The 138,008-nt window shown below is 45.1% G+C and overlaps 5 protein-coding genes across 12 annotated transcripts in view; 1 reads left to right on the top strand and 4 right to left on the bottom strand.

Annotated features, from left to right (window-relative positions):
• The window catches only part of LOC107382360 (palmitoyltransferase ZDHHC5-A), a 28,247-nt gene extending 21,532 nt beyond the window's left edge, over positions 1–6,715 (bottom strand). Inside the window, 5 exon segments of the mRNA XM_070553629.1 lie at positions 136–173; positions 176–292; positions 474–595; positions 3,633–4,903; positions 6,129–6,715. Of these exon segments, the coding sequence (XP_070409730.1) occupies positions 136–173; positions 176–292; positions 474–595; positions 3,633–3,796 (441 nt within the window). The 5' untranslated portion in view covers positions 3,797–4,903; positions 6,129–6,715.
• Positions 6,716–16,453: 9,738 nt separating this feature from the next.
• slc43a1b (solute carrier family 43 member 1b) lies at positions 16,454–64,306 on the bottom strand. 5 transcript variants are annotated; one of them, XM_070553626.1, is made up of 15 exons: positions 64,166–64,306; positions 46,720–46,878; positions 45,945–46,128; positions 42,275–42,330; positions 40,333–40,409; positions 35,453–35,545; positions 32,951–33,084; positions 26,279–26,406; positions 23,697–23,843; positions 23,490–23,525; positions 23,255–23,387; positions 22,370–22,499; positions 20,881–20,954; positions 17,278–17,401; positions 16,454–16,874 (listed from the first exon to the last, which is right to left on the bottom strand). In XM_070553626.1, exons 2-15 carry the CDS (start codon positions 46,871–46,873, stop codon positions 16,683–16,685), a joined length of 1,662 nt encoding a protein of 553 aa, XP_070409727.1. In that variant the 5' UTR covers positions 46,874–46,878; positions 64,166–64,306; the 3' UTR covers positions 16,454–16,682. The 5 variants fall into 5 exon arrangements, 4 of the variants coding, with proteins under 4 accessions (XP_070409727.1, XP_054607814.2, XP_070409729.1 ...); XM_054751839.2 differs by lacking the exon at positions 64,166–64,306 and adding an exon at positions 60,286–60,421; XR_011521231.1 differs by lacking the exons at positions 16,454–16,874; positions 64,166–64,306 and adding exons at positions 21,860–21,978; positions 60,286–60,421 and having other exon boundaries at positions 17,298–17,401.
• Positions 64,307–66,409: 2,103 nt separating this feature from the next.
• On the bottom strand, positions 66,410–102,959 carry si:dkey-28b4.8 (sarcoplasmic/endoplasmic reticulum calcium ATPase 2). 2 transcript variants are annotated; one of them, XM_015954483.3, is made up of 24 exons: positions 102,757–102,959; positions 97,913–98,032; positions 97,664–97,681; positions 97,504–97,586; positions 97,243–97,347; positions 97,031–97,169; positions 93,591–93,757; positions 87,507–87,662; positions 87,260–87,401; positions 86,136–86,302; positions 85,828–85,916; positions 85,603–85,705; positions 81,523–81,654; positions 80,287–80,412; positions 79,982–80,203; positions 79,779–79,890; positions 72,066–72,304; positions 71,720–71,940; positions 71,448–71,650; positions 70,665–70,750; positions 70,263–70,396; positions 67,033–67,150; positions 66,812–66,946; positions 66,410–66,736 (listed from the first exon to the last, which is right to left on the bottom strand). In XM_015954483.3, the coding sequence occupies exons 2-24, from the start codon at positions 98,028–98,030 to the stop codon at positions 66,557–66,559; spliced, it is 3,195 nt and encodes a 1,064-aa protein (XP_015809969.3). In that variant the 5' UTR covers positions 98,031–98,032; positions 102,757–102,959; the 3' UTR covers positions 66,410–66,556. The 2 variants fall into 2 exon arrangements, with proteins under 2 accessions (XP_015809969.3, XP_070409726.1); XM_070553625.1 differs by lacking the exon at positions 102,757–102,959 and having other exon boundaries at positions 97,913–98,195.
• A 2,263-nt stretch (positions 102,960–105,222) lies between these two features.
• Positions 105,223–111,511, bottom strand: LOC129167250 (DNA polymerase delta subunit 4-like). Of its 2 annotated transcripts, none has more exons than XM_070553623.1 (5): positions 111,282–111,511; positions 107,692–107,831; positions 107,410–107,496; positions 105,499–105,610; positions 105,223–105,375 (listed from the first exon to the last, which is right to left on the bottom strand). In XM_070553623.1, exons 2-5 carry the CDS (start codon positions 107,819–107,821, stop codon positions 105,351–105,353), a joined length of 354 nt encoding a protein of 117 aa, XP_070409724.1. In that variant the 5' UTR covers positions 107,822–107,831; positions 111,282–111,511; the 3' UTR covers positions 105,223–105,350. The 2 variants fall into 2 exon arrangements, with proteins under 2 accessions (XP_070409724.1, XP_070409725.1); XM_070553624.1 differs by having other exon boundaries at positions 111,294–111,511.
• Positions 111,512–115,438: 3,927 nt separating this feature from the next.
• The window catches only part of p2rx3b (purinergic receptor P2X, ligand-gated ion channel, 3b), a 50,015-nt gene continuing 27,445 nt past the window's right edge, over positions 115,439–138,008 (top strand). The window contains exons 1-2 of one of the 2 annotated variants that reach the window (XM_054751852.2): positions 115,439–115,704; positions 137,205–137,503. In XM_054751852.2, the coding sequence (XP_054607827.1) occupies positions 115,678–115,704; positions 137,205–137,503 (326 nt within the window). In that variant the 5' untranslated portion in view covers positions 115,439–115,677. The remainder of the gene's footprint in view (positions 115,705–137,204; positions 137,504–138,008) is intronic. The other variant, XM_070553622.1, reaches the window with a different exon arrangement.

Here is a 138,008-nt window from a genome sequence, read left to right as displayed (position 1 = left end):
TGTTAAAAAACTATTGGAAATATTTTCTTCTCACTGTTCCAGCCATGAGAGCGACAGGGACGGCTGCCTAAGGGGGGTGGGCATGGAGCAGATAGAAACGCTGATGTCTGGTGGCGTGTGTGAGCGTGGTCCCACCTCCACACAGTTGTCACAGACGGAGCAGTGGGAGCAGCGGGGGGCCTGTAGAAACGGCAGGTGGAGCACCACTTCATCCGAACCTGGATCCCTCTGATGTCCACCGTCTTGTAGAGGGGAGCACGAAAGTCATCCTCCTTGTCCTCGTCCTCCGCCGCTGGATAAGTAACACACACACACACACACACAGGTTATAAAACTGAGTGGTCCAATGAGAGCAGACAGAAAAGAGCAACCTACAGGACAACTACTCCTGCCGCTACAACACGAAGCCATATCAGAAAATCCTCCAAACCAGTTTGTGATGGACCCTGGACCTGAACAGTCCAGTCACTGACCTCTGGGGAAGATGCCTGGGTCCATGAAGGTGGCCATGCAGAAGTTAGCCAACACAAACAGGAAGATGACTCCATTGTAAATGGGCACTGCTACTGAGAAACGCTCCGAGAGCCACGGGCACCTGCAACAAGAACAGCACCGAGGTCAGCAGTGAGCTGGATACAAAAGTGCAGGATTATGGAGGTATCTAGATCCGAATCAAGTCCCTGCAGCATTAGTAGACACATATATATATTATATATTATATATATATTTATATATATATATACACATATATACATATAAATATATATGTGTATATATATAATTATAATATATATATATAATTATAATATATACATAATTATATACACACATATACATATTACATATACATATATACATATGCATACATATACATACACTCAACAAAAATTTTAACGCAACACCTTTGTTTCTGCTCCGATTTTTCATGAGATGGACTTAAAGATCTAAAATTAATTACAGATACACAATATCACCATTTCTCTCAAACATTGGTCACAAATCCGTCTAAATGTGTGATAGTGAGCACTTCTGCTTTGTGGAGATAATCCATCCCACCTCACAGGTGCGCCACATCAAGATGCTGATGTGACGTCATGAGTAGTGCACAGGTGTACCTTATACAGCCCACAATAAAAGGCCACCCTGGAATGTGCATTTTTTTGTAGGGCTGGGCAATTAATCAAAACGTATCGTTATCGAAATTTCTGACCCTTATCGAGATAATTTTTCCCATGTCAATAAATTTGATAATAAAAAAATGAATAGCTGTGTGTAGGTTGGCAACGTTGGGTGTCCCTTTAAGAAGCTTTACCACCTTGACATATCACATGTGACAGCCCCATCTAGTGGACAACTTTTGTTTCCGTGCATACCTGTAGTTATCGTCCATTTATCGTTATCGAGGTGAAATCTTCAATATATCGTGATATTGATTTAAGGCCGTATTGCCCAGCCCTAGTTTTTATTTTTTGCTTTATTGTGGGTCTGGGGACTCAGAACCGGTCAGTATCTCGTGTGACCACCATTTGCCTAATGCAGTGCAACAAATCTTCTTCGCATACAGTTTATCAGATTGTCAATTGTGGCCTGTGGAATGTTGGTCCACTCCTCTTCAATGGCTGTGCGAAGTTGTTGGATATTAGTGGGAACTGGTACACACTGTCGTATACGTCGGTCAAGCACATCCCAAACATGCTCAACGGGTGACGTGTCCGGTGAGTATGCTGGCCATGCAAGAACTGGGACATTTTCAGCTTCCAAGAATTGTGTACAGATCCTTGCAACATGGGGCCGTGCATTATCTTGCTGAAACACGAGGTGATGTTCATGGATGTACGGCACAACAATGGGCCTCAGGATCTCATCACGGTATCTCTGTGCATTCAAAATGCTATCAAAAAATGCACCTGTGTTCTGTGTTCATAACAGATGCCTGCCCATACCATAACCCCACCACCACCATGGGCCACTCGATCCACAACATTGACATCAGCAAAGCGCTCACCCACATGACGCCACACACACTGTCTGCCATCTGCCCTGAACATTGTAAACTGAGATTCATCTGTGAAGAGAACACCTCTCCAACGTGCCAGACGCCATTGAATGTGAGCATTTGCCCACTCAAGTCTGTTACGGTGACGAGCTGGAGTCAGGTCAAGACCCCGATGAGGACGACGAGCATGCAGTTGAGCTTCCCTGAGACGGTTTCTGACAGTTTGTGCAGAAATTGTTTGGTAATGCAAACCAATTGTTTCAGCAGCTGTCTGAGTGGCTGGTCTCAGACGATCCTGGAGGTGAAACTGCTGGATGTGGAGGTGCTGGGCTGGTGTGGTTACACGTCGTCTGTGGTTGTGAGGCCGGTTGGATGTACTGCCATATTCTCCGAAACGCCTTTGGAGACGACTTATGGTGGAGAAATGAACATTCAAAGCATGAGCAACAGATCTGGTTGACATTCCCGCTGTCAGAATGCCAATTGCACGCTCCCTCAATGCTTGTGGCATCTTGCTGTGTGTGTGTTGTTACTATTGTTGTTGTTAGCCTCAAGGGCAAAATGCAGATTATCACTTGTAAGTCGCTTTGGACAAAAGTGTCTGCTAAATACATAAACATAAACATAACAAACAAAACTGCACATTCCAGGGTGGCCTTTTATTGTGGGCAGTATAAGGTCCACCTGTACACTACTCATGATGTCGGATCAGCATCTTGATGTGGCACACCTGTGAGGTGGGATGGATTATCTCAGCAAAGCAGAAGTACTCACTATCACACATTTAGACGGATTTGTGAACAAGGTTTGAGAGAGATGGTAATATTGTGTATCTGGAATGAATTTTTGATCTTCAAGTCCATCTCATGAAAAAATGGAACAGAAACAAAGGTGTTGCGTTTATATTTTTGTTGAGTGTATATACATTTATATACATATAAAGTGATCATTTGTTATCATCAGCCCAGTTTTACTACCGATATTTAACATAATACCGATATTGATGCCGATACATTGTGCGTCCCTGCCACTATAGCTAGAAATATGCCAGGATGATGCCGGGGTGACAGATGTTGGCCTAATTCCTCCTCGCTAATCTGAGGCACAAAGCCGACTGCCTCCCCCACACGGTCCACACAAACAGATTAGAGATTCTCACACATGCATGCAAAACAACACGCCAGGGGGCGGGGTCTGATGGACACTCGCACCTGTCGTCAAATGATGTCACAATTCCACAGCACTCATGTTTGTCAACAAACTGCTGCTCTTTTATACACACACACACACATCTGCCTGTGTGTTACACCACAACACAGCTGATCAGCTGACATGATGCGTCCTCTCACACGTCTTTCCTGTTCCTGCAGCACTTTGATGATGCGTAAAGCCATCATTGAGTTCATGCTCCACCCCCACCCTTGTCTAAATATAAGATGGAAAATAAGAAGCTAGTTGTTACCATAGCAACGTACCGCACTGCAACCGTTCATCAGAAGGTGAACCCTAACCCACATCTAGTCAGACCTTGGATGTAATGATGTTAATCTGTTCATAACTAAAGCCCTCAGCTGTTCACCAGGAGGACGTCACACCTTCCTGTTTTCACGAGAGGAAACCAGCTGTTGCCACTTACGTGAAGCAGAAGAAGAGCGTGGTGGAGCCAACCAGGAAGAAGGTCGCTGCCGACACTGGAACATAGCGGGAGGGTCTCAGGGGTCTGCTGGGTAGGACCACCGCGTGGGGGAGAGGTGAAGAGGATGGACCCCGCCCTCCACTTTTACTGCTGCTACCTGGCATCACTTCCTGTGAGCTGTGGTTTGCGCCTTTGCTCACCTCGTCATTCAGAGGTCAGCGGTCCACGGCTTCATCCTCAGACAGACAGAAACGTCCTCGGCACGCTCAAAAACGGAGTGGGAATGCTCGTTTTTCTACAGCAAAGCTGATCTAGTGCATTTGAGGGAGGAGTCTGAAAACTTTGTTTCCAGAAGAGACGACTGGTGTGAAACCACCAGTTATCCAGAGGAGGTGAGCAGAGAGGAACAGCTGTTTAGGCTTTCACCTGAACCGTGCATCATGGTTTCACTGGTTTCTTCTCTCAAGAGAGCCTGGTCTGTTCCAATGGCAGGAGATCACATGGAGCCTACATCCCAACAGTGCAAATACATTATTTGTATAAATTCTTCTAGAAGGAAAGTCCTGCTGCACCAGGACAGGGACCGGGAAAGGAGCAGGCGGACCCGTTCTTGTAGAAAACTCAAAAACAGCTGAAATAAAGAGAAGAATGGGCTCAGCTTTCTCTCCTCCAGAGCTGGAATGGGTCACGTGAAGGTGTGCCAGCCGTCCGGACAGTGTCCCTCAGCTAACCCCAAAGAGGCTTTAGACCAGGACGTGTTTCAGGAGCAGCAGCCTGTAGGAGGACCACAGCAGCAGTCTGGGTTTCCTGTGTCGGAGCATCCCTGAGCCCAGCCGGGGCGCAATCTAAACCACCTCATCTGCCAGCTCCATCACCGGCATGACCCGAGCAAAGGTGTGCTTTTCTCAGTCCGTGAACACTGAAGTCAGCCACGCCCACACAGCTGCTTCTGAACATGACTCCTGGCTACGGCAGGATCTCCTCTCCAGGAACGTCCCTCGGCTCACCTCCTCACACGGAACGCCTAGACTTGGACAACACCCTCCAACTCCTGTCCCTCGGAGGACATGGCTGCTTCACAGCAACAACAGAAAACCTGAAAACCTTTCTAAAGCAGGAAGGACGATGGGGGTGCAGCTGTGTCTGGAGCCGTTTTTGTTTGGGACATCCCAGGCCCGTCCTCGCATCCCACAGATGGAAACTGAGGCGATTCCTCTCAGGTGTGCTGCACCTCACAGGTAACCCGGAGCGATGGCTGGTCAGGACTCCACCTGCAGCGGTAGACGTAAACAGAAGGTAACGCTCATGATGAAGCGATTAGTTCTAGGCCAGTTATTCGTTAGAATTGTCTTGGAAGTCTGGATCAAACACACCAGTGGAGTGGCTGTGGCAGTCGCCAGCTAATCGGAAGGGCGGTGGTTTGATCCCAGCTTCCCCAACACATGTTGAAGTGCTCTTGAGCACAACACTCTGACCCATAGAACTGTGGTTTCCCGGATATGAACAGATTTCCTTCATCTACTTCTTATTCTCAGAGGCATTACTCCTCAGATACAGAAATGTTTTTAATGAAACAATAATTACAACAGTAAAGGAGAGAGCGCGTGCGTGCGTGTGTGTGTGTGTGTGTGTGTGTGTGCGTTCCTCCTGGATACCTAAATTACCATGTAGTGCTCCTCAGATAAAAGAACCACTCCAGAGCAGATCCTGGTAGGCCTACCCAGTCTCTCAGCCTCTCCAGTAGCAGGTGATGGTCAGCAGTGTCAAAGGCTGCAGTCAGGTCCAGCAGGACCAGAACAGAACAGTCCCCTGCATCACTGTGAGTCAGAAGGTCATTAGAGACTCTAAGAAGAGCTGTTTCAGTAGAATGAGCTCTACGGAAACCTGACTGGAAGCTATCATAGATGTTATGTTCATCAAGAGCAGCTGTGAGTTGTTTAGCCACAACCTTTTCCAAGATCTTGGAGATGAACGGAAGTTTGTCTACCCATAAACTGCTCCTTGAGCTCCTCATACGTCCTCTGACTTCCTGGTTCTGCAGCACCACCAGAACGAGACTTTAGTTCTGGAGCACCGTGCTGCTTCTCTTCATGTGTGAAGAAGCCCACAGCACCCTGGGTGTGTGCTGCAGAGTGCGCAAACCGCGGCTTCACCCACAGACTCCTCCAACCATCACGTTCCGATGGCTGCTGCGGGCCAGCGGTGCGAGCTGCGTGCGTGCCGCAGGTGACAGACCCGCGGATCAGTGCGCACCTTGCGCTAAATGCTGGCGCTACAGCCTGCCATCTCTGCGTCCGAACCAACAATAAAGATGGAAATCGGAGCTACTTTAGAAGGGGGTTCAGCCCGCGGGGGCGGAACGCACCTACACTAACAATAACCGGTCATCTGCGCGGGATAAAACCCACCTTGACACATTAAAGCGGAAAGAGGCGCAGCGGATGACAGGAGTCCAAATGAAACAGGCTACAGGCATTAACACAGACAAGCCCTTACCGCTGTTAGCTTGAAGCTAGGTGTTAGCCGCGGCTAGCGGCCGGCTAGCACCCAGCTCACCTGGAAGCCAGGGGGGGGGGGGGGGGGGGGGCGGTGTTCCAGCGGCTGTGGGTCCGAACCGATGAATGTGATGTCGGTCCTGGTCGCACAGTGTCCTCTTGGGATTTAAATCAATCGACCAATCCGTCAGTGGCGATGGGAAGCACGGCTCGTCCTGACGGAGAGCTACCGCGGTGCTAAGCTAATTCAGATGCTCCAAGCCACCGATAAGACTCCCGTTATTCTCCTGGAGTCAGCCAGTCTGAACGGCTCAAACCACACCGACTCTGACTGCTCTTACAGCCGCGGGTCCCTTTATCCACCGCAGAGGTGAATACCCTGGCCACCCTGTTAATGAATGCCCTAAATACCCCGATACCCCCTCTCACACCTCTTCACTGTTGGTGGCCAGTTTACTCCCAGAGGCCGACATATCAGGACCACAAAACTCAAACACCACGGTCCACCAGCGGAGCTGCAGCAGTGAAAGCGGCTTCGATAGGGCGAAGCTAGCGTCAATCCCGCCAGACACGTAATCTATTGCGTCTTTCAACAAGTCCCGCCCTCTACCCAGGTAACGCCATGATGGCTCTACGTCATGATTACGTATGTGCAATTGAACAGGCTCATTAACGGCAAATCCTTATTCTTTGACAATTGTTTTAGGAATGGCATTATAAAGATCAATCAGCTCTTTAATAAGGAAGGAAATTTATTTACTTATCAAGAATTTCTTTCTCATTATAAAACTCCTGTAACCCCTAAAGAATTTGCTATTGTTTTCGACGCTATTCCATCTGGTGTTATCATGCTTTTCAAAAGTTGTACCACCCCACCATCTAACATGACCCCTTTGCCTGATCCAAGTGACACATTTATAGGGAAACTTTGTTTTCTATCGAGATTACGGCCAAATAAGCAGATTCGCTCCCTTTTTCTAGCTGATTGTGTTTCTTTACCACATGTTCTCCCTAAATGGAATTCACTTGTTCAATATGTGTCGTGGGAAAAAGTATGGACTCTTCCTAACAGATACTTGCTTACAAACAAAGTCAAAGAAGTCACATTCAAACTCCTTCATCGCTATTATCCTGTTAAAACATTCCTGAGGAGATTCATTAAAGACTTTGATGTATCCTGTACTTTCTGCAAGGAGCACCCAGAAACTATCGACCACTTGTTCTGGACTTGTGAACACACTCGGAAACTATGGCAAGGCGTCTGTAGATTTATATTGGACCATATCCATGAGACCTTTGTATTACATTTTCATAATGTTCTGTTTGGATTTCTAGACTATCAGAGGGATTTGGAAAATGAACTGTTCATATCTAATCTTATCATATTGCTGACCAAGTTTTACATCCATAAATGTAAAGTGTTAAAGATAAGACCTTCCTTTTGTGTCTTGAAAAAAGAGCTTAAGCTTTATTTGAAAACAATCTCCACCTCGAACAATAACAAAGCCATTAAGACACTAAGTCTCTGCTCGAAATTTCAAATCTTTCCATAATTCGTACTCTGTTGCATGTCTCGTATTGTTTCCTGTTTCGATCATCATTCTCATGTTTCATAATTTGTATGCAGTAACCCCTGGCGTTGAATCTGTTGGTATGTTTTTGTTATGTTTATACTGTTTCCATGTACTTCATAGTGGATATTGAGTCATTTATGTATATCGACTGTATTGTTAACGAACCAATATCCTAAATAAAGAATAAAAAAAAAGGCTCATTAACGGCGCTGACAGCGGAAACGTAACATCTCACACACACAATGGCTCTTGTTTGTGTGTGTGTGTGTGTGTGTGTGTGTGTGTGTGTGTGTGTGTGTGTGTGTGTGTGTGCGCCAAGCCCCCACAATGTGGCTCAAAATTTGAAAGAATTGAGGCCAACCCGGAAGTACCAAAAATTGCAGTTCCACCCTCATCCACTAGGGGCTGGTGTCAGAAGCGAGCAAATCCTCATTGACTCCCATGTTAAAAACACCAATTTCACAGCAGAAATAAACATGTTTACAGCCTGGTACCAGAACATGTTTTTGGTTTAAATGATCTAGTTTACACTCATGACAACTGAAACCTAGCTCTAGTGTATTCCTGATTCTAGTTGACAACCATGATATTAATCTTGTCCTGCTGGCTCCTCGGGCTAACCGGCTGCCTGTGGTGATTCCTGGAACCTTCTAAGTCCACAGTCCAGCTTCACACCTGGATTCCTCTGTCAGAACCATCCACTCTAGACCCACCATCCTAATCTTCATTACTGGCCTTCCCCATCTCCTGAAAGCCTCCTGAGCTCCTGTTTACCTCCATCATCATCCTCAGCTGCTGTGCGTCTCCTGTCCACCCTCCAGCATGGTGCCGTAAGCTACATCTCATTCTTCTACCCAGATCCCGTTCAAAAGTTCCCTACGGTTCACCATCTATTCTACAGTTGCCCATCTCTGGACCTCACCTACTGTACCACCACTCCAGCTCCACCTCCCTCCCTGAAGTCCAGCTACTCCTCACCTTCTGTAAGCATCTACTCCTACCTGCTATTAGATGATCTCCTGCCCAACTCATCTTCTCTCTTGTTTTATAGTTTCCGGGTTCCTGTACCCGACATCCGTCTTCGCTGATTAGCTCCAGTTCCCTGCCTTCCATAACACCCAATTCTTAATAAATGTTCATATACTTATTCTGGTTTCCTGTGTGTATTCTCTCCATGTGGGTCAAACATTTGCCACGGATCATGACAAATTCAGCCAGAAATTTTAAAAACCCAGACACCCCATCTTCTCTGAGTCACTTAAACAGGCTCTTAAAAACATATATAAAATCATCATTTATAATCATTTGTCCTGTTTCATTAGTAGTAGAAATATAGTAATAAATTGATGTTTATAAACTATATTTTTGCTTCAGTGTTGGTTCCCTGGCAAACCCTAGGTATTTATTTACAACATCAAGCAAATATTAAAGGTTCAATATTATTGCTAATCCATCATTTTATAGAGTATTATATTTGAATGACAATTTATTAAAAGTAACCACTAACAAAATGTTATCTGGTATTCTAGCCAGACTGTTGCTGTGTGGCTGTGCTCTGGTTGTGTTGGTTGACATGAAGGAATATTTAGGAGTAAAACATTTAGTAAACATGCTACTTGAGTACTGAATAAAATCAGATCTAATCATTTTCAAATGAAGTCATGTTTCAGACAAACATAAAGTTGCGGACTACTTTTGATCATTTAAAGGGGCATTATGGAAGTGTGACAGCCAAAACATGTATAGAAATAATAAATATATTCTTCATACATTCTCCTGCAATGCCCTGGTCCTGTAGAATGAGCCCTGGCATTTTTACTGTGATTGCCTGTTTTTCTGTAAAATCACAGAAAAAGAGATGCTCGGGTCGAGCAGGCTGCTTCATGCACGTTCACGCTCAGGCATCGCCCGTAGCGTTTGCTATCCGTAGCTTTAGCAGCAGAGAGAGAGGCAGTGCCACTTTGTCGCTGTTCCTAACGCCTAGTGACAAAGCTAGCTACATTTCTGAGGACCCTTAGCTACTTTCTGTAGAACTTTCTTCTAGATATTTCCTGCAAATTAGCAACAAAATAGCCATTTTCACTCCGAACCGTTCTTTGAACGTTGTTTCAGCTGTCATCAAGGACATAAATGTTACAGATACCGTGAATGTTACTAGAGTGTAGCTTATCTTGTAAGACGTCTGAGTCCCATGTAGAAGACCTGGGTTTGATTCTGGATGTGAACATAGTTTATTTAGAGTTTCTTTTTTACATTAATGATAATTTTTTTTACAATAAGATGTCCAAATTTTTATTTGAGACTCGCCGAACGGCATTGAATTCACAGATAAAAAAGATGTGGGTTCAACTTTCATTTTGGAACAATTTTTCAAGCAAGGGAAGGGAATGATCTGAGCATGCAGGAGGACTGACCCATCATAAACCTTTGTCGGCTGTGCTGAAGAGAAAGGTACAGAACCACATTATTTAATTAATTAGCTGTGTGTTCTCCTGTCCTCTGTCCTCCGGGCCCCACACACACACACACACACACACACACACACACACACACACACACACACACACACACACACACACACACACACACACACACACGGGGGACTGTCTCAGCTGTTATTTTCGTTAAGGAGTGTGCACATACAGCATGCGCGCCTCGTGCAAGAGCCTACTATTGAAGCTGCCGTTACACTTTTGGCCTGAGGGGGCAGTCGCGAGCATAAAAATTCAAAAGTCCATAAAGTCCCTTTAAAGACTAAAAAGAAAGAAGTTATCCAAACAATAACGTAATACATTGTAAGCAGAAGAAATAATTACTACCCGGCTCTGTATTCAACTGCCCTCCATGTTTGGCAGAGGTTTGGGACATGGCAACTTTGTGTGGCTTAGAAATGGACATTCAGTAAGATCGCTTACTTGCTTTAATGAAATCTGTGAGCAAACACGGTTTGGAAAGTTACGCCCTTCTGTCTGACAGCTGCGATCCAGGACATTCGACATCAACCAAAGCGACCAATGCTTCCGTTGTTTATACACTCAGCTATACCGTCACGCAACGCGCTACCGCACCCGATACAACTTCTGACAAGGACCGACTCTACGGCACACTTACTCCTTGTTCAAACACACTTGGTCCTGCACACTACACTATTTCATACATACACTTTGTTCAAAAATGAGATCTCAGGGTGCCAAATGGAAAACACATCGGGTCATTTTTACCACTCAAGTACACACCTGAAGCCACTTACTTGCTAAACTGAACACCAACCAGCCAGCTACAAAAAGCCCTTAGTTTAGCCATTTCAAGAACATCGCAGGCATGGATGGATGGAGAACATGAGGGAGAGTAAACACGTACCATGTCAGTAGCACGTGGATCCATTAGCAGAGCTACACAGGTACCTGAGTGATGGGGTGGGGGCTCAGTATGTGTATCACTGAAGTAAATGTGTTTGTTTGTTGTTGTTTTTTGATTGAGAATTTTGGCCCTGGATGGAGCTGCACAGCCTCATGAATTCATTTCATTGATGATTCTGGATTTGACCTGAGCAGAACAAGATGACAGGGTTGTAATGTAACGGGCCAAAGGGCAATTGTGCACGTCCCAGGGCAGCGCAGGGGAAATATCACATTGTGTGCCGTCACAAGCCTTCGAAGGCTTCTGCATCATCATGCAAAACTAGGTCCATACTATAGCCAACATGGTCACATTTCTAGATGCTTTCCATAATCTAGTTGTACAGGACAGACCAGGTCGGCCCAGGTCTGTGGTGGCATGGGATAATGTCAGTTTCCATCAGGCTGCTCTGGTCAGGTCTGGTTCACCAACCACAATCAACCTGAAGTGGTGTACTTGCCCCATTTTTAAACCCTAGAGAAGAACGTTTTTCATCTCGGACGCGGTGTGTGTGCCGCCCACCTGGAACAGGCCTGCAGCGACATTCAGGTGACCATAATCTTTGCCTGCAATGCCGATGAGTTCCTGTGGCCAGACCCCAGATCCATGAGCTCACGTGTGCACAACGGCCATGATGCTCTGCGTTAATAGTGTAGTATTTTATTTGTTTTTGCTTCATCTGGATTCAAGTTACCACAACGTACAACAATGAGTAGGACAGTTTGGGCGCCGGTGGCACAGGAGCCAAGCGCTTTTCCTGTGATCGGAAGGTTGCAGGTTCGAGCCCCGCTCAGTCTGTCGCTGTGTCCTTGGGCAAGACACTTAACCCCCCTTGCCTGCTGGTGGTGGTCGGAGGGACCGGTGACGCTTGTGTACGCCAGACTCACCTGTCAGTGCGCCCCAGGGCAGCTGTTGCTACAATGTAGCTCATCACCACCAGAGTGTGAATGGGTGAATGACTGATTGTGTTGTAAAGTGCCTTGGGGGGCTCCAGTACTCTAGAGGGCGCTATATCAAACACAGATCACTTACCATTTATGTGGTTGCTTGTTAGAAAATGTGCCTTCTGATGAAACAGTGGAAGACTTCAGTGTTTTATATAAACCAGACTAGAGTCTCCTCCCTGATCTGAATGTTTTGTTTATTGATTGATTGATTGATTTTTATGGAAGCTTATTGTCATTTACAACAGTGATCAGGGCCAAGAGGCAGCAGCAACAGACACATACTGTAATTTGCTCTAAAGAACAACGACGGTTCTCATTTACGATATGTGCAAGAAATCAAAACAGACTTAAAACAACTTTTAGGCAACCAGAAGCAGGCACACCGATCAGGAACTATTGATCAGAATTAATTATGATGCAAGTATTTGTCATCAGAGTGACATTTTGACAAATGATCCCAGTTGCTGTGTCGTGTTTACCTTGTGTGTTGAGTTTTGTACAGTGTGTTTAAGTAACGGCTAAACTGATCTTTGAGCCTCTATGAAGCATAAAACATTTGTTGGAGCTTAAAATGTCCCAGGAGCCCCGAAAAATGGGAAATAAAACATGCATATAAGGGTGTGTGTGTGTGTATGAAGGGATGACCTTGGCTTTAACAACAGATGTTTTGCTGTTGACCTATTTCTCCCAGACTGTTGCTCAGAGGCAACAGGGCTTCCTTATGGGTGTTTGTGGTGCGTCATCGGAGTGAGTGTTCAACAATGAGTGAAGAAAACATGGACAAAACCTCCGCCTCATCGCTCGGGAGTTTTTGAAGAGCTGAACGGAAGCCTAGGGGGCGGTTCATACCACCGCCATCTTAGCCGAGTTGCACGTCTCATGACTCCCGGAAAATACAAAAACTGAGCTGAGAGAGGGGCTGTGAGGGTGGGGCCAGATGATCGACACCCAACTGAGACTATGTAGCTAATGCTAATGCTAATGGAAGTTTGTGGGTGCTTTTAGCCAGAAAACTGGTCGAGTAACTGCTACCCTCAGCCTTCTCTATTTTCTACGATCTTTTATTTTGATCTTTTTTAAATCATCCATCCATCCATTGTCCAGAGCCGGGTCGCGGGGGCAACAGCCTAAGTTGAGAGGTCCAGACTTCCCTCTACCCAGCCATTTGGGCCAGCACTTCCAGGGGAATCCCAACGCATTGTCTGGCCAGCCGAGAGAAACAATCCGTCCAACGTGTCCTGCGTCTCCTCCCAGTTGGATGTGCCTGGAAAACCTCACCAGAGAGGCGTCCCGGAGGCATCCTAATCAGATGCTCGAGCCACCTCACCTGGCTCCTCTCGATGTGGACTAGCAGCAGATCTACTCGGAGCTTCTCACCCTATCTCTAAGGGAGAGCTCAGCCACCCTGCTGAGAAAACTCATTTTGGCCGCTTGTATCTGTGATCTCGTTCTTTCGGTCACTACCCAAAGCTCAAGACCACAGGTGAGGGTAGGAACGTAGATCGGCCGGTAAATCGAAGCTTTGCCTTCTGGCTCATCTCTGTCTTCACCACGACAGACCGGTACAACGCCCGCATCCCTGCAGATGCAGCATAAGGGCCTAACAGCCTGTATCAGAGGGCCTGGTCAGTGTTGTGAACTGTCGTTATGGCGTGCGCAAACTAATAAACTATGTGTTTATTTATTTGCTTTGTTGTTTACTACATTATTTGGGGCTGCGTGTTGCTCTTTATGACCCAAGCTCAGTAACCTTTTCTTTGGGCAAAAAATTTAGAAAATTCACTGAATTTGAGAAGTTCCTCAATTTAAAGATAATTAAATGTTTTGCACTCTGAATATTTCAATTTGAGGTACATCCTTGCTTCCTGTGTCAGCCTAAGTAATCCCTCTGGTTGACTGATAACTCACCTTTTTATGAAACCCAATCAAACTGTTTTTCCTCTTGAACTTTGAACTAGTTTGTCTTTGAAACAAACTTTCCCAACACTAGGTCTGGTACCCTTACACCTGAAGTACCCCCACTAGGCCCCACAGGGCCCCCGAGGGACGTGGTCGAAGGCCTTCTCCAAATCCACAAAACACATTTGGATGGGCGAACTCCCACATACCCTCCAGGACCCCTTTATTAGAATCATTTCATTAATATTTGTATTGTTCCCCTGAAGTGCCTTGTATTGCTGCCAGGGCAGCAGTAGCTCAGGAGGTAGTGCAGGTTGTCCAGTAATCAGAGGGTTGCACAACTGATCCCGGCTCCCTGCAGGCAATTCTGCCACTGTGTCCTCGGGCAAGACCCTGAACCCTCCTTGCCTGTTGGTGGGGGTCGGAGGGACCAGTGGCGCCTGACTCGGCAGAATCGCCTCTGTCAGTGCGCCCCCAGGGCAGCTGTGGCTACGACGTAGCTCATCACCCCCAGTGTGTGAATGGATGAATGATTCTCTGTAGTGTAAAGTACTTTGGAGTCCTCTGACTCGGAAAGAAGATCCTTTCTTATTCCGCCCCTAAGCACCACGTCAGTGTTATGGCCGGTTGTAACTGCAGGATTGTGAGTGACATGGTGTTGTGATAAATAACCATCTCTGATTATTGTTTATTCAACTAGCAAAGGCTGCACTAATGTAACAGAAGTCCTGTTCATTTAGGATACCCACAGTCTTATCATACTTTCAAACTTTTCCCATAAAGAAAAACTTCAATATCATCTTAGCATCAGGGCACAACGGGGGTGTGGGGCCCTCCCCCTACAGGTTAAAATTATTATTATTATATCGTTGTTTTTCAGTTAACAACTACAACAAGTAGCTGTAAAAACTAAAGAAATATCAATGCAATAACATCAGCAACACAAAATGAAACGTTTGGCCTAGTTCGGTGTTATTTCAACTCGAGTCTCCTTTGCTACATCTCAGAAATGTGTTGGACTACGAACCGAGTTCTGCAGAAATAACAAAAACACAATTACCAGTTTTTTTCTTTTCTCTAATACAAAGCACCTCCTGTAAACTCCTCTGTTCCCACCAGGCCCCCACAATGCGGGTCTGAAATTGAAGCCAACACGGAAGTGACAAAAATTGCAGTTCCACCCTCATCCACTAGGGGCTGGTGTCAGAAGTGAGCAAATCCTCATTGACTCCCATGTTAAAAATACCAATTTCACAGCAGAAATAAACATGTTTACAGCCTGGTACCAGAACATGTTTTTGGTTTAAATGATCTAGTTTACACTCATGACAACTCTGAGGGGGGTGAATGTTTTTCTCACTCTTCTGTTTAAGTGTATTAAAAGCCTAAAATTCTGTATAATTAATGAGCATCAGACCCACGTGACCACAGAGCTAGCTCCGTGGAAAGGCCTCAGCCTGAGCCTCGGTCTGGCCTGGAAACTGTTCCGTCATTTACAGTCTCTCATCTTAGACCATTAGTTGTAGCGTTTGTGTTTTCTTTTTGGGATATTTTTGTGCAATTGTTGGACAAAATGACTTGCTGTGGCATTAATTGCACTAATAGAGCGACCAAGGAGTCTCCACTTCATTTTTTTCGGTAAGTAAAATTATATTTATGTATTTTAGGTCACTGCCGAGCTGAGCTTAGATTTTAACATGTACTGTTTAACCATGAAATTTAAATGTAATAGGGTAAAACCCAGTGCATTTAACATAATGCTGCACTTTAGAAAATGGGTTGAAATATAACATGTTGGTGGAGCTGGGTTCCCACTATCAGTGTGGTCTCCCTCCCCTCAGCTCGGCGCATCTTTGATCTCCGCAGCGCTTGTCTGCTGTGCGGCTGCCGGCTTGTGGAGCTCTCGGGAGACCTCTGTGTTCCACCCGGTTTTACCCAGCGGTCAGCCCGGCGTATCTCTGACTCAGAAGCTCTGCTGTTGTGCACAGTTAACTCCGGTTGTAGCTAAGTAGCTACCTCCGTTAGCTTAGCTCCCACCTCCGCTTTAGCTTTGGGTTAGCTTCAAGTTAGCTTGTAGCTCTATTAGCTTCAGTTCGACGGGTGTCGTCTAGTGATGGGATTTATGGCTCTTTCATGGGAGCCGTTCAAAAGACTGGCTCCTTTGAACTAAGTGGAGCCAAGAGAGCGGGGGGGGGGGGGGGGGGGGGGGGGGTATCAAGAACGACATCTTCCTGCGGTGTCCGTGAGGGCGCACAGGGTTGGTTAGCGTTCCTACCATAGATATGTATATGAACACGTGTTTATAAACATATCTATGGTTCCTCCTACGTCTGTCACAGCGGTGGGCGGGGTTTGAGCGGGTGAGTTTGACGACTTCCGGGGAGGTTTGTTAAGATGAACGGCTCCCTGCAGGGACTCGGCTCTCATCATTCACTTTGAAAACCCGTTCAAAAGATTCGATTCGTTCGTGAACGTCACATCACTAGTGTCATCAGTTGATCCCAGCCTTACAGCCCCACCCTCAGCTCCACCTCTCTTCCCTTTTATGGAATTGTCTGGGCTTGACGGAACCTGTGACACGGTCAAAATGGCGGTGGTGGCCACCTCCCATTTTAACTCAAAAACGTATTATTGGAGCCTATGGAAAGCCATTGTCCATATATATGTATGTCGATGGTCCAACCCCCCACCCCCCCACACACACACCATAAAGGCCTCGCTGCTGGGTGTGTGTCCTTATGCTGAAAGCCCGTTGGCTTGGGTCTGAGACAGTCCGCTTTCTGATTGGGTTAAAACATTGTCCGTCCCTGGCTGAGCAGTGGCCGTGTCTCGATGAGCCTTTTCTCGGATCAGGTTCTTACGGTGGTAGAAGAGATAGCCAGGTAACAGGAAGCAGGCCAGGGAGAGGATGAGGAGGCCCACGTTGATCTGTTGGAAGAAGGCACGGATAAGAACAAACTGTGTAGCCTGCTGTGTGAACCGGTGATGCACAGAAACACGATACACCGATACCTTCGACCAGCACCTGAAACTGAGACATTGTTTTTTATGATGACTCAAAGTTGGACTCACTTGGGAAATATTACATAACCAACTTATACATTAACTTCAGACAGTATTTTGGCAGGAGGTTCGAATGCAGACATGCTAGAGGGATTATTCACCATGTTGGTCAGAGAACCCCTTAGGGTTGAGTTGGTGGAGGTTGCTAGGTTACGAGCCTGAACTGGCCCACAGCCTGGTCATATGGATCTTACCTGACATACCGACAACATCCCCAACGTATCCCTTACTGCCCTGAGGCCGGTGTGTTTGTGTAGAAGCTTCCTACCCAGTAAGCATCTCCGCTGAGGTGTCCCACCATCAATATGAAGAGTGGCTGTTGGAGCAAGGCAAAGGCAGCGCTGATCATTGACTGCAAACCCGTCAGGGTCCCAAAGTGGTTGGCTGGATACCTACAGGAGGACGGAAGCAAGGAAAGGTCTTCTCACTTCAGCCTAAAGTCCTAAAAATACCAACTTAAACCAAACGGTAAAAGTGTTAACAGCTCTGCAAAAGCTGTAACCAAAGTTCATGCGAATACTTCTTTAGGATGAAAACACTTTTCTTTCACTAACACATCATTAAACATCTGTCTGTTGTTAGGTTAGGTGAGATAACACAGTCAACTGTGAGTTAAAAGGAGTCAGTCCGTCCATCCATCCATCCATCCATTTTGTTCCACTAATCCGGAGTCGGGTCGCGGGGCAACAGCCTAAGTCGAGAGACCCATGCTTCCCTCTCCTCAGCCACTTGGGGCAGCTCTTCTGGGGGAATCCCAAGGGGTTCCCTGGCCAGATGAGAGACTAATGGGCCGTTCCCATCTGTACCGGGTCGGCCTGGGCCGGGTAGCGTAGGTTGTTTACATATCTGGGTGGCCTGGTATTTTTCCGGGCCAACCAAGGCTCATTCTCAGCCCTCTTCTCGAGGGGGTCTGCTTCAGGCCGACCAGGGCCGACACACCCACTGCTGACAGCAAATTCACACCTTCCATTAGAGCAAGCCTCTGATTGGTGGGTAGAATCAGCCCACATGGGCTTAAGACAAGGATGTGTGGAATCAACCGGGCCAGGCTGGGGCCGACTGGGGCTACCCGGCCCGGGCCGACCCGGTACAGATGGGAATGGCCCACTAGTCTCTCCAGCGTGTCCTGGGTCTCCCTTTAGATCTCCTCCCGGTTGGACGTGCCCGGAAAACCTCACCAGGGAGGCATCCAGGAGGCATCCTAACTAGATGCCCGAGCCACCTCAACTGGCTCCTCTCGATGTGGAGGAGCAGCCGGTCTACTCTGAGCTTCTCACCCTGTCTCTGAGAGAGAGAGCCCGGCCACCCTGTGGAGAAAACTCATTTCGGCCGCTTGCATCCACGATCTCGTTCTTTCGGTCTCTACCCAAAGCTCGTGACCACAGGTGAGGGTAGGAACGTAGATCGACCGGTAAATCGAGAGCTTTGCCTTCTGGCTCATCTCTCTCTTCACCACGACAGACCGGTACAACGCCCGCATCACTGCAGATGCAGCACCTATCCACCCGTCGATCTCACGCTCCAGCGTTCCCTCACTCGTGCAAGAGGACCTGGCTGCAGCAAAATGGTGACTTGAGCTCCACCTCCAGTCACCACTGCCTTACTGGAAGCGATTGTTTGACGTTTCACGTGAACTAAAGTCGCGTGGCCCTTTTTCCACAAATTTTTAAACAAAAGTCACAAAAAAAAAACATATTTTAAAAACGGAAAGAACTTCGAAATCAAGTTAATGTTTTTTCTGCATTCAACCGGGATCAAATGTTTAATTATCTTTACAGCTGATGATTTTGTCTTTTACTTTCAAATTACTGGAGCAAAACCACTCAGAAACACTGATGTAATCAACATATATACGAGGTAAAGACCCTCAAAAATAACAACAAACAGATGATTGAGGAGTTTACAGCAAGTTTAGAACTGTGATGGAAAAAATGGCCAATGTTTCAGTCAAGAGTAGATGTGGTCGATTGTTGTACGAACATGAAAGACGAAAAAACTAAAACTAACTTCGTATTTGTTTGTTTTAAAACAGCTAAGATGTAAAGCTGTACTAACCTAGTTCACCTGCTGGTACCAGTCTGTTAATTACAGCGATGTAGCAACATACTATTATACGTTGTACATATGTCTAAAATAATATTGTTAGAACAATAAAAAAACAATCATGTTGTCATATCACTTTAATATATTGCATGGGTGACTGACAGCCATAGTTCGGCCACTGGTTAACACCAACCAGTGCCATATTAATAGGTATAGCGGTCTCTTTCTTCCTAAATTTTAATCTATTTTTATTGCAGGTCAGATTATAACCTGTTTATGTCTTTAATTTATCTTTCTGTGTGTGTGCTGCCTTAACATGAGGATTACCCCACTGTGGGATTATTAAATGTCCCTTATATAAAACTTTAAAGCCTAATTAATAACGCACCATAAGTGGATTTTTTCAATGAGAATCAAACAGTGATTAATGACATTTAACCCTCCCACTGTCCTAATGGGTGTGACCCCGCGAGGAAAGTCAGGGTTGGTGGTTTATCCCTTGGGCCCATGTGGCAGGGGTGAGGAGTGAACACAGCAACTCATGTCGCCTCTAAGATATGCTTCAATTATATAAGGCCTGTTTGAAAATATATGACTCATAAATTAGAGAATAATAAAAAAAAAAAAAGTCACTTACTTTCATTTCAGCCACCACAGCTCGCACTGACTCATGACTAACGGTGCTTCCGGTTAATGCCATGCACAGAACTTTTGGCCATGGGACTTTCGGGGTCAAACAATTATTTCTGATAGGGTAATGGCGACTGGAGGTGGAGCTCCAATCACCATTTTGCTGCAGCCAGGTGCCTCTCCACTCGTGAACAAGACCCTGGATGCTTAAAGTCCTCCACTTGGGGCAGGACCTCATCCCTGACCCGGAGAAGGCGTTCTACCCTTTTCCGACTCAAGACCACGGTCTCGGATTTGGTGGAGCTGATTCTCATCCCAGCTGCTTCACACTCAACTGAAAACCGCTCCAGAAAAAGCCGGAGATCACTTTCTGATGAAGCCAACAGAACCCTCAACACCTTGGGTGCTCGTAGAAATCCTGTCCATAAATGTTAGGAACAGAATCGGTGACAAAGGGCAGCCTTGGCGGAGTCCATCTCCCAGTGGGAGGACCTGATGCCCCATTCTCCTGGAGTACCCCCCACAGGGCCCCCCAGGTGAACGACTTCTCCAAACCCGCTAAACAATGTAGACTGGTTGGGCGAACTCCCACACACCCTCCAGGACCCCCCTAAGGGTACTGAGCTGGTCCAGTGTTTCTCGGCCGGGACAACAACCACATTGCTCCTCCGGAGTTGAGTGTTGAGAAGCAACATGTTTTCTTTAAACTAAAGAGTGTTCATGCAGGAATGTAATCTGTGTTAAACATGAATTTGTTTGTTACCCTCAGGAGGTGTCCTCTGTGGCAGCCATTTTGAAGCAGCTAAAGAGGAAGCCCACCTCTAATGCTACCTTTACATAGTGAAATGCCTGAGTGGACTGAGGTGAATGGCCGACCTGAATTGGAGGGGGGGTCGGAGAGTATATAGGTGGACTGCTGGGTGTGGCAAGGGATCTTTCTCTCTGAAAGTGACAGATACTGGAAGAGAGTTGGATGGGTGACCATTTTGAATAGTGCTGGGATTTTCTGATTTTGTTTTTTTGGACCAGAGGAAATTAAATTGGTTTTCCTTGTTTATCAAAAAAAAAAAAAAAAAAAACCTGATGATGTCTGCCAGGCTTAGGGCTAGGGTTATGGGTTAGGGTTAGGGATCATTTAAATAATCCCTACTGCCTAGCTTCATCTCACCATCCGACTGTCTGGAGGCTTAAAACTCACACAGCAGCGTAGAGACCCCCACAGCAGGAGTGGACAAACCCTCTCACGATGGTGTGAAGGACAAATGACACCACCTGTTGGAGAACAACAAAGACAGCAATAGATGGATTTATATTACGACCCCGTCTGTCTGCCTATTTGTCTGTCTGTCTGCCTGTCGGCCCACCTGTCTGTCTGCCTGTCTCTCTGTCTATCGTAGCTGTACAGTCATCTAAACTACTGGGGTGGTTTCAGACGAGGACATAACAGAGTGGATCTTTTAAAGTGAATGACTCGAATGTTTGTCAAACGGTTCATCTTGAGAGCAGCAAGGCCCACAAATCAGCAACATTTGCGTTTCTAATCTGCACGGTGGTGCGCTGTTGCTTTCCAGTGAGAAGGTCAAAGGTTCAAATCGCAGCTGTGACCTTTCTGCGTGGAGTTAGCATGTTGTCTCCGAGACCGTGTCTTCATGTCTCCTGGTACTCCGGTTTCTCCCACAGACCAAAAACACTCCAAACTGTCCCTAGATGTGAGTAGTTGTACGTCTCATGTGCCGCTTGTGTCCCCATGATGGACTGAAGACCTGTCTAACGAATGTCTCGTCTCTTGCCCACTGACTGCTGCTGGAACACACACCGTACACGCCAGCTCCCTGAGACCCAAGTGAAACGCAACGAAGGTGAGTTAGTAAATCCACGTTTAGTTCCTTGGCTCTGTCTCAGTAGGACCGCCGCTTCTGCTGACAGCCTGAGACAGAACAGAACCAGAAAAGCTGTTCTCCCTGACAAACCCTTTCTGCACACTCAGATGGTTTTTGATATTGTATCGACCCAAGCCCTCTGTGAGGGCCCAGACGGTTTACCACGATTGTGACGATCAAACATGGATCCATGCTTGAGGAATTCTAGTCTCACCAAAATGTCTTTGAATCAAACCAAAACTTCCGCACTTCAAAAATCATCCTTTCTAACGGCGGTTGTGATATTAGCACACATACCTCTACCTTCAGCTCTGTTTCCATTATTTCATGCTGGGTGTCTTCTGTCATTCACAAGCTGGTGATGCGACACCCTCAGCAACCCTGCTTCCCGCTAAGTGGACTACAGCAGAACAAACCTGGAGGAAGTTTATGTGCATCCCATGAATAGGTCACCAAACATGATGGGCAGCAACATTTACTTGTTCAAGGTCCCTGCTGACGTTGCAGAGCAGCAAGTAGTTAGCACCGATAATGAGTTCATCAGAACCTCCAGTCAGCAGCTCCCGGCTGGTGCTTTTGGCAGCAGTGGACTTGGTCTTTATCACACGTCGGTGTTTTCGAGTCACGGCACATTTTGGTTTTATGTTATTCACCTGAGGTTGTATTCACCAAGTGTTGGTCATGATAGAGAGCGTATTGTTTCTGAAGCAAACACTTACAGCAGCGCGTCTCTCATAAATGACATTTTCCTCCAGTTCCAGCATGCATGAAACCCATAATTCCATTATTGTTCAGAATTTTTCTAACCTGTAAAGGCAAGTTGTCAATCAAGGAAATAATTCCAAAGACGACCAAAAGGAGGTTGGTGAAGATGAATGCTTTGATGGCATTGGTCAGTTTCTGGATCTTTCTGTCTCTCTTTGGGTGATCTGATTGGCTGAGGGAACAATTGTCAAATGTGAAATGATGTTTTCAATTAAAAATGAATTCAGGATGTTACAGGGTCAACATGAGGGGTTAGAAGGTCACCACGAACCCCAGGAAGAGCTCCTTTAAAAAAAGGTGATGCACTAATGTGAAACTGACACGAATCTATTCTGGACATCAAACATCTCCGGTTCTCTCTGAAACTCTATCTCCATTTCTTTGGTTTGTTTGAAATCAGCTAGCTAAATTCAGATCAAGATGTCTCATTTAAATACAAAATGCTGATTTAAATACTGATTTCATTGGTTAAAGAGCAAGTCACCCCTACCAGAGTCTAACTCCACTCCCACTTCATGTTTGAAAAATGCAACACATGCTGTTGCCTGGCAGACCGAGAGGGCGGAGCCGCTAACAAATACACACACACTCAGGCTCACGACAGCATTGTGACATCATAATGTACCAGTTTACATCATAGCATACTTCTTAGCCAATAGCGGTGGCAGATTTAAATTCAAATACAGTGCAGAGTTTTTACCTGACAACGGCACAACACTGCCAGTTTTAGGCAGAATATTTAAATTTTAACTAAGATGCACTGAAGTGCCAAATTATTGACGACACGTGTCTGCAGCACGATTAGACACTCGTTTATTTAGTTTATCAGCAAAAAAAAGTTTATTTGGGGGTGACTTGCTCTTTAAGGGTAAAAAAACCTGCCTCTGTGGGAAAAAGCACATTATTTATTTAGAGCACCCGTTATACCTTAGGTTCATGGGTGTGTTTGGATCTTCTGCCTCACACTCTTCCATCCTCCAGTCCATGATGTAACCAATCAAGGGACATGTCAGTAGACACAGAAGCTGGATTGCACCAAAGATGGAGGAGTAGAAACCCACTGGAAAGGACATCTAGAGTTAAATGAACACAGAACCAGGACTGGGCCCTGAGCCGAGTCTCGCAGGCTTTTAGTCTCGTATCTGAGCATCCTGGCACGTACCTTGCTCCTTCACTATCTTCCTAAGCTCTTCAGAGGCTGAAAGAGATGGCAGCAGGTCAAAAGTCACCATTTTTCATTTTCATCATAAAACGAATGTTTGTTTTAATGTTGGAACCTTGCGTGTTTTTCCAGAAGAAGACAAGACAATGTCAGAGTCTAATCTGGTCATTGTTGGTTTGAGGTAAACAAGAGAGCTTTTGTGCTTACGGTGGGGGTCACCATGCATGACCAAGAACTCGATCATCTTATTCATGGCACCCATGAAAAAGATGAGCCTCAGCTGGGTGACAGCCATGGTGAGGATGCTCCACAGGAAGATGGGGGAGCACACAGACTGGCAAAAGGGCACCGAAGCTGGGGGGAAACAAAGAGTGAGCCGTTCCATTTACAGAAGAAGTTTCAGCATTTCTGCAACGTCATAACACTTCACTATCATACTTTATAACTCATGATCTGTCTCACAAATCAAACCTGTGCGTCGGACTGATTCAAGAGCGCACCTTTACCAGGGGTTCATCCTCGATCACCAACAACAGAAACCTTTTACGAATGTTTTGTAATGAAATTGTTCAACAAATATTTGAAATGAGGTGAGGATCTGTGATCTGATTCTTCTGTGAGTCCCATGATTTCTCATCAAGCAGCAGCATTTCCTCTTCCATAGCCGAAACCCTTATATGCTCTTTGTTTGCGCAGACAGGTGTGTATTTGTGAATAGTTTAGGCAATGCTAATGAGATTTAGCTAATTTTTTGTAGTATGTGTAAGATTTAGGAATTACCAAAAATAGTACAAAAAATTCCCTTACTCCATTGAATATAACGCTGAACTGATTTAACAGCGTTAATGCTCCTTCAGACCCTGTTGTGCCATTGACTCCCGTGTAAATCATTTTTGAAATTATCAGCATAATTTATTTTTTTCTTATTCTGTCTGGGCTCCCAGACCAGCCAGACTCAATTTTAAGTTTATTTGTTTTCCACTAGATGGTGTATTTTCCGGAGGTATCGCGTATTTTCCGGAGGTATCGCGTATTTTCCGGAGGTATCGCGAGGCAATAACTGACGCTGCTTTCAAAGAAAAAAAAAGTGAATACAAATACTTTATGACACTCCAATGTGTTGAAAATTCATCCACAAAACAAATCATCTGGACATAATCAATCAATCAATCAAATTTTATTTGTATAGCACCTTCTACAACATTATCCGAAGCCCAAGGTGCTGAACAACATCATTAAAAGAAAAACATTCCCAGTACATGGGCATAAAAGCAGGATAAAAACATAAAATTATAAAATATCTAGCAAACAGCATTACAGATAAGAGATATCGGAATAAGACTAATCGATAAAAAAACAAATGTCGGACAAAATAAAATCAAGCATCTGGGTTAAAAAGAAGAATAGTTAAAACCAGAATGTTAGGGCAGTTCAAGTGACCCTAGCGCTGAAACGCAATCAGATAAAAATGAGTCTTTAAACGAGACTTAAAGACTCGAAGGGATGGTGCCTGCCTAATGCTCAGTGGCAATTCGTTCCACAGAGTTGGAGCCAAAATAGAAAACGCACGACAACCCCTCGATCGAAATTTCGACCGGGGGACCACCAGAAGTTCTTGCTCGGCTTAGCGAAGAGACCGAGATGGAGCATACCTGTTCAAAAGCGCAGTAATGTACGAGGGGGCACTGCCCTGGAGGGCCTTATAAACAAGAGTTAAGATTTTAAACTGAGCTCGATATTTTACCGGGAGCCAGTGCAGAGCATCCAGCACTGGGGTAATGTGCTCTCGACATCTAGTACCTGTCAGGAACCTAGCCACTGAGTTCTGTACAAATTGGAGCCGTGCAGCCGTGCACTGGGCCAGACCAGCATACAGAGCGTTGCAGTAGTCCAGCCGGGACAGGACGAAGGCATGCAACACAGACTCCAGATGAGCTCTGGACAGCAGAGGCCTGATCCTGGATAGTCTTTTCAGGTTAAAGAAACAGGACCTCACCACTGTATTTACATGAGTGTCAAGATTAAGTGATGAGTCGATTTTAATCCCCAAATTACTGACCATTTTCTTTTCATAGGGGGTCAATGGGCCAAGGTCAATATCAGCACCAGAGCCATTTCTTCTGCTAGGACTAAGTATTATAACTTCCGTTTTGCTCTCATTTAGGTGCAAAAAATTAGAAGCCATCCAACATTTTATGTCCTTCAAGCAATCCAGTAAAGGAGAAACAGATCTATCCTCCCCACGTCGAAGAGGGAGATAGATCTGGCAGTCATCAGCAAAGAAATGAAATTTCATATTATGCTGGCGAAGGAGGACTCCAAGAGGAAGCAAATACACTGCAAATAGGAGAGGACCAAGGACAGAGCCCTGTGGCACACCCCAACGAAGTTTCAAAAAATAACACACAAAAAATGATTAAATGTTTTCATTATTTACATTTCTAGCTTTGATCATAAACCTGGAAATAAAGGGGTTAAATCTCAGAAACACACATGTTTATATCGTCTAATATTTCTACAGGAGGTTGTGTGTCAGCACTGTTGTGCGCTAGCAGCAGAAATGCTAGAAATGAAAGCGTTACTTGCCATACTTGTGGAAGGCATTCTGGTTTTTTTCAGGTATTTTCAGAGCCCATTTTTCACCACTTATAGCTTTAACCCAACCCTCCAGAAGTTTCCACCTGTAACTTCTCTTTATTTAACTTATTGACGTTTTTGTTGTAGGAATCATGACAGTCACTTACACTAGAGCTAAACTAACCAAACACCAATGGTGATCAGAACCGTACCTTTGGTCCGAGAGCCCCTCGGGTTGTGTTCTAGCTGCGACGTCCCACTCTCATCTTCTGTGACCGTCTCATGGTTGTCCCCCGTTGTCCTGTACTCTGTGACAACTCTGTTCATCCTCATCTCCTCTCTGCTGACGCAAGATAAAAAGCCTGATGGTATACAGACTTGTGATGAGAGCAAGACTAAAGCGTTCTTCACACCGAATGCAGAACGGATGCGGTCCGGTTTCCGCCTGGCTTCGGCAAAGATAAAAGAACCTCGAGTCCAATCAGAGCATTAACGGCTGCGGTGCAGACCTGGATGAATATTTTTTCTCTCTGCATATGGATTGTCAGGAAGGTAAAGATATTATGAAAGCCAGACAGGAAGTGAGATGTGTTTCAGCGAGGTGCACCTGGCATATTTGTGTTATGTTGTTGGACCATTGTCCTGATTATTCTCCTTACCCTGATTTTTACACTGTAATAAATTATTGCTTTAACACTCAGAAACCACAACTCTTAACTTCTTGGGCAAAATGAACGGAAGTGCTTTATGGTCATTTTAAACTAATTTGGTTGAAATTCCCAAGGTGGCATTGCTGGTTTTTCATCTCATAATCTGTCTGTTGCTATTAGGCCACACAGTTCAGTTCAATTCAATTTATTTATAAAGCGCCAAATCACGACAAGAGTCGTCTCACGGCACTTCACACAGTAAACATTCCTGTCAGGTCAGTTCATTAAGCCAATCAGTAAAAATTTCCTATGGAGAGCCTAAGTCTCCTCCCTTTCCGGTCGGCTCATGGGTCCCCGGAAGAACAAAATGACAAAATGAATGCAAGTCAACGGGCCTCAAAGAGCTATTTTCTAATCCTCTTTGCCTTATGTTGTACTTCTATTTAAATAAAAAGTAATGATGCATGCAGGGGATGATTAAGGTCTACAGGGGCCCATAGGCTACACTTGGGAACCAAAAATGCTTGATCGATGCGAAATATTCTTTTCCTATATTCTTATCTGCAGATTTTTATTTTAATTAGGGCTGTCAAACAACTAAAAATGTTAATCAAATAAATCTTGGGGCATTTGTGAATTAACCAAGATATACCAATATTTTCTGGCATTTTCATCCATTTCACCCCAGCAGCCAGGATCCGGTGTCGGTGCAGGATCGGCTCGGGGTCCTTCGACTGCCGATGACGTCACATGACTGCAACTCTACTCGGCTTCCACACACACGTTTTGGAAAGACATCAGCAGTTTTGTTAATAAATTCTTGTTTGTTAACACCTAAATGTTTTCTTTATAGTTGTAATTTGTTAATAAAACACCATATTATCTTTGTTTTGTAAAGAATGTGAAACTGCATAAAACCAGCATCGGACTGACAAAAATAGAACGGTTCTTATATGTGAAGCCTTATCTGTTTGTATTAATGTGGAGTTCGTCTGTATATTTCCTTAGTTGTTATCTAAATACATTGTTTGACTCTAAATGTTGCTTGGTGTGTTTCAATAAAGTTCTTATATTTTATTTTGCCCCATTTCATCAACATCAAGAGCTTCTGAGGGTCTCCGTTTATCATTTGCTTATATTTTACATTTTCTTTAGACATTCAAACACATTTTCTCCAAAAAGTGTTGATTTTTGGACTACAGGACTACAACCGCTAAGACTACCACTGCAAATTTGTTCTGACCAATCAAAATCATAACGTAACTTCTGGAAGCTTCATGTTCAGCCAATCAACTACTTTCACGTCATTGGCAGTCGAAGCACCCCGAGCCGATCCTGCACCCGAGCAGATCCTGTACCAACACCGGGGTTAAGTTAGCATCCACCATCAGCGACACCTGGCTAGGACCTTCTGCCGGGCTCCCATCAGAAACTACTTGAAGCAGGTCTGCCTCTGCCCCCAACTGGACAACATCAGCTTCTCTGTGACTGCTCGTTCCCTCCTTTGAGCTAGCATCATGAACCTCTGCCGCTCCAGCTAGCATAGCTCCGTTGCTTTCATCGTGAACGTCTTGCTTTTCTATAACCTGCTGTTGGGTTCAGCAGCAGATTTAAAATATTTGGACAATTTAGGGATTTTCTGCATTAGATTTTTGTGCGTTTGTTCTTTGATTCTCTCCGTTTTTCTTGTCTGAGCGCCACTCTCGCATTTTCTTTCTGACATATTTTTCATTTTCCCTCGGTAAGTGCAGCCAGTGTTGGAACTGTTTTAAACTGAAAGTAGCTGAAGTTCCCCCAAAAGTCACTAGATGTCGCCAGATGACGTCACGTGCTATGTTGCATATTGATGAGGTCATCACGCCACATTGGCATTCATTTTCCACATAGCATCTAAAAGATATATATCTCATATAAATACCGTAAATCCTCTAATACTAGCCTGCATTTAATTAACTGCCGGGTATCATATTTTGGCCGGTGTCGGCGGAGGTCAATAATGGCCGTTTTTTTATTGTGGCCGGGTGGAATGTGGTAACAAGCAAGTACGGGGGGCGGTTGTGTCATCCGTCTCACTTTTGATTTGCCAGTGATAGACCGCGAGGGTAACTTTAACCGTGCGGAGATGAAGAGGAGGCGAAAATTTGATATCAAGTTCAAAGAGAACGTGCCGATTATGCTGCAGAACACTCTGGGGAGCAGTAGCAGGGGTTGTATGAACTAGTCACTAGTCGACTTCACCGCTCTATAGTGACTTGTTATGCCTGTCATCGACTAGTCGCTGTCACGTGATAATGTCCGGCAAGATGCAGTCTTCGGAAAAGACAGCAGCCTGCTGTCAGCAGGTGACAAGCTCCTGCACGTCGGGAGGCAACGCGCTGTGCCAGAGCATCGGTACTGACACCCGCCGTAAAACGGACATTTAACCAAATTGTGACCTTTACCCTCTTGCAATTTAACCTTCCCCTCACCCCCATCCTAACCTTAACCAGCTTCTGCATGCAAAGCTCTGATTGTTGACGCGCTCCAGACATCTGCGTCCTGAGCACGGCCACAGTAACATTATCAAATCAGGTGTCGCCACCTCAAAAACTAATTTAACACGCGATCGTTCATGTCGGCTCATTTCCTTTGATGTTTTCTGTCTTTTATTCTTTTATTTGTGCCTGATGCGTTTCGCTGCTGTGGATCGGGGCGCATCACCTGTTTTGTCCTCGGTGACACACCTCACTGATGATGCGGCCGCCAAGCAGCGCGCACTCCGCTGTTTTTGCGGTCGGTAGGTCTTTTAGAACTGCAGTTCAAAGGTAACTCATGAGGTGAATATATATGAACCCAGGTAGCAGTTTCTCTTTAGGACTGAGAGGAGATGCAGGAAGATAATAAACAGGCAGGACAGAAAAATAGTCAAATAAAAACAAGTTAGTTTTTGTACCTGCTGGTTGCAACAAACAGACACCATTGAAGGTAATCAGAAGTGAGGAACAGAAAATGAAATAATTATTTTAATGTTTAGAGCAGCAGGAACTCTGAGAGGCTGCAGGCGCATCAGTGAGTTTGCGGCCGCTGCGCAGGGGAAAGAAATCTTCCGAGATATCATCCACGTATCCAACACACACATTTCATTTTAGTTTTCCATTCAGACAGGTTTGTTTTGAATAAGTTTTAATATCAAAGCTGTTACAAATTGTCATTTCTTTGAATTGTCATTTCAATTGTCATCTTTAAAATTGTTAGCAATAAATTCTTAACTTTTTAAACCTGACTCCTCTTTGAAATGAAACACAGAATGGTGTATATTTGGTTATTGAATAAGCAAAGAATCCATTAAGTCTTCTGTTTAATAAATAAACTTTTGCTATTAATTTAATTATCTTAAACTAAAAATTAATCTTTGGATTAAATATAGACCAAGCCCATTGGCATATGAACTTCTATTGAATATATAATAACCTACATATTTATATATGATAAAAGCTTCATTTGCTAACTTGTTTGATCTTTCTCAGAATCTAACAAAGCTGACAGCAAACGGCGTTAATTCTAGTATGTAGTTTAACCACGCTATAAATCCAGCAGGGTGAACTTTGTAAAGTTGACAACTTGTTTACATCAATGAGCAGCCGCACAAGAGATTGTAAACCAACATTCGTAAGATAGCTAACACTTACATTTTGTGAATAGCTACCGCTCTACATGAGCGCCAGCTAAGTGTGCTAAACCTTCCCACAAGACAACTGGGCTTGAACTAGTAGAAACCAGACTAAACTGGCAAAAAAACTACCTCGTTACCGATTCTACCCTCCATTCAACACTCCCGTAATTCATTGACACAAACTCACGTGATCAGGTGACGCAGGTGCAAAGGGTCAATTTACTTATACAGTCTATTTAATAGAAAGTACCACTATGAATTCTTCAGTTTATTATTATTAGTTTTATATTTGTGTGTGTGTGTGTGTGTGTGTGTGTGTGTGTGTGTGTTCTGTCTTCTCTATCCCCAGTGAGTCGTGGAGGATGGCTGCTTATACTGAGCCAGGATCCTCTGGAGGTTTCTTCCTGTTAAAAGGGAGTTTTCCTCTCCACTGTCGATACATGCTTGCTTAGTATGAGGATTGCTGTAAAGACTCTGAGACTAGTCAGTAACTCGGTCATGGACGTAATTTTGGGGGGGGGGGGGGGGGGACATGTCCCCCCCACTTTTTCCAAAGTCAAGTTTTGACCCCTGCACTTTTTACCATCCAAAAACAATATTACACTATATTAAATTGACACTGGTTGAGCTCTAGGACCAAGCAGAAAACAACCGTTTCCCGTTAGAGCATACTGTAAAGATACCCCCCTTCCCAATTTCTAAAGTGAAAATTACGTCCATGGACTCGGTGCAATCTGTTGGGTTTTCTTAAACAGGAAACTTTTAACTAACTGGAATAATGATTTGAACCCAGTGCACTAAGTGTCCTGTATGCTGATGACCCGTTGGGAAACACTTTCTCTAGTGTTTTCACCCCGGGGGTGGGTGGGGGGGTGGGGGTGGGGGGGGGTGAACGCGCTGGTGGAAGCACACTTGACTCAGAACTTCTGAATTTGTTTTGAAGTGATCTGCTGCTTTACTGCATTTGCATAAGTCTGCAGAGCTAAACCCCATCGTCGTGTAGTAATTCTAGCTTTGATGCTAAAACAAAAAGCTACAGAAGCCAATAGGGAGCCCAAGTCACACCCATCTGCTTCCAGAACATGGGCCCCTACTGCCAAAATAATGAATGGGAGTTTATGAGAGGATGAGTTATTTTCGGTTAGCTACGTTCCATGGATTTAACATTTGATGTCCGTGAATTTTAACCCTTTGATGCATAATGGTCACTACAGTGGACAGGTACTCGAAATTATTTGTTTTTGCTATTAAGCACAGCTGTTGAAGACTTTATTGCATTTGAGCCCCTCCATTTGGACTTCAGTAAGCCAAGCCAACATATTTCATGCTCAGAATGCACGCTGTCCACTGAGGTGGACATGTAATAAATTATTTGTAAATTATAAAATTTTACAAAAATATTTGTTGAAATTTGTTTCATTCACACCTAAAGACAAATGAAAAAAATTGTTAAAAAAATCATGGTTGAAGATTTCATAATTCATGTATCAGAGGGTTAAAGACACATTTTGATTCCAAGAATGAGCTTATTTTAGACAGATGGCAAATTAAATTTAGGTTTTGTGTGAAAACGCAAAACAGACTACAACTGCTCGTCTCACCAAACTGACATCATCAAACCAGACAAGGAAAAGAAAAATGTCTGTGAGTTTAGTGAGCTTCACATCCTTCTTACAGTACAGAACGAGCAATAAACGTGGACAAAACCACCATAAATCTGGCCATGTGTGAATTAGCATCTACGCTGGGGGGAGGTGATTCTGCTGTGACGTCATGTCTGATTTGCAGTCTTTTTTATTACGAATTTTTACGAATTCATAAATCTCAAATTATGTGACAGAGTTGAAACACACATAAATATGTATCCTTTTAAAGCTGTTATAGCAAAGCTGCAAAAAAGCTAGATTAAGAACGCAAACACAGAAACGCATTACCAGAGGACACGAGATAGTGCTAAACACCAGTCACTGTTTTCTAGGTCTTGACGTCTTTTGTTGTCCTAATGGTGTTTTTCTTTTAGGGACTCTGGTAGTTTGTCTTAAAGTTGAAGTGGTAGCAGCCGGCTGTTTCTCCTTCTCTGATATTATTGAGAGTGTAATGAGTGGAGAACCCATGGAAGTGCAGTGGTTGGGTGAGACCAACAACCGGATGGTCCAAACGTTGCTTTTGGTCTGAAATGTGTTATTGGTGGAAATTTTGGGACAAATGCAGGGGAACCACTTTATTATTTCATTTGGTTTCTTTACAATCTCCACAATTAATTTAGAGCTATGCTGTGTCAGAATGTTAAAAGGCACGAAAAAAAAAGAAGAAGCTATTTTCCACATTTGCTATAACAGCTTTTACTGGAAGTACAACATAAGTGTGATTCGAGCCGTAAGGAAAAGCAGATTAGAAAGTTGCTGTTTCTACTTCACTTACATTCATTTTCCCTTAGTTCCGATGACCCATGAGCAGACTGGAAGGGGGAGGAGATTAGGTTCATAACAAACAGCTGCACACCGCCATTTTGGAAAAATTAGCACATGTGAATTAAACAGGATTGGATGAGTGTCAAGTTTTCATGTAATGGTTGCACTGACGTGTATCTGTTGTCTTCAGGCGCTGGAAAGGATTCACCAGGCCAGTTCAGGTAACAGTTGAGGAAGACCATGCAGGCCATGCCAGTCCACACCCACATGATGAGCCGAAACGACACACCAACGTCATAAATCAGCTAATGATGCAGAGACAGACAGGAAGAGCAAAAGAATCACGAGAATGAAGAAATGGGAGGAGCTAAATGTTTAACAAAAGTGTTCATGAGGTGAATCTGACCCAAAAATGTCTGAGTAACACTCTAACTTCAATTTTCTCTCAGCTATATCCCTCCTTTAAATGGATGTCAGGCTGGCTCGTGTAATGCTAATAAACCAGAATGAGTGTGTCTGTCTAAGTGACTGTTCTGTGAGTTGTTGAGCAAGGGTTTGCATTCAGTGTGGTTATTCCATCGACATATAAAAATGTGAACATGGCCAGGTTGAAGCCAAAAGTGGGAGGTTCCCACCACTGATTTTTTGACCGTGTCACATGTCTCATCACACCCATCCCGCCCAGACAATCCAAAAATGGGAAAAGAGGTGGCGCTGAGGGTGTGGCTGTTACGTCTTGGAACACGGTTGGAACAAATGAACCAGTGCGGCTACTAGCTAACTTAGCTAACCCAACAAGCTAAGAAGGGCTCTGGGGACTGGGGTAGCCCACCCGCATGACCAACTGGCTCCAGTGCAAGGCTGTAGTAATGCTGGTCTCCTGTGGAGATCTAATATAGACTGGGACTGTGAAATTACAAGCATAACCTCAGACCACTGCGATTGTAGCTGGGCGTCATCAGCTCTTGCTCCACGGTTGGAGATCAGCGGGACATTAGCTACATGCTAACCTGAAGCTAACAGAGTTTTTCCGTTTGTTTTTATCAAGAAAAACACGGTAGAGCACATCCAAAGTGAAGGCACCTCCGACCTGTAATGAACTCATAACTAGGTCAGCTGACTGAGTATGTCGGGCTTCGTTCCACCACGGTCAAAGATCCGCGAGTGCACCGTTGCTGATGGTCCCGGCTCCACTTCAACATGGTAAGCAAGTACACAAAAATAAGTATAAAACTGCAGCCTAGTGGCTCTTTTATGCAATGTCAGCAATGCAGAACTGTCAGGTACACAGGTGGCAGGAACGACCAATCACACTTTAGCAAGTATCAGCAGAGCCAATAGATGAGCTTATGGAGGTTCTAATGGAGGTTCTAATGGGAAACCAGCTTCAGCACAAGCAGGTTTTTTTCTGCTTGGCCCTAGTGCTTAGTTAGTGTCTATTTTAATAAAGTGTAATATTGTTTTTGGACAGTAAAACATGCAGGGGACAACAAAACCACATCCATGCCAAGCGGTGTTGTGGTAAGTGCATAGAATTTCCCCCCATTCAACCAGCAAATTGTTAGCGAGAAAAATGCAGTTGAGTGACTCAGAAATGCAGCAGCGTCAACTATAACAGCTGCAGTGTTTCTGTGGTCTCCCTCAGAGATCCACAAGTGACCAGCATGACTACAGCCTCGCATCGGAGCTGTCCACGAGTCTGGCTACCCCGGGGAACTGTAACAGCCAGCCGCCTGCTCTAGCAACTGTTCCTGGGCAGGAGACAGGAGAAGACGGGCACCCATTCCACTAACATGTTTGACTAAGCAGTTAAATAACGCAGCATTTCCCCATTCAACCAGGGAAATAAAGTACAGAAATATAATTTTATTTACTGAAAAAAGAAGCAACAACAGATGGATGGATGGATGATCTGTTAGTGCAGTCAATAACCACAGCTTGTCCTCTTTGTCCATATAATTCCATGATTAACATCCAAACACTAACACAGAGACAAAACTAAAGTTCGGAGAGTCGAAATGGCCGAACATCTACTAATGTGAGGCCCAGGTTGAGGCCTTTCTCCGGAGTTTGCTCTGAAGTCACGTGGATGCTCATTAATTGTTCAGAATTTTAAACATTCAATTACACTTAAACAGAAGAGCTACAAACGTTTACCTAAAATGGTTTTGGAACCAGGCTGTAAACGTGTTTATTTCTGCTGTGAAATTGGTATTTTAACATGGGAGTCAATGAGCATTTGCTCACTTCTGTTGCCAGCCCCTAGTGGATGAGGAGAGAACTGCAATTTTTGTCACTTCCGTGTTGGCTTCATTTCACACCAGGATTATGAGGGCTTGGGTTATTCCCAGTAAATGCTGGAAGATGAGTGATGCTCCAACATTCTTCTTTTTTATTTCCCCACATCAAACAAGCACAATACCAATAGCTCATGTTAGCATTAGCCATGTAGTTTAAGGTAGCAACATTTATTTGTTATGCTGATTTATGTGTGTGTGTGTGTGTGTGTGTGTGTGTGTGTGTGTGTGTGTGTGTGTGTGTGTGTGTATCCGAGTGTGTGTGTGTGTGTGTGTATCCGAGTGTGTGTGTGTGTGTGTGTGTGTGTGTGTGTGTGTGTGTGTGTGTGTGTGTGTGTGTGTGTGTGTGTGTGTGTGTGTGTGTGTGTGTAAGTACCTTGACACCTGGGAAGGTCACAGCTGAAGAAGCGTAGGAGCCAAACATCAAGGACAGGATGGTTAGTCGTATATTCCCAAACATGTTGGACAGCTGAACAAGAGAAAACTATCCATGAGTTGATTCATAAACATGTGTTAAAGGTTCCATATCATGCTATTCTAAATCCTTAAGAAAAAAAGGTAGGTATGATTAAATATTACCGTTGGCTCCTCCTTGAACCGTCACCTTATCGTGGTGGAGGAGTTTGAGTGCCCTAATGATCCTAGGAGCTATGTTGTCTGGGGCACTTTGTGCCCCTGGTAGGGTCTCCCATGACAAATTGGTCTTAGGTGAAGGGTGAGACAAAGAACAGTTCACAGGATATTTCATGGATGTAAATTCAAAAAGTCGGAGCACCCGGCCCGGACGGTTAACGGGGTCCCAACCTGGAGCCAGGCCTGGGGTTGGGGCCCGTGAGCGAGCGCCTGGTGGCCAGGCTTTCGCCCATGGGGCCCGGCCGGGCCCAGCCCGAACCGGATACATGAACTCATCCAACTGTGGACCCACCACCCGCAGGAGGAACATGAAGGGTCTGGTGCAATGTGGATCGGGTGGCAGACCAAGGCGGGAGCCTTGGCGGTCCGATCCCCGGACAATAAAACTGGTTTTTGGGACATGGAACGTCACCTCGCTGGCGGGGAAGGAGCAGGAGCTTGTGACAGAGGCTAGATATGGTCGGACTCACCTCGACACATAGCATTGGCTCTGGAACCCAAGTCCTTGAGAGGGGTTGGACACTCTCCTTTGCTGGAGTTGCTCCGGGTGAGAGGCGGAGGGCTGGGGTTGGCTTTTTGTTAGCCCCAAGACTCTCTGCCTATGTGTTGGGGTTTACCACGAGGGACGAGAGGGTAACTTCCCTGCGCCTTCGGGTCAGGGAACGGGTCCTGACTGTTGTTTGTTCTTATGGTCCAAATATCAGTTCAGAGTACCCACCCTTTTTGGAGTCCCTGGGACGAGTGCTAGATAGTGCTCCATCAGGGGACTCCATTGTCCTGCTGGGGGAATTCAATGCTCACGTGGGCAATGACAGCTTGACCTGGAGGGGTGTGATTGGGAGGAATGACCCACCTGATCTGAACTCGAGTGGTGTTTCATTATTGGACTTCTGTGCAAGCCGCAGTTTGGCCATAACGAACACCATGTTCGAACATAAGGATGCCCATCGGTACACTTGGTACCAGGGCAGCCTAGGTCACAGGTCGATGATAGATTTTGTAGTCGTATCACCTGACCTGCGGCTGTATGTTTTGGACACCCGAGTGATGAGAGGAGCGGAGCTGTCAACTGATCACCACCTGGTGGTGAGTTGGATCAGATGGCAGGGGAAGATGCCGCGTAGACCTGGCAGACCCAAAAGCATAGTGAGGGTCTGCTGGGAACGCCTGGCAGAAGAAGCTGTTAAGACGGTCTTCAACTCCCACCTCCGGCAGAGCTTTGACCGCGTCCCGAGAGCAGTGGGGGACATTGACTACGAGTGGGCCTTGTTCCACTCTGCGATTGTTGAGGCAGCTGTTGCTAGCTGTGGTCGCAAGGTGGCCGGTGCCAGTCGTGGTGGAAACCCCCGTACCTGCTGGTGGACACCAGAGACTTGGGGAGCAATCAGGCTGAAGAAGGAGGCCTATGGGGCGTGGCTGGTCTGTGGGTCTCCAGAGGCAGCAGACAGGTACCGGATAGCCAAGCGGGGTGCAGTAGTGGCAGTTGCTGAGGCAAAATCTCGGGCGTGGGAGGAGTTTGGTGAGGCCGTGGAAAAAGACTATCGATCAGCTCCAAAGAGGTTCAGGCAAACTGTCCGGTGCCTCAGGAGAGGAAGGCAGCAACTCGCTCACACTGTTTACAGTGGGGATGGGGAGCTGCTGACGTCAACTGGGGCTATAGTCGGACGGTGGAAGGAATACGTTCAGGAGCTCCTCAATCCCACCTACACACATTCCGAGGAGGAACCAGAGCCGGGAGACCTGGGGATGGACTGTCCAATCTCGGGGGCAGAAGTTGCTGAGGTAGTCAAACAACTACACAGCGGCGGAGCCCCGGGGGCGGATGAGGTTCATCCTGGGTATCTCAAGGCTATGGATGTTGTAGGGCTGTCATGGTTGACACGTCTCTGCAACATTGTGTGGTCATCGGGGGCAGTTCCTAGGGAGTGGCAGACCGGGGTGGTGGTCCCCATCTTTAAGAAGGGTGACCTGAGGGTGTGTTACAACTATAGGGGGATCACACTCCTCAGCCTCCCTGGAAAGGTCTACTCCAAGGTACTGGAGAGGAGGGTCCGATCGATAGTTGAATCTCAGATTGAGGAGGAGCAATGTGGTTTTCGTCCTGGCCGTGGAACCGTGGACCAGCTCTAAACCCTTGCAGGGGTGATGGAAGGGGCATGGGAGTTTGCCCAACCAATCCACATGTGTTTTGTGGATTTGGAGAAGGCTTATGACCGTGTCCCCAAGGACACCCTGTGGGGGACGCTCAAGGAGTATGGGGTGGGTGGCTTTCTGTTAAGGGCCATTCAGTCCCTTTCCCAGAGGAGCGTGAGTTTGGTCCGCATAGCCGGTAGTAAGTCGGACCTGTTCCCGGTGAGGGTTGGACTCCGCCAGGGCTGCCCTTTGTCACCGGTTCTGTTCATTACCTTTATGGACAGAATTTCTAGATGCAGCCGTGGTGTGGAGTGTGTCGAGTTTGGTGGCAGGAGAATCTCGTCTCTGCTTTTGCGGATGATGTGGTCCTCCTAGCTTCATCCAGCTCTGACCTTCAGCTCTTGCTTGGTAGGTTCGCGGCCGAGTGTGAAGCGGCTGGGATGAGGATCAGCACCTCCAAATCTGAGACCATGGTTCTCGACCGGAAAAGGGTGGCTTCCCAACTCCGGGTTGGGGGAGAGGTCCTTCCTCAAGTGGAGGAGTTTAAGTATCTCGGGGTCTTGTTCACGAGTGAGGGTAGGAGGGATTGGGAGATCGACAGGCGGATTGGTTCAGCATCTGCAGTGATGCGGACGCTGAGCCGATCTGTCGTGGTAAAGAGGGAGCTGAGCTAGAAAGCCAGGCTCTCGATTTACCAGTCGATCTACGTCCCAATCCTCACCTATGGTCATGAGCTTTGGGTTATGACCGAAAGAACGAGATCGTGGATACAAGCGGCCAAAATGAGTTTCCTCCGTAGGGTGGCCGGGCTCAGCCTTAGAGATAGGGTGAGGAGCTCGGACATTTGGGAGGGACTTGGAGTAGAACCGCTGCTTCTCCGGATCGAAAGTAGCCAGTTGAGGTGGTTTGGGCATCTGGTCAGGAAGCCTCCTGGACGCCTCCTCGGGGAGGTGTTTTGGGCATGTCCTGCCGGCAGGGGGCCCCCGGGTCGACCCAGGACACGTTGGAGAGGTTACATCTCCAATCTGGTCCGGGAACGCCTCGGGGTCCTGCCGGAGGAGCTGGTGGAGAAGGCTGGGGAGAGGACAGTCTGGAGCTCCCAAGTTGGGATGCTGCCCCCGCGACCCGGACCCGAATAAGCGGAGGAAGACGACGAAGACGACTGAGATGTCATTTATCTCAAATACAAGTTATCTTTGTCTGCGGGAATTTAAAACCTGGAAAAGAAATGAATTGTTTCAATGAAACCACGCCCACCCCAGCTCCGACAAAACGTGCCTACAACAGCTCCTTGGGCAAGTCAGTCAAAAACTTGAAACTGAGTTTCTGTAGCTGAGAGCTGGGAGGGAGGGGTGAATGAGTCATTTCTGTCTGAGGTGTTTTTTTTTTGCAGAGCAAAGCTGCCCTCCTGGTGGAGGGTAACTTTGAAGTGCCTTTTTTTCCCTCCATGTGAACCAATCCTCATGTAACCTCTCTTATCTCTATTAAGGTAGCGTGACTCATGGTTGCGAATGACCACAGTCACCAATTCTTGTCATGTGTCTTGCCCATGTATGTCTGATCTCTGAATTGTGTGTACTGAAACTCTAATTTCCCTCTGGGATTAATAAAGTATCTTTGATTTGATTTTGATTTGATTTGGTCAAACAAGTGAGCATGGGGGCCCACCTAGATTGGTTGTACCTAGGGCGCAGAGTTTGGAGCTACGCCCCTGCTCCTGATCAAAAGGATCTTATTACAAACTAGATTTGGGTCCAAACCTTCATCCAACATGACAAATAAACAATCGTTCTATGGGGGAGCCTGGCCAACACTATCTTTCCCAGTGGGCCCTGCATCAATATCTGCATCTAGCTTAGGCAGAGAACAGGGCAGTTGGGAGAACTTCATCACCATGTGGAGCAATGATGACTAGAACGCATTACTCTTGAATTACATTCTTTTTTCCAGTAAGATGAAATCAAAGGCATTGTGTCGTCTAGTCAAGTAAACAAATTAAAGTTACTTTCCCTGTTCACTTTCCATTATCATTTTCCTTTGACACAAGGATTTTAAATACTACCACATAATCCCAGGCCAGCTTCTGTTATGGTGCCAGATATTCTGGTTAAAAGACGATGGGATCTTGTTTATGCCAACATGTCTGACAGACACGTCCAAAGCAACTCATAAAAGATAAATAACCCATACTTGTACAGCGCCTTTCTGAGTCAGAGGACTCCAACGCACTTTACACTACAGTGACTCATTCATTCATTCATTCATTCATTCATTCATTCATTCATTCATTCATTCATTCACACACTAGTGGTGCCCTGCCCTGCCTCTGACCACCACCAGCACGCAAGGAAGGTGAAGTTCCTTGCTCAAAGACACAAAAATACAACTTCATGAGCCTGGGACTGAACCTGCAACCCTCTGATTACAGGGCAAACTCCTAACTCCTGAGCCACCATCACCCCTAATTTAATGTTCATGTGTGAGACTTACCGTAAGTGAAGTAAAGGTCAGACAGATTCCTCCAAAACCATTAAAGGAGACAGCAAAGAAGATCAGGACGGACAGCACTGATGGAATAAAGTGAAGCATTTTTTAACAGCAAGGAAAACATTAGTTCTCTCCACACAGTTTATGCAAGATTAAACTTCTTCCCCTCCTTGGGCTGCCACCTCACCGTGGTGGTGGGGTTTGAGTGTCCCAATGATCCTAGGAGCTTAAGTTGCCTGAGGCTTTATGACTCTGGTAGGGTCAACCATGGCAACCAGGCCCTAGATGAGGGATCAGACAAAGTGCAGCCCTTATGATGAACAATACAAATGGAAACAGTGGATGAGATCCACCCGGATTATTTTAAGGCTGTGGATGTTTTGGGGCCGTGTTGGTTGACCTGGCTCTGCAGTATCACGTGGACATTGGCGGCAGTTTCACTGGACTGGCAGACTGGGGTGGTGGTCCCCCCATTTAAAAAGGGGGGATGCAGAGTGTGTTCCAACTACAGAGGGATGACACTCCTGAGCCTCCCTGGTAAAGTCTATTCAGGGGTTCTGGAGAGGAGGGTGTGTCGGATTGTTGAACCTCAGATTCAGGAGGAGCAATGTGGTTTTCGTCCTGGCCGTGGAACACTGGACCAGCTCTATACCCTTAGGGGGATCCTGGCAGGTGCGTGGGAGTTCGCCTAGCCAATCTACATGTGTTTTGTGGATTTGGAGAAGGCGTTCAACTATGTCCCCCAAGGGGCCCTGTGGGGGCACTCCGGAAATATGGGGTACCAGGCCCTCTGATACGGGCTGTTAGGTCCCTGTATTGCCGGCAGTAAGTCGGGCTCGTTCCCAGTGAGAGTTGGACTTTGCCAAGGCGGCCCTTTGTCACCGATTCTGTTCATAACCTTTATGGACATGATTTCTGGGCACATCCAAGGTGTTGAGATGATCCGTTTTGGTGGCCTAAGGATCAGGTCTCTGCTTTTTGCGGATGACTCGGTTCTGTTGGCTTCACCAGACAGTGATCTCCGGCTTTTGCTGGAGCGATTTGCAGATGAATCTGAAGCGGCTGGGATGGGAATCAGCTCCTCTAAATCTGAGACCATGGTCCTGTATCAGAAAAGGGTAGCATGCCTTCTCTGGGTCAGGGATGGAGTCCTGCCTCAAGTGGAGGAGTTTAAGTATCTCGGGGTCTTGTTCGCGAGTGAGGGAATGATGGAGCGTGAGATCGACAGGCGGATTGGTGCTGCATCTGCAGTGATGCGGGCGCTGTACTAATCTGTTGTGGTGATGAGAGAGCTGAGCCAGGAGGCAAAGCTCTCGATTTACTGATAGATCTACGTTCCTACCCTCACCTATGGTCACGAGCTTTGGGTAGGGACCAAAAATGATTGTGGATACAAGCGGCTGAAATGAGTTTTCTCCGCTGGGTGGCTGGGCTCTCAGGGACAGGGTAAGAGGCTCGGTCATCCGGGGGGTTCAGAGTAGACCCGCTGCTCCTCCACATCGAAAGGAGCTAATTGAGGTGGCTCAGGCATCTGGTTAGGATGCCTCCCTGGTGAGGTTTTCCAGGCATGTCCAACTGGGAGGACATCTAAGGGAAGACCCAGGACACGCCGGAGGGACTATGTGACTCGGCTGGCCAGGAAACACCTTGGGATTCCCCAGGAGCAGCTGGCTCAAGTAGCTGGTGAGAGGGAAGTCTGGGCCTCTCGGCTTAAGCTGCTGCCCTTGTGACCTGACTCTGGATAAGCGGCTGTAAATGGATGGATGGTAAACAACAGCTCAAACTTCTTGAAAGGGTGCGACTATGGCTTCTTGTTCTCTAAGAGAGTTGTAGTTCTTCTCTCAGGTCAATGTTGGTCAACAGATTTTGATCACAAGTTAGTACGAGTGTGAAATGTTTCGCTATGATGGGACCACAAGGTGTACCTGTCTAAGAGCTGTCTCACCTGCAGGATCGTAGGCAGCAACAGCCATCATCGCACAGGAGGCTGCGAAGCACGAGCTGGAACACACGCACAGAGTTAACAAAGGTTGAATATTCTAATATTCATACTCGAATTGAAGTTGGAGTCTCTCAAAACATTTTAAGTACTTTCTGTATTAGTTGAACAATATTTTAACAAAGATTTTTGTGTTTAAAATGGACGTTCTCCTTAGTTTTAGTACTTTCTACCAACTTGCTCTGTTTTTTCAATTGAGAATAAAAGTTTTTACTGGCAGCGGAATTAAGTGTGTCCTGTAAGCAGAGGGTTGCCGGTTCAATCTCCATCTGTTGCAGTCATTGTGTTATTGAGCAAGACGCATCGCTCTCCTTGCCTGCATGTGGTGTTGAGGGGGACCGGCGGCACCTGCCCTCGGCAGCCTCACCTCTGTCAGTTAGCCCCAGGGCAGCTGGGGCTATAAAGTAGCTCATCACCAGCAACAAAGCAGCCCGTCTCAATTGAGGACGCCTCTCTGGTGCCACACACCAGCCTGTTACTGCTGCTGGAACGCGATGATGTGCATCTTTCACACGCACTCACTTGTGCACATTGTTCTGCTACAGTGCCAAAGTTTGACTTTCAAAAAGGTTTCCCAAAGTGCCTTTCCAAGCACTTCCCCCCCATGAGTCGCTCTTGGTGTTTCTCCAGATAGAACAACAGTGGTAGAGGCCCGAGCCTGGCTCTCGGCTGTGAAGCGTTCACTACCGGTGCCACGCATGCAATCGCTCTCGGAATGTGCTCAGGAATGGTGTCGCGTCTGCCACACGAGCAGGCGGATATACACGACATTGTTCACAACGGTCATATGCTTCAGTTTCTTTGACATCCCCCTGTTCCGTTGAATTATGCAAAACGAGACTAACATCTCCAAAACAACGTTTCACCCTTGGGTCAGACTTGCAGGAACTTTTTGTTGAAGGAGGTCACTACCCGAGTTCCTCATGGGGAGGAGAAGTCAGGGTTTCTTCCTCTTATTTCCTGGTTCTGAAAAAGAACGGGAGGGATGAGGCCCATCCTTGACCTGTCTCTGACGTCTTCTCCCCACCACAGAACGTGTGTGGCCTGTTAAGCTTGGTTTATGCTTGACGCGTCCGCGAGGTCCGCACGGCTCCACGCGGCAAAATTGCGTCATTTTAACAACCACGCCCCTCCACCGCGCCTCCGCACGGCCCAAACTTTCCGCACCGCGCACCTAGGAAGTTTTCTAAACACGCGGACGGACATGGTGGACTGGCAAGAACTAGTATGGCAGAGGTTCGTAAATACAGACATTTGTATGATTCAGCCTCTGTCACTTGAAATGAAGAAGAAGAAGAAAATATAATTTCTATAGCGCCTCTCAAGATAAAAATCACGAGGCGCTTCACAAAAACAAAAAATGTAAAAATATAAAAAAGCATTTAGAAAATGTTTAAAAATATATTTAAAATGAGCACAAATAGATAATTGGGATTTAAAAGAAAAAATGTTAGAGAGAGAGAGTGAACAGCAAAGAGGGAAATCAGTGGATCCTGAGGAAGGTGGAATAGGTGGGGAGAGCAGAATAAAGAGAGAGAGGTGATGAAGGTCATACAAAAGCCAGCTTGAACAGGTGAGTCTTCAGCTGCTTTTTAAAGGAGACCACTGAGTCCACTGATCTCAGGCTCAGGGAGAGAGAGGTCCAGAGTCTGGGGGCCACAGCAGCAGATGATCTGTCACCTTTGACCTTTAGCCTGGTGCTGCACAACCAGTAGGCTTTGATCACTGGACCTCAGGGACCTGCTGGGGGTGTAGGGACTAAGAAGATCACCAATGTAAGATGGTGCTTGTCCATGTAAGGCCCTATAGACCAGAACCAGGATCTTGAAATGAACCCTGAAGTTGACTGGCAGCCAGTGAAGCTGGAGGAGAAGCGGGGTGATGTGGGTGTGTTTGGAGGACTTGGTCAGAAGCCGAGCACAGGCGTTCTGAACCACCTGTAGACGGTTCAGGGAGGTTCTGCTCAGACACGTGAAAAGAGAGTTGCAGTAGTATCTAATCAAATCAAACTTTATTTATATAGCACTTAATCATATAATGTAACTCAACGTGCTTAACAAATTAAAAAGACCCCGCATACCCACACTCCCTCCCATCCCCAGAATTTAAAAACAGTCTGACAATAAAAACCCCTTCACAACACACATCCTCTGGCACACACACATGCCCCTGAAAGATAAGTAGGCCCAAGACCATTAAAGGGGCATTATGGAAGTGTGACAGCCAAAAAATGTATAGAAATAATAAATGTCTTCTTCATACATTCTCCTGCAATGCCCTGGTCCTGTAGAAAGAGCCCTGGCATTTTTACTGTGATTGCCTGTTTTTCTGTAAAATCACAGAAAAAGAGAGATGCTCGGGTCGAGCAGTTCCTAACGCCTGGGACCGCTGGACTGAAAAGCACTTTTAAACAAAGATGAGGGTAAGATGTGGAGGGGGCACGCAGAGGTCTTCATAGAGTTAACTAGTTTGGTTAACTCAGGCAAAGAAACAGGAGCAAAGCTATCTAGGATGACGGGCCTGGTTGGAGTCGGGAGAGGCGGCGATAAGGCTGAAGGAGAGATGCTAGATCTAACCTTATTGACTTTGTCCACAAAGAAAGACAGAAAGTTCTCACAGTCTGCAACAGAGTGGATGGAGGCTGTAGGAGAGGCAGGAGAGACGATGCTGCTGCTGGTGTTAAACAGCACCTTGGGGTTCCCTTTGCTCTGGGACACCAGGTTGGAAAAATACGAAACTCTCGCATCTCTGACTGCAGAGTTAAAGGATGTCAGAAGATCCTTTAGGTGCAGCAGATGGACGTGGAGATGGGTTTTCTTCCACAAACGCTCAATTTTTCTGCATTGGCGCTTCAGGCTGCGAAGGCTGTCATTAAACCAGGGAGTAGGGTTCACTGCAGGAACTGATCTGGTTCTGACAGGACAGATGTTGTCCAGGATGGAGAGGCAGTGCTCGTTAAAGTGAGAAGTTAAGGAATCTGGGTCGTTATCAGAAGAACAGGGTGGATCAGAAGCAGCAGAAACATTGCTAGCTGTGCTCTCATTAAGAAAACGAGAACTAACCAGACGGCGAGCAGGAGGTGGGGACGCAGAAACTGACAAGTTCAAGAAAATGCAATGGTGATCTGAAATATAAACGTCCTCAGGACATGCCTTGACTCGCACCTTAAGCGATTGGCTTCCAAGGTTGGACATGACCCAACAGCAACCTTAAAGAGCTGCACCTATACTCAGAATCTAGTGTTATAACTGTTGTTACTGTCTTTGTGCGGTCCAAAACGTGTGTGCCGTAACCATCAGGATCCCGTATTTTCAGTAGTTTTAAACCTATATCTGACATTAGCACAACAAAAAACTTCAATATGAATCCTAATTTTGGCATGCCAGCTGCAAATGATCAGGGGCTTCTAAAAGAAAATTAACCCAAACAACCGGATGGGCGAGTCTCACTGGGAGGGACAATAACAGGAGGATGTATGAGGAGAAGGGGTGTACCTACAAACCCACAGGGACACTAATGTGATGATATGAATAAAGCAGAGGATGCGGCAATAGATGGGAGAAGCAAAGAAAAACGTGTATGAACCAATGACAATAGATGAAAAAATGACAGACACCTCCCAACAAGCCTGAGCGGGCGCGGCCCATATCTGTCCATCAGGATCCCCAGGGGCAGCGTGGCCGCACTAAGGAGGAAGGAGCCGATGGTGAAGCCAAGATTCAGTATCTCATCTTGCTCCACACAGCTCCTCCAACCACTTTCTTCAACTGCGGTCTCGTTGGTGAGAACCGTCTCATTTTCTGAAAAAGACAAAAATTCATCATCACAACGTAATAACTGAATACAACACGCAAGCAGCACACAAACAACTAACTCCAGTGAAACTCAGACTCTAACGGGGCTAAAATCTGGATCCACCACGCTCTTTAAACATTGTTGACATGAGACAGGCGGCAGGACTCTGTTGTAGATTAAATAGATCTAAGTGATTCAGATTTACTGTCACAGCTGGCAAAAATCCTTTTCTTCGTTCTGACACCTTATCACGGACATGCTGGAGGACCAGAGAGATGCTACACTGATAGAGTTGTGGGTTGTTTCTGAAGCATCCTCTCTCCTGAACACTTTGTCAGCTTCAAGGAGGACTTCCTGCCCCTGCTGCTGGTAAACTCAGAGTGTCCCTGCGCGTGGAAATGTAACTCTGTATTTAGCAAACCTTATTTCTGGAAAATTCCCTGAAGAATAGAGGAGGATTTTGAAGCAATAGTTCCATGAAGCTCCTATCAACAGAACAGCGTACATCTCTCTTATCCATGACTGTGGGGTTGTGTGTTACAAGATTCTGGTGCTAAAAGTCTGCTGTGAAGCTACTGAACCATAAGTGGACCAACCAATGCACAAGTGAGAGTAGAAGCCCTCGTTCTTCAGCATGATGAGCAGCGAGGCCCAACCCAGCAGAACTGCAGAGAAGAGCAGGTTCTCCATGATGGCCGTGACGGCCATCCACCACCTCCGCCTGTAAGCCTGAGCCAAGCTGGGAGCCATGGTAGCTGGGGACACGGGGGTGGGGAGGGGGAGTTAGTCAAGTCCAGACTAACTCACCAATATGGAAAGCAACACTCACAAAATCAATGATAGGCTGACGCTAATAAACAAGAAGTAAAACCAAACATGGAGCACAAACAAACACGGTGCCTCGCAAAAGTATCCTTGAACTTTTAGCACATAACTGTGAAGCAGAATGAAGCTGATATGATTCTAAGCAAATAAAAATCAGAAAAGTGGGCCGTGCTTTTGTGTTGAAGTTTGTGGTTGAAAGGTGTTAAAATAGTTCAGCGAAGGGATGCTCCGGTCCAGTCGTGTGATCGGAAATCAGGTTTGATCGTGTGATTTTCAGGAAATTGGGATAAGGCGGGAAAAGTCTGATTTAACCATATAAAGCAACAAACATTACATCTAAAGAGCAAGTCAACCCCTACAAGAGTCTAACTCCACTCCCACTTCATGTTTGAAAAATGCAACACATGCTGTTGCCTGCATGGACGTAATTTGGGGGGTGGGGGGGGGGGGGGGGACATGTCTCCCCACTTTTTCCAAAGTCAAGTTTTGACCCCTGCACTTTTTACCATCCAAAAGCAATATTACGCTGTTAAATTGACACTGGATGAGCCAAGCAGAAAACAACCGTTTGAGTTGAAGCCTGTTTCCCATTAGAGCATACTGTAAAGATCCCCCCCCCACCCCGTGTCCCCCCCCACTTCTAAAGTGAAAATTACATCCATGGTTGCCTGGCAGACCGAGAGGGCGGAGCCGCTAACAAATACACACACACTCAGGCTCACGACAGCATTGTGACATCATAATGTACCAGTTTACATCATAGCATACTTCTTAGCCAATAGCGGTGGCAGATTTAAATTAAAATACAGTGCAGAGTTTTTACCTGACAACGGCACAACACTGCCAGTTTTAGGCAGAATATTTAAATTTTAACTAAGATGCACTGAAGTGCCAAATTATTGACGACACGTGTCTGCAGCACCATTAGACACTCGTTTATTTAGTTTATCAGCAAAAAAAAAGTTTATTTGGGGGTGACTTGCTCTTTAAATTCATCCTGAGAAAGATGACTGAATGGCTTAGTTTCAAATTTAACGAGTTCCTCTACATCAGTATTCTTTGTTCCACAGACAACTACGATGTAAAGCCCACAAGTTGAGGTAGTCCAGGAATTCACACACCATAACGAGGGAGACCCGATGTCCCCCATCTTTGTGCAGGACAGTCCCGCGTTTTCATGACTTTTCACACGTCCAGCAAATTGAGACTCATGTGCCGCATTGACAGTCTCCTGTTTTGAGTTGCATAAACTGTGTAGAGACAGCTGCCTGTTGCTGTCAGTCCAACTAGGAGGTGGGACTTTACTGCACATCTGGAGCCCGTGAAGCACATACACAAAAGCACCAAATCAGAAAAGTCAGTAAGCACAGTGGAGAAAATGCTGTCGGAAAGAAGACTCGTGGATTAAACGTTTTCAGGGAGACTCTGACAGAATCTCTGTGATGTTTTTGTGTCACGGCGCAGAGTCCAGTATTAAACAGAGTAGAAAGTCCAAGGCCCAGTCGCAATACTCGCACTTCCACCCTTGCACCCTTAAATTGCGCGATCCCGGCCAGGGGTGTGGGTGCGTAGGGTGTCCCGATTCTCAAGTGCAGAAGTTGATCGCTCCCTTTTTGCACCCTTGGTCCACACTTCAGTTTGCATCAATATGAACTTGGGTGAAGGATATTACCCACAATGCATTGCTGCGGGAGAAAAGGCTCAAGTGCCTCTTCTAAAAATATGTAATTTCTAATGAAGGTAGTTCATTTTAGGATGATTAGTTGATACTCTGAATATTTTAGACAAAGCAGCAGTGAATGTAAATTTATTTCAAATAATTGTTTGTTTGTTTGTTTGTAAGTTGTTCATAAAGCTTTAGAAAAAAGTAGAACAGCCACCAGCATCCCAGTAGGATCAGTAGCTTGTAGAAATAAGAATTTTTTGTTTTAACGTAATTTAAATCTTATTTTAACGATACATTTTCTCGTTCCTAGTGTTTGTTTGTGGAACCGAAACCAAAATGTATCTCCTTACCTTAGTGTATCAGCGTGTCTAGTAACTAGAATAAGTCTTAATACTTATTAAAAACATATTAATCATAAGATTGTGATTTCACAGATTGGTCACATTGTATTAATGACTGTCACAGCCTCCAGCTCCCTAAAGTCCCGTGCTAGAAGAACAACCTCATGGGAGGAAGTCTGACCTTTGACCTTAAACAGGCTGTTCTTGCTGGAGACCCTCCAGTGGGTCTGAATTCAGATGATTCTGCAGAGAAGAGTGGGACAAACCTCGTCCACAGTGATGAGAGACTCATCAGGTATCACAGACACTGGTCTTCAAGGGTGCTGCAACCTTTTTGTGGGTTTTAGGGGTCACTCAAAGTGAAAAGTTCATCTGAATTTGTTTTCTGGTCTGAAACTTTTAGGGGCCAAAAGGCAGAAATAGCAGGAAGCTGTGAGGTGGTGAAGACTTTTGCACAGCTCTGTAAGAGAAGGTCCTGCCGTAGCTGCACATATCAGGTGTCATACACAGATCTCAGCTGCATGCTTGTCATGTTTCTCTCTGCCCACACCACCTTCTATTGGCCACTTCATCTCCCAACTGAAGCTTCCTCTTCAGCATTAAATTTCTGCTTTGCTTTATTTCTCAGACGGAACAGATCCATGAAGGCGGAATGACACCAGGACTCTAGGACATTGCAGCTGTCAGAGAGTAAACTAATATGAAAAGAAGCAGCTGCACCTCGGTGTCTGTAACCAGCCAAGTCTCTGCATGCTAACGCTCATCAGCCATCTGATTTAATTCTTCTGTTACTCGTCTGGCAGGCGGGAGAATCCCTTAGCCTGCAGGTAAATTTCACAAATGATCATCAGAACTCAGAACTGACCTGTCCCACAGCAGAAGACACTGTTTTTTTAATGAATTCACTAGATTTAATAAGCCAAACAAAATACATAACTTCGACATAAGAGACAGCAAGTCAAGAACCTGTGAGAAGGTGTCAGGTCTTATTAACGTCCGTTAGAAGCCACTAATCCAGTGGTACTCACTCCTGGTCCTGGAGAGCTGCTGTCCTGCATGTTTTACTGGTTTTGGTACTCTAACACAGGGGTGAGGCTTCAGGGGCAGCTGGAGGGGGGGGGGGGGGCAGTGGGCCCCCAGGGTCCCCAGTCCAAGCTTGGAAGGAGCCCGCCCCTGCAATGAGGCGGATGAGACGGCACAACGCCTTTGACACAAACGATGGATGCTGGATAAGACGAGCACATCCATATCGTGTGTTTAAAGGAGAATGAGCTCCACTCTCAATAATTCCTCTCATGCAGATTTATTTAGAGTTTCTGTAGGTGGTCCCGGTCAGGACTGAGTCCTAGTCCACACGTAGCCGGGTTTTTATTTTAAAACGAATATCCGCCCCTCCAAAAACTTGCATCCACACCACCTCGTTTTTAAAAAAACTGTCCACACGTACCCGGATGAACGTTGTTAAGGACATGCCAGACCTGTAGGGGGCAGTACTTCCCCCGTTCTTAACCTCGTCCTTCGTCTGTGGTCTTCCGCAAGGAGCAGTAATTCCTCTTGCAAAAACAAACAAGCAGAAAGCGCTTGGACAATTGATAAAGCGAGCGCAGCTCTGAGGGCATCCATGCTGTCGGCTAGTGTAAACACAGGTCGCACACGTGATGTCAGCATTTTTTTGTCGCGGAAAGTGACGTTGCGGACCTTAAAACTCCGGTTTTGTCTGTCCACACGCAGACACCCAAAACGGAGAAAACGCAGATCTTCACTTTGGCCGGAGTTTTTAAAAAGATCCGTTTTCGTGTGGATGACAGGCCAAAACGTAGAAAAATATCTACGTTTTGGCAGATCCCCGGCTACGTGTGGACAGGACTGAGTCATGGTTGCTATAAACTTCACAAGACCGACGGACGTTAGTGATGTAGTAGGTGTCAAATACTGAATAAAGTGTTGGTTTTATTTTTACTTTCACATGTAGCTTTATGACCTGCACGTTTACAAGTGGGTCTCCAAAACCATCTCCAAGTGCATTATGGGAAAAACTCACAATCAGTCATTCATCATCATCATTACTTGCCAACAGATAGCAAACTAGGTGGTTAACGGAGAGGCAGAAATTGATTTGGTCTCAGGGATTATTTCAGTTCCCTTATTCAGAGAAGCTGATCGATACGAGAGTCCGCCCAACCGGTCGCTGGTTCGTCTCAGCGAGAGGCCACTCAGCCTTGGCCTCCATGGCCGTAGAGAAGGACCTACTGATGGAACTAAACAGCTCAATGACTAAGTTGTTGAATCTTCTTCCCTCAGCCTGGGGGGTCTTCGATAGGTGGGGTGGGGTAAAGAAGGCCAGCACCGGCTGTTCTTCTTCAGAATTCACAGCTCGCCAGTCCACCACTGCTGTAACATCATATTAGGTCAGTAAACTGGAACTGAAGGCCCAGTTCCCAAAAACATAGGCGGCCACTGCTCACATTGTGTTATCACGACTTTTATTATTTGGATTTTAAAGTGCCCGGTTATTTGCTCCACCCCCGGCACGGCTCTGAATTGTTCCACTAGTGGGTCACACCTAATTTCATCACCGGTGCAGCAGCTCATCAAGCACTTCAGAAGCCTGTTAATCACCTGCTGACTGAAATCAGGTGTGTTGAAACCGAGTTAAAACTAAAAGGTGCTGGATCCCCCAGGACCAGGAGTGAGCAGCACTACATGAATCCATCTGATGAAGTGAACTCAGTAGAGTCACCATGCTGGACCGTGATCAATGACATCTGCTGGAGAACACCTACTGGAGTAGATGGATTACACGCATGAGTAGATACTGGTGCAGATGGTACTGGTGGAGATGGTACTGGTGTAAATGGTACTGGTGGAGATGGAACTGGTGTAAATGGTAATGGTGGAGATGGAACTGGTGTAAATGGTAATGGTGCAGATGGTACTGGTGTAAATGGTAATGGTGCAGATGGTACTGGTGTAAATGGTAATGGTGCAGATGGTAACGGTGTAAATGGTAATGGTGGAGATGGTACTGGTGTAAATGGTAATGGTGGAGATGGTAATGGTGTAAATGGTAATGGTGGAGATGGTACTGGTGTAAATGGTAATGGTGGAGATAGTACTGGTGTAAATGGTAATGGTGGAGATGGTACTGGTGTAAATGGTAATGTGCAGATGGTACTGGTGGAGATGGTAATAGTGCAGGTGGTAATGGTGGAGATGGTACTGGTGTAAATGGTAATGGTGGAGATGGTACTGGTGTAAATGGTAATGGTGGAGATGGTACTGGTGTAAATGGTAATGGTGGAGATGGTACTGGTGTAAATGGTAATGGTGGAGATGGTACTGGTGTAAATGGTACTGGTGGAGATGGTACTGGTGTAAATGGTAATGGTGGAGATGGTACTGGTGTAAATGGTACTGGTGGAGATGGTACTGGTGTAAATGGTACTGGTGGAGATGGAACTGGTGTAAATGGTAATGGTGGAGATGGTAATGGTGTAAATGGTAATGGTGGAGATGGTACTGGTGTAAATGGTAATGGTGGAGATGGTACTGGTGTAAATGGTACTGGTGGAGATGGTAATGGTGTAAATGGTACTGGTGGAGATGGTAATGGTGTAAATGATAATGGTGGAGATGGTACTGGTGTAAATGGTACTGGTGTAAATGGTAATGGTGGAGATGGTACTGGTGTAAATGGTAATGGTGGAGATGGTACTGGTGTAAATGGTAATGGTGGAGATGGTACTGGTGTAAATGGTAATGGTGGAGATGGTACTGGTGTAAATGGTAATGGTGGAGATGGTACTGGTGTAAATGGTAATGGTGGAGATGGTACTGGTGTAAATGGTAATGGTGGAGATGGTACTGGTGTAAATGGTACTGGTGGAGATGGTAATGGTGTAAATGGTAATGGTGGAGATGGTAATGGTGTAAACGATAATGGTGGAGATGGTACTGGTGTAAATGGTACTGGTGTAAATGGTAATGGTGGAGATGGTACTGGTATAAATGGTAATGGTGCAAATGGTAATGGTGGAGATGGTACTGGTGTAAATGGTAATGGTGGAGATGGTACTGGTGTAAATGGTACTGGTGGAGATGGTAATGGTGTAAATGGTACTGGTGGAGATGGTAATGGTGTAAACGATAATGGTGGAGATGGTACTGGTGTAAATGGTACTGGTGTAAATGGTAATGTGGAGATGGTACTGGTATAAATGGTAATGGTGTAAATGGTAATGGTGGAGATGGTACTGGTATAAATGGTAATGGTGTAAATGGTACTGGTGGAGATGGTAATGGTGTAAACGATAATGGTGGAGATGGTACTGGTGTAAATGGTACTGGTGTAAATGGTAATGGTGGAGATGGTACTGGTGTAAATGGTAATGGTGGAGATGGTACTGGTGTAAATGGTACTGGTGGAGATGGTAATGGTGTAAATGGTAATGGTGGAGATGGTACTGGTGTAAATGGTAATGGTGGAGATGGTACTGGTGTAAATGGTAATGGTGGAGATGGTACTGGTGTAAATGGTACTGGTGTAAATGGTAATGGTGGAGATGGTACTGGTGTAAATGGTAATGGTGGAGATGGTACTGGTGTAAATGGTAATGGTGGAGATGGTACTGGTGTAAATGGTAATGGTGGAGATGGTACTGGTGTAAATGGTAATGGTGGAGATGGTACTGGTGTAAATGGTACTGGTGTAAATGGTAATGGTGGAGATGGTACTGGTGTAAATGGTAATGGTGGAGATGGTACTGGTGTAAATGGTAATGGTGGAGATGGTACTGGTGTAAATGGTAATGGTGGAGATGGTACTGGTGTAAATTGTACTGGTGGAGATGGTAATAGTGTAAATGGTACTGGTGGAGATGGTACTGGTGTAAAAGGTAATGGTGTAAATGGTACTGGTGTAAATGGTAATGGTGGAGATGGTACTGGTGTAAATGGTAATGGTGGAGATGGTACTGGTGTAAATGGTAATGGTGGAGATGGTACTGGTGTAAATTGTACTGGTGGAGATGGTAATAGTGTAAATGGTACTGGTGGAGATGGTACTGGTGTAAAAGGTAATGGTGTAAATGGTACTGGTGTAAATGGTAATGGTGGAGATGGTACTGGTGTAAATGGTACTGGTGTAAATGGTAATGGTGGAGATGGTACTGGTTTAAATGGTACTGGTGGAGATGGTACTGGTGTAAATGGTAATGGTGGGGATGGTACTGGTGTAAATGGTACTGGTGGAGATGGTACTGGTGTAAATGGTACTGGTGGAGATGGTAATGGTGTAAATGGTACTGGTGGAGATGGTAATGGTGTAAATGGTAATGGTGGAGATGGTACTGGTGTAAATGGTACTGGTGTAAATGGTAATGGTGGAGATGGTACTGGTGTAAATGGTAATGGTGGAGATGGTACTGGTGTAAATGGTAATGGTGGAGATGGTACTGGTGTAAATGGTACTGGTGTAAATGGTAATGGTGGAGATGGTACTGGTGTAAATGGTAATGGTAGAGATGGTAATGGTGGAGATGGTAATGGTGTAAATGGTAATGGTGCAGATGGTACTGGTGTAAATGGTAATGGTGCAGATGGTACTGGTGTAAATGGTAATGGTGCAGATGGTAACGGTGTAAATGGTAATGGTGGAGATGGTACTGGTGTAAATGGTAATGGTGGAGATGGTAATGGTGTAAATGGTAATGGTGGAGATGGTAATGGTGTAAATGGTAATGGTGGAGATGGTACTGGTGTAAATGGTAATGGTGGAGATGGTACTGGTGTAAATGGTAATGGTGGAGATGGTACTGGTGTAAATGGTAATGTGCAGATGGTACTGGTGGAGATGGTAATAGTGCAGGTGGTAATGGTGGAGATGGTACTGGTGTAAATGGTAATGGTGGAGATGGTACTGGTGTAAATGGTAATGGTGGAGATGGTACTGGTGTAAATGGTAATGGTGGAGATGGTACTGGTGTAAATGGTAATGGTGGAGATGGTACTGGTGTAAATGGTACTGGTGGAGATGGTACTGGTGTAAATGGTAATGGTGGAGATGGTACTGGTGTAAATGGTACTGGTGGAGATGGTACTGGTGTAAATGGTACTGGTGGAGATGGAACTGGTGTAAATGGTAATGGTGGAGATGGTAATGGTGTAAATGGTAATGGTGGAGATGGTACTGGTGTAAATGGTAATGGTGGAGATGGTACTGGTGTAAATGGTAATGGTGGAGATGGTACTGGTGTAAATGGTACTGGTGGAGATGGTAATGGTGTAAATGGTACTGGTGGAGATGGTAATGGTGTAAATGATAATGGTGGAGATGGTACTGGTGTAAATGGTACTGGTGTAAATGGTAATGGTGGAGATGGTACTGGTGTAAATGGTAATGGTGGAGATGGTACTGGTGTAAATGGTAATGGTGGAGATGGTACTGGTGTAAATGGTAATGGTGGAGATGGTACTGGTGTAAATGGTAATGGTGGAGATGGTACTGGTGTAAATGGTAATGGTGGAGATGGTACTGGTGTAAATGGTAATGGTGGAGATGGTACTGGTGTAAATGGTAATGGTGGAGATGGTACTGGTGTAAATGGTAATGGTGGAGATGGTACTGGTGTAAATGGTACTGGTGGAGATGGTAATGGTGTAAACGATAATGGTGGAGATGGTAATGGTGTAAATGGTACTGGTGTAAATGGTAATGGTGGAGATGGTACTGGTATAAATGGTAATGGTGCAAATGGTAATGGTGGAGATGGTACTGGTGTAAATGGTAATGGTGGAGATGGTACTGGTGTAAATGGTACTGGTGGAGATGGTAATGGTGTAAATGGTACTGGTGGAGATGGTAATGGTGTAAATGGTACTGGTGTAAATGGTAATGGTGTAAATGGTAATGGTGTAAATGGTAATGGTGGAGATGGTAATGGTGTAAATGGTACTGGTGTAAATGGTAATGGTGGAGATGGTACTGGTGTAAATGGTAATGGTGGAGATGGTACTGGTGTAAATGGTACTGGTGGAGATGGTAATGGTGTAAATGGTACTGGTGGAGATGGTAATGGTGTAAACGATAATGGTGGAGATGGTACTGGTGTAAATGGTACTGGTGTAAATGGTAATGGTGGAGATGGTACTGGTATAAATGGTAATGGTGTAAATGGTAATGGTGGAGATGGTACTGGTATAAATGGTAATGGTGTAAATGGTACTGGTGGAGATGGTAATGGTGTAAACGATAATGGTGGAGATGGTACTGGTGTAAATGGTACTGGTGTAAATGGTAATGGTGGAGATGGTACTGGTGTAAATGGTAATGGTGGAGATGGTACTGGTGTAAATGGTACTGGTGGAGATGGTAATGGTGTAAATGGTAATGGTGGAGATGGTAATGGTGTAAATGATAATGGTGGAGATGGTACTGGTGTAAATGGTAATGGTGGAGATGGTAATGGTGTAAATGATAATGGTGGAGATGGTACTGGTGTAAATGGTACTGGTGTAAATGGTAATGGTGGAGATGGTACTGGTGTAAATGGTAATGGTGGAGATGGTACTGGTGTAAATGGTAATGGTGGAGATGGTACTGGTGTAAATGGTAATGGTGTAAATGGTAATGGTGGAGATGGTACTGGTGTAAATGGTAATGGTGGAGATGGTACTGGTGTAAATGGTACTGGTGTAAATGGTAATGGTGGAGATGGTACTGGTGTAAATGGTAATGGTGGAGATGGTACTGGTGTAAATGGTAATGGTGGAGATGGTACTGGTGTAAATGGTACTGGTGTAAATGGTAATGGTGGAGATGGTACTGGTGTAAATGGTAATGGTGGAGATGGTACTGGTGTAAATGGTAATGGTGGAGATGGTACTGGTGTAAATGGTAATGGTGGAGATGGTACTGGTGTAAATGGTAATGGTGGAGATGGTACTGGTGTAAATGGTAATGGTGGAGATGGTACTGGTGTAAATGGTACTGGTGTAAATGGTAATGGTGGAGATGGTACTGGTGTAAATGGTAATGGTGGAGATGGTACTGGTGTAAATGGTAATGGTGGAGATGGTACTGGTGTAAATGGTAATGGTGGAGATGGTACTGGTGTAAATTGTACTGGTGGAGATGGTAATAGTGTAAATGGTACTGGTGGAGATGGTACTGGTGTAAAAGGTAATGGTGTAAATGGTACTGGTGTAAATGGTAATGGTGGAGATGGTACTGGTGTAAATGGTAATGGTGGAGATGGTACTGGTGTAAATGGTAATGGTGGAGATGGTACTGGTTTAAATGGTACTGGTGGAGATGGTACTGGTGTAAATGGTAATGGTGGGGATGGTACTGGTGTAAATGGTACTGGTGGAGATGGTACTGGTGTAAATGGTACTGGTGGAGATGGTAATGGTGTAAATGGTACTGGTGGAGATGGTAATGGTGTAAATGGTAATGGTGGAGATGGTACTGGTGTAAATGGTACTGGTGTAAATGGTAATGGTGGAGATGGTACTGGTGTAAATGGTAATGGTGGAGATGGTACTGGTGTAAATGGTAATGGTGGAGATGGTACTGGTGTAAATGGTACTGGTGTAAATGGTAATGGTGGAGATGGTACTGGTGTAAATGGTAATGGTAGAGATGGTAATGGTGGAGATGGTAATGGTGTAAATGGTAATGGTGCAGATGGTACTGGTGTAAATGGTAATGGTGGAGATGGTACTGGTGTAAATGGTAATGGTAGAGATGGTACTTGTGTAAATGGTATTGGTGTAAATGGTAATGGTGGAGATGGTACTGGTGTAAATGGCACTGGTGTAAATGGTAATGGTGGAGATGGTACTGGTGTAAATGGTAATGGTAGAGATGGTAATGGTGGAGATGGTAATGGTGTAAATGGTAATGGTGCAGATGGTACTGGTGTAAATGGTAATGGTGCAGATGGTACTGGTGTAAATGGTAATGGTGGAGATGGTACTGGTGTAAATGGTATTGGTGTAAATGGTAATGGTGGGGATGGTATTGGTGTAAATGGTAATGGTGTAAATGTACTGGTGTAAATGGTATTGGTGTAAATGGTATTGGTGTAAATGGTAATGGTGTAAATGGTATTGGTGTAAATGGTAATGGTGTAAATGGTAATGGTGTAAATGGTAATGGTGGAGATGGTACTGGTGTAAATGGTAATGGTGGAGATGGTACTGGTGTAAATGGTAATGGTGGAGATGGTACTGGTGTAAATGGTACTGGTGTAAATGGTAATGGTGGAGATGGTACTGGTGTAAATGGTAATGGTGGAGATGGTACTGGTGTAAATGGTAATGGTGGAGATGGTACTGGTGTAAATGGTACTGGTCTAAATGGTAATGGTGGAGATGGTACTGGTGTAAATGGTAATGGTAGAGATGGTAATGCTGGAGATGGTAATGGTGTAAATGGTAATGGTGCAGATGGTACTGGTGTAAATGGTAATGGTGGAGATGGTACTGGTGTAAATGGTACTGGTGTAAATGGTAATGGTGGAGATGGTACTGGTGTAAATGGTAATGGTGGAGATGGTACTGGTGTAAATGGTAATGATGGAGATGGTACTGGTGTAAATGGTACTGGTGTAAATGGTAATGGTGGAGATGGTACTGGTGTAAATGGTAATGGTAGAGATGGTAATGGTGGAGATGGTAATGGTGTAAATGGTAATGGTGCAGATGGTACTGGTGTAAATGGTAATGGTGGAGATGGTACTGGTGTAAATGGTATTGGTGTAAATGGTAATGGTGGGGATGGTATTGGTGTAAATGGTAATGGTGTAAATGTACTGGTGTAAATGGTATTGGTGTAAATGGTATTGGTGTAAATGGTAATGGTGTAAATGGTAATGGTGGAGATGGTACTGGTGTAAATGGTACTGGTGTAAATGGTAATGGTGGAGATGGTACTGGTGTAAATGGTAATGGTGGAGATGGTACTGGTGTAAATGGTAATGGTGGAGATGGTACTGGTGTAAATGGTAATGGTGGAGATGGTACTGGTGTAAATGGTAATGGTAGAGATGGTAATGGTGGAGATGGTAATGGTAGAGATGGTAATGGTGCAGATGGTACTGGTGTAAATGGTAATGGTGGAGATGGTACTGGTGTAAATGGTAATGGTGGAGATGGTATTGGTGTAAATGGTAATGGTGGAGATGGTATTGGTGTAAATGGTAATGGTGGAGATGGTACTGGTGTAAATGGTACTGGTGTAAATGGTAATGGTGGAGATGGTACTGGTGTAAATGGTAATGGTAGAGATGGTAATGGTGGAGATGGTAATGGTGTAAATGGTAATGGTGCAGATGGTACTGGTGTAAATGGTAATGGTGGAGATGGTACTGGTGTAAATGGTAATGGTGGAGATGGTATTGGTGTAAATGGTAATGGTGGAGATGGTACTGGTGTAAATGGTACTGGTGTAAATGGTAATGGTGGAGATGGTACTGGTGTAAATGGTAATGGTAGAGATGGTAATGGTGGAGATGGTAATGGTGTAAATGGTAATGGTGCAGATGGTACTGGTGTAAATGGTAATGGTGGAGATGGTACTGGTGTAAATGGTAATGGTAGAGATGGTAATGGTGGAGATGGTAATGGTGTAAATGGTAATGGTGCAGATGGTACTGGTGTAAATGGTAATGGTGGAGATGGTATTGGTGTAAATGGTAATGGTGTAAATGTACTGGTGTAAATGGTATTGGTGTAAAAGGTAATGGTGGGGATGGTATTGGTGTAAATGGTAATGGTGTAAATGTACTGGTGTAAATGGTATTGGTGTAAATGGTAATGGTGGGGATGGTATTGGTGTAAATGGTATTGGTGTAAATGGTATTGGTGTAAATGGTAATGGTGGAGATGGTACTTGTGTAAATGGTATTGGTGTAAATGGTAATGGTGTAAATGGTAATGGTGTAAATGGTAATGGTGTAAATGGTATTGGTGTAAATGATATTGGTGTAAATGGTAATAAATGGTAATGGTGGAGATGGTACTTGTGTAAATGGTAATGGTGCAGATGGTAATGGTGCAGATGGTACTGGTGTAAATGGTAATGGTGTAAAGGCTACTGGTGAATTTGTTACTGGTGGATATGGCTGAAGGTGGCTTGTACAAGATGCAGAAAAGCAACAACCAATAAGACTGGAGTATAGTTGTCGATGACCTCTGAGGCCAGAGTTCCTTTCTTAGAAGACTGACTCTGCATTTAGAAGCATGACATGCTGTTGGGACCAAAATCACATGCCCTTAACACGTTAAATGTTTTAGTGAGAAAGGCTCAAACATGTAAGGTCACTTACCTTAGTGGAAGCCCTTCAGCAGAAAGAAACCTGGTCATGCACAAGGATTCGTCTTTGCTGCTCGACACACACACACACACACACACACACACACACACACACACACACACACACACACACACACACACACACACACACACGCACAGACCTGTTTCATGTCTATAAATGGAACTCATGTCTGGACTGCCTGCATCCTGCTGCTCCTTCTCTCTCTCTCTCTCTCTCTCTTACGCATACACACACACACACACACGCACACACACACGCAGAAGTTCCAGTTCTTAGTTTTGATTTCTATTCAGGAACAGGTCGGAGCAGTGTTGGGAACGTCACTTTTAAAAAGTAATTAGTTATAGTTACTGATTACTTTGTCAAAAAGGTAACTCACTTGTACCGAGTTACAAGATTATAAAAGTAACAAATTACCAAGAAAAATAACTGTTTTGTTACTTTTTTCATTAAAGAATGCAAAAAAAATGGGTTCCCCTCTTAATTAAGCTTACTTAATTTACTATAAATGACTACAATAGTGAAATATAAATTACTAATGACTGGAACAGAATAAAATGTATGTCCACATGTTTTTTATAAAAACTAAATAACTGAAATAAATAAGCTCTTAACAGGAAGAACTACAAACATAAACATTATACTAATCTAGACTATTAAAACGTCACTGTGATCATTAACAAGACCCCGATCAGCTAATAGAAACTCCTGTAAAGGTTCCTGAGCCTTTACATGGTCTCTCAGTCTAGTTAATTGTGTGTTTTAGCAGCATTTCTGTTGCTGGTAATCTAGTAACGGTTAAATAAATAAATAAAATCCTTTAAAATGACACTAGAAGAGGCACAAGCCTGATGGAGGACTTACATTTACTAACTTGGGTCAGACCCAACCACAGAAGAGCTGAAGCTGGGTGGTGAACACACACAGGTAGTTCTGATAACACCTGAGCTCCATGACGTCTGAGACTGATGCATCAGTGTTACAGCGGGACTAAAGACATGATCAGAAACAGGTTACAGCTGGATGATCTAGGAAGGTAGAAGATCAGGACGTCTGAGCGGTGAACAGGTGAGCGGAACTTCGGGACGTCCCGCTGTCACACTAAGAAGGGCACGGCTGCAGATCCACACCTGCAGCAGTGAATCTGTGGTTCTATTTTGTATAGCTCCGCCCTTTAAGCCATCACCCACTGGATTAATTCCATCCCCTTAACCAATGACTGAAGAGCGTATGCCGCCTCCTAAGCGGGTCCTGGCTCTATAAAAGGGCACAGCGAGCATAGCTCGCCTCCTTTTTTCATCTTCAAGCAGCCTTATCGTTTAAATGAGCTAACGTATTCTTTTCAGGCAAATGTCTTACAATCCGGTCAGTTTGTGCTCCCTAGGACTTACGTGACAAGAGAAGCCTCCTGGAAAGTGTCAAGTCCAGCGGAGCCGTTCATCTTATCCACAGGACAAGGTCCCTGGGCCGGTACTGTTAATCATGGAGGCAGGCCTCCATGCTCCCTGCTGGGACCCGAGGCCTGGGCTCCCGCCCTCTTCTACGCCGTTTCCGGCCATGAGAGCGCTACTTCGTTAGCTAGTTGCTAAAGCCTTTTGTTTCCGCATCTGGTGCCGCCTAAGTCAAATGGCTTGTTGGCCAGCACAGCGCTGTCCACTTTCGCTGCATCTATTCAGTCATTACTCGGCTCCCAGCAGCTCTGGTTTCCTGGAACAACGTTAGGAGACTTACCTAGCTTTGCTGCTTGCTAAAGCTGGTTATTCGGCGTGCTATTCCCGCCTCCAAACACGGATTGTGACGCAGCTCATTTACTGTGTCCCATATTTTCTGTAGCGGTCTCCGCTGCTAGCAGGACTGCTGAAGCGTGTGACTCGAATCTGTACTCTGCTGCTTAGTCTGCGCTTCCTGGACCTCCACCTAGCAGACATCGGTCCAATTAGCTCGGACGTGCTGTGTGACCCTTAATATTGCAGCACTATTGAGACCACATAAAACCTGTGGAGCTATCCACCATTTCACTTGTCTAGCTGGCCCGGGTTCTGTTCAGAACCAACACTCGACCGCTCTGGAGACTTTATGCAGGATATGTGTGTGATTATGAATTATTTTTGAACTAAACATTCCCTGAGAACAAATTCCTGTTACGGTTCACAGCTACAGATGGTTCAGATAATCCTTCTGCTGTTCTCACTATGCTGATGACACCCAGATATACCTAGCCCCATCACCTAGTGACTCTCGTCCACTGGACTCACTCTGTCAGTGCCTAGAGCAAGTAAACGTCTGGATGCAGTCAAACTTCCTTCAACTAAACAAAGACAAGATTGAAGTTATTGTCTTTGGCAACAAGAAGGTTCGGATGGATGTTGTTGCTCAGCTAGACTCCAGGGGACTAAAGACAAAGACCCAGGGTAGAAATCTTGGTGTTATTGACTCAGACCTGAGCTTCTGTGCACATATTAAGGCTGTAACTAAATCAGCGTTTTATCACCTTCATCAAACGTCAAGAGTCAGGTCTCATGTCCAGACCAGACTTAGAGAAACTCATTCATGTGTTCATCTACAGCAGGCTGGACTACTGCTATGGTCTCCTAACTGGTCTTCCCAGAAAAGCTGTGAAGCAGCTGCAGCTTGTTCAGAATGTTGCTGCTAGAGTCTCAACAAGAACTAAGAGGACAGAGCACATCACTCCTGTTCTTAGATCCCTTCACTGGTTACCAGTAAACTACAGAATAGACTACAAAGTGCTCCTACTAGTTTATAAATCCCTCAATGGCACGGGACCAAAATGCACGTCCATTGAAATGTGCTCTTTAAATAAAGCTGCCTTGCTTCACACGTTTTCCCACGCCAAGCACAACCATCCCTCCTGCACAGCGGAACGCAAATCTCACTAAGCCACCATTTTAGGTTTTCAGGCCACGGATGCGCACCCTGTTGCTCGCACGTGCTCTGCTCCTGACGGAGTTTTTCCTGGTGGGATGAGGTGTGATTATGGGTTTGTTTTGCGTCTCTGCCTGCCACCGCCCGGTTGCTGGCCTGCTGCGGCTCCGCCTTCCTCGCTCCCACCCGTGGTTTCAGCAACGCCGTGAGAATACACATTCCACTGCGCCATCATTTTGAGATTTAGGGTTGCGGGTGCGCACCCCGTCGCGCCTGCTCTGCTCCCGACTGAGTTTTTTCCTCTGCGGGACGTGGTGCAGCCTGCACGGTTGTGCTGTCTCACACTCACTGTCTGCCAAAATGACTCTTTGGGGGAGATATGTGAGGGTGCTGTGATTAGCAAGACACAGAACTGTTCGGGTCAATGGTAGACCCGCGGAGGCAACGGAGGCTGGCTAGACCGATCTGCAGAGCTATATCTTTTAGCCGATGCTACAGTCGGTCCAGTGGCGGCTGGTGAAAAATATTTTTGGTGGGGCTGTGCTATTTTTTATTTTTAAACAAACTTGTGCTTTCTGAGCTTTGTGCACAACTTCACTATTTCCTGAATTAAGCACAGCTCTTTTATTTCCTGTCTTACATCATTGGACAAACTGATTAATCCAGGTGTGTCTGACTATTGGCACGCTGCCTTGCAGACCAAGGTTGAAAAATACTGCATTAAATTGCACATAAAATAACACGACCATAAATGGTAAATAGGCAAGGCAAGAGGCAAGTAACAAAAACATTTTGTTTAATTTCAACATTTGAGTGAACACCAAAAATTATGAGCAGGTCACTGTTACAGTAATGGTAGTAAACACCACTTAGACAAAATGCCAGAAATTTATACTGTTAAATATTTCTGGAGTGTTGTGCCAAGGTCAACTTTATACAAAGATCAAGTGGATGCATTTGTGTGTGTGTGTGTGTGTGTGTGTGATACCTCATTTGTACAGAAATTTTGCCCTTCTGTCCTTCTGAGTGGCAAAGCTCTCGATTAGCTTTTTATTGAAGTCAGGAATGTTTGTGACAAGCTTTGTTTTCCCCATGGAGAGCATGACAAGAGCATTCAGCCCATCCTGTGTCATGGTGTTCCTCAGGAAAGTCTCTGGTTCCTCTTTAAAGTAGATAAATAAAAAAACAACAGATAAGTACATAGGAAACACTTTCATAGGAAATATTGTCATCAGTATCCTCTTACAAATGTCATATTTCCCAGTTTTTGGGACAATAAAACATTTCTGATTCTCAATCAGATGTTTTTACATTTGAGGTAAAAACATCTAATTGAGAATCAGAAATGTTTAATTGTCCCAAAAGCTGGGAAATTTGTTTGCTGCAGCAGAAGTGTAACAAGTAAAATGGAATCAGATTGATGTATGTACAAATTTACATGAAATACACATTTACGTGATTGAATATGTATAATAGGTATGTGTGTTGAAATTAGTTTTTACAGTTATTGCACATTAAACATGTTATTAAACAAATGTCCCGGTTTGTGGGACAACCAAGGATTTCTGATTCTGATTATCTTGTTCACAGAAATGTAATGTACAGCTTACCTCTGCACCCAGCTGCTGTTGTTCCCTGCATGGCAACGTTAGCTCTGCTGCCTAGCATGGCTAGCTTCACCGTGTTGTTGTCCATGTGTGCCCGGGATGACTCGTGTTTCTTCACCTTCTCAGAAAAATGTTTCATGTCTGTAACTCCTGACTCATCCATGCCTTATCTGTCCCAGCCGTTTTGAATAACAAACACGGAAAGCAAAATAACGCATTAGCGTGATTGCATCCAGCTAGCCAAGCCTTCCCAGAAGCCTCTTGTGTACAGTTTACCTCTCTCCTTCTCCTGCTGGCATATCTTTACGTCGGGCTGATCTGGTCCAAGCTCTTTGACATTAAGTTTTTCCACCATAGTTCTCCTCTCGAACGGATACTGGAGAGGAGACCGAACTGAATTCAGTGGCTGCTGAGATCCGGTATCCATGCTGGTTGTAGTCACCGGCGGCGTCCATGTTACATCTGCGTCACGACCAAAAACGACTGCCGAGTTCTACCGAACACCAACGAATCCTTTGGCGGTAGCTCCATCGCCCATCATGCTTCTGAAACAACGTCGACGCTGATTGGATACATTCCCATTCCTACCCTTTGAATTTCTTGTCAGCAATTGGACAGCTGGTCTCGTCCTGTTTGGGCGATTCAAAAACAGCCTACAGCCTCCGCCGCTCGGCAGAGACCAATATATATATATATATATATATATATATATATATATATATATATATATATATATATATATATATATATATATATATATATATATATATATATATATATATATATATATATATATATATATATGATTTATTTTTGTTACAAAACACACAATTAACTTAGAATATGTGATTATTGTTAATTTTATTTTTTTAAATAAAAATTAAAAACACTGGGGAAAACTGGGAGGGCGGCGCCCTATCGCCCTCTACTGGCCAGCCGCCACTGGGTCGGTCTAGATTTCTAGGCTACTGTGACCCGCCATGATGTCACTGATGACCCAGAGGAGACAGAATCTTCAGTTTAGTGTTTATTTAAAACAGAAACCAGCCGTCCTCCAACAACAAACTGGGTCAACAACAGGTTCTGAACTATAATGAAGCAACATTCATAAATATTACAAATAAAACCAAAATAAGAGATTTCTGCTGAGGAGGTGTTTGTTTCTTCTGCCTTCTGGGATTCAAACATTTATTGCAACAACATACTTAGTCAGTTTCTGGCAAGAGAAAAAGTTCTGATGTTCAGAGCACCAGAACCATCGAGAACCCGCACACCACTCTTTAGTTCCTCCACAGACTGTAGCTCCAGACCCTGACCCGGTTCCAAGCCAGCCAACCCTTCTCAGAACCTACAAACGCTAAAGAACCGAGATCAGCTGGAATCTGAGACCACGTTCTGTAAGGTCCACTGAGCTGTCTCAGTTGTAACAGAACCATGTGAGTACTGGTTTAACCAGATCTAACCCAGTCGGAACTGAAACCCAAACCTGTTAGTTCTGGTGTGACAACTCAGTAGAGTTCTGACTGAACCAGACCTCTGTAGATCCTGGAGAACCAGTCTGCCTCCTCATTAGAACCCGTCAGAACCTTTGACCCAAACAGAAACAAAACCTAGACAGAACCTGCTGCTGTTCATCTCTCCTGCAGCGGAACTAAAGGTTTAGTCCTCATTGCTGAAACTTCCTGTAATTTTCTTCTGTATAATCAAACATTGTAGAACATCAGAACCCAGCTATTGGCATCATGCAGCCCCCCCCCCCCCCATGGTCCCCATCACTCCCAGAAGATGTTGGTGATGTCCGAGTCCAGGCTGAAGATCCAGATCACCAGCGGTGCAGACACCAGGACAAAGGACCAGGACACGCCCCTCACGGACTCATGGAGCCTCCACATCACCGCACCAATGAACCCTGTGTTGACCCTTGACCTCTGCAGTTCCTCCTCCTGTAATGTCTTTAGAACAAAACCAGAAGACAGAGTTGGACAAACAGAGAACAGGACCTACTGTGTTACCTGATGAGTCCTCACCTGGATCTGGCTTCCTGGTTCTATGTAGTTGCGAGCCAGGAACTTGAGGGTTTCGTCCATCAAGATGACAGGAAGAGACATTTTTAAGACCACCACCCACTGGGTCCAGGACAGAGGACGGATTTGGAAAATTACCTGAGGACACACACATCAGAACAGGAAATGAGTTTCTTGCTCTGATTATTTCTCCGTTGGTGGTTCCTGGGACCTGCTGGACTTACGGGCAGCGGGTCAACATAAAGGATCAGGAAGTGCAGCGCCATGGAGAGGCAGATGGCCCCCACCAGCCAGGGGTTGGACCATGGAGGCATCTTTAACAGGGACTGGTTCTCCGAGAGACTGGACGGCAAAGATGAGACAGTCAGACCGGTGAATCAAATAAAACCAGAAGTGATCAGAGACCAAAGGAGACTAGCTGTCCTCACAAATACACACAAATGAACGCTGGGCGATACGGCCTAAAATCAATATCACTAAGACAGGTTGACGAAATTCCAGGCCATGGTAACCCAAAGACATTCGAATGGAGGCGACAGGACTTCTTTGGTTTCTTGGAGGTGCCAATGGTAAGATTTGATCATATGCCTACCTTTGCTCTCCGTGTTTTAAAAAAGCCTGCGCTTGCCCCTTTAAAGTCTGCTTGAACCTGACAAGGTAACCAAGGAAGAGAGGACAGTACTGGAGTAATATGCTCATATCTCCCAGTTTTTGTAAAAATGTGAGCAGCTGCACTTTGCACCATCTGCAGTCCTCTAAAGCTTTTCCTTGGTAACCCAGAGAGCAGAGCATTACAAAAGTCAATGCACGACGACACAAATGCATGGATAAGAAACATTTTGAAACAATAGAATCTGACTTTTGCCGTGTTCCTAAGATAATAAAATGCAATTCTGATTTCCTCTTTCAGAAAGAGTAGGCTTTATTGATCCCACAGTGGGAAAATTCACTTAAGTTCGGACAAGGGGTGTAGTAGAATCTGTTAACAAACAGGTTAAGCTCCTAAAGCTTGGTTTATGCTTGACGCATTCACTTTCCGCGCGGTGATGCAGCTCGCGGATGGAACGCGCTTCACAACTCGCAGCGTTTATGGTTCGTGCGGCTCGTCTCTGCGGTGAGCCAATATTCTCCCAGACTGTAGGGGGCAGCATGGAGCTCTACGGCATGCATCCAACACTACACCATAGTAGAAGTAGAAATTACTGTTTACAACACGGCATTCCAGCATTTTTAACAGCGTTCTCGTCTTTTCCGACAGTGCGAGCTATTTCTCTCCAAGAATTATTAACAACATGTTGATCACGGTGATCTCTGAGAGCTGAATCATACAAATGTCTGTATTTACCAACCTCTGCCATACTACTTCTTGCCGGTCCGCCATGTTTTTCCGCGTCCGTCCGTCCGCGTGGTTAGAAATTTTCCGAGGTGCGCGTTGCGGAAATTCTGGGCCGTGCGGTGGAGGGGTGTGGTTGTTAAAATGACGCAACTTTTCCGCGCGGAGCCGTGCGGACCTCGCGGACGCGTCAAGCATAAACCAACCTTAAGCCCAGCTCTGGTCCCCTTCAGCAGACTCACTGACACCACTCACCCCACTGTGACCTGTGATGTTTCTGAGGCCTCTCCATACACCACAAGCATTGTTCTGCCACAGCTGTTTCTCCAGCTGATCTTATATTTGAGCTCCTTCTGGACTCGTCTCTGCTCCTCTTTTTCCAGCCATTAAAGCTTCTTTCTTATTGTTCAGCAGGGATTTCAGCTCAGTGGTCAACCAGGGTTCGTGTTGGGACTGTGTTCTCTACACAGAAGTTAACATAGTCAGAGACACAGTGGGTCAGGCTGTCAAGGTCATCACCATGAGCGCTGTAGAGTGTCTCCCAGTCTGTGGTTTGGAAACAGTCCCGCAGCCTTTCTACTGCTTCCTTATCCACACGTTCACAGTAATTTTCTGAGGAGGCTCCCAAATCCCCCTGGGTGTGTATTCAGGGTTCAGATAGATGAGGTTGTGATCTGAGCGGAGGGAGGGGGGATGTGTCTTTGATGATGAAGGCTACCCCACCATGGCATCAGGGGGACAAAGTTCCAGCAAAGGTGTAGCTTCACCCACTCGCAACCACGTCTATCAGAAACGTGGCATTAAGCACGATTCACAACTGTTTTACTGTCATTGCACTCGCTTAAAGACAGCTCTGGTAAGGAGGTAGTAGCCTCAGGGTTCTGTCCTAGGGCCCCTTCTCTTCTTTATCTGCTTCCTTCCACTTGGTCACATCTTTCGGAAATTCAACATTCACTTTCACTGCCTTGCTGATGACGGCTGGCCAGCCATGGCAAAGCTTCCTTATGGGAAGCAAAGGGCCTGGTAATGCTCCCATTCAAATAGCCCCACCCCCTGAGAATTATAACTGAGCCAATCAGCTCTTAGCAGCATACGTCACACGCTACAAAGCTCAGTTTCTCATAAACAACGAGGACGACGTCTGAAGCGGAGTTCGCTGCAGCTCTTTCCTCTCTTCTAAATGACTTGGACGTGCCTTTAAAACCACAACAAGAAGAGCCGCTAACAGCCTTTCTCCTGAAGAAAGACGTTTGCGCCGTCGCCAGACGCCATTTCTGATTACAGCTAAAACCACACGAGAAAAAATGGTCCTCTTTGCCGTTTTTCTGAGCGGTAATTTTTGAGATGGCTAGTCCCGCCCCACTTGGTGCTCTCCGACTCGTCCTCTGTGTAGAACGGACAGAGGACGAGTCTGGCAGGCCAGGTTAGCTGACGACACCCAGCTTTACTCGTCTTTAAAACCTCCATCTCCACTTTCACCACACTCCCTCTTTTCCAACCTGGCAGCAGCCAGGTCTCTACTGTAGCCCCGCCCCGTGTCGAGTCCACACATTTCCACGGAATCTCTGCAGCAGAGAGCGCCTGAAAGAGGGAGGGAGGGCTATCCGGTGGAAAATTTTGTGCTGATTGGAGAACGCCCAAAGTTGTGCATGGCTGGCACTGGCTACCATATTTTGTCTTTAGCAAATCACAGAAACAACTCAAATGGCGTATACCATGCACGCCTGGAAAACAAACACAACTCACTCACGCTTCATTCATTCACTCACTCACTCACTCACTCACTCACTCACTCACTCACTCACTCACTCACTCACTCACTCACTCACTCACGCGGCAATTACCATGTCTTAATGGTGGGGAGAAGGAAGAAAATAAGTACTTCTACTTCTGGTACTGTGGCTGAGAAGTACTTATGTACTTGTACATTTTGACAGCTTATTTTTGTGTGTACTTTGTAGACCTCAAACAGGAGGCAAGCAGCAGAGGGACGTCCAGGAGGTGAGTGGCACCAGTCAGTCCTACCCAGAGACGGGGTTCAACAGCACCATCAGGACCGGCATCCTGACTATTTAAGTTACATCATCACTAAACAGGATCTGGGCTCTGACTGGTTCCTACCTGTTTAAGGCGTTGCACATCTCTATGGTGACCAGCACAGACAGAGCCATCGTCATGGGATACGGCGACTCAAAGACCAAACACTGAACTCCAGAAAACTCCACATGGCCTTCACGGCACTGGAGGTAATGGGACTGTGGTGGACACAAGAGGGGAACCCGTTACATGTGCCAGGTATGGTTCTGGTCCTTCAGAACCTGGGTCTGAATCGACAGGCTTTCAATAACCTCTGAAAATGTTCTGGTACCAGAACCAAAACTGAGTGGAGAACTGTTGATCCAGAACCAGTTTAGACAAATCCAGCTGCTGGGAAGAAGATCTGGACCAGATCAGATCCCAGGACATTACCTACTCGAGTCCAGATCTAACTACGACTGTTGCCATGACAACAGAGAGGATTACCAGCTGGTAGAAGGAGAGCTTGGGTCCATCGTGGGCTGCCATAAACCACCAGGCAGCAGCTCCCACGGTGGCGGCGCCCACATAGCCTGTAGGAAGCAAAGAGCTTGTTACTGTGTGTGTGTGTGTATGTGTGCACGTGTGTGTGCGTGCTTGTGTGTGTGTGTGCGTGTGTGTATGTGTGTGTGTGTGTGTGTGTGTGTGTGTGCGTGTGTGTGTGCGTGCATGTGTGTGCCTGTGCGTGTGTGTGTGTGAGTGCGTGCGTGCGTGTGCCTGTGCGTGTGTGTGCGTGTGTGTGCCTGTGCCTGTGCGTGTGTGTGTGTGCGTGTGTGTGCCTGTGCGTGTGTGTGTGCATGTGTGCATGTGTGCCTGTGCGAGTGTGTGTGCGCGTGCGTGCGTGTGTGTATGCATGCTTGTGTGTGCGCGTGCTTGTGTGTGTGTGTGTGTGTGTGTGTGCATGTGTGCCTGTGCGAGTCTGTGTGTGTGTGCGTGCGTGCGTGTGTGTGCCTGTGCGTGTGTGTGTTTGTGTGTGTGCGTGAGTGTGTGTGTGTGCGAGTGTGTGCGCGCGTGCTTGTGTGTGTGTGTGTGTGCGCGCGTGTTTGTGTGCGTGCTTGCGTGTGTGTGTGTGTGTGTGTGTGTGTGTGTGTGTGTGTGTGAGAAATTGACAGAGAATCTACCAGCTGATGTTCTCATCCTTACAGAACAAAAGCCTTTAGTGGAGAACGCCGTTAGCTCTCTGTATGCTTGAATGTGATGATGTCACAGCGGTGCGAGTGTGTGACTCACATCCGATGATCAGGTAGCGGCAGAACAACCAGCTGGAGATCAGCGGCTCTTTGGGCGAGCGGGGTGGACGAGACATGATGTCCAGGTCCGGAGGGTTGAAGCCCAGCGCGGTGGCTGGAAAGCCGTCGGTGACCAGGTTGACCCACAGCAGCTGGACGGGGATGAGTGCTTCAGGCATGCCCAGTGCTGCCGTGAGGAAAATACTGAGGAGAAAAGCAGGAATCAGCATCTTCTGGATGCACCTCCTGTGGGCGTCCTCTTGTCCCACTCACCAGACCACCTCCCCGATGTTGGAGGAGATGAGGTATCTAATGAACTGCTTCATGTTGTTGTAAATGGCTCGGCCCTCCTCCACAGCCGCCACGATGGTGGAGAAGTTATCGTCAGCCAGGATCATCTCAGAAGCCGACTTGGCCACCGCTGTGCCGCTGCCCATGGCGATGCCGATCTCTGCCTTCTTCAGCGCTGGAGCGTCGTTCACCCCGTCGCCGGTCTGAGCGGAGAGGGAACGGGCTTTCACAGAACTCTACCTGAATCACTAGTGTGAAGGCTCAGCTCATGCCCCACCTGTACCTAACAAACCCCATAGGCAGGACCTCTTGTGCTCGTCATGCTCACCATGGCTGTGATGTCACTGAGACTCTGAAGATACTCCACGATGCGGCTCTTATGGGCCGGCTCCACCCGGGCAAAGCACCGCGCCGTCTGGCAGGCCTGACGCTGCAGGTGAGGCGGCAGCTCATCAAACTCCCTGCCTGTCAGTCCCCCGATCGCGCCGGCGCCCTCCTGCTCCTCCTCTTGCTCTGTGATGATGCCCACCCTCCTGCAGATGGACAGCGCTGTCCCTTTATTGTCCCCTGGAGGAGGAGACAGACGAAGAGCTGTTTAGAACAGAGACAGATTCTCTGACTACTGGGAGAAGGACCGGACCGGTCCTGTCGGATGTGCATCTCGTCCTCCTCTGCTAGCACTTGTGTCTGTTCACCTTTACGACCTTCAAGTCGACCCGCTCACAGAACAGGTCTGAGAGGCTGTATTAAATCACAAACCGCCAACGACCTCAACAAAAATACCTAAAAAGCCACGGGATGTGGGAGTTGATGACCACATGAAAAAGGAGATGAAACGGTAAAGTGAGTCTGCACTAATCAGCAGAGAGGAAATCCTCGGCCGCAGCAGCCGCGGCAGGCTCCTGCAAAGAACCTGATAACCATCTAGACGTAGACAAATGAACTTTGCGGTGAAATCTAGTTTTTTCCACTTAGGATTACTGATTAAAGACGAACCCTTTTTTTCTTTAACCCTCCCACTGTCCTAATGGGTGTGACCCCGCCAGGAAAGTGAGCACCTCCTCACTCCAATCCAAGATGGCTGCCGAGTAGGTGTGGTGAGATTGCTGAGCTTTCCTAATATATGAATATCAGCAAAATAAGACAACATCCACCTTTTCTAAGCTTGCTTTTTTGTGGCTTAAGTAATTAGAAACCTTTGGCTTAAACCATTTTTGAGCTAGATGAAGTATTGAACATTTATTCGATACATGAAGTGTTGGACATATTTTTTTCGGCACATGTTCCAACCAGCTGGGAATCTGACAACGCCATAAAGTTAACCATCCAAGGAAACTGTTTGGAACAACGATGTCTATGGAGAATCTGGTCCAAGATATGGAGGAGATAAAAAAGTCCTTGAATTTCATGTCACATGAGATAACTAAAGTGGCAAAACAGCAAAGCGGCCTACAGGAGGTATTGAAAGAAGTCAAGCAACTTAAGGCTTTAATACAAGAAAAGGACAAAAAAATTGAGCTGCTTGAACGGAGGGTTGACGAGTTGGAGCAACATTCAAGGTTGGATGATCTCTTGATATCAGGACTGGAGATACACCGTACCTATGCACAGGCCGCAGCCTGTGACGGGGGAAAAGACATTGAAATCACTGCTACTCATTCTCCAGGTTCTCCTTCACTTGAGGATCAGGTGATCAAATTTTTCAACAGCAAAGATATTGCAATATCCAGTAAAGACATTGTGGCTAGTCACTCATTGGCTCAAAAACATAGTAAAACATCAACCATTGTGATCAGGCTTGCCAGTAGAAAATGTAAAATGGAGGTGCTGAGGAATGCAAAAAAATTAAAGGGTACAAGTGTATATGTAAATGAGCATCTTACGAAAAGAAACTCAGAAATCGCAAGGCAAGCAAGGATCCTGAGAAAAGAAAAGAAGATCCATGACACTTGGACAAGAAACTGCAAAGTACTGATAAAGCTAAATGGTCCCCCGGAGCAGGCAAAAGTGATGGTCATCAGAGATATTAAAGAACTTGATCAATACAAATGACATACGTCTGCTGTGGATCACCAAGGATGAATAAGAGGAAGACAACCAACTTCACGCATGGATGATACAACAAGAAGATATACGAAGAATCTGGATTATTCAACTCTCAATACAGTAAGAACAGAGACTGGTAATTCAAGTTATGAAAATTTACAATTGCAAAGGTTTGACTACACAGAATATAAACCACAGGATATGCAGGATGACATTGACCCAGATAACAATTTTTACACTAGAGTACAAAATCATTGTGAATACTATACTGAAGACCAGTTTGAACATAATGTCACTATAAAAGGTACATTATCTGTTATACATTTCAATTGTAGAAGTCTAAATTCAAATTTTGTGAAGATTATGCAATGTTTGAAGCAATCAAATCATCCATTTACTGTAATAGCAATCTCTGAGACATGGCTCCAGGAAGGGAGGATATCTATGTTTCAAATTGAAGGATATAATATGTTTTCCACAAGTAGAGATTGCAAAAAAGGTGGGGGTGTGGCTTTGTATATTGATAAAAACTTTCAAAGTAGATTGGTGGGTGATATGACATTAGTTATGGATAACATTATGGAGTGTGTATCTGTGGAAATACAAATAGAAAAGTCTAAGAATGTGTTAGTCAGTTGTATGTATAGGAAACCAGGATCTTGTGTTGAAATGTTTAAAGAAAAAATAGCTGATATGTGTGATGATATAATCAACAGAAAAATGTGTTTTGTCTGTGGGGATTTTAACATTGACCTGTTGAATCCTCAAATGCAAAATGCAAATACAGAGTTTATTAATTCCATGTTTAGTTTGGGACTGTATCCACTAATAACTCGGCCAACTCGAATTACAAAAACTAGTGCGACACTGATCGACAATATTTTTACAAATATTCTTGAATATGATGTGTTAAGTGGTCTTGTAATTACCGATATGTCTGATCATTTACCGGTTTTCACAGTTGTACAAAGGACAACTGTAACTACTCAAAGTGAATCTGTGGTTGTTACAAGGCTAAAAAATCAAGAAGCAGTAAATTCATTTAAAACTGACTTAATGGAACAAAATTGGGAGGAGGTTTATGTGGAAGATGTAAATATGGCTTATGGAAAATTTTTAAATATTATAACTTCTCTTTATGAAAAAAACTGCCCTTTGCTTTATAAGGTGGATAAGAATAAATATGCTGAAGAGCCGTGGATAACTACGGGGATTCAGAAGGCTTGCAGGAAAAAAAATAAGCTGTATAAAGACTTTTTAAAGAAAAGAACGGAGGAAGCAGAACAGAATTACAAGATATACAAGAATAAATTAATAAGTATTATGAGATCTAGTAAAAGAAATTATTATAGCAAATTATTGGAAGGAAATAAATCTAACATTAAAAATACGTGGCGCATATTAAATGATGTAATAAAAAAGGGTAGTGGAACCAATAGTCTTCCAAATATTTTTCTAACAAAAGACAATCAAGAAATTTATCAGTCTAAAGAAATAGCAAATGAATTCAATAAGTATTTTACCGAAATTGGGCCAGATTTGGCAAAGGATATATCAAATACTAAATTAGATGCTGATGCTGTGAGTAAAATAACAAATTTAGACAAAACCATATTTATTCAAGGCACAAATGAAAATGAAGTTATAACAGTTGTTAAAACATTTAAAAGTAAAAAGTCAGCAGATTTACATGGATTTGATATGTCGGTTGTAAAAGAAATCATTGAGATTATAGCCAAACCACTTACACATATTTGTAACCAGTCTCTCCAATCAGGAAGATTTCCTGAAAGGATGAAGGTTGCAAAAGTCATTCCTATCTATAAGGCTGGAGACAAACATGACTTTTCTAATTATAGACCAATTTCTATTTTATCTCAGTTCTCCAAAATACTAGAAACAATATTTCATAAAAGATTGTATGACTTTATTGAGCATCATGATATTCTTTCTGAACAGCAATATGGTTTTAGACGTGATCGGACAACTTCTCTGGCAATTGTTGATCTAGTGGAGAAAATATCTGATGCAATTGACAACAAACAATATGCTGTTGGGGTCTTCTTAGACCTGACCAAAGCTTTTGATACTGTTAATCATGACTTATTAATAAAAAAATTGTGTAGATATGGCATCAGGGGTGTGGCCTATGACTGGATTAAGAGTTATTTAGAGAACAGACTCCAATATGTCCACATTAACAACACTGATTCACAGCTACTGACAGTGACCACCGGTATCCCACAGGGGTCAGTGTTGGGTCCCTTGTTGTTTATTCTTTATATTAATGACATATGTTTAGTTTCTAAAACATTGCATTTCATACTATTTGCAGATGATACTAATGTTCTAAGTTTTGGGAAAGATTTAATAACATTAATGGACAAGGTTGAGAAAGAATTAAATGCATTAAAGTGTTGGTTTAACTTAAATAAATTAACTTTAAATTTAAATAAAACAAAATTTATCATATTTACTAATAGAGCAATTACAGTGGATACAAATCTCAAAATAAATAATACAGAAATTGAAAGAGCGAATGAAATAAAATTTCTTGGCGTAACCATAGAAAAAAAGTTAAGTTGGAAACCGCATATTGACTCAATTAAAGCAAAGTTATTGAAATCATTAGCAGTTCTCTATAAAGTTAAAGAATTTTTAGATGAAAAAGCTTTATATCTTTTGTATTGTTCCTTATTTCTGCCTTATTTCATGTATTGTGTTGAAGTGTGGGGAAACACCTACGAAACCCACTTAAAGCCTTTGTTTACAATTCAGAAGAGAGTAATCCGACTTGTAAATAAAGCAGCTTGTAGAGAGCATACACATTTACTTTTTATTCATTTAAAAGTATTAAAGCTAAGAGAATTAGTTACATTAAGAACTGCACAGTTTATGTATAAAGTGATGTATAATTTGATGCCAAAACAAATTCAGGATCTGTTCCAGATCAGAGAGAGTGTTTATGATCTCAGAGGGTATAAAATGTTTAGAAAGCCTAAAGTAAGAACTAAAATGAAACAACTTTGTATTTCTTGTGTTGGGGTTGATGTGTGGAATAAATTAGACCAGGAGCAAAAAGATTGTTCAACAATGGTAAAGTTTAAGGGTATGTTTAAATCAAATGTGATTAAATATTATGAATCAAGTCAATGAAAATATGCATAAAACATTAAAGGTCTTTTTTTTTTTTTTTTTATGAAGCTAGAATGGGGATTTGAATATATTCCCATACATTTCAAACATGATGTAAAAATTATGGAATCGGTACGCTATTCTAAAATTTTGTTTAAGTTCAAAGGGTTTGGGGGGCTGGGCTTATAAGCTTATGCTTCTGCCCGCGCCCATTCTTAGCATTGTGTAAGTTGTGTGTTTGCTTGTAAACCTGCAAATGTTTCTTTGTTATATTATATTGCACTATTGATTTTAATTTCTCATTAATTTCTCATTAAACTTCTCTCTAAACTTCAAAAAAAAAAAAAAAAAAAACTCCTGCCACGTGGACCCAAGGGATAAACCATCGATGCTCAATGGTCAGCTTTCCTGGCGGGGTCACACCCATTAGGACAGTGGGAGGGTTAACCACCTTGAGAAAGCGATCCATGCTTCATCAGCTCCAGACTCGACTGCTATAAGCTCTTTCTGGATTAAATAAGTCATCTGCTTCACGTCTTCAGGCGGTCCAAAATGCTGCCGCTCACCTGCTGACAAGCAAAGGCTGATTTGAACACATCACTCCTGTTCTGGCCTCTCCACTGGCTCCCAGTTCAGTTTGGGATTGATTTTCAATGACTGACTTTTGTTTTTAAACCAATTAACGGATTGGCACCATCCCATCTGAACAAGCAGATCCATCTCTACTGACCAGCCAGGGCCCTCAGGAAACGGGCTTAAAGCGTATTAGATCCAAATGTAAATGCTGGGGCGACCGGGCGTTGCAGTTTGTGCCCCTAAACTGTGGAACAGACGTCAGAACTGCCTGTTTTTAAAATCCATTTTAAAAATGTCCTTCTACTCAGGGCCGGATTAACACTTTGTTGTACCCTGGGCAACAATATTCAAGGGCCCCATCATCACGGCCCAAGGATCACCATAATATGGTCACATACAGAATATTTTACTGTAATATGCAGTAAATATACTCAATACTTGAATGCCTGACATCATGTAACCCACTCAGGGTAACCTTTGGCCCTCTCTTCATTGGTCATTTTGCCTTGGCCCCCAAAATGTCTTGAAATGGCCCTGGGTGTGTGACTGAGGCCCTGTCCACACGTAGCCGGGGATCTGCCAAAACGTAGATGTTTTTCTACGTTTTGGCCTGTCATCCACACGAAAACGGAGTTTTTTCACACGAAAACGGATCTTTTTAAAAACTCCGGCCAAAGTGAAGATCTGCGTTTTCTCCGTTTTGGGTGTCTGCGTGTGGACGGACAAAACCGGGAGTTTTAAGGTCCGCAACGTCACTTTCCGCGACAAAAAAATGCTGACATCACGTGTGCGACCTGTGTTTACACTAGCCGACAGCATGGATGCCCTCAGAGCTGCGCTCGCTTTATCAATTGTCCAAGCGCTTTCTGCTTGTTTGTTTTTGCAAGAGGAATTACTGCTCCTTGTGGAAGACCACAGACGAAGGACGAGGTTAAGAACGGGGGAAGTACTGCCGCCTACAGGTCTGGCATGTCCTTAACAACGTATTTATCCGGGTACGTGTGGACAGAGTTTTCTTTTTAAAACGAGGTGGTGTGGATGCAAGTTTTTGGAGGGGCGGATATTCGTTTTAAAAAAACCCGGCTACGTGTGGACTAGGCTTCAGTTTTGAAGGTGATCTGAATTGTATCAGATGTATAAATATTACATGTGTGTAACTTATTGTTTTATACAGGTAGAAACGTGTAGTGGAGATAAATCTACCTACATTTTACTTTGTGTTCTTGTTTTTATTTAACTATTTCCTGTCCTGTCTGTCTCTCATCTTCCTGCATCTCCTCTAAACTCTCCAGAAAAACTGATGCCTGGATTCTTACTTTTTCACCTCATCAGTCACTTTTGAGCAGATCAAAGATCTCCTGACCGCAAAGTGGAGAGCGCGTTTCGATGCTGCGTCAGTGAGGTGACATCACCACAGCACAGGTGATGAGCTCCGCAGTAGCAGAGCGCTTCAGGCACAGATAAGACAGAAAATAGAGAACATGTGCGGACATGAACGATCGTGTGCTAATAATAGTTTTTTGGTTACGCCACTTTTCGAGAATGGACCGTGCGCTGGACGCAGCCGCCTGGAGCGATCAGCGCTGTGCCGCTCTCTGTGCTCTCCGCTCAGAAGAGTCCATAAATGATGTCATATAGGTAGAAAACGTTATTTCCGGCTCCCCTGGATGTGTAGGATATACAGCTCCCCCAATAATTCGATCCCTGCTCCTGGATGAAAAACCGGACATTCATCAATACAAGAACCCCCCCCCCCCCGGACGCCCGGACAGAGAGTGAAAAGTGGACATGTCCGGGGAAAAGAGGACGTACGGTCACCCTAGTTTAATATAAAGCGGGAGATTACAGATACAGTATTTTGCTCGTGCCCTTGCTGCCCTGGGCCCTTTAGAGTTCGTGGGCCCTGGGCAATTGCCCAGTTGCCCATATGGTTAATCCGGCCTTTCTTCCACTCCTTGGCTTTTGGAGGTTGACACTGTCCTGTTTTTATTTCTGTTACTCTAAAACTATTCGTGTACGTTTATTTTGTCTTTTCCTGGAATACTCTGGCTACTCTGCTGTTTCCAGCTCTGTCCGTGCCGGTTTCACGCTCTTTTACGATGTGTTTTTATCTCCGTTAAGCCCGTTGCTCGACTAGTTGTTGTTTTAAAGTGTTACATAAACAACCTTTGATTTGATCTTTGTGTCAAAAGCAGGAAGTGCACCCAATGATGTAAAATTATTCCTATAGGGTGTGGTCTGCCAGGGCTCCCCGCTGTTTGTGTGGTGCTTCGTGAGAACTCACCTGTGATCATGATGACGCGGATGCCAGCCTGCCGGCACATTCGGACTGCACTGAGCACCTCCTTCCTTGGGGGGTCCAGCATCCCCACACAGCCTACAAACGTCAGGTCCGACTGAAAGTACAGCGAGACCATGTAGACCGGGATGCTTTAACTTCGTAACACAACCAATCACAGCTCAGGTAGATCCGAGCTGCGTCATCACCTCATAGCCAGCAAAGGCTGCCAAGTTTTCCACGTTGAGCGCGTGGACGTCAGGGGGTGTGTCTCTGGTTGCCATGGCGAGGCAGCGCAGCATGTCGCGGCCTGAGCCCCACTCTCGCACGGTGGACAGGATCTGCTCTCTAATGGCCGAGCTCAACGGCACGCGACCGGAGCCACTTACACGGACGAAGCTGCAGCGCTCCAACACGCTCTCTGGAGCTCCCTGGTGGGGGGGGGGGGGTAAAGAAGTCAGGAGAGCATCTGCCTGCAGGTGCTGGATGACTAAAGGGGTGAGCCGTAGCAGACCTTAACAAACATTCTGGCTCCAGAAGAGGATCGGGTGAGCTTGTTGGATGAACAGAAGACGGACATGGACTTTCTGTCTCTGGAGAACTCCAGAGTCAGCTCCTTCCTCATCAGCTGCTTTATGACCTGAAACAAAACAAAACAATAATACAAATGAGCAAAAGCCCAGGAAGAACCAGAGGATGGCTCCGTGGTGACACGCAGTAGTTTATTTCACACGACTTTGTATGTATTTGGGTCATCTCCCATAGAAAACAGTGATGTGTGGCTGCAAGGGGTCGTGTCTTTGCTAATGAAGTAAATCTGATGGCGGGTGGCAGGCGACTGCTTGGTGACAGGGACACACGCTTTCAGAGGAGTCCCTGTGGTGCTATTGGACCAGACTCCTCATCTCTGGTCCCACGAGGTTTTGTCTAAAGTTCTGTGTGAAAGAGATGAGTTATAAGAGTTAACCCCCATCGTACAACGCGTAGCCGCTACACTGGAAAACCAACACGTTTAACATAAAACGTATTTGTGACACGATTCCCGACTCAACTGCTCCAAGAACAGGCCGGCGGTCGGAGAGGGTAGGCCCGTTACCCGGCAACAAGGAGGTCTTCCTTTGTGAGGTTAGCATGTTCTCTCACCGTCTGTTCATTGTTGACAAATCTCTTGGGTAATGGCTGACTCTGATTCTGATGAAGATGTTCACTTGTCCAGCAGCAACAAAGTGTGTGTGCTTCATGAGCGTAAACGCGCTTCACACACCATCTAAAGCTCGCTCCGCCATGTTCAGGATATGGTGGCTGAAGGTAGAACAACGCTGATGGTCGCCGACGTAGCGGGAATGCAAAAGAAGAAAACAAAAGGCCGTGCAGACGCAGTCGAAGTGAAACCAAACGCCGCGTAACCGATACGATCAGCGATCGTAATAAAACAGCGTTACTAAAGGAGGAAAAACGTTCCTTTTGAAATCAGTTGGAAGCTACGGTTTTTATGAAGCCAGGAGCAAGTTGCCACATGAGGGCGGAGCGAGATGAAACCAAAATGGGGTTCACCCGATGGCCTGTTTCTGTGATTTGGTGTTTCAGCCGAAAAACGATGATGCACTTTTCTGGCCAAACATTTTCAGTGCAACCACAATTCAGATGGTAAATACCAGAGGAGATCATTATTGACCAGCAGTCATCCAATCGTGTGTGTGTGTGTGTGTGTGTGTGTGTGTGTGCATTCATCAGCCATCTACACACTTACAGAACAGCAGGCAGTGGCTCTCTCAGCAGGCCTCAGACCTCTCAGGTCGGTATCAAACACGTTCATCTTCTCCACCAGACAGCAGAGGGCGGTCTCGGTCGCCTCCCCCACCTTCTCAAACACGCCTTTTGTCTGCAACACGGGACAGGAGAGCACTGAAAGGATGCTGCAGACTGACTTATGGGTATTTATTAATATGGAACCACACAAAGCAACTGTACCACAGTTAGGGGTGGGCCATACGGAAAAAATGATATCACAACTTTTGTTTCTTGCAAAATCACCTTTTTTTCCCCATTTTGATAATCAGTAAAACACGTCCACCCACCCACCCATTCACTCATCCACCCATCCGTCTATCCACCCACCCATTCACTCATCCACCCATCCGTCTATCCACCCACCCATTCATCCACCCACTCATCCATCCATTCATCTATCCGCCCACCCATTCATCCACCCACCCATCTATCCGCCCACCCATTCACTCATCCACCCACCCATCTATCCACCCACCCATTCACTCATCCACCCACCCATCTATCCACCCACCCTTTCACTCATCCACCCACCCATCTATCCACCCACCCATTCACTCATCCACCCACCCATCTATCCACCCACCCATTCACTCATCCACCCATTCATCTATCCGCCCACCCATTCACTCATCCACCCATCCATCTATCCACCCACCCATTCACTCATCCACCCACCCATTCATCTATCCGCCCACCCATTCACTCATCCACCCATCCATCTATCCACCCACCCATTCACTCATCCACCCACCCATTCACTCATCCACCCACCCATTCATCTATCCGCCCACCCATTCACTCATCCACCCATCCATCTATCCACCCACCCATTCACTCATCCACCCACCCATCTATCCACCCACCCATTCACTCATCCACCCACCCATCTATCCACCCACCCATTCACTCATCCACCCATCCATCTATCCACCCACCCATTCACTCATCCACCCACCCATTCATCTATCCGCCCACCCATTCACTCATCCACCCATCCATTTATCCACCCACCCATTCACTCATCCACCCATTCATCTATCCGCCCACCCATTCACTCATCCACCCACCCATCCATCTATCCGCCCACCCATTCACTCATCCACCCATCCATTTATCCACCCACCCATTCACTCATCCACCCATTCATCTATCCGCCCACCCATTCACTCATCCACCCACCCATCTATCCACCCACCCATTCACTCATCCACCCATCCATCTATCCACCCACCCATTCACTCATCCACCCACCCATTCACTCATCCACCCACCCATTCATCTATCCGCCCACCCATTCACTCATCCACCCATCCATCTATCCACCCACCCATTCACTCATCCACCCATCCATCTATTCACCCACCCATTCACTCATCCACCCACCCATCTATCCACCCACCCATTCACTCATCCACCCACCCATCTATCCACCCACCCATTCACTCATCCACCCATCCATTTATCCACCCACCCATTCACTCATCCACCCACCCATCTATCCACCCACCCATTCACTCATCCACCCACCCATTCACTTATCCACCCACCCATTCATCTATCCGCCCACCCATTCACTCATCCACCCATTCATCTATCCACCCACCCATTCACTCATCCACCCACCCATCTATCCACCCACCCATTCACTCATCCACCCATCCATCTATCCACCCACCCATTCACTCATCCACCCACCCATTCACTCATCCACCCACCCATTCATCTATCCGCCCACCCATTCACTCATCCACCCATCCATCTATCCACCCACCCATTCACTCATCCACCCACCCATTCACTCATCCACCCACCCATTCACTCATCCACCCATCCATCTATCCACCCACCCATTCACTCATCCACCCACCCATCTATCCACCCACCCATTCACTCATCCACCCATCCATCTATCCACCCACCCATTCACTCATCCACCCACCCATTCACTCATCCACCCACCCATTCATCTATCCGCCCACCCATTCACTCATCCACCCATCCATCTATCCACCCACCCATTCACTCATCCACCCATCCATCTATTCACCCACCCATTCACTCATCCACCCACCCATCTATCCACCCACCCATTCACTCATCCACCCACCCATCTATCCACCCACCCATTCACTCATCCACCCATCCATTTATCCACCCACCCATTCACTCATCCACCCACCCATCTATCCACCCACCCATTCACTCATCCACCCACCCATTCACTTATCCACCCACCCATTCATCTATCCGCCCACCCATTCACTCATCCACCCATTCATCTATCCACCCACCCATTCACTCATCCACCCACCCATCTATCCACCCACCCATTCACTCATCCACCCATCCATCTATCCACCCACCCATTCACTCATCCACCCACCCATTCACTCATCCACCCACCCATTCATCTATCCGCCCACCCATTCACTCATCCACCCATCCATCTATCCACCCACCCATTCACTCATCCACCCACCCATTCACTCATCCACCCATTCATCTATCCACCAACCCATTCACTCATCCACCCATCCATCTATCCACCCACCCATTCACTCATCCACCCATCCATCTATCCACCCACCCATTCACTCATCCACCCATCCATCTATCCACCCACCCATTCACTCATCCACCCACCCATTCACTCATCCACCCATCCATCTATCCACCCACCCATTCACTCATCCACCCATCCATCTATCCACCCACCCATTCACTCATCCACCCATCCATCTATCCACCCACCCATTCACTCATCCACCCATCCATCTATCCACCCACCCATTCACTCATCCACCCACCCATTCACTCATCCACCCATCCATCTATCCACCCACCCATTCACTCATCCATCCATCCATCCATCCATCCATCCATCTTTCCCAGTTGAGAGCTAGAGACGCGTGTCTCAAATGTCCCACGGGAACTTTTATTATAATTAATGTGAAATCATTTAAACTCTGTCTATTGGTGGCTCTTCTCCAGGCATCCACAACGTCACCAGTAATTATTTTCTGTCCGGAGAAGAAAAATCTAACTCATGATGTTTATGCATCCACCACTCTGAGGAGAACATTCCCGGTATTTTGGCCCTGAAGCTCTCTGTAGCCGTTTCCTGGCGACGCGGGGGCGGGGTTTGGCTCGTCTCTCTACACAGACGGGACAAACGGAACTCTGGTCGGCATCCACGGTGAAAAGTTCGCTAAAACACAAACGAGCATTCCCAAATCATAAAAGCCACGAAGCTTTTAGAATGTTTAGGGCAGAACATCGACCTGGAGGTTTCCTGATGCAGCAGACGCGTGAGAACACATGTAATGGCCGCTTGGAGATGGAGCGAGCTGGCGGCTAATGCTAGCGGCTAGCCGCTATAATCCAGTATGGTGTGCTTCTTCAAAGATCCATAATCGTTAATGTCCGCATCTTAATGCATCGATTATTAGATTTATTTCCTCAGCTCTGCCGAGCTGAACAAACCAACATGCTGCCTTAAACTTGCTCTGATTGGTTCGTTGTTGCAGCTGTGGCGCCGACTGAAGCAGACTAGCAAATAGCGTGACTCGGCTGAGTGGAAAAATAAATAAATAAATAAATAAATAAAAGATGTGTGCCGGTAGACGCGTCCATGAATCACCGCGCAGACGGGGGATGGAATGCAAATAGACGGTTCTACGATGTTCGGGCTCTGGTAGGTCGTCATCCTTTATGATCCTCAAGGATCGGATCTCGTCAGATCTCACCGAGTAGCGACAGAAATAAAGCAGAAGCAGGACTTTACCTAACGGAACTAATCTAAAGCCTGAGCATGGCTCCAGGGCTCTTTGGGTGGACCCACGTCAGCCGTCATGTAGGAGGATTTAACACCCCCCCATGCACTGGATTTACAATCATTCGACTTTCCAACAATCATTGGTCCAGTCGAGGTTTATGTTCATTGGTACTTGAGCCCATGCTGAGTGTCGTGTAGGCTCGGCAGAACTTTAGGAGCTCCGCAGCTCTGATCTGCCGCTGCCGCCATGTTTGCATCTCCCACCTCGTTGTAGTCCAGCGACGAGTCGTTGCACAGCGCACAGATGGAGGCCATCTCCACCAGGCCTTCGTGCTGACTGCACCTCACCACGGAGCCATCCTTATAACTGGAAAGACAAGAGGAAAGAGAGCTAAGGAAAAAGAAAAGTAACTAAAAGTAACTAAATGAAAGTCATCTGAAAAGGACATATTAGTCATTTGTTAGCTGTTAAAGGTCAAAGACACTCACACGTCCCCTTCGGGGGCGTAAGTAGATCCTGTCACTGTGAACTCACTCAGGTGGCAGTGCTCTCCTGCGACCCTGTCTACTATAAACATCTAAACACACACACACACACACACACACACATTAAAGGGACTGATTAGTTGAGTTAGGGTAGAAGAACGCACATGAAGCCATTCCATCACTAAAGAATCCTGAAGATAGTCTTGGGTCCAGACCTATCCAGGACCAATCATAGCGAGTGTGGGTCGTATCCATGGCAACGCAGCTAGAGGAAGGCCACATTAGCTGAAACAGCATGTGCTTGGTCTCACCCTGCAGACAGACATCTGGTTTGTGGTTAGCGTGCCCGTCTTGTCTGAACAGATCACAGAGGTGCAACCCAGCGTCTCCACCGACGGCAGACTGCGGACAATAGCGTTCTTCCTGGCCATCCTCCTAGTGCCCAAGGCCAAACATGTGGTGATCACAGCAGGAAGGCCTGCAACAGGAAACAGCCAGAGCACGAAGATGTCCAGTAACTCTCCAATCTCGTTAGAACAGCTGGATGTAGCAGTCCCAAGTTTACAAAGACACTATACACTCACCCAAAGGATCATTAGGAACACCTGTTCAACTTCTCCTTAAAGAGCAAGTCACCCCCAAATAAACTTTTTTTTGCTGATAAACTAAATAAATGAGTGTCTAATCGTGCTGCAGACACGTGTCGTCAATAATTTGGCACTTCAGTGCATCTTAGTTAAAATTTAAATATTCTGCCTAAAACTGGCAGTGTTGCGCCATCGTCAGGTAAAAACTCTGCACTGTATTTTAATTTAAATCTGCCACCGCTATTGGCTAAGAAGTATGCTATGATGTAAACTGGTACATTATGATGTCACAATGCTGTCGTGAGCCTGAGTGTGTGTGTATTTGTTAGCGGCTCCGCCCTCTCGGTCTGCCAGGCAACAGCATTTGTTGCATTTTTCAAACATGAAGTGGGAGTGGAGTTAGACTCTGGTAGGGGTTGACTTGCTCTTTAATGCAGTTATCTAACCAACCAATCACAGGGCAGGTGCTTCAATGCATTTAGGGGTGTGGTCCTGGTCTAGACCATCTCCTGAACTCCAAACTGAAGGTCAGAATGGGAAAGAAAGGTGATTTAAGCCGTGGTTGTTGGTGCCAGACAGGCCGGTCTGAGTATTTCACAATCTGCTCAGTTACTGGGATTTTCACCCACAACCATTTCTAGGGTTTACAAAGAATGGTGTGAAAAGGGAAAAGCATCCAGTATGTGGCAGTCCTGTGGGCCACAATGCCTTGTTGATGCTAGACGATCAATGTCACGTAGAATGAAGGCAGTTCGGAAGGCAAGAGGGTGGTCCTAATAATCCTTTGGGTGAGTGTACTTTAGAGAGCTGTTATCTCTGAAGGCATAATAAAAGAATGGACACTTTACCCTCTGGTATAGCAGCTACAGCCAACGCTACAGCAATCTTAAAATAGTAAACGGCTCCTCTCAGCCAGCTGCCTCCGTGCACCGGGTCGTTAAAATGTCCAACGTTGATGGCCCACACAGCCACACAAATCACACTGATGACCTGGAGGTCGGCACACACAAAGTCAGAGCAGCAAGTCCTACAGCTTCCACAGAAGATGCTGGTTTTAAAGGCAGAGGCAGAGAGCTAGGCTCCTCACTGATTAACCTTAGACAGCTGTTCTCCAAACTGGTCCAGTTTCTGTTGGAGCGGGGTCCTTTCAGGGTCGGTGGAGGCCATCTCATCTCGAATTTTCCCAATTTCAGTCTGCACCCCTGTTGCTACGACGACCCCAATGGCTCGGCCTGCAGCGATGTTGGTGCCCTGGAGGAACAAGACATCAGACCTGGATCCTGTCAGGGAGAAGAGCAGGGACCCAACGTTCTGCTCTGACTGTTCACTTTTGACCATCAGTCATGGGTGCAGAAGCGACACCTCACACTGACAGGTGGGCGTTGGGATTCAGAGCAACACGGAAGTAAACGACGTGAAGAAAGCAGCCATTCTCAGACGACCCCCAACCCAACCACCCGCAGCAGATTACAGATGATGAGGGCCTCCTGCCTGTCAGAGCTCCGACACGAAACAGAACATCTGTGGCGTCGGTTCTTTGACCAGAAATTACCCATGATTCACTTCAGCACTGAGGGGCGGAGCTTATCAAGGGAACCTTGTGCAAAAATGGAGGGAACAAAACTCCCTATTATCAATGCTCCCCGGCCAAAATAACGCCTTTCTTTACTTTCCGTAAACACAGATTGGCGGTGAGATAACAGATCCTAGCCAACCGGTACCAGAACACACCATTTAAAAATAAGACTGTTCCATTATGTTGTTCTGGCAAGATCCGGCAGACCTTGTGTTACTGGAGGACTTGGCAGATCGCGCACTCGGGAGGGAACAAGTCTTCTAGGAGTTCACTGATCCACTTGGTGAGAACAGAGAGCCTCCTGAGCAGACCCCGTGGCTTGGGACCCTTGGTGCAGCAACAGACATGTTCAAGTTTTTACAACTACCAGAACCTTCTCCCCTCTGCTCCCCAAACATGCACGTTACCAAGGTAACCACACTGACAGTCAGCTCGCAGGAGGCTCCAAACCTTTTCAAACAAGAACAAAACTCACTCCAAACAGAACATCATGCATTTCCTTAAAGCTACTTTAGCAAATCTACACAACGAGCTAGGTTATGAACACAAACGCGGTCACCGAGCACTCACCTCCCCCGACGGGTATCGTCCCTGCATCTGTGTCCACTGGAACCAGAAACCCGCATTACCAGAGGAAACGAGATGGTGCTAAACACCAGTCTCCTATCTTTTGTGGTCCGTGACCTCAGATGGTGTTTTTCTTTGTGGGTCTCTGGTAGTATGTCCTAAAGCTGGCTGTTTCTCCTTCGCTGATATTATTGAGCGTAGAAGCTCTCACACCACTGAGCTGCTGCTAAATATGTGAGTGTGTAATGAATGGGGGACCCAGGGAAGTGCGATTGGGTGAGACAGACAACGGGATGGTCAAATAGAGCTCCGGGAGTTGACGTCACTTCTCCCGGCATGCAACAGTTCAAATCGAAACGGCGCCATCTTGGCAGGCAGAAGCCCGCAGCTGGACTATTTGTTATTGTCAGAAAACTCAATCAAACAGGAAATACGGTAGATTCCTGTTGTGCCCCAGGATGCAGAACAGACGCGGACGACATAAGGAATGAGCCATCTACAAGATTTCCCAAGATCCGGAGCGCCGCAAACGTTGGACCATTGTAATAAAACGTGCTAGTGACCGGGCTAAAATGAAACTGTGGGACCCCGAAAGTAAAGGTTTTCGCTTATGCAGCGACCGCTTCATATCAGGTACTTAAACCAACGTTTCCTCAACTGTGTATGGTATTTATTTTAAATGCTTTTATTACGATTCTTAGTGGGCTTCCTAAACTTGTTTTGGCGGGGCTTTTTCTGTCTTATTACTCATAGCAACAAGTAAACGTCACGTAAAACGTTGCCTCGTGATTTCTGCGTGCTGCCGTTTACGTGTTTTATAATCACAGCAATTAACCGGCTAAGCTGTATTTAATTTTGAAGCAATGGTTGATCAAGTGTCAGATCACACATAAAAAGCACTTTGGATTGCTATTATCTGTCTCACCGAGACCGATCTCAGACAGATCCTGAGACGCTCCTGCCTGACATATTTATTTTATTCACGGAAAAAAATCAGACTAGTGATTTCTCTTGGCGTTCAGTTTATACATTCAAACAGCACAGCACTCTATTTAAACTTCTTACATGTAAATCTGTTACTTGTCCATCCATCCATCCATTTTCATCCGCTTATCCGGAGTCGGGTTGCGGGGGCAGTAGCCTAAAGCCTGATTTATGCTTCTCCGTCTGCGTCAGTGCGGAGACACGCAACGCCATTATCCGTCCTTGCGTAGGGATCCGGCAGGCACGCAAGTACGTACGGAGTCGAGCCCACTTTTTTAAACATCCGTCGAACGAGACGGATTACGCAAGCTTGTGATTGGTCAGGACGCCGCTGTTGTTTACAGCGCCGCCATTGCAAAGAGAGCAGATGATAACTAGCGACAGACACGGAGAAGATTGAAGAATACCTCGCGAAAAAACTCTAAAAATATGAACGTTTCATCCTCCCGTGACTGGAGGAGTGAAAAGATGTGCAGCAAGCGTTTTATTTGTGGACGGAAATGACAGGAAACGTGGGTTTAGAGGTGGGGAGTGCATGAAGCGGTGGGAGAATGAGAGACAAATATGTCCGTGTTAAAAAGTCTCTTATAAACACAAAAAACACAATATAAACACACGATCTTGGACTGATACATGACAGGATACCACAGAACAGCGCTACGCCCTCTGTTGTCCTGCCGGGCAATTGCTTTGCAACACTCTCCAGGAGACGGAGAAGTAAAAGAGCAAAACGCTTCCGTCAATACGTGCGTGTCTGTCCCTTGCGGAGCTGACGGAGAAGCATAAACCAGGCTTAAGTCGAGAGGCCCAGACTTCCCTCTCCCCAGCCACCTGGGCCAGCTCCTCCGGGAGAATCCCAAGGCAATCCCTAGCCAGGTCTGCTCCGACAGCTTCTGGCGTTTTTAAAAAGTATCCCAGGGGCACGGTAAGGGTCGGAGATGTTTAGTCTATTTAATGTCTGACTATATAAAACGATTTCTTTGGTTTTAAAGTGTGAAGTTAACTCCGACAGAGTAAAAATCCAAGCCGATTCAGTTCATTTTGTTTACCTTTGTTGCCTGCCAACATGGCGTCTACTCTCGAGTCACGTGACGTCCGGAGCTCTATAGATGGTTTCAGTCCCAAACGTGTTATTGGCTGAGGTTTTTAGACATATCCAAGATCTTTGCACAGGCGAGATTTGTCAACAGTAGATTGTATGGCCACCACGTTTTACTGGATTTTGGCCGTTCGTATGAACTTTCGTAGGATGGAATACAGAAAGTTTGATAATGAGGGTCCTGGTCTGGAGCTGATGTTAGTTTCTGAATAACTATAAATACACTCGGTGATAAAAAGCCAAGCAGCAGCTCTGACGTCGCCTGTTCCACCAGATCTAGAGCAGGCACCACAGCACGTGTTGGTGACGACGTCCTGCTGTCAGTCAGCATAAACTCATAGAGCAGCAGGGACACTGGTTTACTGGGTAAACTAATCTGGGTCCGTTTAAATGGTTACACTTTTCGTCAGAATAGTTCGTGCTGAGTGTCAAGTGGGGAGGCATTGGGTCCCATTTTTAAAGGTGTGGCTGACTGAAAAACACATTTTTAATGATTATTGATTCTAAGTGATCTCTCCGACTGTTTCATGCAGGCTGAACATGAAAATAGTCTCCTACACCTATCTCCTGCATTAGCTTCTGATAGAAAACAGACGGTGAAACTCTGGGATTAGAAAATCCTGACAGATCTACGCCACACTGTCACTTCATGGACTCACCCGTCAAGACTCATGACAGGGAAGGCTGTTATTGGTTTAGCGTCCAGGAAACAGCAGAGAACGTCTCGGCTAGAAGAAGCTAACTGTTAGCATTAGCAACTCCACCACACAGCAGAACTCCTCCAGGCTTGTGTTATTTGTGGAGATAAAACATCAACGATGCAGAGCAAACAGAGTCGGTGGTAGAGTCGTGTTGAGGAGAGATGTTCAAATAATAGGAAGTAGGGTTGTCACGGTAACCAGTATAGCGGTAAACCCCGGTAAAAAAGGTGACAATAATAATAACCGTCTTGTTTTTTAAAAATATATTATCTCGGTGGATTACTGTGGCTGCGGTGTAGGCGCGGTGACCCTTACCAGCCACCGTATCATCTGCTGAAGTTGCCGGCGGCACATGCTCACTTTGTTGTTTACAACCAAAACTTTCTTGAAGCTAAAGCTGAAATAATGGTCAAAGGAGGAGACGGCAGCGCTCAGGACATTTATTATCCCTCAAAGAAGACAAAGTGGGAAGTACGGGCATCTTTTAGATATCTGAAGAATGCCGAGGGACAGCTGATAGAAGACGGCTATCCTGTTTGCAGCACGTGCAGAAAAAGTGTCTGTGAAAGGCAGCAACGCTTCAAATCTCATGACACATCTGCGTGACCATCACCCACAACTCTACAGTCAACGCAAGGCAAGCTAACGTTAGCGTTTTAGCTAAAATGCGTGATCCGAGGATTTGGGTTGAGGGAGAATGCAACGAGTCGCTATATAAAGCAGGCGCAGCGCCGCTACCTGCATATAAACCGTGTCGCGGACACCGCCATGTTGAAATGACGCTATGCATTACGGGGCTCCCAGGGGCAGATAAGAGTTGGTCTCTCTCCGAGAATAATTATGAATTTAACGATTACTGCCTGATGACATTTTCCCACATCTGCAAAGCTCACTGGAAGGACACAAACCGAGGACAATATTTTCCTGATATAGGGTTTATTACTCAAGTAAGGGTAAAAAAGTATCTGATTAGAAGGCTACTTGAGTACTGAGTATCATCTGGTCTAATATTTTTAAATGATGACATCAAACAGACATAAAATAAGAAGTTATGGGCAAATATTGGTATTTTAAAGACTAAATGTCATGACTCCCAATCCTTCACCCTCCTCTGCCTCCTCATTTAGCCTTCAACCTTCATTCAGCTCACCTGGTCCCCTCACCAAGCTCCTGACAAGCCCCGTTTCCCCTGGCAACCACAATCAACTCCATTCATCTCACCTGTTCCTGTCATCAGCTTCATCCACTTCACCTGCTCCCCCTACTATATAAGAACCAGTCGGCCACCAGTTCTCTGCCAGATTATTGAAAGCCTTTGCAAGTAAATCTTCCAGCCATCCACCCTGCCTGACCTCAGCCTTCGGACCTCGTTTTTCTTCTGACCCCTGCCTTGTACGCTGCCTGCCATTACGACCTCCGCCTGTCTCCGACTCTGTCTCCAGCCTCTGGTAACTCTGCTTCAAATAAAGACTTTTTTATCTACTTTTATTGTGTTTGGCGTCCTCAAGGGTCTCTTAAAGTTCTACTCGTGACACTAAAGGGAAAAATGTAAACAAATAAACAACATAATTACAAAATAACACATTTTAGACACAAACTGAGGACAATATTTTCCTGATATACAGGGTTTATGTAGTTGTCTGAAAATGTAACACCTTTAAAAAATACCGCGATAATACCGAAAACCGTGATAATTTTGGTCACAATAACCTTGAGGTTACATTTTCACACCGTGACAACCCTAATAGGAAGTAAAACTCCAAATTCAATTTAATTTAGTTTATTTATAAAGCGCTAAATCAGGACAAAAGTCGTCTCAAGGCACTTCACAAAGTAAACATTCAAATACAGCTCAGTTCACTAAGCCAATCAAACGCGCTCATGCGGCTCTCGCGGACAACACATGGTAGCGAAACGGTCCGCGAGCAGCTAGATCCTGAAACAGGCTTTTTGTACCTAGAGTACAACTTACAAGACATTCATTCCTACTAGAGACCACTTCAGATGTGTTGATTAAAAGAGTGAACCACACCTTTAAGTCCTTGGCATGACCTGACCATGAATTTGAACCAATGATCTCCCAGAGTCAGGGAGGACACTCATCCCACTGAGCTGGGCTAGAAGCAACTATAGAATAAAAAAACTTGATGTTCTGTTTGACATTTTATGACCACTGCTCCTGCTCTGGTTGCCTGGTACAGCAAGCGTGTGCAGACCCACATTTATGTATTTAAATATAAAAAAAGACTTACAGAAAACAGCATGTTCTTCTTGTCCTGGTTGACAGCTCTGGGATCTGGTACAGGATCTGTGTGTTTGAGGACTGATACGGACTCCCCTGTCAGAATGGACTGATCCACTCGGAGCGTGGTAGAACGGATGGACGTTAACCTGATGTCAGCTGGAACCTTGTCCCCAACTGCAGGTTTGGTGAAAAGTGAGAAGAGACAGAAAAACATCGATGTTCACCAGTGTGCGAGTCTGAGCTCTCCGCCATTTTAGCCAAACGCTTAGTTGATGTCTGTGGCAGGTACGGCGCTATCCTTCTTCTCTTGTCGGGTATGCCTGACTGTTGCACAGAGCTTTGGAGCAGTGCAGACTGTTGGGAATGTGCAACATGACCGTGGCTCCTTTAAGGGCCCTTCAGTCTGTGGAGCAATGCTTGCTGCTGGCTCTGAGAACCAGATGGAAGTCTCATGGGAACCGTGAGTTTACACTTCTGGCTTTCAAAATGTTATTTAATGAATGCAAGAAAAACAAACATGGACTGAAAAGCTTGTTTTTACAGTCAATGGCAGTTTTGACTGTGCACTAACCATCGGGTTGCCATTTTAATCCCAGCTCCTTCCTGGGAAATCTGCTGTTGTGTCCTTGGGCAACACACTTACCCGACTGACCTAAGCTGGTGGTGGTTAGAAGCACCAACCTGGCCACTCTTTCACTAATTGAGCCCGATGAATCGTGGCATCGTCCTCTGGGAATATGCCCGTGCCATCAGGGAAGATGGAATAACATGGTCATTCAGGATATTCAGGTAGTCAGCTGACCTCATTCTTGGAGCACATCCTGTTGCTGAACCTAGACCTGACCAACTGCAGCAAGCCCAGATCATAGCACTGCCCCCACAGGCTTGAACAGAAGCCACTAGGCATGATGGGAGCATCACTTCATCTGCCTCTCTTCTTACCCTGATGCACCATCACTGTGGACCAGGGTCCATCTGGACTCATCAGACCAGTTTTAGTAAAGCGTTGGACAACTCTGAACCCAGTTTTAGTCGATTCTTCATCTCCTTAGATGTTCTCTCTGCTTGATGCCGATGATCTGGGGTCTCATTTATAAAACGTGTTGAATCCTTACCAAAACAGTTTTTTAAGCTCAGCAAAAAAAATTTACTTACGCCAAATAGGCTTGTGATCTATCAAACATGGAGTACACACAGCTTTACGCAATCTCCACTTTATGAATCACAAACTACCTAGAAATGTTCTCAGGTGTTTCTGGATCACATCCCGCCCTAAACACGCCCACTTTCTGTCGTAAATGGTCAATGCAAAGTGCCTTGCCTAATCAATTTCCCTCTGGGATTAATAAAGTATTTTTGAAGTGAAGTGAATTGTGGATCTCGTGCACATATATAAGCCGGCTCGTTGCAGCACGTCACCATTAACGATGGCGACCGCAGATCAAGGAAGCGCTATTTCACAGAAGCAGAAGTTGAGGTACCTGTGGGTGAGGTGGAGAAATGGAAGGAAGTGCTTTTGCAAAACAAATAAGAGAAAATCCACGGAGTGGCACAGCGCTGCTGAAGCCGTCAATGCTGACTTCTTCAGAGAGATCTGTGGCGGAGATAAAAATATGGTCCAACTGGGATTCGATCCCCAGACTCCCGGGTGAAAGTCACGCACGCTAACCAGTCAGCCGAACACAGATGTCCCCTGTACAAGTAGCCAGGGTGCATGATCAATCGGGTCACAGTGACAGGACACACACCATCACAGACGCATGGTGTTCTGTCTCAATCTGTCCCCGTCCGTATTCTGCATTCAGTATTCTGTGCTTCAGGCTGTGTGTGTGTGTGTGCGTGTGCGGGGTCTTGTTCTGTGTGTACGAAGCGGTACAAGTGATAATGCTGCAGGATTTCATAATGTTATCCTTCTCAGCAGCAGCACTGCAGGTGCTCTCCATGTCCAGCATGTGCGTAAGCCAGGTCCTTAGTCAACTTAAAGTTGTGCACATTTTTCTGCCAAGTTTTCTTCCATAAATCCTGAAGTTTGCGTGGAAAGTTGCTTACGCAGTTTTCCCACCCCGTTTTGTGCGTAAGCAAGCTTTATGAATGAGGCCCCTGGTCCTTCTCACACAGACCGACATCTTCTCCACGACCCCCAGATGTGACTTTCCACCTGGTTTCTCTCTAAAGAGCAATAGGCAGACAACAGTTGTGTTTCCCAACCCAACTGGTGCAATGAGAAGCAGCTCAGTGCACCAGTTGGGTTAAATAACGTGTTGCAGTAATGATCCAACAGGAGGCTCCTACCGGTTTGCTCAGGTAAATCCAGATCGGGCAGTACGATAAAAAGAAACCAGCTCATTAAAGAGCAAGTCACCCCCTACCAGAGTCTAACTCCACTCTCACTTCATGTTTAAAAAAATGTAACAAATGCTGTTACCTGGCAGACCGAGAGGGCGGAGCCGCTAACAAACACACACACACACACACACACAGGCTCACCACAGCATTGTGACATCATAATGTACCAGTTTACATCATAGCATATCTCTTAGCCAATAGCGGTGGCAGATTTAAATTCAAATACAGTGCAGAGTTTTTACCTGACAACGACACAACACTGGCAGTTTTAGGCAGAACATTAAAATTTTAACTAAAATGCACTAAAGTGCAAAACTATTGACCACACGTGTCTGCAGCATGACTAGACACACATTTATATAGTTTATCGGGGAAAAAAGTTGATTTGGGGGTGACTTGCTCTTTAAACTTCCTGTACATAAGGATGAGGATGCATTAGAAATAGGAGATCTGTCTACGCAGAATGCTCAAGTTCCCTCGCTCTAATGTTTTTAGGAGCTCAAATAAAAAACCTGAAAACAAGCGTTGCAACATGCTGAAAGTCCCACGACCTGCTCATTTTAAATAGATAAATACATCCTGCTCGTAGAGCCCGGGGCCCGAGCAGTCAGACCGTTTGTGTTTATGTTGCCGAGTTTCCATGGTTACAGCAGAAGGGAATGCAGGCGTGTAGATGGAGACGCTTCCCAGGAAAGGCTGAACAAAGACTCCACCATGTTATTTCAACCATGTGTGGGAAACGCGTGTTCTGGTGCTTCACTCTCAATGCAAGTCAGTCAACAACCTGAAGCTTTGGGGTTTTATGCCACCTGGATGTTCTCATGGGACATTACTTTCCAGAGATTGTTCCAGACACCAGTATTATTCATGTCCCGTGTTTCAAAGGCCACTCTGTGTGTGACAGCAGAGGCATGAACCTAGCCTTCGCTCAGATGTCCTGAGAAGCCACAGGAGGAAGGAATGAAAACGCCCACCGGCCACAAGCCCTCGTGTGCGTGTCGGATCGAGGCGTCTTGCAGAGGCTGAGCTGTAGTTTATCGCCTGAGAGGAGCCTCCTGCCCACTGACCCCTAACAAAAACAGCCGAGGCTGTTCCACTTACCAGCCACTTCAACTATGTCCCCAGGGACAATGTCTCTGGCTCGGATGCGCTGGACTCTTTTCTTGTCCTGTCGGTACACTTTCCCCATTTCAGGCTCGTATTCCTTTAAAGCTTCGATTGCGTTCTCTGCATTTCGTTCCTAGCAGACAGAAACATGCGAGGTTTTCAGAGGAGAACCGGCTGCCTCTCAGGCTTTGCATTAAACTGGTTACCTGCCAAACTCCCACGATAGCGTTGGCTATCAGGATGAGGAGGATGACGAAGGGTTCCACAAAAGCCGTGATGGTCCCCTCGCCTTCTTCAAACCAAGCCAGGGTCTGCAGCAGGGAGAAGACCCGAGGAGAAAAGCAGGTCCTGCTTCATGACCAGACTAAACACGCTCACATCCAGGTGGATGATTTACTTCACCGGCAGACTTCATGTCTGACTTCTGGGCTAAAACATCCGCTCATCATTTGTTTGTGTTTTCTTACAAAGGAGATACATGCAGCCAGCAGCAAAATCCGGACCAGCAGATCTTCAAACTGTTCCAGGACCAGCTCCCAGAGGGACTTCCCTGCAGATTAAACACACAGTAACTCAAGAGCTCCACACCTGGCTCGGGTCGGACTAGAAGCAGGAGCGTGAGCTCACCTTCCTCTGCTGGTAACTCTGCAGGTGAAGAGAAAGATGAAATATCAGTCCAGATCAAACAGCATGCTAGAATGTAAATGCTTCAGACTCCAGCGGTGTGTTTAGATGCTTCTCCAAACATGTCATGGTTTCATTACAGCTTTACAAAAGTTGCTGCTTATGGAGAAGATGGGTCACCGGGTCGGAAACTCTCCAGCAGACGTGTGACAGAACAAAGCGCTGCATTATGACGTGAATGAATCCTGTTACCGTTGGGTCCCCATCGCTCCCTGCTCCTCTTCACCTGCTCACAGCTCAGGCCCGTAGACTCGTTCACACCGAAGAAGCCCAAGACCTCCTCCACAGTTTTAGTATGAGCGTTATCCATCCCTGTGAGTAGAGCAGAGCAGAGCTGGTGACTCATCATGAGGTCATAACGCAGCTGAAGTACCAAATACTCTTGGCTGCGAAGTCTCACAACAAAATGATCTGCACCAGTGGGTGAGAACGTATCAAAGCAGAGACAGAGTCCAGCAGAACCCCCTTCAGCAGCAGGACCTCATCAGTCTAGTGATGCCAGCGCCACCTAGAGGCCCACAGGAAACTTCCGCTTTCATACCTGTGGGCCCACGGGATCAGTGGCGCCCCAAGGGGTGGCCAGAGGGTGCCATGGCCACCCCTAAAAAAATTGCTGCCCCCCTCCCCCCCAGGGAAGACTAGTGTTAATAAATCATATTAATGTTCCCTCAATCCATAAATTCATCTTATTTAAGACATAAATGTAACACCCAATGCAAAAATCTAATGTAATGAGTAAAGAAACAACCAGATTTTTTTTAAATGTATACATGGTTCTGCTTCCATGTTGTCGTTCTTTTTTTAAAGCACAGAAACGGTTTTGTTACCTGTTGTTGACGCTACGTTTCGCCGACAGCTGCCGGCTTCTTCAGGCTGACACTGATGGTGGCGCGTCACTTCCTTCTCCGTTTATCTGCAGGCAGCAGACGCGCCACCATCAGTGTCAGCCTGAAGAAGCCGGCAGCTGTCGGCGAAACGTAGCGTCAACAACAGGTAACAAAACCGTTTCTGTGCTTTAAAAAAGGAACGACAACATGGAATTAGAAATAACGCACGGCAAGAACACACCTAAGATGTTTCTGCTGCTCACCATTTAAAAAGTCTTTTGTGAAGACAGCAGCAGGTGAATTAAAGTAAAGATTAAATTCTAAAATTAATTTTGACATAACATTTCAAATAACTGACTGAGATGTTTCTCTAACTAGTTTTTTTAAATATAAACAAATAAAGGAGCAATGCTGAAGGCAAGGCTGAACTTCCCCAGGTGCCCCAAAGAAAGAAAGAAAGAAAGAAAGAAAGAAAGAAAGAAAGAAAGCGATCTGTTATTTAGCACCTCTCAAGAGAAAAATCACGAGGCACGTCACAAAAAAATTTAATATAAAAAAGATTTTAAAAAATATGTTTAAAATGACTAAAAATACAAATAGTGATTACAAAATATGAGGCAGGGGAGAGGGAACTTGAATAATGAAGAGGGAAACCAGTGGATCGCGGGAAAGGCGGAATAAGTGCAGAACAGGTGAGTTTAAAGGAGACCACTGAGTCCACTGATCTCAGGCTCAGAGAGAGAGTTCCAGAGTCTGGGGGCCACAGCAGCAGATGATCTGTCACCTTTGACCTTTAGCCTGGTGCTGCACAACCAGTAGGATTTGGTCACTGGACCTCAGGGACCTGCTGGGGGTGTAGGGACTAAGAAGATCACCAATGTAAGATGGTGCTTGTCCATGTAAGGCCCTAAAGACCAGGGGCCTCATTCATAAAGCTTGCTTACGTACAAAACGGGGTCAGAAACCTGCGTAAGCAACTTTCCACGCAAACTTTGGGATTTATAAAAGAAAACGTAGCGGAAAAATGTGCACAACTTTAAGTTGACTAAGGACCTGGCTTATGCACATGTTGGACATGGAGAGCACCTGCAGTGCTGCTGCTGAGAAGGATAACATTATGAAATCCTGCAGCATTATCACTTGTACTGCTTTGTGCAGCGCTGCAACGAGTCGGCTTATGTATATGCATGAGATCCACAAGGCACTTTGCATTGACCATTTATGGCAGAAATTGGGCGTATTGAGGGCGGGATGTGATCCAAAAACACCTGAGAACCTTTCAAGGACGTTTGTGATTTATAAAGCGGAGACTACGTGAAGCTGTGCGTACTCCATGTTTGATAGATCACAAACCTACTTGACGTAAGAAAAACATTTTTTTTTTGCTGAGCTTAACACGGTTTTAGTAATGATTCTATGCAGTGTTTGATAAATGAGACCCCAGAACCAGGATCTTAACTCGTTCGCTGCCAGCCGTTTCCTGATCAGTAAAGCACTTTGCTGCCAGCGTTTCTCACCGTCTTTACTGTTTTTTGAAGAGTGACAGAACGTTGCACGCTAGGATGATGTTGACGCCAAAACAACCAAAACAAAGCGAAGAATCCGCGTGTTTCGAGCGTTAGCCGTTCTTTCATAATCCGTTGTTGAATTGTGATCGGCAGACGCTTTTCCTGTTCGTGCCTCACTTTTTTTACAGCAGCGGCCCGAAACGATCTCTTAACACATGGATGTTCTGCTTCCTGATCACATGACGTGTGACGTATGCGGATGAAGATCGGCTTCAGAGCGGAGATTTTTGTTCTCACGACGCGGGGGCTCGTTCCGACGCCCACACAGTAAAAACATGCAAATGACGACTTTAGTCGTCATTGGCAGGGAATGAGTTTAAATGGTCATTCCCAAAGCTCACACCTCCTTTGGCCACTCCTCATTCCAGTTTGCTGCTTCCAACGACTGGAATGAGATGCAAAAATCACTGAAGCTCACTACCTACATTCCATTATCTACCTTCAATAATTCATTACAATCAAAAGTTTCTGATGAATGTTCCTGCTTCTGAGTACTTAGACTGTTTTAAGTCTGTTTTGATTGCTTCTACACATTATATATAAGAGTCATTTATGTCTTTACGTCTGTTTTATTGTACCTTTAACAGAAGTTACAGTGCCTGTATAAACCAAATCATGTCAGATTCTACCGATCTGTTCTGTGGGGTACCCCAAGGCTCTGTTTTGGGTCCACTGTTGTTTCTTACTGTACATACACCCTCTTGAAGAGATAATTGGGCTGTATGGTGGCGCAGTGGTTAGCACTGTTGCCTCGCAGCGCGAAGGTCACAGGGTCAAAACCCGCCTTTCTGCGTGGAGTTGCGTGTTCTCCCCTTGCATGAGTGGGTTTCCTCCGGGTACTCCGGTTTCCCCCACAGATCACAACATGCCCTATAGGTAAAAAAAAAATTGTACGTCGCTTTGGATAAAAGCGTCTGCGAAATGAATAAACATAATAATAATAATAATAATAATAATAATAATAATTGATTCTTTTCATTTTGTCTCTTATCACCTATATGCAGATGATATTCAGCTGTACTGCTTCTTTAAGGATTCTGAGTTCTATAAACTGTCTGAATTACTAGAGTGTCTATCAGCGATCACCAGCTGGCTAGAAGATAAGTTACTTCAGTTAAACTCTGAAAAGACTGAATGTCTGATCATTGCCCCTGAGAGCATGGTTCCCCTGATTAGTCTAAAACTTGGTCATTTATCCTCTGCCGTCAAGACAAACTTAAGGAATTTGGGTGTTTTTGACCAATCAACGTCTCTTGAAGGTCACTTAAAAACGTTGGTCAGAAACAGTTTTAATCACTTAATAAATATCTCCAAACTGCGAAGGTTGGTGTCAAAACATGACCTAGAAATGGTTCTCCATGCCTTTATCTCCTCCCGTCTAGATTACTGTAACACACTTCACATGTTTTAACAAAAAAGCCCTTGACCGCCTTCAGTTGGTCCAGAACTCTGCAGCGAGGCTCCTAACTGGAGCAAACAGAAGAGCACACATCACTCCTATTCTGATGTCTCTGCACTGGTTACCCGTTAACTTTAGAGTTCATTTTAGAGTCCTGACTAGAACTTTCAATGCTCTACATGGTCAAGCTCCTCCCTATATTACTGAACTGTTAAAGCCTTATGCTCCAACCCCTCAGGTCCACACACCAAAACCTTGTAGAAGTTCCAGAGACCAGATATAAAAGTCGAGGTGATCGATCCTTCCAGACCGTTGCACCCCGACTCTGGAATGATCTTCCTTCGTCCTTACGCAGCATCGACAGTCTGGACACTTTTTAAAAACAGCTGAAGACCCTTTTATTTAAAGCTGCTTTTACCTAAACATTTTATTTTCTTATTTTAACTCAAAATTTTAATCTTTCATCTGTTTATGAAATGTTATAATTACACGAGTTAAATTTTTCTGATGTTAACCTGCTTCTGTTTTGAGATCATTAAGATTTTATGACTTTGTTTTATTCTGTTTTGATCTATGTGAAGCACTTTGTGATTCCATGTCCGTGATGAGTGCTATAGAAATAAAATTTACTTACTTGTCTTATTTTGATCTGGTTTGTTTGAATGGTTCTTTGATGTAAAGCTAACTATGTCTGTTGCTGCTGCCTCTTGGCCAGATCGTCGTCATTAACGTGAATGAGTTACCACTCATCTGGTTAAATAAAGGTTAAATAAAATAAAAATAAATGAAACCTGAAGTTGGAGGAGAAGCGGGCTGATGTGATTGGAGGATTTGGCACACGTGGTGCCTACAGGGTAATAATATTAACTCACACCGCAGAGTCCTGGTTGGGATTCAAACCTTCTAGCTGTGAGGCTAACACCGTCCACCCACCGCTGGACTGATGTCTGGTGTCAGGAATAAGAGCCCAGGCATCGTTAGCAAACAGAAACCTGTTCAGGCAGAACCAGGACCTCCTGTGCTGGACCACCTGTGGACCCAGCAGAACCCTAGAGCTATCGCTGCTGCATCCTAATCATAACGTAGGAGACTAACCCTCCGCATCTGGGACTGAAGAGGACAGTAAACCTCCGCAAACTCGTCTCCAGCTCGGAGGTACCGAGCCCCAGGCTAGCCGTTAGCTCGGCGGGGACCGGGATGCTAAAGAGCTAACGTTAATCCTCCGGAGAACCGGGAGCTTACCGGAGCGGTCCGTGTGTCATCCAAACGCGGGGAATGTCAAATCATATGTTTCACACTGAAATCTTACAAGCAAACAATAAATAATGTTGACAAATAAATAAATTCCCAAATAGAGGAAAAATCCACCGCGACCGCCGTTTGGAGCTGATAAATCCTCACAAACTGGACTCCAGCGAAAGAAATGTACACAAAAACGGTGATTTCTAAAAATCCCCTGGGCTGCTTAGAGGCAAATGTGTCTCTGAATGTTTATTTACGCAGTAAAATGTCATTCCTGTCTGCACTAAGCCTCCTGCATCCAGAAAATCCAACTTCCGGTTCAAACTATTCCACTTCCGGTCAGCCGTACAAATCAAAAGGGTCCCAAACCCCCTTTCTACGTCGCTTTAATACATCTATATCGAAAATAACATGAAAACATTTTGACGAACTCTTTATAAAGTTACAAGTTAAAAGCCAGATTATGTTGTATCATCGACACATGCGCGTGCTCACCACCCCTGATTTAACGTTACACCGTGATTAACGGGTCTGAGGGTGGGGGACAATAACGAGCCAATGAGAGGCCTGGAATCAGTGTCGCGTCTAACTGTAACGAATCAGCGTGTAGCATCAGATTAAGGCCAGTCCTTGTTCAGTGCGAGCCAATCAGAGGCCGGTGCGTCTGCCCTCGCTCACTAAACGAAAGGCAGGAGAACCAATCAGCGTCCAGATTAGAGGACAACCTTCTGGAGCTCAATTCCAGCTAATTATAATCATATAAATGATAATTAAGGCTGTCGATGACTGAACTTGTTTAATAGTGAATTAAAAACACGGCACCTTTCACAATGTCACGTTCTTATGAGCTGTAAGAGCAAAAAATCGATTTCCGTTAAGCTCATCATGTTTGTCACTGCAACAATCCAAAACAATGACGAACGCTGTCCAGAACGTTCCACACAAACGTTCTTCTGTAGCTTCTCCATCCATTCCAACACGGCTGAACGTGCTTCTTCACCTCTTTTACACTCTCCCTTGCATTTCTCCTCCTTCAGTGGGAGGTAGGGGGTCGGGTGGTGACTGTGCACAGCAGCCTCGCCTCCAGCTGTGGCTAGGATGTAGCTCATCACCATTAATCTAATCCAAACTGTAATACCCAAAATGCTAATGCAGCTTTGTTCCAACCATCCTCTAAACTGCAGACATGAAAACAGGTCAAAGGTGAGAGCACCTGCCCCCCCCCCCCCCCCCCCCCCCCCCAGTACAAATAGCCATCATTTTGGACATTTTACATTTAAAAGCATCAACCTGGTGCACTATGTGGAGGAAAGAAATCCAGCAGAGTTAATGGTCAGGATGAACGCATCATGAAGTATCTAAACATGTTCACACCAGGCATTAGAGCAAATCAGACAGCGAAGGCCACAGTGTCTGCATGTTTTCTACGTGTCCCTGCTCAAACACACCTGATTCTATATCAAGTTGGGGTCCTTGTTTCAAAGAGTATTAAAGCCTTGATTCACCTTCTAACAAGTTTCTGTTCTTCCTGAGCTGTGGACAAGGATGGGACATTTAGCCACACGTCCTCAGCTCTGAGGAGGCAGACGGACAGAGGGAGGACCTGGGGAGGTCGGTCTGGGGATGTCATCTCCTGCATTCTAAGGACTTTTAAAAAGGTTGCTTAAATTATATTTAAATTATTGTTTTTAAATGAACGATTTAAACAAGTTCAACTAAATCAGTTATCAATGAAACAAGATCAATGTCATTGATTTGTGTGAAGCCAATGGACTCATTTCAGGAATGTGATGGAGCACAAAGCTCTGCTGCTGAAAAGAACCCTAAACTTCCAACAAAATGTTGGATGTTTATTTTAAATCTGCTGGTGACACGACCAGCAGGAGGCTGTGGGCTGCATGAGGATTTAATGATGCCTGGGCATCGTCGACCAACCAGCTAACCAACCCTCCCACTACGTGTCCTTTGAGGACATTTTGACTTTGATCATGTCCTTAGAAAGACCATCCAACTCCAAAGGCAAACAAAAGCTTCCTCATAATTTTCTACAAGTTGCATGTAGTCTGCAGTCAGCCTGGTGCGAGGCGCGTCATCATCTCCTCTTATTGCGTTTCTCCACCAGAGCTCAGCTCTCCGCCCAAATAATGAATCGCACCAAATCTGACTTGACCGATGGGGCTCTCGGAGCGGAGCGGAGACGAGCCCCTCGACTGGAGGAGGAGCTGCGTTAGTATGGGTGGTCGCGCGTCACCGGTTCCAACAGATTTATTCATGTATTGCACTGTTGGCCTCTTGTGCAATATTTCATCCCGTGTTTAACAGCCAAACTGGTTAATCTGTGAAACCCTCGCTGTCATGCAGAAACACAACACCTTTGGTCATGTAGGTGACCCATGTCAGGTTTAAAAACGCCAACAGGGCGAGGGATTTCACGTCTGAAAGCGGCCATCACACATAACACTGAGACTCGGTGGCAGTTGTTTACGGATTATAATAAAATGTTTTCACAGAAGGCAGAACAAAGGCAGAAAACATGGTTACAAAAATTGTCAATATATTAAAAGATGAATTTCCCAGGAGGCCGCTCCTCTCCTTCAGAAAGGGTAGTCTCTCCACAGGCTGCAAGACAAAAACACACCGATGAGAGGAAACGACACATGGGAACAGCTGAAGGGTTAATCAAATACAGCAGCTGGAATTAGTAGAACAGCTGCAGTGTGTGTGTGTGTGTGTGTGTGTTACCTCAGTCTGTATTCAGCGTCAGTGTGTGTTTGCAGCAGCAGGTATCTGATCTCCTCAGGTGGCTCCAGACCATGAAGCTGTGCTCTGTCCCACCTCTGCAGCCTGCTGATACCTAGAACCAAAGGGGAAGACAGGAATCCTCAGAGTGTTAGCCACAGCTCAAAGAAGCAGCTTTACTTTACAGATTTAAACTCCTGTCTTCACAACTCAGAACCATTACATCAGTCAGGGCTGTTCCTTCTTTGTTTTATTATTAAACTAAACCTTCTTCTTGTCCGTTGTCCCCCGGTCCAGCTCCCTGTCAGCCTCTGGTCCTGCCCTGGTCCAGCCCCCTGTCGTCCCCCGGTTCAGTTCCCTGTAGGCCCCCTATCAGCTCCCGGTCCAGCTCCCTGCCAGCCTCTGGTCCAGCCCCCTGTCGGCCCCCTATCAGCCTCTGGTCCAGTCCCCCGTCGGCCCCCTATCAGCCTCTGGTCCAGCCCCACTGTCGGCCCCCTATCAGCTCCCGGTCCAGCTCCCTGCCAGCATCTGGTCCAGCCCCCTGTCGGCCCCCTATCAGCCTCTGGTCCAGTCCCCTGTCGGCCCCCTATCAGCCTCTGGTCCAGTCCCCTGTCGGCCCCCTATCAGCCTCTGGTCCAGTCCCCTGTCGGCCCCCTATCAGCCTCTGGTCCAGTCCCCTGTCGGCCCCCTATCAGCTCCCGGTCCAGCTTCCTGCCAGCCGCTGGTCCATTTTTAGTCCAGTACAATAGAAAATGATAAATGAGGACAGGTAAGAACAAAACGAATAAAATAAAAGCATTTAGTGGTAATTAGGTGGATGTGGTCAGACCCAAGTGTACCAGCTAAACAGCGATAGCAGACAGGTGAATCTGAAAAAACTTCAACTACTTCAGAAAATCAAGAATTTTCCAGAAACGATGCAGAAGGATGGAAGCTAACGCCTTCACACCGGGACTCACCGAGCAGAAACTAATTGCTACAGCGACAACAGAGGATATGAAGAAATGAAATGTCTGTTCTTTCTGAGCACTGATGATGTCTGTTGTGATTTTTATTTCTTTGAAAGCTGGTTAAAATTTCAGAAATAGGACATATTTAGATTTCCTTTTGACTGCTTATTCTTCAGGAAGAAGACCTAAAACAGGCAGAATTTATATTCCGATGCCTGTTTTATTGAATTCTGTTCTCCAATTCTGGGAGAATTCAGTCTAAAATAAACAGGAAGTTTAATCTCCACAGATGCGAAGAAGTGATTTCTTTCTTATTTAGTGTCTGCTCTTTAGATAAAGCCCAGAACCCAAAAATGGATTTTTGTCTGCAAGAGGAACAGGACCTAGTCTGGTCCTCACGAAGAAGCAGAAAAGGCTGGATTTTATCTTCAGCAGCGCTCAGAACCCGAGCCAGAACGTGAGCGTGTTAAACCTCCACCACTGCTGGACTGGCTTTTCAGACGGATTAACCACCCGATGGAGGCCAGGGCAGGGAGCACAACCAAAATGCTAACGGCTAGCTGAACGCTAGGTGGGTGAGAATCAGGGACGGACTGGGGCAATAATTCATCCCAGCTGGGAGTGGTGTGAGCTAGTTAACGGTTCACTAACAGCTCATCTGGGGGGTCACTCTGCAATCGTGGAATGGGCCGTTTGTTTCTCTTCATGCTCCACGATGCTTGATCTAGGGTTACATCATGAAAGGGGCGGAGTTTACACTGATGGGGGCCGGATTGGATCAAATCCCAGGGTCTTACTTTTGGATTAACGAGACGTCTCAAGATAAAAACTTGTTTCTGAACAACTGACGTCTCCATGGGGGCCCATTGCTCTGACAGGTTTCACATAGTACGAAACAGGCCCTCAGAAGCAGAAGTCACCAACTAGCTATGGCTTTTATGACAAAGCCAGGTGTGTGACTCACCTGTGCAGGGCCCGAACCTCCAGTCCAGGTCAAACTGTCTCAGTTTCTGTAATTCCTCTTCCCTGGTGGTCTTAAACACGTCGTCTCCTGGTGGGGGGGGGGACGACACACGGGACACTTTCTTAGTGTTTGTTACCTAATAAATCATCTTTCTTTCAATCACTGAGAGCTTCCCAAATCTTTTATCCTAACACACACACACACACACACACACACACACACACACACACACACACACACACACACACACACACACACACACCCCACGTTGCTCATCCTCACCTTTCTCAGGAGGAGAAGGAGCAGGAGGAGGAGCAGGAGGAGGTGTGGGGCTCTTGTTCTGTTTTCCTCCTCTCCTCGTTTTCTTCACCACCTTGAAGGAATTGGAGATCGGTCCGTGTTTGGTCGTCATGGTAACAAACCTAAGAAATACACACCAGTGCAAATAACTCAGAACAGAAAATGCTTACTTTTTTTTTATATCATCATGCTCCTGCAGAGGGGAGGGAGGCACACGGACTTTGATGTCATCCTTCCTCCCACTGCCACCTGCTGGAGAGCAGAGGTCCTGCAGCAACGTGAGACGAGCATCCTTCAGTCGGGTTCACAAATGGATGCAGTGGGGTAAACATCTGCCACTTACACACCAGCATCAGCTCCACTCCGCCTGCACCGGGTTGGGAGTGTTCTCATTTAGTAACCTTGGACTTTCCCACCTGCAACCGGACGTTCTGCTGGTCCTCTTCCCGAGGTGCTGTGGCCACACACAGCAACGCAGGATTAGTGTCGGAGTCTCCAAAAGCAGGCCGCTTTAGTTTTATACCACAGACTTCTCTGCGTTCTTTTGCCCCGCCCACGTGCTCACGACATCACTGATATCTATTTTTCACGCTAATTTTATTGAACACCCATGTTCTGAATCCCGTCCGCATTCCTAAGCCAGTGTGGCATGAGTGCGGCCAGGCGGGGGCGGAGCCGATGCTAGTGTGTAAACCACCAAATGGTTCCCGAGCGTGGCTGTCTGCGGACGGTGGCACAGGAGCTAATTGCTCTCCATGTAATCGGAAGGTCGCAGGTTCGAGCCCCGCTCAGTCTGTCGCTGTGTCCTTGGGCAAGACACTTAACCCCCCTTGCCTGCTGGTGGTGGTCAGAGGGTCCGGTGGCGCCTGTTTGAGATAGGCCACGCCTCTGTCAGTGCGCCCCAGGGTTTAGCATGAAAGCTGAACATGAAGATCGTCTTCTACCCCACTTCCTGCACTAGCCGAGTAAATACAGATGAGGAAACTAGTGCTGCCCGGATTCGTCCATAATGCACAATGACGCCAACAAGCATTGTTCTGTTCCCCGGCTGCTCATCGCAGATCGGAGGGGGTAGGTGTAATTTCAGCTCGCCAATCAGTCCATAGTGTCACCTCGGTCCCAGTCTGACCGCTGGGGAGGTCGGAAAGAACCAAAAACACAAATCTGACCTGTGTGAAAACAATTTCTGGGGCCGTAAGGGACCGAACCGACGCTAACGTGTAAGCATAGCATAGCATAGTTTATTTATACAGCACGTTTAAAATGCAGCATGGGAGCTGCCCAAAGTGCTGAACAGGCTAAAACAAAACTCACCCATTACAAGGAGCTAAAACAAAGGATAAAAATCTCAATTAAAAGCAGATAAAACATGAATAATAAGAACACATTAAAACAATGACACAATAAAACACTAAAACGAGTCACTGTCTAAAAGCCAAGTGTAAAAGTGGGTCTTTAAACGAGATTTAAAAACCGCCAGAGATGGAGCCCGCCGAACTCTAATGGGCAATGAGTTCCATAGCTTTGGGGCAGCATGGACAAATGCTCAATCCCCCCGCGATTTGAGTCTCATCCGCGGCGTGTGCAGCAGCAAAAGGTCAGCCGACCTCAACGAGCGGGTGGGCACATATGGAGTGAGAAGGGCAGAGAGGTAGGAAGGTGCCAGGTCTTTGAGTGCTTTAAAAACAAAAGTCAGTAGCTGAAAATGACAGGGAGCCAGTGAAGACATGTCAGGACAGGGGTAATGTGGCTACGTCGGTGTGTACCCGTCAAGAACCTGGCAGCAGCGTTCTGAACAACCTGCAGCCGATTCAGGGCAGAGTCCGGAACACCAACGAGGAGGGCGTTTGCATAGTCCAGGCGAGAGGTAATGAATGCATGAATGACTGACTCCAAATGCCTCCGTTTCAGGATTCGTCTGAGGTGAGTAAGGCGGCGAAGCTGATAAAAACAAGACCTCACTACAGAGTTTATCTGTGGGGCCATTGTGAGTCCAGCATCCAGCTTGACCCCGAGACTCGTCACACACTGTTTGGGGTTAAGGGTTAAAAGGTCACAAACAGGGTGAGAGCCATGGTGGTTGCGGGGGTCGAAAACAATAAATTCAGACTTCTTTTCATTCAATTTTAAGAAGTTGGATGCCAGCCAGCCCTTCACGTCATCCATACATGCAGTAACGCCATAAACGGTTAACAAACGGAGAGCACATGCCTCAGTAGAACATGAACACTGGACCACGCCATGGTGGTCCCTGATGACGTATCTCCTAGGCAACTGGGGTGGGGAGGTTCCAGAGGTGTGACCAAGTCGCTGCTTTGCAAGTCACAAATGATAAATGACCCGCACTTGTATAGCGCCTCTCAGAGGAAGGACTCCAAAGCGCTTTACACTATCATTCACCCATTCACACACACATTCACACACTGATGGTGATGAGCTACGATGTAGCCACAGCTGCCCTGGGGCGCACTGACAGAGGCAAGGCTGCCGAGCACTGGCACCACCGGTCCCTCCGACCACCACCAGCAGGCAAGGTGGGTTAAGTGTCTTGCCCAAGGACACAACAGCAGAGTTCTCTGTCCGGAGCTGGAATCGAACCTGCAACCTTGATTACTGGACTACCCGCTCAACCTGTTGAGCTACTGCTGCCCTATGATTCTCTGCCCACAAGTAAGTCACAAGTCTTTCCAGTCATGTCTCGAGTCAAGTCCAAGTCAAAGACAACCAAGTCCAAGTCCTTAACTTTGAATTTTCAAGTCATCTGTCCAACTTCAAATTAATGACAATGATGATAAATAAAATCCAGAAATAAAGCGTCTTTTATTTGCTCAAACAGCAGAACGTGTAACTGAAACTGTTTATAAAGATCAAACCCAGGATGAAGAATGATTCATGATTGTTGTCCATGTCGTGACACTTTGGTGCGAAAATATCAAATATGCTCAAGTCATCAAGTCAACACGTGCAAGTCGAATCAAGTCGCAAGTCACTGGCGTTCAAGTCCGAGTCAAGTTGTAAGTCTTTATAGATTTTATCAAGTCAGAAGTCATTAAAATAACGGCTCGAGTCCAAGTCATGTGACTCAGTCCACACCTCTATGGGGTTCCTTGACATTGAGAAACACCCTAAGACCCTCTTTGGCCGTTGAGAGAGGAGAACAGCTGAAACCCCAGCATGATGGACTGTTTGGTGATCATCGCTCTGTTGTTGCTTTAGCACCTTTAAAGGCTGCGCTGCCGCAGGACCTGAGAAACAAACACGTAAACGGACTGTGTTCACACTAAATGCTTACGCGTCACGCTCCAGCTGTTAGGTTATTACTACTGTAATAACAGCTGTTTGAAAGGCTTCGTTCATGAAGCCGCTGCCAGCCCAACAACATCAGTGTTACCGAAAGACCAGCAGCACCCATGGCCTCGGTCAGGTCCGTGAACGTGACCTGTTCCCAGCAGCACGCGCCCGGCAGCACGCGCCCAGACGTCAGCTGGTGCTGGCTCTTCTTACCATCACTTCCGATTCTCGTCTCACAATGTAGTGTTTAGAAATGAAAGCAGAACTTTTCACACACAGACCTCTGCCTTTACCTGTCCCGGATCACTGCAGGGTGCGCGGAGCCGAACCGCGACACGAACTAAAAACGTAGCAGACTACAGGAGGTCTGAGGAACAAAACAACAACAGAGAAGCTCTTCTTCTTCTCCCCCTGAGCAGGTTGGTCCGCCTCTCTGCTGCCTCCTACTGGTGGCTTCTCGCAGGCTCACGCTTCCTCTGTTTCTGAGACAGCAGCGCCCTCTAGGGGACGGGTGTTTAACTGCAACTGCAGGAACCACACACACACACACACACACACACACACACACACACACACACACACACACACACACACACACACACACACACACACACACACCAAACATAAAAACCAGCTGAACACTGATCTGTTAAAACATTATGACCACTTATTCTCCCGCCATTGAATGACTTACTGTTAGCCGGAACACACGGTGCACGGCATGGCCAATCCCGCCGAGCATCTTCCATAGCTTGGAGCAGGGGTATATCTGTGTGTGGACTTGGGTCATACCCTTTCCATCTCCACGCAGAAAAAAATTCTTGAGGAATGGAGAGGATGGACATAAACAACAATAAGGCATGGGTGGGCAGTGAACCAGTGGCAAACCAGAGCAATCAGGGAACGGATGCTCTCCCAAATGACAAGAAACCTGAGCTGCTCTGGGCCATCGATCTGATCTGGTGGAAGGAGCGTGTCTGTGGGACATCCAGGAAGGGTCACCAGTGGTTGGAAACTGTTGCTCTTGATTACGTGTTACCAAGGGCGCAAATAACAAATGTATTTTTCTGAAATATTTGTGTTTGTAAAATTGAAGTTAAATGTTTTGGATACGTACTGATTTTAAAATAAAAACGAATAAAGGAGCAATGCAATATATCACCACAGGCTAAACTCTCCCAGAGTTACCAAAGGACCAATTTGGTATGCCACCCCAAAAATGTCTTTGGCCCCATCTGGCCACCCCTATCAAATATTTCTGGAGGCGCCCCTGTGTGTAACAAGTGTTTTCCCTTTCGATGAGTCATGTGTAAAGCAGGTTGTGCTTGCAGTTCGGCAGGCCTGGTTAGAGGAGTCGGTGCATCAGTTACATGTTGTATTGTGTCAGACATACAAGGAAATGTGTGAAACAGTCGTGAAAAACTACAACATGCCAGATGTGTAAAATTTATTAGAAGTTTGAAATTTAAAAATCACAATTTTATTACAGCAACATAAATATAAAATACACCAAACGGTTATATTGTTCCGTCTAACTAAAACAGAGCTGCTGGTGTTCCATTACACACGTAATGTTACCTTTTTCGTTTTGCTAAGCACATCCTTACATCCACCGCCTCGAACACCTTCAAGGACCAAAAACACACGGGTGTACGTGGCTGCTCAGTGCAGGACGGGGAGAGCAGCAAATCCTCCATGTCTGCAGCCATCAGGCTTTTAAAGCCCAATCTCAATACTCGCCCTGCGCCCTGCGGACCTCAGCAAAGTGCACTTGGAGAAAGTGCGTAGTAGGGTTTGAGTGCGTAGTGCACAAGTGTGCACATAACTGCAGAATTGAGACAGGACCATTGCATCATCGATCGCAACGCATGCCGGGATGCTGGTCACTGTGATACTCTTTTCAAAAACCTTTATTAACAACTTTTAAACAAACAGCCAAGCAGTTGTTGGAAATAAATTTACATTTATTGCTGCTTTGTCTAAAAGTTTTAGAGCATTAAATGATTGTCCTAAAATTAACTGACTTCATTAGAAAATACACATTTTCAGAAAATAAACTTGAGCCTTTTCTCCTGCAGCAGTGACTTGTGGTTAATCCCCTTGCTCGAGGTCCGAATCACTGCGGACTTGGGTTAAGTGCAGATTAAGGGTGCAATGGGGGCGTGGCCAACTTCTGCACTTGAGATTCGGGACACCCTACGCACTCGCACCCTTGGCCGGGAACGCGCAAGTGAAGGGGGCAAGTGAGAATATTGAGATTGGGCCTAAATCTCCTGCACGTGCTGGAGCAGCTGCCATTTTCCATCAGAATCCTTAAAGTTCATCATCATTTATCCTTACAAGCAAAATGTAATTGAGCAAAGAACGTGTTGGACCTCTTTGGACATCATTTGTTTAAAACCCAGCTGGATTATGGATGGTCCTTAGGCCATGGAGTGTGTGTGTGTGTGTGTGTGTGTGTGGTGGTGGTGGTGGTGGGTGGGTGGGGTGGAATTGGGTTGGGTACAGTTGTCCCGGGAGTTGACGTCACTTCTCCCAGCATGCATCAGTTCAAATCGAAACGGCGCCATCTTGGCAGGCAGAAGCCTGCAGCTGGACTATTTGTTATTGTCAGAAAACTCAATCAGACAGGAAATATGGTAGATTCCTGTTGTGCCCCAGGATGCAGAACAGACGCGGACGACATAAGGAATGAGCCATCTACAGGATTCCCCAAGATCCGGAGCGCCGCAAACGTTGGATCATTGTAATAAAACGCACTAGTGACCGGGCTAAAATGAAGCTGTGGGATCCCGAGAGTAAAGGTTTTCGCTTATGCAGCGACCGCTTCATATCAGGTACTTAAACCAACGTTTCCTCAACTGTGTATGGTATTTATTTTAAATGCTTTTATTACGATTCTTAGTGGGCTTCCTAAACTTATTCTGGCGTGGCTTTTTCTGTCTTATTACTCATAGCAACAAGTAAACGTCACGTAAAACGTTGCCTCGTGAGTTCTGCGTGCTGCCGTTTACGTGTTTTATGATCACAGCAATTAACCGGCTAAGCTGTATTTAATTTTTAAGCAATGGTTGATCAGTTGTCAGATCACACATAAAAAGCACTTTGGATTGCTATTATCTGTCTCACCGAGACAGATCTCAGACAGATCCTGAGACGCTCCTGCCTGACATATTTATTTTATTCACGGAAAAAAATCAGACTAGTGATTTCTCTTGGTGTTCAGTTTATACATTCAAACAGCACAGCACTCTATTTAAACTACTTACATGTAAATCTGTTATTTGTCCATCCATCCATCCATCCATCCATCCATCCATCCATTCATCCTTCCATCCATTTTCATCCGCTTATCCGGAGTCGGGTCGCGGGGGCAGTAGCCTAAGTCGAGAGGCCCTGACTTCCCTCTCCCCAGCCACCTGGGCCAGCTCCTCCGGGTAAATCCCAAGGTGTTCCCCGGCCAGGTCCAGTAAGAAGTCCAGCTTCTGGCATTTTTAAAAAGTATCCCAGGGGCACGGTAAGGGTCGGAGATGTTTAGTCTATTTAATTTCTGACTATATAAAACGATTTCTTCGGTTTTAAAGTGTGAAGTAAACTCCGACGAAGTAAAATCCAAGCCGATCCCGTTCATTTTGTTTACCTTTGTGGCCTGCCAACATGGCGTCTACTCTCTGAGAGTCACGTGACGTCTGGAGCTCTATAGCGGGTAGTCATGTTTGAGTTAGTTTGTCCTATTTTTGGGTGTTTGTGCATGTTTGTTTTGGTGAGTTGTGTAAATTATTATTGGTCATAATTAATATGTTTTAATTGCTTTAACTTTAAATTCAAATTAATTAATGGTTTCAATTAAAATTATATTGCACTAAACTTTAAACTTCATTAAATTATTACAATTTAGAGGGATTACATTTTAATCTCTCTTTTAAACTCTTAATTTTCACACTAAACCAAGTTTAAAGCTAAGCCTGTTGCACCAAACCTTTAAACTTTGATCTAGGAATAACTTTAAACCAGCTAACGAGGATGCTTAACTAGTAATGGCTGTATTTTTAGTTATCTATAGCCAAATGATTCTTCCAAGAAAACGGATCAACAGGCTCAGTCCACCTGAATGAAATGATTAAGGTGAATTTCTGCTCATTGTCTGGTTCACCACATCAATTTTAGAGCTTTTAATTCAGTAAACGTTGCATTGTGAAGCCATTCAAACCAGTTGCTGCCTCCTGCTCTCACCACCGATCATGAGGCGAGACTGGTTTTTATTTACACACCAGCGCCCCGATTAACGGTGGTTAACGGTCGGTGACGCTTCGGTCCTGCGTGCCTTTGATAAAAAAAGAAAAAAGTCAGCCGCACGTCATAGTTTCATTTCGAACCTCCGGGTCGTTCATATGGTAACCATGGAAACACTCCTGCTGCAGCCCATTGACGTCTCCGGGGTCAGCGTCAGCGTGCACGCGCACGTAACATAAAGGAACGACGCCGCTCACGTACCACGTGACTCCCGCGCACGCTCAGCGCCGTCTATAAAAGGAGCGCTTCTGACATCATCAAAGCTCAGAACCTATAGACCTCGGACCCGAGAGCACGTCACTCACTTTGTCTAGAAGAGAGAAGCTTGTTTTTGGACTCCCGCAAGAAGAAGTGAAATGGCAAAATCCACACAGGAATGTTTGGATGATTCTACTTTCAGAATTGAGGAAGGTATGTCTGTTGCAAGCAGATTCAATGTTTACCAAATCCAAAAAGTAACACATTACAGGAAGTTCAGCCAGATTGCTGAGTGCCGAAATGAGAGAACAGGTGAAATTTTGGCAATAAAATTTGTCAAAAAGAAGTTTTATTCCCAAAATAGGAGAGAGGTGAGGATACTGAAGCAACTGAAAAGTTTAGGTCTCCACCAACGCCACATTGTCAACTTTTCTGAGTGTTTTTCGTACCAAGACAGGACCTGCTTTGCCTATGAGAAGCTGGATTCAACCTTTCAGGAATTAGTTTTAGCAGCAAATGGGAGACCTGTTCACCTTATTGAAATCAGAGCTATTGCATATCAAATGTTTGTTGCTTTAGCAGCTCTGCACCACGCTGGATTCACTCACGCTAATATAAAGCCAGAAAATATAATGAATATGGATGAAGTTCCATATCAGTGTGGTGTCAAACTGATTGGTTTTTCCAACTCTGCAACGACATCCGACTTACGTGACTCAAAGATCCCATTAGATTGTGGTTACACCGCACCAGAGGTGTACCTGGACTGTCCACTAGACGAAAGCCTTGATGTCTGGAGCCTCGGATGTACGTTAGCTTTTCTGTTCTTAGGGCAACACATGAGCCCCGTGGACTGCGAGTATCAGTACATGAGGTTTATCGTAGATGTCTTGGGCCAGCCAAAAAGCAAACTACTGGAAAAAGGATGTCAAAGTCGTCGGTTTTTTAAACGAGTGAAGCAGGGGTCTGATTACGTTTGGAGACTCCGGACCCCGAAGGAATTTGAAGAAATAACCGGAAGTGAGGTTAAGAAAACAGATTGCAATAATTTAACTGATTCGAGTGACTTTCTGTTTAAATCCAACCAACTAGAGCCAGTAGCTCATGAGGACACAGAGGCTTTCATCGACCTTCTCAGGAAGATGTTAAACGTGGACCCGGCACTTAGGATCAAACCAGCGGATGCTTTAAAACACCCATTTATAACAATGAAGCATCTACGTTGTATCTCAGATGAGTTTTATTTAACAGAATCCCAAAGGATTATGGAGGAATTCCAACACAGCGAACAAGAAAACACTTTAAGTCCTCTTTCCACTCCGAACAGCAACGGAGAGCAGACCCCAGACCTGGATTTTAGTAAGAAGGGAAAGAGAAATTCCTCACATTTAGTCCGGACCAAAACCAGAACAGGAACCAGTAGCAGTGAAACAAAAGCTGCAAAGAAAAACACGCCACACCCTGACCCCAGGAAGAGTTCACCTAATCGTGTGAAATTCCATCCGTTGTCTAGCAGTGAAAGCTCTGAAGGAGCTAGTTCAGAGGACTCAAAGATGGACCCGTCTATCAGTTGGGAAACGGATTCGTCAGACACAGGCGAAAGGTCGTACTCAACTGACTCAGAAGGGTCGTACTCAACCGACTCACATAGCTCCCCTTCAATATTAATGCCAGGTATGGTAATCACTGGGAATTCAAAGATTTACGATGTAGAGGAAGTTCTTGGTTCTGGGACGTTTGGAGAGGTGGCCAGGTGCTGCATAGAGGGAGAAGATAAGGTGGTCGCTTTGAAAGTAACGAGTAGAGAGTATGAAAGCGAATTTTTAAATGAAATTCAAACGTTACAACTTCTGAACAAACGGTCAAATTTCAAACACTGCTTTGTCAAATTGAATGACAGTTTCACCTATCGAGGCTTTTTATATCAGGAATTCGAGCTTTTGGATCAGACTTTGTTCGATTATTTCAGAAAAAGACGTGACACTTTAAAGGTGGCTGAAATCAGAGCGATCGCCCAGCAGATCTTAGAAGCTCTTAGTGCTTTGAAACAGCTTGGCATTACTCACACAGATATAAAAATTGATAATATCATGTTCATAAATCATGAAGTAGAACCATTCAGAGTGAAGCTGATTGACTTTGGGTTGGCTTTTGAGACTGAACGTTTACCACAGAAGGGTATCATTCAGAATTTGGCATACAGAGCTCCAGAGATTACTCTTGGTCTACCACGAGATGAAGCGATAGACACTTGGAGTGTTGGCTGTCTCTTGTCTGCTCTGTTTCTGGACTCTTATCTGTTCCCAGAAGAAAACGAATACGATAATCTGAGAATGATTATGAAGCTCCTTGGTCAACCTGACAAAAAACTACTGGACGAGGGGACTCTAGTCTCAAACTATTTCAGAAAAGATACGAACGGGTCTGAATGGAGATTTAAAACCCTGAAACAATACGAGGAGACCGGAGCGGTGTCTGAGAGGGCAGACGCAGCCTATGATGATTTAACAACGCTGGAGGACTTGTTTTTCTCTCACACCACTAACAGCTCAACTGAAAATGAAGATATCGCAGCTTTTCTTGACCTCGTGAAGAAAATGTTAACAGTGGATCCATCAAACCGGATTCTGCCAGCTGATGCTCTAAAACACCCTTTCATCACGATGGAGCATCTCGACGGCGCTTCAGACAGACGTTATATGAAAAAAGCTCGTAAATTAATGAGAAATGTCCAACCATGTCCTTCAGATGATGAAAGTGAAAGCGAATGCCCCGGGCCCAGTCAGGTGCCAGGTGTTCAAACAGACGTAGATAGATCTTCACCAAGGGCAGAATCAACATGCAGTACAAAATTTAGTTTAGACGAAATAGTAGAGTTTAATTTAGAAGAATGCAAAGGAGGAAACGCTACAGAGAAAACTTCTATTGACACCAGAGAGAAGGATGAAGAGCCAGTGTGTAGCAAACAGTTATTAGAGAAAACCAGCACAGTAAACACAGAGGAACTGCATATGGATCATCTTTCACCGGACCAATCTATAGATTGGGAAACATCGTCCTCAGACACAGATGAGACAAACTCAACTGACTCAGAAGACTTATCTACAAAACTAATCCCTGGTATGATGATTGAAAGCCTTTCAAATGTTTATATTGTAGAAGAAGTACTTGGATATGGGACATACGGAGCGGTGGCCAGGTGCCGTGTACAGGAAACAAATGAGGTCGTAGCGTTGAAAATAGCACCTGAAAGCGATTACGACAGTTTTTTCAAAGAGATGAAAATATTAGAAAGTCTGAACGAGCTCACACAATGCGATAGCTATTTTATCAGATTGAACAACAGTTTTGCCTTTCAAGGCTTTTTATGTCAGGAATTAGAGCTTTTGGATTCAGATTTGAGGAAGTTTTTGGAGCATGAAGGTTGTTTAACGGTGGCTGAAATCCGACCAATTGCCCAGCAGATCTTAGAAGCTCTTAGTGTTTTAAAACAGCTTGGTATTACTCATGCAGATGTGAAACTTGATAATATCATGCTTGTAAATCATGAAGCACAACCATTCAGAGTGAAGCTGGTCGATTTTAGGTTGGCTTTTGAGACTGAACATTTACCACAGGAGGTCACCATTCAGAATTTGGGATACAGAGCTCCAGAGGTAACTCTTGGTCTACCACGAGATGAAGCGATAGACACTTGGAGTCTTGGCTGTCTCTTGTCTGCTCTGTTTCTGGACTGTTATCTGTTCCCAGAAGAAAACGAATACGATAATCTGAGAATTTTTATGAAGCTCCTTGGTCAACCTGACAAAAAACTACTGGACGAGGGGACTCTAGTCTCAAACTATTTCAGAAAAGATACGAACGGGTCTGAATGGAGATTTAAAACCCTGAAACAATACGAAAAGAAGACAGGAGCAGTGTCTGAGAGGGCAGACGCAGCCTATGATGATTTAACAACGCTGGAGGACTTGTTTTTCTCTCACACCACTAACAGCTCAACTGAAAATGAAGATATCGCAGCTTTTCTTGACCTCGTGAAGAAAATGTTAACAGTGGATCCATCAAACCGGATTCTGCCAGCTGATGCTCTAAAACACCCTTTCATCACGATGGAGCATCTCGACGGCGATTCAGACAGACGTTATGTGAAAAAAGCTCGTAAATTAATGAGAAATGTCCAACCGTGTCCTTCAGATGGTAAAAGTGTAATCAGCGAACGCCCCGGGCCCAGTCAGGTGCCAGGTGTTCAAACAGACGTAGATAGATCTTCACCAAGGGCAGAATCGAGATGCAGTACAAAATTTAGTTCAGAAGAAATAGTAGAGTTTAATTCAGAAGAATGCAAAGAAGGAAACGTTACAGAGAAAACTTCTATTGACACCAGAGAGAAGGATGAAGAGCCAGTGTGTAGCAAACAGTTATTGGAGAAAACCAGCACAGTAAACACAGAGGAACTGCATATGGATCATCTTTTACCGGACCAATTTATAGATTGGGAAACATCGTCCTCAGACACAGATGAGACAAACTCAACTGACTCAGAAGACTTATCTTTATTACTAATCCCAGGTATGAAGATTGAAGGCCTTTCAAAGGTTTATATTATAGAAGAAGTACTTGGATCTGGGACATACGGAGCGGTGGCCAGGTGCCGTGTACAGGAAACAAATGAGGTCGTAGCGTTAAAACTGACACGTGAAAGCGATTACGACTTTTTTTTCAATGAGACGAAAATATTAGAAAGTCTGAACGAGCTCACACAATGCGATAGCTATTTTATCCGAATGAATGGCAGTTTTGCCTTTCAAGGCTTTTTATATCAGGAATTAGAGCTTTTGGATACAAATTTGAGTGAGTTTTTGGAGAATGAAGGTTGTTGTTTAAATCTGGCTGAAATCCGACCAATTGCCCAGCAGATCTTAGAAGCTCTTAGTGTTTTAAAACAGCTTGGTATTACTCATGGAGATGTGAAACTTGATAATATCATGTTCGTAAATCGTAAAGCACAACCATTCAGAGTGAAGCTGATTGACTTTGGGTTGGCTTTTGAGACTGAACGTTTACCACAGAAGGGTATCATTCAGAATTTGGCATACAGAGCTCCAGAGGTAACTCTTGGTCTACCACGAGATGAAGCGATAGACACTTGGAGTCTTGGCTGTCTCTTGTCTGCTCTGTTTCTTAAACATCTTCCGTTCCCTTATAGCAGCAGCTACAATAATCTGAGCATAATTATGAAGCTCCTTGGTCAACCTGACAAAGAACTACTAGACAAGGGGAGTCTAGTCTCAAAATATTTCACAAAAGTTAAGAAAGGCACTGAACATTCTTGGAGATTTAAGAAGAAAGGAGGGAAGTCAAGGGACATGACCTATGAGTGTATAACATCCCTGGAGGACTTGTTTTTCGATGACACCAAAAATTCAACTGAAAAGAAAGACGTTAAAGCTTTTCTTGATCTCGTGAAAAAACTGTTAGCGGTGGATCCAGCAAAGCGGATTCTCCCAGCTGATGCTCTTAAACACCCTTTTATCACGATGGAGCACCTTGATGGCGCTTCAGATGAAGATTATGTGAGAAACGTTTGTGAAATAATGAAAAATTTCCAACCAGGAAACATCCCTCCACATGATAAAATTAAAATCCCCAAACGTCCAAGGTCAAAAGAATTAAAAAAGTTGCTCGAACAACAGTTTGGAGCAAAACACACTGGTGTCAAAAGACATTCAAGCCTTGTGACGATTAAGAACTTCTTCACCGAGAAGTACAACTCCTTCAAGCGTTACTTGTCTAGAACCTGGTAGTTTAGTATATACGTATGTAGAACTTGTTTTAGTTATATTATTTTTACCAAATTAGAACCAAAAACGGGGCTGCATGGGGACACGCTTAATCACAGCGCGTGGTTAACACGTTGTCCCCATGCATGCGTGGGTTTTCTCTGGGTGCTCCAGTTCCCCCCACAAACACCAAAAACATAGCAGGTTAGGTTTATTAGTGTATTTGAATTATCCCTAGGTGTGGGTGAGTTAGTCACCTGCCCAGGGCGTCTCGTGTCTCTTGGGTTAGGGGGGGCGCACGGGGGTGGGGTGGGGTGGGGGGGTCTTTACAGTATGCTCTAATGGGAAACAGGCTTCAACACAAACGGTTGTTTTCTGCTTGGTCCTAGAGCTCAACCAGTGTCAATTTAATATAGCGTAATTGTTTTTGGATAGTAAAAAGTGCAGGGGTCAACACTTGACTTTGGAAAAAGTAGGGGGGACATGTCCCCCTGTCCCCCCCCCAAAATTACGTCCATGGTGAAGAGGCCGACCTAATGCTCAAAGGCAGCACATTCCATATGATTTATTATTATTATTATTATTATTATTATTGCAGTTTTGCAGGAGGGCAACATTTGTGACTCTCAACTAGAAGGGTGCAGCCCTGTATTAAGTGCTTTTCAGATTAAAATTAATTCAGATTTTTGCTGAAGAAGGGGTGGGATTTACTAAAAATAGGGAACTAAGTATTTCCTGAGCCCTGTTCAGTCATTGTGGATGTCTGTGCAGGACTTGTTTAGAAGGGACCTGGTGCTCTTTGTTGGAAGGTTAAGAGTGACTCAAACATAAAGTTGTTGGTGTCTGAAGTGCATCTATACGTCAAATAGTTGACCCAAAGCACAAAAGCCAACACCCGCAGCCATATTGAGTAGGTGTTTTGCATAGGAGCCCCACCGACTTCCCTCGTCAGTAGAAGCAGGCTCTGTCTCTTGAGAATCAGTGAGAGATTCAGGGATGTGAATCTCAGAGCAACTCACGATTTGATTCGATTCCGATTCTCGGGGTGCCGATTCGATTCATTATCGATTCTCGATTAAATAGATTCACAATCAATATTAACAAAGAGTGTCCGTTCCAGGATTAACTACTTTGTTGTGCAATTTAGTTAAAGCTATTGGAAATTTTTTATTTGACTTTAAACTGGTCATGCTAAAAAAAAGAAGCTAATTTACACTGTAAACTAAAGTGATTCTAAAACTGTAAACAGAAACAATCTTTTGACCAAAAGGCAACATTTATTTTTGCTTACCTTGTAAAATATAACAAATCTGTAGTTATCTAAAAGTAGCTTTGAACGTAATACAGTCAAATACTTTTTAAGTATGTGTAGAAACAAGTTTAACATTTGAGTCCTCAACCTGTTTAAAAAAAGTGCCTCAGATTTCTTACAAAGGAAAATGTTTTCTCTCATTTATCAATAACTTCAAATAAACACGAGTAATCCCGAGTACTCACTTATCAACTTAGAAAATAAATATGAGAATATCTCAAATTTCTGAGTCTGGAAAAAAAATTACATTCTAGTCCCAATTTATCAATTTATCAATTCAAAAATAAATCATCCCAATTTATGGGACCACAAAAGTAAACGGAGTACTAAATCTCCTAACAAAGACCAAAAAAAAAAAAAAAAACCCATACAAAAGTGCGTACCAAACATTTGAGTTCCTGGAATCGATTCTGAATCTTTATAAATCTTTATAAATAAGAATCCTGATTCAGATTCTTATTTTTTATATTCTCCCATGTGTTTTATTGATTTTTAACTGTTAGTTCTAGGAATTTTGTTGTTTTTCCTGTTTATCTTTTATCGCTGTTCTGCATGACGGTCTGACGCCGGTTTAATTAACTAACATTTTCAGTGTACAGCACCTTGTTTGGTTGTAATGCCTTGTTGAATACGCTTTATAAATAAAATGGTATGTTATGGTATAACCTATAATACATAGCTGTAGCTCTGTTGACTATAATATGTAAGTTTTGCCTTTTCTTGGACATTTTTTCTTCTAGTTACTAGGGCTGTAGCGACGCCTCGATGACGTCGACAGCTCGATTCTAAAAATTTGTCGACGTCAGATCCGGAAGTCGACGCACCGCGCCCACTTGTTGCATCCCCAGGAGTTTGTAAATAGAGGAGGAATCTGCCTGTTTTTCCTCTAGTTCGCCCTCTTCTCCGCCTTCACTAACATCTCCACCAAATACCGAAGACCCGGAACAATGTCCGTCCGCTACTAGATTCCTTTCCTGTTTTGCCCGCCTTCATCTCCCGGCAACGGACAACAACTTCCGGGGTCAGATGCGCTGCTCCGTCTCTACCGCAGATGTAGAAAATCACCGGGAGCGTTTCTCCCTTCATTAAGGAGCTTCTTTCAGACATGAGGAGAGCTGTTTTGGTGGTAGCAGTCTCTCCTCCGTGCTGATCTGTTTGCTGCTGGGTGTTTTTGGTTTATTTAAACTTGGTAACTTGAACTTAACGTTGGTAAAGCTACTGTTAGCATCTTCGCTAACAGCTTCTTGCGTTTGGATAAGCTGTTACGTTTTGGTTTAGAGTTAATCTTTTTTGTGGCGTAGATCTCCCTTTTATTACATTTAGAGTGTTGTGGGTTTTGGTTTAGTTTAAAATATCACCTTTAGTTTGGTTTAACCGCCCAGTTTAGAGTTTGGACCTTTGGAGATTCTTATTTTGGTCCAAGACCCTGTAATCTTTGCCCAGTGGGACTTCCTCACTTATCTGTACTTTTGTTTTAATTCCCCACAGGCAGAATTAGTTTTATTATTCCCAACCTGTGGATGGAAAGATTTATGATTTTGTGTAGTTGTAAATAAACCTGATCATCATTTTAACTTTTAAATCCCGTTATTGTCCCTTCCTTTTTGCACATGAGCCAAACTCCCCAGGAAGAGTTGTAACACCACTCGCCTCACACTCATAAGTGACCAAGACAAAGCAGCATGGAGACACTCCGTCTCCAACCACCTCTCAGGCAGCAGCCTGCACTCCCAAGTTCTACACGTCACCAGAACATAACCAATAAAAGCAGTGTTTTACAAAATGGAAGGCCTGTAGTGTTTATTCTCTTACAGTAACAACTTATCAATTTTTTTGAGGAATTTATTAGAGATTTTTTGGTTTTTATTAACTGTGCAATAGAAAAATAATCATTAGATTAATTTTCTAAATAGTCATTAGAATAGTCGACTGTTCGATAAAATAATCGTCAGAATAATCGTTTTAAAAATAATCGTTTACCCCCAGCCCTACTAGTTACATTCTAGTCCCAACTTATCAGCGGATTCAAAAATAAATCATCCCAAATCATCCCCGCTCCACAGCAGCGAAAAGCATCAGGCACAAATAAAAGACAGAAAACATAAAAGGAAATGAGCCGACATGAACGATCGTGTGTTAAATTAGTTTTTGAGGTGGCGACACCTGATTTGATAATGCTACTGTGGCCGTGCTCAGGACGCAGATGTCTGGAGCGCGTCAACGATCAGAGCTTTGCATGTGCAAGCTGGTTAAGGTTAGGATGGGGGTGAGGGGAAGGTTAAATTGCAAGAGGGTAAAGGTCACAGTTCGATCAAATGTCTGTTTTACGGCGGGCGTCAGATACCGACGCTCTGGCACAGCGCGTCGGGAGGCGACGCGCAGGAGCTTGTCACCTGCTGTCTTTTCCGAGGACTGCATCTTGTCGGTCATCATCACGTGACAGCGACTAGTCGTTGAAAGGCATAAAAAGTCACTACAGAGCAGTAAGGTGAACTAGTCAACTAGTTGTTACAACCCCCACTATACATTCCTCATACTAGACATTGTTTATTTCTGGTGAGGTTGTTAAAAGATACCGTTCTTCCAACCATTACTGTCCACACCAGTGTTAAGGCACTTGTGATACTTGAATCACTGAAGAATAATGGCCACTTTCCTAAGTTCATTTTAAATCCTGTTTTCAGTTTGGAAATGGCCGATGAGATTATGCGTCTTGTCACGCCTCTACCAACTGCAGCGTCTCCGATAAGAAAAAGTAAGACTGGTAAATGAAACTGGTATTTTTTTGGTGGTTCATCTGATTTTTTAAGTATTTTCTAGAATGTGAAAGCGAAAAGGAGCAGCCCACTCGATCGTGTCCTGTTTGTGCTTGTAAAATGAAAGGAGTGACGTATCCCGCAGCCCGCTCCTCATCAGTGTCCCGAGCATCCAGATTTAGCGTTGTGTTCTCCGGTGCTCTCCTTGCTTCAGCCGTTTGAGGAACAACTCAGTTGCCTTCTGTGGATCTTTGATTTCTTTCTATGCTGACAAATCAATGAGTAACAATAAACATTTTTCTATTCTATTCTATTTTCTATTTTTCTATCATCTACCGAAGCTAAATTCCTTGTAAATGTAATTTTACTTGGCCAATAAATCTGAAATCTGAAAATTACAATTTTCATGCACAACAATGAAATATTTAATACTGGGGTAAAATCCCCCCAAAAACATGAAGTTAATGAGAAAAATTACACAACATTCTGCAATAGGAAGTCACACAGCTATAGGAAATTTATCCTTTAATAGGGTAAGGCAGACCACAAAGTACTTGTTCATAAAGCATTAAGAAAGATTCCTACAGCTTGCTCAATGCTCTATTGTTTTTTGTTACGTCCCCCATCTAGGTAGGGATTAGGGCTGGGCGATATGGCAAAAATAGAATATCACGATTTTTCCAATATTTTATCACAATTTCGATTTTATCACGATTTTTTATCCATGAATAGCACAACTTCAATTGCATATTAAAGAAGAGAAACATTGAATAAATAAACATTTATTCATATTAGGGATAATCAGCACAGTGCTAACACACTTATGTTTTAAACTCACACCAGAGATGATAAAAGCCCTGAGAGAAGCAATTACAAAAATCAGTTTTTCTCCTTTTTCAAGTAACTTAACATAAATTAAAATCGTAAACATATTTAAAGTGCAAACATGTCAATTGCAAACGTATTGTGCAAACATTAACTTGTTCAAAATACTATGTAGCTCCCAGTTGCTCATGTAGAGGATAGTTAAGCTCAAATACGGCTCTGATGTGCGGCTGGACCAGAGATCGCTTGTGGTAGCAAAAAACTGCTCATTCTGAATATTTTCTGCAACAAGTCTCTAAATAAAGTAAAATTTTCCAGTGCAGATTGGAGACAACCCATAGAAGCACTGATTTGATCTCATTTCAGAGAAAAATAGAACAGGTTAGATGTACCTAATAAATAAAATTACTAACATACTCAGGAATCTTTCTTTGCTTCACTGTTCTGGTGCTGAAAACATCACTAATGCGGATCAAAGGAGATACACAGATGAATGCACCTCTTATTTATTATTTGGAGACTACATTTACTGCAGCTGGCAGAGGCAGAGATCGTTTCTATTGATACACGAATATACAGAATCATTTTAAATGTTAATAGGGGAAGACTGCAGGAGGGAGCGGTAAAATACAGGGTGTCCCCAGCAAAAACAAGAAACTACGAGTCTGATGAAACCCGCTGGTTTTCCATCAGGCAGTCACGGGGCAGCTCCAACGACCCAGTGACCGAGCTCAGTCGGTACCGACACCGGCTCTGCAGAGGGTGAACGAGCCGAGGCGAGGTCGTTTTCCTGCTTCAGAAGAAGCGTCCAACGTGCTTTTACGCTTTCTCCGAGACATGTCACGTCGCTAAGTTGTTAGCGCCGCGCGCTAAGGAAACCCTGCGATCCTCTTCGGAACGAAAACCTCGTTGTCGCTCAGCCGCGGACGAAGCCATGTTTGTTCACACACAAGTGAAAACAAGCGGGGCACTAATATATTACTATGACTCACTCTGATTGGTTAAGGGTCAAACAAAGGTGTGTCATTCGCCTGGGGTAAGTTCACTTTTCATTCAGAGGCAGAAATTCAACAGCAGAGCTGTGAATCGTGATAAAACGGTCTCTCAAAAATGACAGACCGTCAGATGTGTAGATCATAAAACGGTCTAAAATCGTCATCGCCCAGCCCTAGTAGGGATGCAACCTGACAATCGTAAAGAGGAGATCATACAAGAGTTTTATGTGCAATATCAAATAAAAGTTTATTAACAAGAGTTCTCTGGAGTGGTTGGTTCAAACCTAGTGGGGGGAAGAGGGTAAGTGAGAGGTGCCAAGTCGATGAACATCAATAAAACAAACACAACCTAGCTCAAGCACTTGCCTCAAGTCAAAACAACAAAGCAAATCCCTAACCATCTTCTCTACAAAATGAGGTTGTAAAATCATGTACAAGTGGTGGCACTCTATCAGTACCCAGTGCTTACAGACACTAACCATCTATGTGAGCAAATGTATAGGGTACCCCATTTTACCTGGTCCACAACCTCCCCACCACATACCTGTAAACCATCTACACATGCAGGCTGTCAGGACACAACCAACAACCGAGTTAACAAAAAGAGGCTGAGTGCTTCAGGCGTGCTCCTTTTATCGATGACTTCCTCAACACAAATCACAACCACCAATAGGGAGCAGGCATGGGAGGTCCCTACCAATCCCAGGAAGCCTGCACCTGAGGAGCATAATATAATCAGTCAGACTCAGTCAACCAGAAAGAAACAGTAAAAACAACCAGAAGTGCTTGGCACGTGACACCCCCACACTTACAAGCCCAACAATGTCAGGGCAGGTTCGTAATGTTAGCAAAGCGCTCGGGACAAGGCCTTGGGATACTCCAATACTACTCCAGATACCGTAAGGGTGTGACCACTTTTGGAGCATCTCACATGATATTTTGCTCCACCACTGGACTGTGAAATAGTTAATGCCAAGAGAAGTCTCTTGTGGGGAAGAAAACAAGCCATGTACCCAGAAAACAGATTTAGGTTGGAAAAAGTCCTCACATCATTGTAAAGCAAGTCATAGCGGAGACTGGACCAACCGCAAAGCTACAGAATGAAGTTCATTAGATCTGCAAGACACAAACAAAAGAAACAACATTTCCGGATGTAACCACAGCACTTGAATCAGACTTTTCAGAGACATCATTGGAAGAGACACGCATTTCACAAGAAGATCTTCGCTTCATAGCAAAGCTACAAGAAAGGATCAAGCAAAAACAAGATGGACATTAAGAAATGTCATTGCCTTTCAAAAGCAACAGACCAAACCTTTCTAATGACAACATTTAAGCAGTCTTGAACGCAGACTATGTAAACTTCACGGAGGATCTTATTGCACATGGTAATGCAGAGAAAGTACCAGAGGAAGACTCTGTAATAGCCCTTCCTGGTACATTTCACGGGCAGCCGCAAACGAAACCGTCAGCAAGCAAGGTGAAGAGAATCCGTTTCTGTGTTTTAAAAAAGAACCAAAAATGGAATTAGAAATCAGACACAGCAAGAACGTACCAGAGATGTTTAAAGAACGTCCTGCAACAGTTATGTCAAGAGAAGGTTGGATGGGACGAGCCACTCTCAGACCCACTTGATGCGCAGAGGGAATCCCGGCTCGTAGATCTTCTAAACTTGTCAAAGATGCATGACGTTGTTATTCTTCAAGAGGATAACTCTCCTAGGAACAAGTGGAAACTTGCAAAGGTGTATCCAAGCACAGATGGAAGAATCAGAAATGTGAAGCTCAGTGACTCATTCTTGGACAAGGATGTGAAAAGGACTGTCAGACCAGCGTATCTTCATAGGCCAGTAAACAAAACTGTGTTGTTGCTAGAAGCAGAGTGAAAGCTGCAACGTAAATATACTCCTATTACAATATTATGTGTTTGAGGTAAAACCACACTAGGCTGTGATTTGTTGGGAGGTTTATTTATAATTTAGTTAAAGTAATATTTTTGCATTGTGCATTTTTTATTTCTTATTCAGACAGTGTTTTAAATGAATGAGGCTGTAGCATACTATTGGCTATTTCTTACCAAAAGAAATTTTTCATGTTGCTAACAGTGTTGGGAGTAACGTGGTACTAAAGTAATTAATTACTGTAATGCATTGCTTTTCGCTGTAATGTGGTAATGTAAGGCATTACAGGGGAAAAAAAATTGTAATATTTACTCTGTACGGTTGTCAGTAACGCGGTTATTACGATGCATTTTTAAACCCAGAATCAAGATGTGGGTTTCCTAAAAATTCAAATTGCGGGAAGCCTGAATAAAGATCCAGTATCCACATATATGACGTCATTTATGGACTCAGCTTTGCGGGCATTCTCTGAGCAGAGAGGACGCAGCGGTGATGGCTCAAATACTCCAGCTGTGTCCTGTACGCGGCCGCTTTTATATTCACTAAATCGCTCCACCAAAACAAAGTCATTCGTTTGTGATCGTTTATATCAGCCCATATTCTCTGGTACTTCATGTACTTTTCAGCTGAGTTCATAATCTGTGCCCCGGTGGTTTCAACTCATTGCTGCTGGTTCGGTAGATCCCTTTGGCTGATTGGTTAGAAAGTAGGAAATCTAGGAAACGGAGAAAACATGCAGCATGCAGGAATGTTAGAGAGAGAAAGGGCCGGAAATTATTCACATAAAATCAAAAAAACAAAACAAAGTGCTTGAAAAGAAAAAAAGTAGGTAGATTTATCCCCAATACACATTTTTACCAGTGAAAAGCAATAATATATAAGCATTTAATATTTATACATGTGATAGAATCAGATCACCCCAGAAGTCAGTCCCACATCCAGGGCCGTATCAAGGCATTTGGGGACCAAGGCAAATATAGGCTTGGAGCCCCCACCACCTCACTCCCTGCTCAGTTAATCTAAGATGGCAGCGTGCTGAGAGTACAGATTGTTGTTGTTTTTATTTAGTAAACAATCATTTTAAAGCACTGTTATTATATCTGACTGTTTCTAACAGCAATCCTAGCTCAGACACCACATCACCTTCCACATATATGTCATGAGCTCACTGAGCGTCACATGACCAGATTCATACTGAAGTTGTTTTGGTGAAAGTAACTTCAAGTAATGCAAAAGTAGTGTAATGCCTTACATTTTTAAATAAGTAATATTGTATTGTAATGAATTACTTTAAAATGAAGGTAATAAGTAATAAATAATGCATTACAGTTTTGAAGTAACTTGCCCAACACTGGTTGCTAATATCACATTTTAACGGGGTTAATTACTGTCAGTATTCATGTGAAACACTTTATATCCAAATTAAAAAAATGAATCTCTAGAAAGGAGACAGACCTTCTAAAGCCCTTGACAGACAACTAATAAACCAGGATGACTCATTCCATACAACACCAGACATTTCTGCCTTTATTTGTTATAACCGTGACGATTATGGCTCACAGATGATGAAAACCTCTCAGAATATTGAGAAAAGGTTCAATATTCAGACTCAAAAAATCACAGTCTAATCAGCTAATGAATCCAGAACACCCGCTACTTCTCATTTCTCCTGTTATATGTAGTATAAACGCATTAATGGCAGGCTCTCCAACTCTTAGGTTTCATTTATTGTGGTTGCTTTTTGACTGAATCACATTAAAACAGCTGGCCCCATTTGTAGTAATACTTTTATTGGTCGATAGAGCTCCCCACAAACCAAAACTGGCTGTACTGTTATCTGAGTTCCTCTTAGTGCTCACAAAGTGCAGTTGTGCAGCTCAAACCGAGCTTGTCCTGACGTGATTTCTGTGGTTGGCGCTTCGACCACAGATGGAAGTAATGGCTGCATGGGAAATGATGTTAACGTGGTGTTAGTGGCTCCCTGGAGGCTAGCAGACGACAGCTGCTCTCCTCTCAACGTCTCTTTCTTCGTCTCGGGTCATAAATACCCAAATCGATACAAACCTTTTTAAGGTGTTTAGGAGCTTTTTTCACTAGCCTTAAGGATAGACTACATATATATTAAATGATCAATAAGATGTGATGTTCATACTAATATGAAATATCAATCTGATTGGTCTTTGAATGTTTAATCAGAAGATTTTGGTTTCTTTATATGAAATTTACGAAAAAAGTTATCAAAATTCTAAACTATCTAGAAACTGAGAATAAAAAAATTGAATTTGGATTCATCTTAACAGTTAGCGGGTTTTAACCTCGTTCCACTGTTATGAACTTAGTCGTCACAGATCTGCAGAAACCCCCAGCATGACAACATCAAAGCCAACCAAGTCTGTACGTTATGTTTAGACATTACAGTAATTACATGAAATGAATTTATGCTTTGGGTATACAGTAATCCCTTGTTTATCGCGGTAGATGTGTTCCAGACCTGGCCGCAATAGGTGAAAATCCGCGAAGTAGGGACTCCCAGCATGCCCCTCGCGGGGATTCCCTCCACGTCGCACCTACGTCACAAACCGCGGCTATAAATGGAAGTCGCCTTTCCAGCTCACCACTCAGTCATCGTTTCTTCAGATTCATGATCAGAGTTTCCAACCTACCGATCAATCCAACGAACTATCAGCTCATAGTAAGTTATCTTACTTACTTCTGGAAAGCCCGGCATTTCCGTGTCACTTCGTTGACGCTCGAACGCTCGGGGGTTTCCTAGATCAGCCGGCGTTTCACCGACGCTCTCACTTCCGCGTCTGTGAAAGCACGCTCCCTATTGAATTATCGTATGATCACATTCTCTTTTTGTGGGTAAAACTCAAGAAAAAAATTTTTTTACTTGTTTTTTTTTAGTTTTATTACAAAAAGTGCATTTTATGATGAAATTGATGAAAAAAAAAAACAAGAATTTCTTGATATTTCGCATAGAAAAATACCGCGAATCTGCGAATTCCCCCTGAAAAATGCTCCAAAGAAAAAATCTGCGAAGCAGCGAATCCACAATGAACGAACCGCGAAGTAGCGAGGGATTACTGTAATAATAATAATAATAACTATAATAATGATTATGATGACAGTAGAAGATGTGTTCAGCATATCAGAAGGTCAAATGCACCTTATCCAGCTAACACAGAGTCCAGATAAACATAACTTCACACATGTTTTTGATGCATGATCAAAGCTTTCTTCCTGAGAGAGTGGGAGTGTCCTGGAGCTTGGTTAAACTAACCATCACCAGCTTCAGAACGAGTTCTTGAACCAACACCACGGAGGAAAAGGGGAACAGCTGTCCCTGAAAACCTCCACCTGCTGTTCCAGTCACGCCGACCAGAATAGCTAAAGAATAAACGAACTGTAACCAGCTAACGAAGACTCTACCCAGAGTTGTTGATTTCTGAGTTAAGTTAAGAGGAAAAACTCCTTCAGAGTTACGGGCTTTGAGAAGCAAATTGTTCCACCAGTCGAGTGACCCAAGAAGACATCTCAGGACCGATTTGGTCGTGCTAGAGGTCTTTCTACCAACCTCGTGCCTGGAGGAAACCCATCTCCACCTGGACACTTCGGATCCAAAACGGGGGTCTTCGGATTGGGTGAGGTAGACCTCGACAGAATGTGTTTGATGCTGGTTTCTCTCTAAATAACTCAGTTAGCCTCAAAACATCCTTTACATCCAGAACGCTTCCAACCAGACCTAGCAAACCGAGCTCACCGATCAAATTTCCATGAACAGTGCTCTGCAGTATCACCCGACGTGGTCCTACGAATAGACCTCACATTCCGGTGACCCTGGAGGGGGTACTGGACTGTGAGGCTCTCATGGACACGGGTTCAGATTATACCTTCATGTCCAGCTCTCTCTGGGAGCAGGTCCGCATGGCTGCAGCTGCACAGGGTCGCGTCATAGGACTCACAACCTGCGTTAGGCAGATCCAACCGTTCTCTGCAGACCGGGGATCCTTGTCGGATGTGGTATCCATCAACTTCACAGTGGGAGACATGTGTTTGTGACTAACGTCGAAGCGCTTCCTTTCGTAGTGGGAGGAGACCTGTTACGACGCCTTGACGCCGGCATTTCATTTAAAGATTGGACACTCCAAACTGAGGCGACCCAACCGATGCCCTTGGCGTCCCTTGGGCACCTCATTACAGGTTCAGGCTGTGACAAAGTCAACGGAACCATCAACCTGGTGAGTCCTTGATGATCCTCCCCGCTTTCCTCAGGCACCGCTTCCTGTAGATGTCCTGGAGGGAGGGCAGCTCACCTCCAATAATCCTTTCTGCTCACCGCACTACTCTCTGGAGAGCTTTGCGGTTGTAAGCGGTGCTGTTGCCATACCAGGTGGTGATGCATCCAGTGAGGATGCTCTCAATGGCACAGCGATAGAAGGTCCTGAGGATGTGGCGGCTCATGCCAAATCTTTTCAGTCTCCTGAGAAAGAAGAGGCGCTGCTGTGCCTTCTTCACTGTAATGTTCGTGTGCACTGACCACGTAAGATCCTCGGCCAGATGAACTCTAAGGAAACGGAAGCTGCTCACCCTCTCCACAGCGTCGCCGTTGATGGTGATGGGGGTGTGTATTCCTCTGCTCTGCTCAGTTTAAAATTGTTAGTAATAAATTTCTTCATTTTTAAACGTGCCTCATGATTGAAACGAAACACAGAAAAGGTATAATATTTCAGTTTTTTTAAAAGCAAAGATCCTAGCTTCTGATTCAAAATAACTTTTGCTGTTAAATTTAATTATCTAAATTAAACATTAATCTTTGGATTAAAATTAGATCAAACAGGTTGATGTATGAACTTAGACCGATATGTAAGTATCCGGGATATTTATATGTATGATATAAGCTTCATAGGTTAATCTGATTGGTCGGAATCTCCACTGAACAGCAGCAGAGGTGATTCCAGTGTGCGGTTAACTCTACAAACCCAAGACATGCAGAATCAATACTCGTCGGGCAGATTGAGTAAAGTAAAGTTCTTTATTGTTAAACGGGAACAAAAATAGCACAGGGAAGTCCTGTGGGAGTGAGCGGAGCAGCTCGAGTCCAAGTTGCACTCGGGATGAATGGGGGAGGCGGGGGAGCTGAGGTGAGCGCTGGGCAGAGGGTGAGTGATCCGGGGTTGTGAGGTCGCAGAGCAGGGCCAACAGGAACCACGGAGGAGGATGGGACGTGGTGTATGAATCCAGAGTACAAAAACAGCGAACGGGAAGCAGGTGGAGTGAGGATCCTGAAGGGAGGGAAACAAACACCAGGCATAAGGGATCATCCAAAAACAGTCCGAGGTCAAAATCCAAGTATCCAATAACGAGAACAAGCGAGCTAACGAGAAAGAGTATGAAGGGCTGGGGCTACCTAAACTGGTGCAATCATCCGGCGTAGTGAGGCGTCTCCATCCTCCTTTTAAACCCGCCCCCTCCGCTCCTCACCTGTGGGGAATCAGCTCCATCATGGTTAGAGTGGAGATGGTGTCACTCACCTCTGCCCGGGTACATGACAGTGCCCCCCCCCCCCCCCCCCCCCCAATGCACGCCCCCTGGCGTCCCAGCACCATGATGAGGGAGGGGTCCTCGATGAAGGACCAAGAATTCAGGAAAGCTGACCAAGCCGCAGACCAAGGCTCCACACTCAGCAGCAAACGTGGCAGGGGGAGGGCAGGTGAAGATGTGTATCAGCACAGGGAGAACCAAGAGAGGGGAGGAGTCCAAAACCCCACCTGACATATACATTCACACACTCCCTCCCTCATGCTCACACATACACACCCTATTCACTCTGGTCCTGGTACCGCTGCACAAAGGGTACAACCATCCCGGGACCAGCTTTAGTCCGGTTCTGCTGGGGTGATGAAGAGCAGGCACCCCCATCCAACGCCGAGCAAAGCAACCCACCACCCCACTAGAAAAAGATTCCTTTTAACACATCACTGATTAATGCACACAATGTTAAACACTTTGGGATTTAAACATTCAACACATTTGATCATATCAACCTATAAAGTTGTAAAGTAATTTATGATTCAAGGATGATGAAGTTCATTCAGAGTGAAAGTGCAGAAGTCTCGTCTTCTGCATGGCTTTTGTCACAGCCGAGATACAGTAAGTGTGCTAGGAGCTATTATAGGTCTTGTGCAGTGCCTTTCTTATTTGGAGGCCAGACAGATGGGACGCCTCCCTGCATGTGTGACACAGTTTGCATCTGCAAGTGAAAAACTTCATTTCTGTTCATTTTAATGAAATTCTTGACCTTTGTGTATGCTACAAATGTGTTTTTTGCCTTTTACCCTTTAGCTGAAGCAGACACATTCCATGTCATTGCTTTATGAGTGTGGCTCATGCAGTAGTGGAATAAATAGTCTATTTAAACCAGACAGAAATCACCAATTTGAAGGTAAAATGCTCACATCATCAAACCTTGAGGATTGTATTACAGGAATTCTTCTTCTTTGAACAGAAAATAAAACAAGAAAATAAAAATCTGATAAATTTGAGTTCAACTTTTGACCTGAAAGGTTCTCTATAATTATATTTTACATTCTACTTTCTTACTTACTAATTAATCAAAACACCTGCAAAGGAGTCTGGAGCCTTTAAATTAGGGATGGACAATATATCGGCATCAATATCTGTATTGGCCGATGCTGGTCATTTTTTAGCATATTGTTATTGGTTTGCCTGTTTCAGAGGGTGAGGGGGGTGATGTGTAATTGTTTAGTCATGTGAACCGTGAATGAAATCATCTCAGAAGCATAAATGTGTGTGGTGTGTGTACATGATAACGTATATTCAACTTTAATAAATTTCATTTTAAACAAAATCTTCTGATTTTAGAGGCATTAATGTCAGTATATCGGTATCGGCATGTATCGATTATCGGCCATAACAGTGATCTTAATATCGGTATCGGCGCAAAACTTTCATATCGGTGCCTCGCTATTTAAAATGACTTCTCAGTCTAAAATTAGTGACGTAGATGGACTTTTGCACCTAATTCATGATAATTCATGTTTATTCTGTAAAGATTTTCTGGTCCCTGTGAAAGCAAGGCCACTCAGCCACAGGTATCTCCAACACAATTCAAAAGTATGGAGAGCAGCATCGTGTGAAAACAAGTCTAAGTAGCTGCTGGTGAGCCTGAAACCCTCCTCAGAACAACTGACACCACAATATCTCTGATCAGCGGCTGGCAGCTCCACTCAGATGACACGAGAAACCGCCCAGACCAACGTCAGTCCGACTGTCTGCAGCAGAACATGTCCGCGCGTGCGCGTGCGTGTGTGCGTGTGTGTGTGTGTGTGTGTGTGTGTGTGTGTGTGTGTGTGTGTGTGAGATATGGTCAGAAGGACAGACAGGCAGACAGATGGGGAGATTTGACAGCTTCTGATCCAATGACAGTCCATTATGGACTAGTTCTGAGTGACTGGTGTGTAATGGAAGTGCTCAGTGGGTTTTGATGGCATTAGACTGAAAGTGGCTGTAAGTGAGTTAGAGTGTAATGTTATTTCCTGGATATGGTTAGACGTGTGTGTTAGGATGTGGACTCTGATCCATGAGGCTAATAGTCGCCTTTCACACAAAATGACTTCTCCTCCACTTACTGAGGTCCATATCTCACTTCATGTGGTTTCTTTTTCTACATTACACTGACTGTTTAATGGAAGTGGTGTTATGAAGCGTTGCGTTTGTGTAAAAAAAGCATGTTTAAACACACACACACACACACACAGAGCCCGCTAGCAGAACATAAATGTTATTTTTTTAACAAAGACAACGACAACGTCCACGTTATAGTCTCTAAAACAGGCTTAATCATGAAAAACTGGGTTTTACAAACTTTTGGAACATGTCCTGGATGAACACAGCCAACAAGGTCCTAGATCCAACATCAGGAGCTCACCGAAACACGATCAGCCGGAACAACGAGGCACGGGGCGAGAGTTTACTACTCTAACATCCAGCTGCACAGCGAGGCTGAAATTACGTTTTCCTACAAAGAACAACTGACCTCAGACGTGTGTGTGTGTGCGTGCGCGCGTGCGTGCGTGTGTGTGTGCGTGTGTGTGTGTGTGTGTGTTGGAGGGGTGTCTTTAGACTTCTGTAGGAGGGAAGCAGATGTGGCTCAGACATCTGGCCGTGCCGGACCAGAAGCATCACGTCTTCGTCCTTCATGAAGAGATTGTAAACCAACTCAGACGTTCGCTTGTGGCTTTGGACCTAAAATCTTCCGTCGCGGAGCTTTTCTGCCTTCTTCATCCACATACAGAAGCAATGTGGTCGTGTGTGAAAAACTTCTTCACTTATGAAACGACTAAATCGGTGGTCGTGAAGAGCTGGACGATCGGCATCATCAACAGGATCGTGCAACTCATCATCATTTCGTACTTTGTGGGGTGAGTGTAGATCTGGTCTAACCAATCATCAGTCAGAGGCTTTATGATGAGGCTGTAAATAACGGTGATTGTTACTGTAACGAGGTGGTTGAGGGCTAATTTTTGTGATGTAATATGGCCCAGGACATCACATTTCTGCCTATACACATCCATCAGGTGTGGTTTCAGCGACATCTCCTCTAGATTTAAATTAAAACTTTATTCGTTTCAACAGAGTCTTCAACTTTGTATTTGAAAATTTGAACTGCTAAATAACAAGTTGTCTGAGGTCCTGGGAAAGGAAACGTTCACACCGGAAAAATATGGTGTTTTTTTTTTACACCATTCCAGGGAAAGGTCATGTTGTGCTCCGGGAACTGATTCCATTAGATCTGCTTTTATCGCAGCTGAGGATTCTGGGAAAGATTTCATTGGAAGAAATATAAACTAACACAATGTGTTTCCTTGGATAAGTCAGAGGTGGGGTCTCACCACGCACACACTCAGAACTTCCTGCAACCTTTCA

The sequence above is a fragment of the Nothobranchius furzeri genome, chromosome 7, assembly GCF_043380555.1.
Source record: "Nothobranchius furzeri strain GRZ-AD chromosome 7, NfurGRZ-RIMD1, whole genome shotgun sequence".
Taxonomy (NCBI): Eukaryota; Metazoa; Chordata; class Actinopteri; order Cyprinodontiformes; family Nothobranchiidae; genus Nothobranchius; species Nothobranchius furzeri.
This window is presented reverse-complemented; position numbering and strand designations above follow the sequence as displayed.

Coding starts and splice junctions, on each gene's coding strand:
- si:dkey-28b4.8 (XM_070553625.1), bottom strand. CDS start 98,069: ATGATGAGTCACCAGCTCTGCTCTGCTCTACTCACAGGGATGGATAAC. Junction 80,413..81,522: donor GAGCCACTGCCTGCTGTTCT/GTAAGTGTGTAG, acceptor GTTTTGTTTCAG/GTCATAAAGCAGCTGATGAG. Junction 79,891..79,981: donor CAGCCTTTGCTGGCTATGAG/GTGATGACGCAG, acceptor CTGTACTTTCAG/TCGGACCTGACGTTTGTAGG.
- slc43a1b (XM_070553626.1), bottom strand. CDS start 46,873: ATGGCTCCCAGCTTGGCTCAGGCTTACAGGCGGAGGTGGTGGATGGCC. Junction 46,129..46,719: donor CTACTCTCACTTGTGCATTG/GTTGGTCCACTT, acceptor TGTCTTTTTCAG/AAAATGAGACGGTTCTCACC. Junction 22,500..23,254: donor AACACACCCATGAACCTAAG/GTATAACGGGTG, acceptor TTGTTCCCTCAG/CCAATCAGATCACCCAAAGA.
- LOC129167250 (XM_070553623.1), bottom strand. CDS start 107,821: ATGACGACCAAACACGGACCGATCTCCAATTCCTTCAAGGTGGTGAAG. Junction 105,611..107,409: donor GAGGTTCGGGCCCTGCACAG/GTGAGTCACACA, acceptor CTTTGGTTCTAG/GTATCAGCAGGCTGCAGAGG. Junction 105,376..105,498: donor GACGCTGAATACAGACTGAG/GTAACACACACA, acceptor TTTGTCTTGCAG/CCTGTGGAGAGACTACCCTT.